Genomic DNA, 135,975 nt, shown 5'->3' on the forward strand with positions numbered 1-135,975 from the left:
GTCCCACCATCTACTACCTGCCAGCTGGAGACCCAGAAGAACCTGTGGGATAAATCAGCCCCAGTCCGCAGGCCCAAGAACCAGGTGCTATGATGTCCTGGACAGGAGAAGATGGTTGTCTCAGCTCAAGAAGAGAGAGATGGAATTGGACCTCCTTCCCCTTTCTGTTCCATCCGGCCCCGAGGGGGTTGGAACATGTTGGTCCACCTCGTCACTCAGTCCATGGAATCAAATGCGAATCTTTCAGAAACCCGCCCGCACACTGGCCCAGAAGTCCTGTTTTCCCAGCTCTCTGCCCGCCCTCCCCCCTCTCCCCGTCAGGTTGTACCTACAAACAACCATCACAGTCAGATTGTGAGTCTCCCCTCAAAATCCGGCTCGTTTGACCCTGACCAGAGCCAGGCTCTTAGCAAGGGAAGGGCGGACAGCATGGCATTGGGAGACAGACGACTCCAGAATATTCTGCCCCTTCCAGAGGAGGAACGGCCGACCAGGTGGGGCATCTGCTCTAGTGAAAAGGAGACCTATGAGTCCCGGCAGTGAGGCTGCAGGGGCAGCAGAAGCGGTTTAGGGGAATTTTGGAAGGAGAGGAAGATAAAGCCCACACGCCTTCTATCTCGGGGGCTTGGTGGGAAGAGGAGAGGACAGAAAAGCAGACGTTGTGGACCAGTCTTTCCTCCTTGACCCTCCAGCCACAGACCCCAGGGTCAGGACTCGGCCCCTGGATATCCCTACTTTCCTGCATGAGGGATGCGGCCCCTGAGCGCCACCTGGAGGCCAAGGCTGGTATAGCACCCCTGGTGGCTCCAGTGTGGCCAGGCAGAGAGGGAGGGCTACCTTGCCCTGGGACTCCCCCAGTTCCGGAGGTGTGCCCTGGGGGCGAACGCCAGGGGGGCCGTCGCCGTGGGAGGAGAGATCCCACCTGGGCCGGATGGGGCAGGAGCGGACGCCCAGACACATACACTGAACCCCTGGGACAAAGGGGACACGGAGATCACCAGAATGGTCCCCAGGCCCCAAGGGAGCAGAGAAAGGCTGGACCCTGTGACCACTGAGCATGGACATCAGCTGGGCCTGCAGCAAGCTGGTGAGCAAACCCCGCAGTCCCCAGTCAGCTCGGACCCAGGGACCAGCAGGAGGACACAGAGCCACCTGCTCCCTGCACCTGGGACACCATCCTGGGAAGGAGCATGGAGACCGGCCAAGATACAAGAGCGTTTGCAATGATTGGGTGTGTGTGTGTGTGTGTGTGTGTGTGTGTGTGTGAGTGTGCGTGTGCTCCCTGCCTAAGTGGGGGCAGCTCCTGAGTGACATCCGATCACTGATAGACAAAGTCATTTTATTTCTTTGGCTGACCTGCAATGCATCCCGTTCTGCTACACACACACACACACGCACACATATGCACACATTCGCATGCACACATGTACACACGTACATGCAGGGCAACATCACCTGAACACGGGTCACTATGTGGGAGGCAGGACATGGCAGGAGCTGGGGTCTTTCCGTAGGTGAGTTTGCACAGAGAGCGTCTCCACATTTTCCTCCTGCTTCTCTGGGAATCCAGGCTGGTTGCTCTCACAGAGAAAGAGAAGTGCTCTTCTGGGGAGGGTGGCTCTGACCCCAGACCCCAGATTCCCCGCAGTGGGTGGGGGCCGCACCGACCCTGAATCCGCACGGCTGCTTCCTGGCTTGTGTCTCACGGCACAGCCCGTGGGTCTGGACCTTCTGTTCCGTCGAGGCTGTGGAACATGGAGGTCTGGGGGGTCAGTCGTGTGGTTTCAGGCCAAGAATCATAAAGCACGTGGGCCTTGATGCCCGCAGGGATGGTGGACATAGAGAACTATGATATGATATTGATATATTGAGATATATATTGATATATATTGACATATATTGATTCTCTTGTCCTTGAGAAACAGTGGCTACAGCAGCTGGGTCTCCCCTGGGCTTGTGCACCAGGTCTGGGAAGAGCCGCAGGTCTGTGCCCTTGAGAGGCTGGGCCACCCCAGTCCAGGAGGGCACCACAGACCCCTCCTCCATCCCTGTCAGACCTCCTCTCCCTTCCCCCAGACTCCAGCTCGGCCTTTGAGCCCACCTTGTCAGTGGCTCAACCAGACACTCCCTTGGGCCCTGACCCTAAAAAGCCCCAGGCCTTTCCCTTGTCTGTCTCCTCTCACAGCTCCCCCCCCTCCACTGGGAGGTCAGTGTGGGTCTTAGAAGCCCCAGGACACATGGGGATCTTCAGCCTTCCTCCCCAGTGTGAGCAGGTGACACGGAATGTGAATGAGGCCACTGGACATATCAGAATCCCATGGAGGCATTAAGTCCCTAGAAGAACCAGGCCCTGGTAGAAGGTGCGAGAGAAACACAGGGTTCACTGAAACGTAAAGCCAGTAGACTGTGAGAGAAGCTTTTAAGAATGGAGGAAACGCAAAAGACCTAAGTCACCATGGCCTGGGAGGGCAGTGAATGACAGGGCGGAGGTGATGCTAGGACTCTGTGTTGTCCACAGGGGCAGGGGCTCCAGCCCACCTTCCCTACTGACGGTCCTGTGTTCTGTGCCACAAATGGACCCAGAGAGGCCCCTGGGGGTCCAGACAGGGATCCAGCCCCCATCCCAGCCCCAGCGGCACAGGAAGCCCTGCCCACCCACGTTTGGACGGTCGTCAGGGTCTCTTTACCGCATCCAGGACTTGAGGGCTTTCGGTTACAACTGGGATGTTTGAGCAGGAAACTCCTCCTGTCCGGCCTCCCTCCTCCATCCCCGCAGCCCCGTCAGCGTCAGCGCCCCCTAACTAGAGAGCCTAACCCAGCCAGCTGGGGGGCAGGGGTGAGTGCAGAGCACAGCCCAGAGTCACAGGACCCGGAGACAGGACGTCCTACCTGCACAGTGTGCCGCCTGCCTCCTGCCTCTCTGGGCACTCCCCCCACCCCCCAACATGACATCGTCAGGAGAATTTCTAGAGCCCCTCTTGCCTGTGGGAAATGTGTAGTTTGAGAAGAGTCAGCCTGTTAGGACCAGAAGGGGAGCCAGAAACCCCTTTCTGTGTTGCACCCCCTCTGTGTCTATCCACTTACCTATGCATCTTTGCACCTGTGTCTGTATCTCTCCGTGTGTGTATGTATGTGAATATCTGTCATCTCCTCTCATGTCCGATGTACCTAGTCGGGGAGCTACTCATCCCCCTATGGATACGTTCATCATTTACCCGTCGTCCTATCGTCTGTGTGTCTCTGCCGTATCAACATCCCGAATGCACTGTGTCCATATTTGCAGCCATATCCACGCGTCTACGTATGTTCTATCCACCCACTTACCATCCATCATCTCCTGATCTCTACCTTCCCATCATCTCTGTCTCTGTCTCTGTCTCTGTCAGTCACCAGTTAACACCAGGTTAACTCCTCCTGGCAGGCGTTCAGCCTGGCGATGGGGTATCTCACTAGAAACGGCTTCCAGAAGTCAAGGCCTCTCTGTGATCCAAAAGAGGAAGGTAGGGCTTACCCCCCGCCCCCGCTTCCTTTCCGTGAGACCACAGACACCAGGCCCTCACAGCCCTTCCTGCTCGCGTCCTGACCCGCAGGCCCGTGTCCAGCCACCCCAGGGCTAGGACAGCGCAGAGATGCCGGCCATGTCCCACAGCCCCATCCACTTCCCTGGATGCGGTAAAGTGAGTGGGGAGGGCAGGGGCAGGGGGGTGGAGACACCAGCGGGGGCCAGGCCTCACCTCAGTTGGCCCCCAGGGAGGACGGTCTCTGCAGGCCCTGCCGCTCTGTCCCCTGGGCCTAAGCCAGCAGCGTGGGGCCCGGGGCCTCTGACAGGTGTGCTAGAGGTTGGGACAGCGGGGGCGAGGGGGGCCAGACACAGGCAAGGCGAGGGGGGGGCGTCTGGTTGGGAGTCCCAGAGACTTGTCTGCAGCCAGAGACAGGGGAGGCAGCTATATTGGGGGAGGGGGGGTCTTGCTGACTTAGGGAGGTGTGAAGGTCACACGGCTACATCCTTGTCGGCAGCGCGCTGACCCCCAGGGAGGGAACCGGTGGCTGATGTGTCCCTCACCAGGCTTCTCTTGCAGCGCTCCACCTCGCCAGGCGATCCACGCGCAGGAGGGCGAGTCCCGTCCACACGCTCTCTGGGGCAGCCCTGGATGGGAGTCCTGCTCCTTCCGGGAGGGACCCAGGCCCCGAGGTGCAGAGGCCACAGCTGTCCTCAGCTGCATGAGGACAGCCCATGGCTGCAGATCCCCGAGGACGCCTCAGGTCCAGCCCAGCCCGCCAGACTGAGATTCTCGCCCACAACTGTCGCCAGCTCCCTCTTCCCCTTTCTCTGAGGGCCATCAGCCCCGGGTCAGAGAACACATGGGGTCCTTGAGTCCCCCTGAGCCCACGTCCATCCCTCAGAGTCCTGTGAGTCCCATCGGCACCTCCCGCTGGGCTCTGCCATCCTCATAGCCCTCCATCCCCACTGTCCCCACTGTCCCCACTGTCCCCGCCTCTCCCAAGTCAGCCAGGCTCTGTCCCAGCTTTGCCTCCGGGGCTGATGCACATAACGGTGCCTCCCCTCCCGCCCCACTGCTTCCTCAGTCCCCGGCGGTTCTCAGACAGGGTCCCGTGTCACCCCACACCTGCCCCCCTTTTTCTATTCCTCCCCCTCACCCCCAGTTCAGCGGCTCCAAGCGGTCCGCTCAGGCCATTAAGCGGTACTCGCGCTTCTCCCTTTGGTGATCTCAGCATCTGGGGGCTTCGATTTGACATTTCAGTGGAGGGCTCCAGGGTGTAATTTTCCGCCTCCCCCATCCTGCGGCCCCGCATTCCCAGCTGCCCTCTGGGAACGGGGCCCCCCAGCTCTCACTGACACCTGTCACCCGCCTTACTCAGGGAGGCCCCCATGTGCACCCGCCATGGGTCTCCACACGTCCCGGTTCTTCTCTTCCCGGGCGCTCTGTGCCTTCCTCCGTCTGCCGGCTGCTCCTGGGCCCTGTTGTGCGGGATCAGGAGTCCAGGGAAGGAAATGGAAACCCAAACCCCGCTGAGGTAGCCCCGCAAGCTCACTGGGATGGCTTGTATAGATTTAGAACATTGTTTAGGGAAAGTAACAGGTGCCGGGCCGAAGTGGAGAAACTGGAACCCTAATTAATGCAGGGGCGGGGCGAGCGTAAATCGGGGGGCAGTTCCCCAGAAAGTGAGCCCAGAATCGCTCACTGAGCCGGCCGTCCCAGCGCCCCGCGCGCAGGAAGAAGGACCCGGCGACGCCAGCGCGGTGCGCGCAGGCCGAAGCAACGGAAGCTGGGCCTTGGAAGGCGTGCGCCCTGGCGTCCACGCCGGCGCTATCCGCACTCGCCAGTACAGCCGCAGGCTCCTGAGGTGTGGACGAGGGAAGCCAATAATTAGCATCAGCTCAGGCGCTGAGTAAGGACCCTAGTGGCAGGTGTGGGCTCCACAGACGGAGGAAGGAGCCACGTGTCCAGGAGGGCGGGCGCCTCCAGGAGCTGGAAAAGGCAGCGAAACGGGTTGGGTCTCCAGGAAGGAGCGCGGGGCCCCCGCAGACCCATGTCAGAGTTCTGACCCCCCAGGATTTAGCGATCCCAATGAACCAGCTGCCGGAAGTGTCCCCCTCTGCGCTCCTGTGTTCCGGCAGACGAGGAGTCCCAGACGCCTGGTCTCCCAAGCTTCTGGAAACGGATTCCGGTGCCAACCTCTCCTGACCAGCGTTCCGACCTCAGTCCCTGACTCTCATCCCACACCTCTGACCACCAGTGCCCGGAGCCCAGCCTGGCCACCTTCTGGAGGCCTGGGCCCCATCTCTGCGGCTCTGCAGGGGCCGGGGGCTTGTGCGCAGCGCTGGTCCCAGTGTGGCAGGGATACAGGATGAAGGACGACCTTCCCCGGCGGCGGCGTCGCTGCATCTCTGCAGGAGGCAGGGCTCCGCGCGGTGGTTCTCCGGTGTCCTTTCAGCACAGACAGATGGAGGGGCCACTCGGCTCTCACGCAGACTTCTCTTCAGCAGTTGTGCCACCCCACCCCCCACTGTGTCTGTCTCCCAGAGCACTGTCCTCAGCACGAAGGACAGGAAGGCTGCCTGCCAGGGCCCCTGCCTCCTGCCCAGAGTACAGAGCGTTCTCGTTGCACTTTTTGGCACTCAGCTTGCCAGACTCGGCCGTGGAAGGCGCTTCTGAGCCTGGCTCTGTGCTTCCCGAGGGGACCCGGCACATCATCAGCTCTGTCTTGCTCTCCGGATTCAGTGGAGTCCCAGACTCATCTCGTGTCCCTCCTGCCCTGGACCAGGAACCCACCTTTTCTGCAAGAGTTCTCGGGCTCCTTTTACTGGGGAACCGTATTTACAGAACAAGATGTGGGGGGTTATGTGAACTCAGGCTACTAGGCTTTTTTGTTCCTTAGGGAGCAAGTTAACACTCAGGGAGGATGGGTAGTGTGCTTTCACGGGGGTATTCCCAGCCTCGATGTGATGTCCTGTCCTGTCCTCTCCTCTCTCCTCCCCTCCCATCCCCTCGCATCCCCTCCCATCCTTCTTCTAGTAAGCTTCATGTCTAGCATGGAGCCCAGCGCAGGGCTTGAACTCACAACCTTGAGATCAAGACCTGAGCTGAGATCAAGAGTCCGATGCTTAACCAACGGAGCCATTCAGGTGCCTCAATGGACTTTTTAGGTTACGCTTGTATTTCTCATACTTCAAATCCCTGCTCCTAAAAAATTAATGTAATTACATTTTCGCTTTGCCTTGTGGCTTTGTTGTTAATCGGGTGTAAACGTATCTTTACCTTGACGTGTTCATATTCGTGTCAGAGTGTGCTCTCCCCGTCTTGTATGATTTAACTGTGTTTTGGAAAGTGCAGGACGTTCGTAGGTTTCAAAAGCAAAAACTCCCCAACATGGGACATTCGAGATGACTCTCCTCACCCCCTCCCCTTTGCCCCGCGCCCCCACATAGTGCAGGTGGCTATTTTTGTTACTTCTGGGTTCTCAGATGGCACGCATGATCCGTGGAAAGGGAAGTCCGCAGACACATCCTGCTACTTAACTCCTTTCTTGGATGGAAGTCAGCCCGTTCCAGCTATAGCTTTGTACCCCACTTTCCACTCTTCCAGCTTCCTGTGAAATAAACCGCCACAAACTCAGTGTTGACAACAGTGTTCGTTTATGCCTGGGCGGTTCTGTGCGGAGAAGGCTGACACGGTCCCACTGGGCCACATGAAGGTGTCAGCAGGGCTGTGTCCCGTCCAGAGGCTGCAGGTGCTCGAGAGAACACTGGTGAACAACACGTGACCCAAGAAAAAATTTGTAACAGGAGCAAAAAACATCCCTAAACGAAAATGGAAACACAACATGGCAAAACCTATGGGCTGTGGTAAGAGCACTTCTAAGAGGGAAGTTTATAGTCATGGATGCATATATTAAGAAATTGGAAAGATGTCAAGTAAACAACCCAACCTCAAACCTAGAAGGACAAAAATAAATAAATAAATAAATGAATCCCAAAGTTAGCAGAAGGAAGGAAATAGAGATGAGAGTAGAAATAAATGTAATAGAGAAAGAAAAAAAGAAAGAAAAAAGAAAAGATCAAGGAAACTGAGTTTGTTACTTGAAAAGAGAAAACCAAATTGACAAACTTTTAGTTAGACCACCTAAAGGGGGAAAAAAAAAGAGAAAATTCAATTTATCGCAATGAGAGGCAAGGCAAACAGATTGATCGGGACCGACACTCTTGACCAGAGTGAGGTCTTGAACAGCTGGGGTACAGAGTTTTTATAGCCGACCACATCATCTTATTATCACCTGGGAACAGAACAAAGGGATAGTTCCCAGGTGGAAACAGTTCAAACAGGCCCTTGCCCCAATCCGATCAAACACTAATCTCATCCCTTGATTGATAGGATAAGGCTGTTATCTCTTAACCTATAGTGTGAAAACTAAGCTGTTATTTCTTAAGGCTACAGGTTAGCCCTACACTACAATTTAACCCTTACAGAATCTATCATCGAAAACCTTTCGTTCTCGGTTATTTCTTTACATAAGTTTTCTGCCCACTTCTCTCCCTCTCTCTTCTTTTTCTGTAGCCTTAATTATTCCATTCTGCCACAGAGGGTTTCCAGCGCATTAAAAATTTTTTTTTAATGTTTATTTATTTTTGACAGAGAGAGAGAGAGAGAGAGAGAGAGAGAGACAGACAGAGCATGAGCGGGGGAGGGGCAGAGAGAGAGCGAGACACAGAATCCAAAGCAGGCTCCAGGCTCTGAGCCATCAGCACAGAGCCCGATGCGGGGCTCGAACCCACAAATCGCGATTGTGACCTGAGCTGAAGTCGGACGCTCAACCGACTGAGCCACCCAGGAGCCCCAGTTTTTTGTTTTTTTTTTTTAATTTCATTAACTGAATTCCTCAAGTCTAGAATTTGTGTTTGGTTCTTTTCTACTACCGCTATCTCTTTGTTAAATTTCTCTTTTTGTTCACATATCGCTCTCTTTATTTCTTCGTTTTTCTGTGTGTTCCCATAGCCCAATGAGTTTCCTTAATGCGGCTGTTCTGAAACCGTCGTCAGCTGTGTTGCAAAAGTCCAAGCGTGAGCTCGGTTACTGGGAGGCTGTCCTTATCTTTTGGTGGTGATGCATGTCCTTGACTCCCACGGTCCTCGGAGTTTTGCGTGGCCGTTTTAGCATCTGAGGTGGTGCTCACCTCCGTAAATCTTTAGTTGTTGTCTTCAGGCAGGAGATAGTTTTCATCTGTCCTTCCTTCTTACGAAATTCGTGAGCTTGTATTTCCTTTCTGGTTCTTGCAACCCACCAGGCTGGCTGCTGGAACCGCTCTTCTGCTTTGCTACATATTTGTGGCTTCTCTCTTGCCCACAGACCCCGGTTTGTTTTCTGAGTCTGCACAAAATATCTGGCCGCGGTGTGCAGGGAGGTGTGGGTTTTCGCACGTGGGGAGTGGAGAGCGCCCTTGGGCTACGGCTGGCTGGCATTGAGTGGGCCCCCACTCACCACTCTCCCTTTCCACGTCGGCTGGTTCAGACCCTGACCGTGCCACCTGGAGAGGGACGACGTTGGCAAAGTTCTTACCCCCTCAAACGCATCTCCATTTTCTTCATTTACAACGAAGGGTCCAGTGCACGTCATTTAAAAATATATGCATCCTCCTGTTCATGCTCTGTCTCTCTCTGTCTCAAAAATAAATAAACGTTAAAAAAAAAATTAGGGGCGTCTGGGTGGCTCAGTTGGTTGAGCCTCCAACTTTGGCTCAGTTCATGATCTCACGATCTGTGAGTTCAAGCCCCACGTCGGGCTCTGTGCTGACAGCTCAGAGCCTGGAGCCTGCTTCAGATTCTGTGTCTCCCTCTCTCTCTCTCTCTGACCCTCCCCTATTCATGCTATCTCTCTGTATCAAAAATAAATAAACATAAAAAAAATTTTAAAAAAAATTAAAAAAAAAGGGGGGCTCCTGGGTGGCTCGGTCGGTTAAGCGTCCGACTTCGGCTCAGGTCATGATCTCATGGTCCGTGAGTTTGAGCCCCATGTCGGGTTCTATGCTGACAGCTCAGAGCCTGGAGCCTGCTTCGGATTCTGTGTCTCCCTCTCTCTCTGCCCCTCCCCTGTTCATGCTCTGTCTCTCTCTCTGTCTCAAAAATAAATAAACGTTAAAAAAAATTTAAAAATATATGCATCCTAACACTCAGTGGGGTGTTGTCTCCTGGTCTCTGTAAATGTTAATCGTCTCTCTTCAGCTGTTGCTAGGTTGCCCTCTGACACCTTTCCTTCCGACACAACACATAGGACATTGGCCCTACTCGTTCTATTCCCTAAGTATCTTGAATTTCCCTTTGTGGTCTCTGTATGCTGCATTCTGGAACATTTCTTCAATATTGTATTCCAGTTTTATAAATGGCTCTTCAGCTCTGCCTCGTCCCTAATGGAATGGATTTTTTGAATGTATTGATTTTATTGGATTTTCATCTCTGAAACTTCTTAATCGTTTCAAGAATTGCCTATATTTCTGTAACATGAGCCATATTCTTGCATCAAAAATTAAATATCTCCTTTAATTTTTTGAAAATATTTTTAATGTTCATTTATTTTTGAGAGAGAGAGACACAGAGTGCTAATGGGGGAGGGTCAGAGAGAGGGGGAGACATGGAATCCGAAGCAGGTTCCAGGCTCTGAGCTGTCAGCACAGAGCCCAACGCAGGGCTCGAAGTCACAAACTGTGAGCTCATGACCTGAGCTGAAGTCAGACGCTTAACTGACTGAGCCACCCAGACACCCCGGGTAATAGATGAATATTCAGATAAAGGTTACCACGTCCTCCAACATCAGAGCTCTAACCCAAATAAATAAACATCTTCATGCAGGGCCCCAGAATGGGAAGGAGTACTCTTCCCCAGACACAAGGGGCACTGAGAGACAGGAGGGACTCATGGGCATGTTCCCAGGAAGTGGAGGTGGATGATGACACAGGAAAATAGAGAAGTCCATGAATGCTGACATAGAAAGAAAACCCAAATCTGGGGCCAAGAGTGAAATCTTACTTCCTTCTCTATTTCGCTATATTTCTCCTCTGTGTGCATCACCACGGTGACCTTGACCTGAGCCATGCAGAAATGTCACAGCTGTGTTTGCACTGACATGAGGCTGCAGAGGAGCCGGACCCACACCCCCTGCAGCATCTCTGGGGCCTGGGGACCCCGTGGGAGGTGAGGACCCTCAGGGATGTGCTGAGAATGAAGGAGAACCTGTAGGGGAGGCTCTGGGAGGGAAGGATGTGCCCTGATCTCCTCACCTGGATGGGACATCTCAAGAAGCCTTGGGTCCACTTGCTGCACCATCATGGACATCAGAATTGGTCCCCTGGAAACAGGCTGTTCCCCTTCCTGTGGGGCTGCTGACGTGACAACCCCATGACCAGGCAGACCAGCCCCCAAGTGGCCACACCCTGTGCTTCTGTCTGTCCTGCGGGCACTGAGGTCCCTCCGCCTGCACAGCTGGGGCCAGAGGCAGAGACGCCATGACCCCCACCCTCACGGCCCTGCTCCTCCTCGGTGAGATCTCAGGAGGGGAGGGGATGCCCTAATCTGGGAGGGACCCGCATCACAGCCAGGCCCTGGGGTTTCAGAGACCCCAGGCACAGGAAGCTCACAGGGAGGAGCGGTTCTGCTCAGGATTCAGGGCCATCCTCTCACGGGGACTCTCTTCCAGGGCTGAGTGTGGGCCCCAGGACCCGAGCGCAGGCAGGTGAGTGTGTCCCCAGGTGTCCCTTCCCACCTCCTCACTGAGGACAGGGGTCACCCACCAGTCAGCTGGGAATGGAGAACAGCAGTTCTGGGCGGATGGAGAGGGACGTCTGGGGGTTTGGGGTTGATCTGGGAACTGGGGGTGGGGAAGGTCTTGTGACCCAGCCTCTGTTTCCTTCCAGAAACCCTCCCCAAACCCTCCATCTGGGCTGAGCCAGGCTCTGTGGTCCCCCGGGGTAGTGCTGTGACCATTTGGTGTCAGGGAATCCTGGAGGCCCAAGTGTTCTTTCTGGATAAAGAGGAACACTCAGGGTTCTGGGATGTTCATTTCCCAAAGAAGCCTGGGAACACGGCCAAGTTCTCCATCATATACATGACAGAGCAGTATGCAGGCCAATATCACTGTTCCTATCGAAGCCCCGCTGGCTTGTCAGAGCGCAGTGACCCCCTGGAGCTGGTGGTGACAGGTGCGAGCCCCCTCAGAGTCCCCGCCCCAGGCTCTGCCTTCAGGGAGGGGGTCTGCTCCCAGAGCGTCTCCCTCTCACAGTCCAGCCCTGGGGGTATTGTGGGGGGTGGAATCTGAGCCCCATTTAACACGCCCCCTCCTCCTCTCCTAGGATTCCATGGCAAACCCCGTCTCTCAGCCCTGCCCAGCCCCGTCGTGACCTCAGGAGGGAAGGTGACTCTCCAGTGTGCCTCATGGGAGAAATTTGACAGGTTTGTCCTGAGGAAGGAAGGAGAACCCAGACCCTCGTCGACCCTCGACTCCCAGCGACCCACTAGTGGGCAGTTCGAGGCCCTGTTTCCTGTGGGCCCCGTGACCCCCAACGTCAGGTGGACATTCAGATGCTATGGCTATTTCAGCAAAACCCCCCAGATGTGGTCCTACCCCAGTAAACCCCTGGAGCTCCTGGTCTCAGGTGAGAACCTGTCCCATAGTGTTCCTGTGGTCTCCTCTAGGCTCTGTGTGGGACACCCCCGATCTAGGCTGAGAATGAGGGGTTGCAAGGGAGGGTCATCCAGAGGGACATCCACCCCTCAGAGGAATGGAGGGCCATGGGGTCCTCCCACCCCTGCCCCTTCCTACAAGCCCATCACTAGAAGCTCCAGGTGGATGCAAGAGGTTCTTTCGGGGCTCCAGGGCAGATCCACCAGAAGAGTTTGAGCCTAGAGGGGGTCTGTCTGGGAAGCTCCAGCCCCCTACCCTCCTCTTGTCTCTTTCCCAGGAACTTCTGGGGGCCCCAGCCCCCCACCCACAGGACCTGGCTCCACAGAGAGTGAGTCACTGGGGCCTCTTCGCTCAGAAGGAGTACAGACAATCTCAGGGAGTCTGAGAGCCTCTCAGAGGATCTACCTCCCCCTGAGATGCTCAGAAACCATCTTGCGTCCAAGGGGGCTGGGAGTCCAGTAAAGATGCCAGGGGGACCACCAGGATCCAACCCAACAGAGGAGGGCTCTGGCAGTGGCCGTGGCAGAGGGAGAGGGTGGGGGCCCAGCTGGGGGAGCAGGAGCCAGGCTGAAGTGAGGAGCTCGGGTAGCCTCACCACCTCACCTCCCTGCCCTGGGTTTATGATGTACATGGTAGGGCCCATTGAGGGGAGAGGTCTCAGTGCTCCCTGAGACAGTGATTTGGGGCAGGTCCCTTTCCATCAGGGCCTCTGTTTCTCTGTTTATGATAGGGGAGAGTCCTGGCTCAGATTTCATGGTCATGTCCGCTCTGGCCCTGTAGGGGCGCTGCCCTAGGTCTGTAGAATTGGAAGGTTCACAGTGTGGGTTGCAGGGTGCAGAGAAGAGCAGAGCAGTGATGCTGGTGATGTCCCCAGTACTCTTCTGCCAGCCCTGTGGTGCTCAGCCTGGCCTTACCCAGGCAGCCCTGATGGAAAGAAATCAGCATCAAACAGAAACAAACAAGGGCTTGGCGGTCGGGCTCTAGGGGATGTAAATCCCAGATGAGCCACTTGCAGACTGTGGGTCCGTGGACAAGTCCTTTCCCTGTCTGAGTCCCCGCTTCCCTCCTTACTAAACGCATCTCCTACCGTCTCCCTCACGGATTTGCTGAGAGGTTTAGGTGGGATCTTGGAAATAATATTCCTCTGCGTGGAACAGACCCACGGGGTATGCAGGAACTGGCATGCTGAAAAGCCCAGACCGGCCCCACTTGTGAGTGTGAGGTCTGCAGCGGGGAGGACGGGTCTTGGCTGGACCTGGGAAGGCACGGAGTCCGTCCCATGCAGGCCCGGTTCTGAGCACCCCAAAGCCTCTGACAATAGGAGGTGTGTTCACCTCTGGCTACAAGAGAGGGCAGGACACATGGGGATGATGGAGCAGGCCATCCCAGTCAAGGTAGGAGCCCAGAGCCTGAAGCAGGTGTCCATTAGGGTGAGGAGCGCACAGGGAGCCCACAGTCCTGGGTTCAAATCCCAGCTCTGTCACCCGCTTCCTGGCTGGGGGATCTGAGGCACCTGACTGATCGCTCTGAGCCTTGGTCTCCTGTCTGTGAAATGGGTGAAGGCGGGGTGGCCTTCCCCTGGTGCATGATTATAATGGGGATTAGCGGTAAATGAATGCATAGACCCCAGCACGGGTCCACACACAGTAGGTGCTCAGTTAACTGACATCATTGGTTCATTCATGACATCACTTGTGTCCAAGGTCTTGAAAAGTACCAGAAAATTGCGATCGGGGCCTCTGTGACCTTAATCTTGCTGCTTGCCCTCCTTGTCCTCCTCCTCCTTCTCCGACTCCGGCACCAGAAAAAATGCTGCAAGTCAGGTAAGCGGATGGCGATGTCTGGTCTAGCTGAGAAGGGAGATCTTACCCTAAAGACATGAAGTGGCTTTTCTTAGAGCACCAGCCAACATACGGCACCAAAACAGAAAGACGTGTTCAGTTTGGAAAAGCCTCCAAAATGAACAATAACAAAAAAAATGTCTAGGAATCTCTTCCCATCACAACCTCCTTGGGACAGAGATGGGGATTCCCAGGAAGCGCAGTTATGAGGGCAGGGGTCCCACATGGGGGTACCTGCACCCAACACCCGAGGAACCACGCCGGTGATGAGGGGGGGGGGGCTCTGGGAGGGATGCAGTCTCCCTGCGGCCAAGAGCAGGGGGGAGGGGTCACAGCGGTGAGGAGTGGGAGCAGGATGCAGAAGTAGTTGGGAGATTAGTTGCTTTGAGCAAATATGTAAGTATGTCGGGGATAAAGGGAGCCCAGTTGCTCAAGATCTGCAGGGATTTATAAATGTGCAAAGGCAGGTGGCTACAAAAAACTCTGAGCTGTCGTACCGGAATTGGAAGTGTCAGTGTGACCTCACTAAGAGATATACTTACACATCGACGGACACAAAACAACTGTATGGGTGTGTTGGTTGTCGGGTGCGCGCGCACACACACACACACACACACACACACGTATGTCCCAGCTATGTCCACCAATAAAACCTAGACACTGACAACAAACAACCATCCAGGTTCTGGCTTTTATATACCGCCCTGTAGTAAAAGGAATGGGGGGAAGGGGCTCCTGGGTGGCTCAGTTTAGCATCTGACTTTTTTTTTTTTTAATTTTTTTTAACGTTTATTTATTTTTGAGACAGAGAGAGACAGAGCATGAACAGGGGAGGGTCATAGAGGGGGAGACACAGAATCCTAAACAGGCTCCAGGCTCTGAGACATCAGCAAAGAGCCCGACGCAGGGCTTGAACTCACGGACCGCGAAATCACGACCTGAGCTGAAGTCGGATGCTTAACCGACTGAGCCACCCAGGCGCCCCTAGCGTCTGACTCTTGATACAGGCTCAGGTCATGATCTCACAGTTCGTGGGTTCAACCCTGTCCGCACTAACAGCGTGGAGGCTGCTTGGGATTCTTTCTCTCTCTGCCTCTCTCTCTCTCAAAATAAACAAATCGACTTTAAAATGTTTCGTAAAAAGAAGGAATTAGGTTTCATCGGAGAAACTCTTTATTCCAGGTTGGGACAGGGGGACTACTGGAGGCTGCTGGGGCATCTCAGTGTGCCAGAAAGTGCAAACATTCACAAAGAATGATGGAGACAGGGCAGAATGACCCAGGAGCCAGCTGGAAGGAACTCCCTTTGGAAAACTCTAGAATAATCTGAGCATCCAAGTATTGGATTACAATGCACTGAATATAACGGAAATCCACTAGTTTATAGAGTAAATTAGTGAATGCATGGGGGCAGAGGGAACACTTTAATGTTCATTTATTTCTGAGACAGAGAGAGACAGAGCATGAGTGGGGGAGGGGCAGAGAGCGAGGGAGACAGAGAATCCGAAGCAGGCTCCAGGCTCTGAACTGTCAGCACAGAGCCCGACGTGGGGCTCGAACTCTCAAACCGTGAGATCATGGCCCGAGCTGAAGTCAGATACTTAACCGACTGAGCCACCCAGGCGCCTCAAGAACAGACACAGACTTTTATTTTATTTTATTAAAATATGTTTAATGTTTATCCATTTATTTTGAGAGAGTGAGAGCAGGGGAGGGGCAGAGAGAGAGGGAGAGAGAGAATCCCAAGCGGGCTTTGCACTCTCAGTACAGAGCCCGACACGGGGCTCGAACCCACAAATGATGAGATCATGAACTGAGCCAAAACCAAGAGGCAACTGCCTAACTGAGCCACCCAGGCGCCCCAGACCTAGACTTTTAAAGATGTTCTTTCAGTTTTAGAAAAAGAAAATGTATTTGAATCATCCATGCACATTTTGTGTGTTAGAGTTTAGTGTGTTTTGCGTGTTTTGTGTTTGGTTTCGTGTTGGCCCTGAATCCCAGATTGATGGTGGCGGCTGTATAACCTTGTCAGGGCTCAGATCTCTGAGATCCTAATGCAGCCCCGGGGGCCAGGTTCTGGGGTGGATTAGAAGCGAATTTCTAATTTTGTGCAGGTGCTCTGCATCCTGAGGCTGAGACCAGAGCCCTGCAGAAAAGGTAATTTCTCCCCAAAGATCCTCCCCCAACCTCCCACCTCTGCCTGTAGCCGCTTCACTGCTGCCTAATGCCCCTGTTTTCCTCCCCTCAGCTCCAACTCCGTGGCTCCTGTCCAGGAGGAGAAGCAGGGTAACTGGGAAGGAGGGAGAAAGGGCTAGGAGGAGGGGTCGGGACAGGTTCTGGGCTTCGCATGAAAACCGCCAAATCTGTGTGATTCCAGGTACATCCCTGCCCCCTGTCGGGCCTCGGTCTCCCTATCTGAGGGTGGGAGGGGCGTGTGGGACTGCAGGGTTTTGGGAATCTTGGCATGAAATAGAATCTTCTCATTCTCCAGATGCTGAGGTGAGAGAGTCCCAACCTGAGGAAGACAGACAGATGGACAGTTGGGTGAGCCCCAGCTCCTGTCCAGGGCCCCCAGCACAGCCTTGTTAATTAGCTAAATCCATGGGCTGCCTCTCCAGCTTCCTATCCCTCAACTCAGCAGCATCTGACCTCACCCTTCCTCTTGAAAGGTGATACACGCAGGCTGCTGGGACACCACTTCTCAGTGGCTTTTTTCTGACGTCACGTGGGCCCCTTCTTCTCGGTCTCCTTTTAACTGCTGGTTGTCCATAATGGTAGTGCTTCCAGGGATGGTTGTATAGTTTGTGCACTGCACAATAGTGATTGTGAGGATTGAGACCCTACTTGAGGTCACATGAGTGCAAAAGTACCCAAGCCAGGGATTCACATGATCCAATTTATGGTTTGGGTTTTTTTTTTTTTTCATGTTTATTTATTTTGGAGAGAGAGAAACACAGAGTGTGAGCGGGGGAGGGGCAGAGAGAGAGGGAGACACAGAATCCGAAGCAGGCTCCAGGCTGTAAGCTTGTCAGCACAGAGCCCGACGTGGGGCTCGAACTCACGAACCATGAGATCATGACCTGAGCTGAAGTCCAACGCTCAGCCAACTGAGCCACCCAGGCGCCCTCATCCGATTTATGTTTTAAAATTAACTCTGGCATCTAGGTGGACAGGTAAGTGAGGAAGGACATAGTGGACGAGTTCCACCCCCCCCCCCCCGTCCCCGGATCCCACAGCAGAACCGTGACAGTGAGTCCCCCAGGGGAGTGACTGTGCCCCAGGGGAACCACTCAGGGGTGGGGGTGGCCACTCTTCCTTCCCCCTTGGGAGGGATTGTTGGACAGACAAGTGGGAGAGAACAGTCAGGTGGGTTCTTGCTGCTCCTGGCACCCCGGCTCCCCCACCTGTCACATACCTGACTCCCACTCCCCGCCCTCCAGGCTGCGGCATCTGAAGACCCCCACGATGTGACCTATGCCCAGCTGAACAGCCTGAATCTTGAACAGGAGACAAGTGCACCCCCTTCCTCACGGGCAGGGGAGCTGCCCGCAGAGCCCATCATGTATGCCACTCTGGCCAGGAAGGACGCACACCCCACACTCCAGGGAGGGGACTGCAGGAACCCCAGGACGCAGTGAGGCTGCCCCCAAGGACACTCAGCTAATACCCCCTGCACCTGGAGACCTCTCATATGGGAGCAGGATATCCTAGAGCTTCAGAAGTCATCTAATTCGCCAGATGAAGAGAAATATCAGCTCCAAATTTTTAGAAAGAAAAGAAAACACTTCTAAATACCCAGTGGACAAGAGAAGCCAGCCACAGATGAAGATAGGACTTCTTTTTTTTTTTTTTTTACTCCCATGACAATGCAAAAATTCTACATCAACGCATAGTTTTACCTAAATGGTAATGTAAATGCCGTATGCCAAGACGAAATGGGGAAAGTCAGTGCCTGAATGTAATTAGTGCCAAGAGAAGAGAGCCTGAAAGTCAACAACGCAGGCAATGTTCTATGGGAGCTAGAGAAAGGATAGCAAATTCATCCCATGGCAGTGGGTGAAAATCAGAAGACCTTATGCTGATCACAAAGAATAAAAAAGAGAACAATCAATTGTGTGAGCTTGGGCTGCTATAATAAGATACCATAGACGGGGGAGGCGGTGTCGTTAAACAACAGAAATGTATTTCTTCATAATTCTGGAGTCCGGAAGCCCAAGCCCAAGGTGCTGACATGTTTGGTGGTCTGGTGTCCTTCGAGGGTTCTCCGCACGGCTGACGGACGGCTGCTCGTGTGGCCTTTCCTCGGTGGGTGTGTGAGGGAAAGAGAGAGAGCCCTCCTGTTTCTTCTTATAGGGTCACTTACCTTCTTTGACCGCCCACCCTTATGATCTCACCCACCTTCATTATTCCTTAGAGGCCCCCTCTCCAAACACAACCACACTGGGAGTTAAGGCTTCGACATGAATTTCTGGCGGGGGGAGGGACATAGATACCCAGACCGTTTCATTCCACCCTGTGTCCCTCCCCCAGGATTCACGTCCTTCTCCCACGCAAAGTGCATTCATTCCATCCCTACAGCCCGCCCCTCCCCCAAATCTACACTCATTCCAGCATCGACAGTCAAATCTAACATCCAGAGTTGCATCTAAATATCTTACAAATCAGATATGGGGGAGCTTCCTTCGGGGTATGGCTCCTTCTAAGGCAGAATTCCTCTGCAGGTGTGAACCCGTGAGCCAGACAAGTGATGTGCCTCCAGAGTACAAAGCCGGGGCAGGGGTAGGAGAGAGAATTCCCATTCCCTGAGGAAGCGATAAGAAAGAAGACAGAGGTGACAGTGTTCGAAATGGAGCAACGCAGCTTCCATAGATCGGCAGGCTCCAGGATAACCCTCTTGGGCTCCAGGCTCTGCCCGCCAGGCCCTCCGTGGCACGGCGCCACCTCCGTGGTGCACAGCTGCGTGGTCCTTCTGGGTGAGGACCCCCAAGGCTCTGCGCAGGGCCTGCCCTGTGGAAACTGAGGCAGTTTCCAAACTGAAACCAAGGAGCCAGCCTGATCTCTGAATTGCCTTTGGGGGACATTCTTCCCTCTTCTGGAAAACCAGCACACGTTTGTAGACAAGCCCACCGTCCCATCTCGTAGAGTCTGAGAAGACTTGACGGCTTTCATTCCCGCTGTTCCAGGGGACAGTCCCCTGGCCGCACATCTGCTCCTACAGTCCCTTAATGTTGGCTCCTCTCTCTCATCTGTCGGACAGTCTTCCCGCTCTTTGTTCTGTGTCCTCTGGCTCAACAGTCTGTGCCTCCATCCACCTCCCCGCTCTGGAGTCTCAGGGGGGCCCCCACCCGCGTTGCTCTGGGCACACGCCAACCCTTTGCTTAGGCGTCTCCTCAGCGAAACATGCGACCGTGTGGGGCGCTTGCCCTGTGCTCCACAAACGTCAAGACACAGCTCAGCCACGTTCTTTGCCGCTTTCAAACAGGGGTCACGTTTGTCCCCACGATCCAGTGCCTCGTTCTTCATTTTGGCCCGAGGTCCTGCCCGAACGGACTTTCCCGCCCATACTTGTGTTTGGCATTTCTAAACAACTCCAGCCTCTTTCTGTTGTCACTCTCAAAGGTTCTCCGCATCTTTTTTTCTTTTTTAAGTTGTATTTATTCCATTTTGAGAGAGGGCTCAAGCGTGAGTGGGGGAGGAGCAGAGAGAGGGAGAGAGAGAGAGAGAGAGAGAGAGAGAGAGAATCCCAAACAGGCTCCACGCTGTCAGCACAGAGCCCCAACCAGGGCTTGATCCCACAAACAGAGAGATCATGACCAGAGCCGGAAACCAAGAGTTGGGCGCCCAACGGACTGAGCTGCCCAGGTGCCCCCCGCTGCTTCCGCATTTTGGATATTTGTTCCCACAGCACGGCACTTCTTGGTACTGAAATCTGCATTCGTCTGTTCCGGCTTCTGTTAACAAAGATCACAGACTGGGTGGTTTAAGCTACGGAAGTTTCAGGGAAGATGCCAGCATGGCTGCTGTCTGGTTTGGGCTGTCTGCTGGGGTTGCAGGGAGCCCCTTCTTGCTGCGTGCTTGCCTGGCCTTTGCTCGCTGTGAGCACATAGAGAGAGACGGAGAGAGCGCTCTCTGGGCCTCTTCTTTTCTCTTTTTAAATATTTATTTATTTTTAAGAGAGAGAGCAAGGGAGGGGCAGAGAGAGAGGGAGACACAGAATCTGAAGCAGGCTCCAGGCTCCGAGCTGTCAGCACAGAACCCGACACGGGGCTCGAACCCATGAACCGTGAGATCATGACCTGAGCCGAAGTCGGACACTTAACCCACCGAGCCACCCGGATGCCCACCTTTGAGCTTTTAAATCAGTTACACTGCCGGTTAAAATTATCCCACAAAACTCACTCCGGGCCCAGCAAATTTTACTGTGAGCGCCTCCAAACAATTATGGATGACAAACACCATTGGTATAGACATTTTTATAGCAAATGCATTCCCGTACATTTCGTAACAAGAATATCACACTTTGGCCTCCCACGTACGCTTAGATATAAAATAACTTAAAAAATGGGGGGAAATATCTAATTACATTACTGCTCAGTTCACATGCATAATGGGGAGGAGACAAATATTTCAATAAAGAATTCTCCCCAACAAATTGGGGACTTAATCTAAGCATTGTCCCCTAAATCTTATAGGCAGGCCCCCAGAATGGGGAGGAGGGATCTGCCCCAGAGGCAAGGGGCACTGAGGAACCAGGAGGGACTCACAGGCATGTTTCCATGCTTGGGGCATGGACGCTGTCACAGGGAAATAGAGAAGTCCATGAATGCTGACATAGAAAGAAAACCCAAATCTGGGGCCAAGAGTGAAATCTTACTTCCTTCTCTATTTCACTATATTTCTCCTCTGTGTGCATCACCACGGTGACCTTGACCTGAGCCATGCAGAAATGTCACAGCTGTGTTTGCACTGACATGAGGCTGCAGAGGAGCCGGACCCACACCCCCTGCAGCATCTCTGGGGCCTGGGGACCCCGTGGGAGGTGAGGACCCTCAGGGATGTGCTGAGAATGAAGGAGAACCTGTAGGGGAGGCTCTGGGAGGGAAGGATGTGCCCTGATTTCCTCACCTGGATGGGACATCTCAAGAAGCCTTGGGTCCACTTGCTGCACCATCATGGACATCAGAGTTGGTCCCCTGGAAACAGGCTGTTCCCCTTCCTGTGGGGTTGCTGACGTGACAACCCATGACCAGGCAGACCAGCCCCCAAGTGGCCACACCCTGTGCTTCTGTCTGTCCTGCGGGCACTGAGGTCCCTCCGTCTGCACAGCTGGGGCCAGAGGCAGAGACGCCATGACCCCCACCCTCACGGCCCTGCTCCTCCTCGGTGAGATCTCAGGAGGGGAGGGGATGCCCTAGTCTGGGAGGGACCCGCATCACAGCCAGGCCCTGGGGTTTCAGAGACCCCAGGCACAAGAGGCTTATGGGGAGGAGGGGTTCTGCTCAGGATTCGGGGCCATCCTCTCACAGGGACTCTCTTCCAGGGCTGAGTGTGGAACCCAGGACCCAAGTGCAGGCAGGTGAGTGTGTCCCCAGGTGTTCCATCCCACCTCCTTACTGGGGACAGGGGTCACCCACCAGGCAGCTGGGAATGGAGGACAGCAGTTCTGGGCGGATGGAGAGGGGACGTCTGGGGGTTTGGGGCTGAGCTAAGAACTGAGGGTGGGGAAGGTCTTGTGATACAGCCTCTGTTTCCTTCCAGGGACCCTCCCCACACCCTCCATCTGGGCTGAGCCAGGCTCTGTGGTCCCTTGGGGTAGCACTGTGACCATTTGGTGTCAGGGGACCCTGGAGGCCGTGGAGTTCTATCTGGATAAAGATGGACACTCAGTGCCCTGGGACAGACAACCCGCAGTGGAGCCCAGGGACAAGGCCAAGTTCTCCATCATATACATGACAGAGCAGTATGCAGGCCAATATCACTGTTCCTATCGGAGCCCCGCTGGCTTGTCAGAGCGCAGTGACCCCCTGGAGCTGGTGGTGACAGGTGCGAGCCCCCTCAGGGTCCCCGCCCCAGGCTCTGCCCTCAGGGAGGGGGTCTTCTCTGAGTGTCTCCCTCTCACAGCCCAGCCCTGGGGATACTGTGGGGGGATCTGGGTCCTATTTAACGTGTCCCTTCCTCCTCTCCTAGGATTCCATGGCAAACCCACTCTCTCAGCCCTGCCCAACCCCATGGTGACTTCAGGAGGGAAGGTGACCCTCCAGTGCACCTCATGGATGGGATTCCATAGGTTCGTCCTGATGAAGGAAGGAGAACCCAGACTCGCCTGGACCCTCGACTCCCAGCGACCCACGAGTGGGCAGTTCCAGGCCCTGTTTCCTGTGGGCCCCATAACCCCCAGGCTCAGGTGGACCTTCAGATGCTATGGCTATTTCAGAAACACCCCCCACATATGGTCACTCTCCAGTGATCCCCTGGAGCTCCTGGTCTCAGGTGAGGGAGTCCGGCCCTATGCCCTCTGTGTCCTGATGATCTATTCAGGGCTCTGTCCTCAAGAGTTACCTGGGCTGGGATGGGAGCCATGGCGGGGGGCACTCCAAAGAGGGTCACTCAAAGGGAGATCTGCCCCTCAGTAGGTCAACAGAAACCCTCTCACACCTGCCCACCCTTTGTCCTTCTCCTGGGTCTAAAGATGCCAGGTGAGCAGTGGGAGGGTCATGGGGAGGCCACAGGGCAGGTGTAGAAGAAGTCTGAGTGAGATGGGGACTCCTGGATTAGCCCCAACCACCCCCCCACAGGATCCAACTCAAGATTGTTGTTCTACTGGGCTGTTTGTGCTCCTTCTGGGCACAGATCACCCAAGATCAGTTCTGAGAGCCCCTCAGAGGATCTAACACCCCCTCAGATACTCAGAAACAATCTTGTGTCTCAGGGGAACTGAGATTCCAGTAGAGGTGCCTGGGTGACTACATATGTCCAGGGGCTCTGAGGCTGGGTCATGGGGCATATGAGGGAGAAGACTGAGCAGAGACGGGGTCTCTAAAGGAAGCCTCAGTCCCCTACTCAACTACTGCCTTTTTCCTCAGGAACCTCTGGAGGCCCCAGCCCCCCACCCACAGATCCCAGCTCAACAGCTGGTGAGTCACAGTGGCATCTGTCTAAGGGCTTTCCTTCCTGTGTTTCAGAGATGCCAGAGTGACCACCAGGTCCAGGGTCTCTGAGGCGGGGGGGAGGAGGGCTGGGGTGGTCATGGCAGAGGGAGAGGGTGAGGGCCCAGCTAGGGGAGCAGCACCACCTCACCTCCCTGTCCTTTGATTATGAGGTATGGGGTGAAGAAGGGTTTCAGTGCTCCCTGAGATGGTGATTCGCGGCAGGACCCTGGTCCTAGGTGAGGAGTCCCTCCCTGTTGCTGTCCTCTCTGGGCAGAAAAGGCCAGCTCAGGATGCTGTCTACAGGAAATTCTGAGACAGGATGCAATAGGACTATCACAAGGGGCAGTTCCACAGAGGAGGGTCCACCCAGGAGAGCTGGGATAGGCGGGACCTCCCACCAGGGGAATCACCACCCCTGCAGTCTCAGACAGGGCTGAGGAGAGAGAGGCATGGACTTAGATCCCTCGACCCTGAGAGGAAATGAGGTCAGACTGAGGTTACAAGGCAGAGGTCCCACCCACTTACCTCCTGGTGTCTCTGGCTCAGAAGCAGGGTGTTGGCTGCTAGCCAGGGGCAGGGGCAGGGTAGCTGCTCAACTGGGAGGCAGGTAGGGCAGACAAGGATGCCCTGTGGGGCTGAGTCTTCGTGGGCTCAGCTCTCCCGAGAGGTGGAGCTTCTAAGAAAGGTGTTCCCTGTCTGAAGAGGGGGGGCTGCCAGCAGTGATCCCATTTCTGGCCTCCCACTGTCCTGCCTCTCCCCGGAACTCAGACGTGGGAAGGTTCAGAAAGGTGTGGGGGATGCAGGTACATGTGATTTTGTGCATCTGGCCTGGGTCTCAGCAGAGCAAGAGGAAGTCCCAGTACGATGGAGAACAGAAATCCCCATCGATTTAGCGTCTCAGTTCCTCCTCATCTCACACAAAACCGTGGGAGTTTCTCCTAAAAGCCACCCAGCCCTTGTCACCACAATCCTTAGGCCTCCAGCCAGGTGTGGAGAATGTGTGGGATACAGGATGGAGAGGGGGTGGGTTGGCAGCGCTTGGTGTCCAGGCCTGACTTGGAGCACAGTGAGGATGCTGGGCTGGTGGAGGTGGGGATCTGGGACAGTCATAGAGGGCAGACCACCCACACCTGAGCCCTCTCACATCATGACTGGAGCTGCTCAGGCCAAGGTGGAAATTGCTGTGGGTGCAGGTGGAGCCCCCACGAGACAATCCCCTAAAGAGAAGTATCCCCACCTGTGGGCACCACTCTGCTGCCCTTATAAAGTTTTCTTTTATACAAATGCTTAGAAATGAGGTTTATAAATGATGCAGATACATTCTAACGTTTCATTCATTATTTTGTCTACACTTAAAGCTTAAAAGTTGTTCAACTAGTTTATTCATTTATAAGTATGATTTTTTTCTTTATACTTTCTAAATAATAGTTAAGTATATACAAAATGATACTGGTTTGGTTAAATTAGTTTTATATTCTATGATTCTATTAACTTAGTACAGATTCTCCACCTTTCAGTTGCTTTACAATTGATCTGCTTTGATTTACTGATAATAATTTTATCAAACTCAAAAAAAAGAAACTTACCTCTTTATTTCCAGATTGTGCACCAACTTTACTTACAGCAAATACCTTATAATAATGATGACAATGTAAGACATTAATACAAAACTCAGTGTTGCTTTAAGAAAATATCTTCATTGATAGCCCTAATTATTTTAAGGCAAACATAAAACATCTATATATTTATACATATAATGATACTAACCTGTCCATTTCAGTCTATTTTTCTGTTACATTCAGGTTTCATTAGAAAAAAAAATCTTTTCTTTTTTCCGAATGTTTATTTATTTTTGAGAAAGAGAAACACAGAGCACGAGTGGGGGAGGGGCAGAGAGAGGGAGACACAGAATCCAAAGCAGGCTCCAGGCTCCTAGCTGTCAGCACAGAGCCTGACCCAGAGCTCAAACCTGTGAACCATGAGATCATGACCTCAGCCAGGGTTGGAAGCTTAGCCAACTGAGCCACCCAGGTGCTTCAGAAAAAATTCTTTACTCAGTATAAATTAGGAATTATTTCTGGGCTTGTACAACTCCAGGCTTATTCTTTTAAATTTATAGCCCCAGTGAGATACATTTGAAAGACTTCTTGGTACCAAAGATTTGCATACTAGCCCACTGAATGATGTGTATTCTTCATTCATACTCTGTGAATTCTATAAGCTTATGTAGAATTTTCACATGGAGATTTATAATTAGCCTGATCTATAATTTTTTATCTTGTTGCATTTTTTTTGTTTTTTTTTTTTATCTTGTTGCATATTATGTGAAATGGATTGAAATAGGTTTGCAGGATTACCTAATTTTGTGCTCACCAGTTTTATAACAAAACTGATTTTCTCTGCTCTTTATGGCTTTGAGACCAGAAGTGTGACATCCTTGGTTCTGGACATTTATATGGAGAGGAGAGAGATGGTTTTTGAAGATAAAAATCAAATGACTAGTGTTCTACCTTGAAATCTTACATTAGTTTTCAGAGTTATGATTGACAAACAGAGTTAGAGACAGTGAGGAGGAGGAGAAGGAAGAAGAAGAGGAGGAGGACAGTGGTGATGATGATGGTGGTAATATTGATGATGGTGGTGGTGATGATGATAATGGGGATGATGATGGTAACGGTGGTGATGAAGATGCTGCCGATAATGATGGTGGTGGTGATGATGATGATGATGATGATGTTGCTGATGATGCAGCATCCCTCATCTATCCTGCCACACCTGGCCCATCTTCCCTGCACCAGGGCCCTCCCCCCCACCCTGACTCCCTATTCTCCTCTGGGATCCTCCTACAACAACAAACGTGGATTCATTACTTCTGAAGAGCATGCTTAGATCTTTCTGGGGACCTGCTCTCTACACACATCTTCTCTGGGTCTTCACATTGCTCCTCTCAGCCTCTTTCTCCTATTCAGGAATCAACTTAAATGTCCTCTCCAAGTGCGACCCTCACCCTGACATTGTTCAGACATGTCTCCTTCCTACCTAGGGCATTTCAAGTAACTAACACAACCTATGTTGTATGCATTGAATTCTCTCTCTCTCTCTCTCTCTCTCTCTCTCTCTCTCTATATATATATATATATATATATATATATATATATATATATATATTTGTGACCAACCCGTTTCATGGACACTAGGTCCTGAATTGTTGAAAATACAAGTTCTCCTATCCACAAGAGGTAGCTTAGGTGCTCAGAATAAACACAGAGAATACAAGAGCCCAAGTACTTCTGTATTGAGAGATGATTTATCTCACTAAATTCTGAGCTAGGGGGACACAGGAAGACTCTGCTCCAAACCAACTCAGAAGCAAAGTCTAAATTCAAAAAAGACAGGGAGACTGAAATAATCCATTTAGAACAGACAGGATCCTTCTATAACAGAGAAAGTATCAATTAATGACTGCATAAGAAGTTATAGCATGAGAACAAGGGGAGGTACGAGAAGACGCAGCCTGGGGTACAAGTTTAAGTCTCATCAGGAATTCATCTTTCTCCACTTTTTTTTTTGGCTCTCAGGAGCAGCTGACACCATCAGCCCATCACAAAACAAGTCAGACCACAACACTGGTGAGTAGGAGAAAGTCTCAGTTATGGAAGTGGCATGGAGCGTGAAGTCCTGTCAAGGGGAGGCGGGCACCCTGGGTGGACATACAGGATCTGGGCTGATTTGGGTCTCCCCTGACCTCAGTGACCACTTTGTCCTCAATTCCTAGCGTCCCACCCCAAAGATTACACAGTAGAGAATCTCATCCGCATGGTCATGGCTGGCTTGATCCTGGTTGTCCTCGGGATTCTGCTATTTCAGGATCACTACAGTCAGAGAGGAATCCAAGATGCATCCAGGAGGTAAACTCAAGAGAGAACAATGCAACGATCAGAATGACAGAGTCTGGGAAGCACATCTTATGTGCCCAGGAATTTCTGGAAGAGTATGTGAGGCATGTGCTGTGGGAACTGTCAACATTCCATGTTGCCCAGACCAGTCCTCATCCTCTGTGACATCACCTCCAACCTCCAAGGACTTATTCCACATACCACACGACCTAGTGGTCAAGTATATATCTTTCGTCGTTATTTATTTGACACCCATAACATTCCCAGGACTAGTAATGATCAGAGAACAGAATCCATGTGAATTTAGCACACACTTTAGTATTCATGCTTGGTGCATTGTGTGAAATCTAGTTGACTTTTGTATAGATTCCTAGCAGGATGGATGGATTCAGGATTGATTATAAATGGAAAGACAGACAGAAAAGTTTACCTCTACACAAACATACACAGCAATCTGCAATAAATTAACTCAGCATCCTCCCTGTCTGCCTTCACCTTTAATTTATGTAAATTTGGTCCCTTGCTCAGTCCTGGTACAAAGATTTCCTCTTTTGCACTCCACTCACAGAGACTTAACAAAAAAGCAGTGAACTAACATGAGCTAATCAAAGACAAAGCAAACTGTAGAGGCACGGTCGCCTACATGATTTGTGGGGCAGCATAGAAAATGAACAGGCAGACAGGGAGACAAACTATAAGAGACTTTTAAATACAGAGAACAATCTAAGGGTCACTGGAGGAGAGGTGGGGGTGGGAGGGGAGATGGGCTAGATGGGTGATGGGCACTAAAGAGGGTACTTGTTGGGATGAACACTGGGTGTCGTATGTAAGAGATGAATCACTGGGTTCTACTCCTGAAACCAATACTACACTCTATGTTAACTAACTTGAATTTAAATAAGTAAACTTTAAAAAAGAAAGATGCATTTTCCAAAGAAAGAAAGAAAATGAACAGGCAGTACCCCACGTTCAAATACCAGTGTGGTGAGTGTAGAGCATGAGCCTAGTTTGGAGCCCTGTCTGATCATTCAGATCACCACCCATGCATCCAGATCCACACAGAGCAGAGGCCATCTGGTTATTGCACATGACAGTACAGATCAGCATTTTCTGATGTGTCCCAGGTGCCAGGGTCTGCACTGGGTGCTGCACACCCCTATTGCTGAGTCTTTACCAGAGAACTCTTAGGTAGGGGTCATCTCCTCCCTTATAAAGATGACCTCAGACTCATGAAATAATTTGTCAAAATACACTGGATTAGGGCTACTGTCTACAAATAGGTCTGTTTCCAGTTATCTGCCCATCCCACCCCACTGCCACCTTGGTAGAAAGCACAACATTGTCCTGGAACAGAAATTTGTAAAGAGAGTAGATCTCATAGTAAATGCTCTTACCACAACGAAAATCAAAAGAGAAAACAGAATTACGTACAGGTAATCAAGCAGACACTCAGGCAAGTATGTTCATAGAAGGACTCAAAAGGCAAAAGTGAAACAATCCAAATGTCCAACAACTGAGAATGAATAAACAAACAAACATTAAAACCAAACCAACAAACCAAAACAAAATTATTAATTGTCTCCAACTAGTGCTTTGTGCAAAGCAGGAGACAGAATCCACAGTCCAGAAGAGCTCATATCTGGGGGACAAGACTGTGAGGAGAAAGGAATGACTCAGGTTTTGATGGAGAGAAGATGATGATGTGTCAGAAAGAGAAAGTCAGAGAGAGGAAGTGTGTGAGAGAGAAACAAACCCACAAACCCAAGCCCAGATCGGAGGGGTGGTTCCCCCTGCGAGTCGCTGAACCGTATGATAACGTGCTTTCCATCCTTCTCATCTTGGGATCACCCACACTATGACAGCCCCATTGGGTCCTCCAGTCAACTGAGGCAGGTGTAGGACACCTCTCAGTTTCTCACTCCCTTCCACATCTCACATGATGACAATCCAGACAGTTTTGCCCTGGAACCCTCCTCCATGACCCCATCCAGCACCACAGTGAAGTGTAGTCAAAGACTCCAGATGTCATGTTGGAGCCACCATATCAGCTTCCTCCTGGTCCCCACTCCAACCCTCATCTCAGATGAAGTGTTTTATTCTCATGGCTCCAAACCTACCTGTCACTGACCCTCCCGTGCATACACGACCTGCCCACCTTTCTCCACCTTCCTCCCGTGAGACCCATGTCTCTACACATGGCCCTCCATGTGCTGACACCAGGCTGAGCTAACCTCTCCAGCCCCAGCAGGGCCCACTCCTCCCCACAAGCAAATTCACCTCAGTTCACCCCCTCCCTCCCCAGACCACACACACTGAGTTATAAATACACGTGTGTCTTCCCAGGATGTACTCGCTGAGCACATCTGAACACAGCAGACTCTTCCCAAACCTCCAAGGCCATGAAAACAACAAAGAACTCTCGCTGCCTCTCCCCACCCAATTGTGAATGTATTTGTTACAGAGATTATGTGAGTGGATCCCAAGAACCCACGACACTATGTAGAATTCAGATCAGCTCATCACACAGTGGTCAGATTAAGGTCAGAGCGTTAACACTGCTGGCTATCAACACCATCCTCCTACAGAACATGAATCTCCAGGGCCTGGTGCCATGACTGGACGTGGTAACTACTCACTAAATGTTAGTTGATTGACAGGGTGGTGGAAGGAAGGAAGAGAATTTGCATTTACGGAACTCAGGAAAGGGAAGTGTCTCACCCAGATCACACAACCTCTCTCTGTAAGAGGCACAGGCACAACTGGAACTGAAATTGGGCCGGCTCCCAGGCTAGGACCTCCCCCTGCCACTTCTGGTTCCGGGACCAGAGTCACTCTCTGGACTTGGGCTTGGCGGGGAACAGGCAGAGCGGCAGGGTCGCGTGGGGTCTGGTGAGACTCACATCTGGTCTGAAAGGTCGCAGGGCCTCTGCTGTCGGGCATCCTTCAGGAAGAGCAGAGCAAGGCCCCGGAGGGGGTGTTCCCCTTCCTGTAAGGCCTCTCGTGAGGAACCCATGATGGGGACCACAGAGCCTGGGCCATGTCACACCCTGTGCATGTGTCTGTCCTGTGGACTCTGAGGACTTTTAAGCTGTGTGCACCGCTGGGACCATGGGAGGCAGCGTCAGGACCCAGACTCTCACCGCCCTTCTGTGTCTCGGTGAGCTTTCTGGACAAGAGGAGGGATGGGTGGCTCCCGCCCTGCCCCCAGGCCCTGGGCCCTGAGAGACCTCAGGACTTGGGAGGCATGTTGGGGGCAGGACTTCTGGGGGCAAGAGAGTGACCCCCGTGGTCATTGGACCTGACTGGGCCTGGAACAGCTACATGCGGGTGGGGGGACACTCTCACAGGGAACTCTCTTCCAGGGCTGTGTCAGGGTCCATGGGACCAGGTACAGGCAGGTGAGTGCTCCCCAGACCTCCTGTTTCCACCCACCAACCCGCTGGGCAGCTGGGGGGCACAGAGGGTCTGGGCTGATGGTGACCAGTCCGGGAGGGGCCTTGGCATGACAGGTGGGAAACAGGGGAGAAGGGCACCCTTGCAATTCCCCATCTGACTCCTTTCCAGGGTACCTTCCCAAACCCTCCATCAGGGCTGACCCCAGCCCCAATGTCACCAGGGGGACCCCTGTGACCATCTGGTGTCAGGCATCTCTCCAGGCTGATGTCTACTATCTGTATAAAGAGGGGGTCTCTGAACCCACATCCATTGAGATCTCACAGGATTCCAGCAACAAGGCCAGTTTCTCCCTTGGATTCATGAGTCTGCACAATGCAGGGCGATACCAGTGTCAATATCACAGCAGGAACGGCTGGTCACAGCGGAGTGACCTCCTGCCCCTGGTGGTGACAGGTAAGGCAGAAGCTGGCCCCTCCCCTGGGGCCCCTCCTCCAGGTGGAAGGGAACAGAGTGTGGCCTCAGGGGACTCTCGCTCACTGTCCACGCCGGGGTACGTGGGGCGCTGGACCCTTTAACACTGCCCCTCCTTCTCCCGCAGGAGTGTACAGCCCACCCTCCCTCTCAGCCATCCCAGGCCCCGTGGTGGCCTCAGGAGGGAACGTGTCCCTCTCCTGTAGCTCACAGTACCCATGGCAAACCTTCCGTCTGCTGAAGGAGGGGGGAGCTGACGCGCCCCGACCCCTGGAATTGAAGTTCCCTCGTGAGAAGAGGCAGGCACTGTTCCCTGTGGGCCCCGTGAGCATCTCCCATGGGGGGACCTACAGGTGCTACGTTTCTCCAGCTTCCTACCCGTATGTGTGGTCACTCCCCAGTGACCCTCTGCACCTTCAGGTCACAGGTGAGGGGCCCCTGCCCTGCCCTGCCCCACCTACTTCTTGGGCCCAAATGACTGACCTAAGCCGTGTGCCCAGTGGAGTCCTGGGGGTGATAGAAAGTGGGTGGGGCACTGGCCTCCTGAAGTCAGACCACAGATGGAAGCTATGGTGGAGGGGGGTGCTCATGAGAGCCTCGCCTCAGGCCCTGGGGCCAACGTGGGGTGTGCATCCCCTGGTGCCTCTGTCCCCTCCCGTCTAGGCGCCTACAGGGAGCCCACCCTCCTAGCCCAGTTGGGCTCACTAGTGCAGCCTGGAGACAACCTGACCCTCCAGTGTCACTCTGAGGCTGGATTTGACACATTCGCTCTGATGAAGGATGAGGGGCTCACACCTCCCGTGTGTCTAGATGGGCAGCCCAGCCCCAACTTATCCCTGGGCTGTGTGACCCCCTCCCACGGGGGCCAGTACAGATGTTATGGTGGACACAACCTCTCCTCCACATGGTCGGTCCCGAGTGCCCCCTTGGACATCCTGATCACAAGTGAGGAGCCCCCTCCCCTTGACCAGTCTGCTCAGGGCCCTGGACACATGGTCACCCCTTGGGGTGATGGGATCCAGGCAGAGACTCAGAAGCAGAGGCTGAGATGGGGCTGTGGTCTAAGGAAAGAGACTGAGAAACGGACAGTGAGGGCCAAGGAAATAAAGGACACTCATAAGAGAGACAAGAGGAGCTGAAAGGGAGTCACACAGAGTCCCAGCAGAGAGGACAGTCATCACCCAGCTCAGGGTCAAGGGTGTGTGAAGGGGGAAGCAGATCTATACAGGTCATGAATTTTCCTCCCGCAGGCCTGTACGGGAAACCGTCCCTCTCGGCCCAGCCGGGGCCCTCAGTGTCCTGGGGAGAGAGTGTGACCCTGCAGTGTCGCTCGGAAATCTGGCTCGACACCTTCTACCTGTCCAAGGAGGGGTCACCTGCTCCTCCCCAGCACATTCGTCTGCAGGACACAACTGCACCTTATCAGGCCAACTTCAACATGAGTCCTGTGACCTCAGACCATGAGGGGACCTACAGGTGCTACGCCTCATCCAGCACCTCTCCCTACCTGTTGTCACACCCCAGTGACCCCCTGGAGCTGCTGGTCTCAGGTGAGGAACCCAGACTCTGTGTCCATTTTGGACCCAGACACTTGGGTCACTGCCCTGTTACGAGATAGCTTTGGGATGGGATGGAGAGGAGGAATAACAGGGGGATCAGCCACCGGGTGATCCCTCCCCACAGGGGATGGAAAAGATGGGGAGCCCCATGCCGTCTCCATGTGTTACCGCCACAAGAGGGACAGGGCAGCACCAGGTGGTTGCAGGGAGGAGACTGAAGAGTTTAAAGGACGAGCTTTGAGCAGAGCAGTGGTGCTGAGGGGGACATGAGGACCACAGCCCACAGCCTCCTTCCTGTTCCAGACAGCATTAGGAATCTGCAGAGCGTCACCCCCATGGACAATCCTCATGTCTGCCGGGAACAGAATCTTCTTAGCCTAGAGGAAACACAGCCTCCCCAGTCCTAGGCTGAACTTTGCTTTTCCTCTGCACTTCGAATATTTACAGAGAGGCCATTCCCACAGGACCTGGGGCCAGGGGAGGTGGGAAGTGAAGGGAGGGGCCTCATGTGTGCAGCAGCATTGAGCTCATTGGTGCCCACTGGGTGGTCGTCAGTGTGAGGGAAAATGCATGAGGGAGAAGAAGCCCATTTGAGTGCAGAGAAAAGAGCAGACTCCGCCTCTGTCCTTGGTGCTGATATCTAGAAAATAAGAGGATCGTGGCACCTATGGAAATAGGTCCACAATATGAAGGGCAGAGTAGGGGCGTCTCTCATTTTCTCGTCAGGAGGATGGGGGTTCACTGGAAGTCATAACGCAGGTTGTGTCAGTTCAGCCACTCTTCACTGAGACATTGACAAAATCCTACTCAGATCTGAGAGTTTGTTCTCTCAGTTGTCAAAGGCAGAATCCCATCCCCAATTTAAAAGACTAAATCGGTTCTGAACTTTGGTGTCAGTAAATTCGGTGGAATTCCTCTCTCTTGGGACTTCAGTAACCACTGACATTTTTTGAAAGGAAGGAGGGAAAGGCTGGATTTCTCCCCAATTTCCGTGAGCACCCGATTGTCAGCTGGACCAGGCCATCCTTCAAAACATCTCTCATAAGATTTCATGTTTCCTATTCTCTCCTCCCATCTGAGTGGTACTTGTTATTTCTTGATATTTCTGTCGTCATTTGATCAAAGCCTATCTCATATCTGTAGCTCTCTATATTTTTGTTCATGTGTCCATCTGCATTTTTATTTTGTCATTTATCTTTATTTTGCATTTCTTATCAGTCTTCATACCTAGATGACAAACTGAATAATTAGAAGCAATGTGAGTTATGGTAATCCTCGCTCCTAAAAAAATGCCTGATGTGTGGTGTAGAATCCATCATTTATTTTCAAAAAGAATAAATTGATAGTCAAAGAATAAAACTGATTTGGAAATAATACAGTCACAAATCAGGGATGATGAGGAGCTGGCTGATGTGAAGGAATGATAAGGTACCCAGACTTTCACTCCATCACACTCCTGATTCTCAGAGCAAAATGAAGCCTCAAATGTTTATTTTTTGCCTCCTAATTAGATGGAAGATGAGACGCTGGAGATGCTTCCCTCCAGGCATTGAGATTGTCATTAGCTAGTTTCAGGGACTCCCTCGACATGAGAGAAGAGATTATTTATGCATTCCTATGTCTTCTCAACCACACTCTATTTTTGACTCTCATGAGTAGTTGATACCCTCAGCCCATCACAAAACAAGCCAGACTCCAAGAAGATGAGTGAGGAGAAATTCGTGATTATAGCACTGGGCTGACAGGTTCAAATTCTGTCAATGAATGCAGGTGACACAGTGGACACACAGGCATCCCAGCATGATTTCAGTCTGCCCTGATCACAACAATCACTTTGTCCACATTCACTAGCCTCAAACAGCCAAGATTACACAGCAGAGAATCTCATCTGAATGGATGACCTTTCTGAGTTCCATCAGCTCAGAGCCAGCCTTTAGGAAAGCCTGAGACAGTGACAAATGTGTGGATCTGGAGGCCTCCAAAGAGGAGGGTCCAGCCCAGGAGAGGGTGGAAAGAGCAGGGGCTTCCACACCAGGTGTCCCTGATTCTGCAGTTTCAGCGGAGATGAGAGTCAGGTGGGCTGGATGAGGCGTGGGTGAATGAGGATGATCATGAGTAGACAGAGGCCTCCTACTCACCTCCTGATGCCTCTATCTCAGAATCTGAACCGTGGTGTCAGCCTCCATGGGACACTCCCCTAGAGAAGAGCCTTCCCTCCTGTGGGCACCATTCTGATGCCCCCTGTGCAGACCTGGGGGCCTTTGTGCCGCTCGGGGCACAACCGAGACCACGTGGGGCCACACACGGCTCCCAGGAGTAATTTAGTCACCTGTTTGCTTTTTTAAAAATCTTTTTATTAATTTGTCTATTTTGGGTTTGTTTGGTTTTAAATGTTATTTACTATAATTTTTATTTTATATTTCTAAGAAATCAATTATTTTTCAATGGAGCCCTTCTGACTTACTGACAATAATTACATCCATCACAAGAAAATTGAAATCTCGCCTCTTAATTGCCAGATTATACATATATTCTATTTGCATTAAATACCACATGATACCGATATCAACGTAAAATGTTAAGATGGATGTGAAGGTCTTTTTAAGGAAATACCTTCTTTTATCTCTCAAATTCTTTTCAGGCAAACACAGCAAAAATTTCTATTTTCTAAGCATAGAATTACTGACTTATCTATTTCAGTTTATTTTTCCATTACTTCAGGGGTTTATTAGGGAAAAAAATCATTTTTAAACAACGAACAAGGATTTTTTCTTCAGACAACTGAACATCTCATGAACAATTATATTTTCTCCTTAAATTTGGCCATGGTGAGATACACTGAAGGCTCTTGACTTGTTCTATGACATCTATCATTCAAACACTCTGATGACATATGTCATTCATTCTTTTTTTTTTCAATTTAATGTTTATTTATTTTTGAGAGAGAGAGAGACAGAGTGCAAAGTGGGAGAGGGGCATGGAGAGAGGGAGACACAGAGTCTGAAGCAGGCTCCAGGCTCCAAGCTATCAGCACAGAGCCTGACGTGGGGCTTGAACTCACAAACCATGAGATCATGACCTGAGCTGAAGACAGACACTTAACTGATTGAGTCACCCAGGCACCTAATTCTTACTTTCTGAATTATATAAGCTTACTCAAAATTTTTACATGGAGATTATAAAAAGCAGTGACCTGAAATTGGTTTTTGTTTTTTGAAATCATTTTTTTTTTCATTTTTAGGTCAAAGCAGTTAAAATATAGTTGAAGGATTACCTAAATTTTTTGCTCACCCAGTTTGCTAACACCACTGATTTTCTCTTCCTTACGACTTTGAGATCAAGACTGTGATGTCTTTGGTTCTGGACATTTATATGGAGAGAAGAAAGGTTATATTTTAAGATAAAAATCAAATAATTAGTCCTCTCTCCTTGAACCCTTACAGCAGTTTCTAGAGTTCTTCATGGTAGATAAAGAGAGAAACACAAGGAAAGAGTGAGATGAGTAGGAAGAAGAGAAAGAGGAGGAATTGAAGGAGGAGGAGAAGGATGGTAATAATATTGATGATGATGAATATGACGGTGGTGATTATGAAAGTGGTCACAGTCATGATGATGGTGGTGTTGATAGCAATGATGATGGTGATGATGTTGAATATGATGGTGGTTATTTTGATAGTGGTCATGATGATGATGACGGTGGTGATGGTGATGATGGTGGTGATGGTGATGATGATGATGATAATGATGGTGATGATGTGGAATATGCTGGTAATGGTGATGAATATGATGATAATGGTGGTGGTGATGATAATGAAGGTGATGATACCAATTTTGATGATGATGAAGCTGGTGATGATGATGGTGATGATGAACATGGTGGTGGTAATGACCGTGATTGTAGTTATGGTGATAATGATGCTGATGATGGCAGTGATGGTGATTATGGTGATGATGGTGATGATGGGATGGTGATGATAATGGTGATGATGGAACTTCCCTCATCTATCTTGTCACACCTGGTCCATTTCGTGTCACCAGGCCCCTACATGCCACCTCCCTGTTCTCTTCTAGACCCTCGTACACCCACAGACATGGCTTCATTCCTTACTGAAAAGCATGCTTAGAACTTTTTGAGGACCTGCTCTTCCCAAAGCCTGTGACTCACCTTCTCTGGTCCTCATGTGACTCCCTTCAGTCTTCTCCTATTAAGGATTAAGCTGAAATGTCACCTCCAAGTGAGGCCTTCTCTGTGACACTGTTCAGAACTACCTGCATACATAGGCTCACAGAGAATCACAATCCAAGGCAGAAATACCATTTAATGTCCCACTAAGTTGATAACACCATTTAGAAAATATTATGAATCTGCATATGTGTGTGTATGTGTCACACTGTAAGTATACCTATCTATATGAAGAATGATTTAATGAAAGAACATCTGGATGAGGAATTTGCAAGTGAAGATTGAAAGTCTGACCTGGAGGAAGGAAGCTGCTGGAGACAGAGTGAAAGGGAACCTTCCCCAGAGTTTCAACCTTCTGTGCACCTGAAATTCAGGTTCCCGTGAAAACCAACCCCTCATCCATGGATCCTGGGTGCTCAGTTGTTGAATAAATACAAGCTTTTACACCTACAACTTACCTTGCATGGTCCTGTACCTAGAATGAACAGGAGAATACAGGGGTTCAAGTGTTTCTGCACAGCAAAGCTCTGCTCCAAAAAGTCAGAAGAAAGTTGCAATTCACAAAACACAGGGAGACAGAAATAATCCAATGAGAACAGAGGGTATGCTTAGGGACTACATAATAGTTATATCATGAGAAGTGGGGGAGATAGAAGAACCCACAGGCCAGGGGATAAGTTTGAGTTCATTCAGCTTCTCATCTTCCCCCACTTTTTATTGGTTCCCAAAAGCAGCCGACACCATCCTCCCATCACAAAACAAGTCAGACCCCAACAGTGGTGAGTAGGCGAACCTGTCATGGGACTGGTGTGGAATGTGAAGTCTTGTCAAGAAGAGGCGGGTGCTCTGAGTGGACATCCAGCATCAGGACAATTTTTGTCTCCCTGACCTCAGTGTCCTCTTTTTCCCTCAATTCCTAGACTCCCACTCCAAAGATTACACAGTGGAGAATCTCATCCGCATGGGCATGGCTGGCTTGATTCTGGTGGTCCTTGGGATTCTACTATTTCGGGATCACTCCAGTCAGAGGAGAATCCAAGATGAGGCCAGGAGGTAAACACAAGAGACAACAATGCCAACAGTTAGTGTGCCTGGGAATTTCTGCAATAGTATGTGGGCCCTGTGCCGTGTGAACTCCTCACTCGTCATTGTGAGGAGGAGGACTCATGGCTCGTGTACAGGGAAAATGCCTGGACTGTTCTGCCATTAAACTGTGGACTCTCCTTCCCAACCATGGTTGGGTTGTCTTGACTGGCTCTTGTCTTTCCCCTTTCACTGAAACCAGCTTATATCCCACATTGTAGATATCACTCCACACCTCCATATACCATCACACTCTGGCACAGTTTTAGGTAACCCATTTTCCTCCACTTCTAATCACCATGTACCTTGAGGTCCATGAAGAGGTCTCCATCCCTTCAGTTCAGATAATGCAGGCTGTCTTATTTTATTTTATTTTTTGAGATTATCAAATGAATTATTTATTTATTTATTTATTTATTTATTTATTTATTTATTTTTAATATGGAATTTATTGTCAAATTGGTTTCCATACAACACCCGGTGCTCATCCCAACAGGTGCCCTCCTCAATGCCCATCACCCACCCTCCCCTCCCTCCCACCTCCCATCAACCCTCAGTTTATTCTCAGTTTTTAAGAGTCTCTTATGGTTTGCCTCCCTCTCTCTCTAACTTTTTTTTTTTCCTTCCCTTCCCCCATGGTCTTCTGTTAAGTTTCTCAGGATCCACAAAAGAGAGAAAACATATGGTATCTGTATTTCTCTGTATGACTTATTTCACTTAGCATAACACTCTCCAGTTCCATCCACATTGCTACAAAAGGCCATATTTCATTCTTTCTCATTGCCAAGTAGTATTCCATTGTATATATAAACCACAATTTCTTCATCCATTCATCAGCTGATGGACATTTAGGCTCTTTCCATAATTTGGCTATTGTTGAAAGTGCTGCTATAAACATTGGGGTACAAGTGCCCCCATGCATCAGCACTCTTGTATCCCTTGGGTAAATTCCTAGGAGTGCTATTGCTGGGTCATAGGGTAGATCTATTTTCAATTTTTTGAGGAACTTCCACACTGTTTTCCAGAGTGGCTGCACCAGTTTGCATTCCCACCAACAGTGCAAGAGGGTTCCCGTTTCTCCACATTTTCCCAATTTGTTCATTTTAGCCACTCTAACCGGCGTGAGGTGATATCTCAGTGTGGTTTTGATTTGTATTTCCCTGGTGAGGAGTGATATTGAGCATCTTTTCATGTGCCTGTTGGCCATCTGGATGTCTTCTTTCAAGAAGTGTCTATTCATGTTTTAATGCAGGCTGTTTTAAAGAATCATAAATCAGGTAAAAAGACGCAGCCTGAATGAGATAAATCCACAAAATACCCAACAACTTCTATGCATCACTTCACTTCCATCACCTGGTCTGCACTGCCTCTGAGAAACCCACTGTGCAAAATGCTAATTTGTGGCATTGACCAGTGTCTCTGGTGTATCTTCTCCCTTCATAAGCAATAACAAAGTGCCACTGTGAGGTTCCCGATGGGGAGCCATGTGCAGAACTGATGTCACAAAACAGTACAAGCCAACATAGGATCCCTTTAATGCCACTCTGCTGGCCCCAAAGTGCACTGATGTTTCCCAGTATTTGATGTGTAATGTAACAATTGTTTCTACTTCTGTTTATGGCAGTTTCAGTGAAATCACAAGACCGAAGCTCCAGCACATCCAGATGAGATGCAAAGAGAAAAAGTATAATATCAATCATGGGAGAGGGACGTGAGCACACTACCTAATACATTACTTGTAGGATGCAAGTTACATGAAATTGAGAGACGGGATTATACTTCTCTCCTTACAGCGAGAGACACATAGCTGTGATCTCTTGTAGCTTGAACTACACACTTTAGTAGCTGTGTACTACTGCTCTTGTAGCTGTGAACTACAAACTTTAGAGATTATACATACATACCAGAATTCATTCACAAGAACACTGACAAGAGATACTCATATTAACAAAAAATCATCATCAGATTATATGCACAGGCAAGAAAAGAGGAAACACAGAAAACTTATGATCTATGTAGGATGTACAAAATTGTACATTCTATATCTGTAAAAATACACCAATAGATTGCAAATGATCGTGTATTTTTATGTTCAAACATGAGAGTGAAAATGTAAGATTATGAAAACCAGGATTATTCTATCCTCATTTAATATGATCTTATCTTATTGATGACATCTATAAAGACCTTATTTCCAAAAAACATGTATTCACAGGTACCTGGGATGAAGACTTGAATGTATCATTTGGGTGACATAATTCAATCACAAAAGCAACCCAATATACACAGGGATGAATTAAGCAGAGAAGGTGCAATATTTACATGTTAGGTTTTTTGTTTTTTTTTTTTTTAATATGCTGAAAGAAATTTGAAAAGACCTAAGTCAGTGGAATGGCATCCCAGGATCACAGCTTGGAAGAAGTGATGTGGTAAAAGTGATGATACCTACTCTCCCAGGCAATCTACCAGATCAATTCAATCCCTATCAAAGTCCCAAAGGCTGTTTCAGCAGAAATGAAAAAGACAAATCTTTAATGCAAAGTTTGCAAAAGGGGGCACCTCAGTGGCTCGGTCGGTTCAGCGTATGACTTCTGCTCAGGTCAATATCTCACAGTTCATGAGTTGGAGCACCACATCGGGCTCACTGCTGTCAGCATAGAGCCTGCTTCAGGTTCTGTCTCCCTCTCTCTCTGCCCTTACCCTGCTTGCTCTCTCTCAAAAATAAACAAACATGTTTAAAAAACTTTGCAAAAGACTCACAATGCCCAAAATCTAGAAAAGGGTGAAGTTGGAGAACACACTTCTTGATTTCAAACTTACTAAAAACAGTGTAATCAAACAGGGTGCTATTGGCATCAACACAGATACACTGATGCATGGAACATTTTTGGAGTATGAGATATAAACCTATACATATGATAAGTTGACTTTTGACAAAGGTACCAAGACCAGTCAGTGAAGAAAGAATAATCTCTTCCACAGATTTGTTGGGAAAACTGGATATCCACCTGCAAGAGAATGAAGCTGGATCCTTACACATTACACACAAAAATTAGCTGTAAATGGATTGACATAAGAGCTCAAGTTCTACAGTCCAACAGAAGAACATAGACTAAACTTTCATAACTTTGACTTGACAACAGTTCCTTCAATATCACACCAAAAAGATAAGTAGTAAAAGAAACAAAACAGATCAATTGAATTTCATAAAAATTAAATATATATGTGCAGTCAACAGTGGAAAAGACAGGGGTGCCTGGGTGGCTCAGTTGGTTGAGCGTTCTACTTTGGCTCAGGTCATGATCTCATAGTTCATGAGTTCGAGCCCCGCATCTGGCTCTGTGCAGACAGCTAGGAGCCTGAAGTCGGCTTCGAGTTCTGTGTCTCCCTCTCTCTCTGCCCCTCCCCCACTCACATTCTGTCTTTCTCTCAAAAATGAATAAACATTAAAAAAATTAAAGAAAGTGGAAACGACAGCCTATAAAATAGTAGGAAATATTTACAAACCAAATATCTAACCAGAGAGTAGTATTCACAATATATAAAGAACACCTTTAACTCAACAGCAAAAACAAACAAAAAATCAACTTAAAAAATTAGTCAAGTGGCTTGAACAGACATTTTCACAAACAGGATACACAAATGGGCAGCAAGCATATGAAAAGAGTCTCAGCTGATTCATCATTAGGAAATTCAAATAAAAGCACAATGAGATACGACTTCGCTCCCACTATATTGGCTATAATTTGGAAAAAAAAAATACAAGTGTCATTGAGGATGTGGAGGAATCTGAACCCTCACATTTTGCTTTTGGAAATGTGAAATGGATCGGCCACTGTGGAAAACCCTTTGGCAGATCATTAAAAAGTTAAACCCAGAATTACCATATAACCAGGAAATTTCACTTCTAGGCATAAGTTTTAGTTCTGCAACATAGATAATTCTAGAAATCCCTGTGCAACCACATGCCAGTAGCAAACAATATGTTAGTGGAACAGAAACCTGCAAAGAGAGTAGATCTCATGATAAGTGCTCTTACCACAATGAAAAACAGAAATAAAAAAGAATTGCATACAAGTAATCAAGCACACAGTTACGCATGTATGCTCACAAACGACTCACAAGAGACAAAAAGTGGCAATAATCCAAATGTCCACCAACAGATATATGGATGAACAAACAAACAAAACGAAAATATGCATTAATTGCCTCCAATTTGTACTTTGCACCAAGTGAAAGACAGGATTCACAGTGTGGACAAAGAGCTAATCTGGGGGACAAGAGGCAGTGACGAGGCAGGAATGACTCAGGTTTTGATGGAGGGAAGGTGCTGCTGTTACAGGAAGAGAAGGTCAGAGAGAGAAAGTGTGAAAGAGAAACAAACCTACAAACCCAAGCCCAGATCCAGGGGTGGTTCCCTCTGCAAGTCAGTGAACAGTATTATAAAAGTGTTCCCCATCCTTCTTCTCTTGGGGTCACCCAGCCTGTGACAGCCCCATTGGGTCCTCCTGTCAACCGAGGCAGGTGTGGGACACCTCTCAATTCCTCACTCCCACATCTCACATGATGACAGTCCAGACAGCCCTGCCCTGGAACCCTCTTTCCATGACCCTGTCCAGCACCACAGTAAAGCACAAAGACTCAAGACATCATGTTGGAGTTACCATATCAGCTTCCTTCTGGTCCCCACTCCAGACCTCACCCCTTGATGCACTGTTTTATTCTCATGATCCCAAACATACCTGTCTCGACCCTCCTCTGCACAAAACCCACCCACTTGTCTCCACCTTCCTCCCATGAGACCCACGTGTCTATACCTGATACTCCACGTGCTGATGACCAGGCAGGGCCTGCTTCTCCCCACAGGCAAACTCACCCCAGTTCACCTCCTCCCTCCCCAGACACCACACACACTAGGTTATAATTACACATGTGTCCTCCTGGGATGTACTCACTGAGCCCATCTGAACACAGCAGACTACTTCCCAAACCTCTGAGGCCCTGAAAACAACAAAGAACTCTCGCTGCCTCTTCCCACTCAGCTATGAATGTATTTGTTACAGGGAGCGTGTGAGTGGATCCCAAGAACCCACAACACCACGTGGAATGCAGATCAGCTCATCACGCAGTGGTTAGATTAAGGTCAGAGGGTTAACACTGCTGGCTATCAACACCATCCTTCTACAGAACATGAATCTCCAGTGCTTGGTGACATGACCAGATGTGGTAACTACTCACTAAACGTTGGTTGTTTCCCAGGGTGGTGGAAAGAAGGAAGAAACTTTCCATTTACAGAACTCAGGAAAGGGAAGGGTCTCACCCAGATCACACAGCCTCTACAAGAGGTACAGGCAGAACTAGAACTGAAATTGGACCAACTCCCAGGCCCGGTTCTCCCTCCCCCACGTCGTGCTCCAGGGCCAGATTCACTCTCTGGACTTGGGCTTGGTGGGGAGCAGGCAGAATTGGGGTCTTGTGAGACTCACATCTGGTCTGAAAGGTCACAGGGCCTCTGCCCTACAATTTTTAACTGAGATGGAGGTCATCAATACGGACATGAGGGTTACTTCAGAGATAGGATCCAACCACTACCCATTCGACGGTAGTGTGGGCATCCTATAGGTCTCTTGTCCCCCCCTATAGGTCCAAGATTGAACTGTAACTAGCATGCCTGGCCTCCTCTTGGCCCCCAGTGAGGGGATTTTGAGAAAGTTCATGATGAAAAAGTAGCTCCCCTTTCCTGTGGAATTTCTACATCAAAATTCCTCATATATGACATTCTGTGAATCTGTTCTTTCTGATCCTGTTATCCCCTCATGTGAGTAAGAAAGGATGAAAGAAGCTACAAAACAACCAGAACAACTAATTAAATGGCAGTAGTAAGTCTTCACATACCAGCAACCACTTCCAACGTAAATGGATTATCAAAAGACAGCATGACTGAGGGATAGAAAGAAATAACATCCAACTATAGGCTGCCTACGGAAGACTCACTTCAGCTTCAAGTCACAGGATGACTGAAAGGGAAAGGAGGTGCAGTGGAGTGAAAGCACAGATAATAAACGTTGTGAAAATGTAAGGTGTACAAGTGTTGATCGACTCACTTATAATCTGCAAGGTGATTGCCACCATGGCTTTAGCAAACTCCTCCCTCACATCACATAATTACCATCTCTTTATTTGTGGTGAGAATATTGAAGATCTATTCTCTCAGCAGCTTACAAGGATTTAATACAGTATTATTCCCTATAATCACTATGCTCTGCATTACATCTCCAGAATTCATTCATCTTATAACCGGAACCTTGTACCCTTTGACCATCATCTCCCCATTTCCCCCAGCCACACTGCCCCTGCTAAACACCGCTTTACTCTTCTTTGTTTCTGCTTCTAGGAGCTTAACTTTTTAAAATTCCACACATAAGTGAAATCATACATTATTTATTTGTCTTTCTCTGTCTGATCTGTTTCACTTAGTATAATGCCCTCAAGGTCCACCCTTGTTCCTGCACATGGCAGGAATTCTTTCTTTCTCATGACTGAATAAGATAGGTAGATAGATAGATAGGTAGGTAGGTAGATAGATAGATAGATAGATAGATAGATAGATAGATAGATAATGTACCACATATTTTTATCCATTCATCCGTTGATGGGCATTAATTGATATGGTTGTTTCCAGGTCTCGGCTATATGTTCATGGGAGTGTAGACACCTCTTCAAGATCCTGTTTTCATTTCCTTTGGATACATACCCAAAAGTGAGATTAACAGAACATCTAGAAGTTCCATTTTTAATTTTTTTTGGAAAACTCCCTATTGCTTTCCATACTTGGCTCCACCAAGGTATATCCTCACCAACAGTGTACGGGATCTTCTTTTCTCTACATCTTCACCAGCATTGTTGTCTCTTCTCTCTTTGATAATGGCCATACTGGTGTGAGGTGATATCTCATGGTGGGTTTGATTTGCATTTCTTTGGTGATTAGCAACATCCAATGTGTTACTGACTGACGTTTCTCAAGTAGACTCCAGAACTCTCCCAGCGCTGTTTATGTTCATGGGTAGCTGTCCAGTTGTTGAAATTTGCAGGGGGACAGAGTCTGTGGTCTCCACGTCACCATTTCTGTGACATCACTCTGAGCATGTACCATTTCTCCTTTTTTAAAAAAATGTTTATTTATTGGGGAGCCTGGGTGGCTCAGTCAGTTAAGCCTTCAACTTCAGCTCGGGTCATGATCTCACAGTTCTTGGGTTTGAGCTGACAGGTTTGAGCTGTGCTGACAACTCAGAGCCTGGAACCTGCTTCAGATTCTGTGTCTCCCTCTCTGCCCCTCCCCTGCTCATGCTCTTTCTCTCTCTCTCTCAAAAATAAATAAACGTCAAAAGAATGTTTATTTATTTACTTTGAGAGAGACAGAAAGCCTGAACATGGAAGGAGCAGAGCGAGAGAGGAGAGAGAGAATCCCAAGGAGACCCCACACAGTCAGCACAAAGCCCCATGTGGGCCTCAAACACATGAGATCATGACCTGAACCAAAATCAACAGTTAGATGCTTAAACCACTGAGCCACCCAGGCACCCATGTATTGTCTATTCATAAATAAATTTCCTTTTCATCCACAGATTCTATCTGACAAATGTTGCATTAAGTTTCCAATTATGTATTGATTTATGCCTTACATAGTTCAAGGAGATGTGATTAGATCAATTGTAGTTCATAAGTGCTGCATCTTATATGTGAATGAATTATTTAAATAGAAAAAAATAACTTCTTTATAAAAGCATTTTTGTTTTATATTCAATTTTGGTTATAGCTAGCAGCTAATTTCACTAAATAATAACACCACAGACCGACACTTTATTGATTTAGAACATGTTTAATGCTTTTGTTTTAGATGAGATTTATTGTGAGTACATTTGAGTCTTCTTATGGAGGTGGTGATTTGATCTAATCCTTGAGGAGATGAGTTAATCTGTGGATGTGTGGTAATATATTAACACTTTTGAATTATCACTGCCACTTTACTGAAGGACTGGTTTATTATGTATTAAGATACCCTGCCTCTCATAGCTTACTTTTGACTGTCCAGTCTTCTTTTTGTTAGATGAAGATTTACATGTTTTCCAAACAAGCAAAGATAAAAAGGAGAGAAACAAGAAAACCCCAGACTCCTAAATACAGAGACAAACTGGTGGTTGCTGAAAGGGAGGTGGTGAAGGGATTAAGAACACACCCTGATGAACACTGAGTAATGGACAGAATTGTTAAATCATTATACTGGACACCTGACACTAAAGTAACTCCGTATGTTAATTCTACCTGAATTTAAAAATACAAATTTAAATTAAAAAATAAACAATTAGCTGAAAAGAAGATTTTGTTTTGTTTTGTTTTCTACAATTACATGAACCAGTTTGAAAGCTATACATTGTACTTTTTTTTTCAATATATGAAATTTATTGTCAAAATGGTTTCCATACAACACCCAGTGCTCATCCCAAAACGTGCCCTCCTCAATACCTATCACCCACCCTCCCCTCCCTCCCAACCCCCATCAACCCTCAGTTTGTTCTCAGTTTTTAAGAGTCTCTTATGCTTTGGCTCTCTCCCACTCTAACCTCTTTTTTTTTTTTCCTTCCCCTCCCCCATGGGTTTCTGTTAAGTTTCTCAGGATCCACATAAGAGTGAAACCATATGGTATCTGTCTTTCTCCGTATGGCTTATTTCACTTAGCATCACACTCTCCAGTTCCGTCCACGTTGCTACAAAAGGCCATATTTCATTCTTTCTCATTGCCACGTAGTACTCCATTGTGTATATAAACCACAATTTCTTTATCCATTCACCAGTTGATGGACATTTAGGCTCTTTCCATAATTTGGTTATTGTTGAGAGTGCTGCTATAAACATTGGGGTACAAGTGGCCCTATGCATCAGTACTCCTGTATCCCTTGGGTAAATTCCTAGCAGTGCTATTGCTGGGTCATAGGGTAGGTCTATTTTTAATTTTCTGAGGAACCTCCACACTGTTTTCCAGAGTGGCTGCACCAATTTGCATTCCCACCAACAGTGCAAGAGGGTTCCTGTTTCTCCACATCCTCTCCAGCATCTATAGTCTCCTGATTTGTTCATTTTGGCCACTCTGACTGGCTTGAGGTGATATCTGAGTGTGGTTTTGATTTGTATTTCCCTGATAAGGAGCGACGTTAAGCATCTTTTCATGTGCCTGTTGGCCATCCGGATGTCTTCTTTAGAGAAGTGTCTATTCATGTTTTCTGCCCATTTCTTCACTGGGTTATTTGTTTTTCGGGTGTGGAGTTTGGTGAGCTCTTTATAGATTTTGGATACTAGCCCTTTGTCCGATATGTCATTTGCAAATATCTTTTCCCATTCCGTTGGTTGCCTTTTAGTTTTGTTGGTTGTTTCCTTTGCTGTGCAGAAGCTTTTTATCTTCATAAGGTCCCAGTAATTCATTTTTGCTTTTAATTCCCTTGCCTTTGGGGATGTGTCGAGTAAGAGATTGCTATGGCTGAGGTCAGAGAGGTCTTTTCCTGCTTTCTCCTCTAGGGTTTTGATGGTTTCCTGTCTCACATTCAGGTCCTTTATCCATTTTGAGTTTATTTTTGTGAATGGTGTGAGAAAGTGGTCTAGTTTCAACCTTCTACATGTTGCTGTCCAGTTCTCCCAGCACCATTTGTTAAAGAGACTGCCTTTTTTCCATTGGATGTTCTTTCCTGCTTTGTCAGAGATTAGTTGGCCATACGTTTGTGGGTCTAGTTCTGGGGTTTCTATTCTATTCCATTGGTCTATGTGTCTGTTTTTGTGCCATATACATTGCACTTCTAATTTTAGGTAGTTACATGTTATTATAGGAATTCTCATTTATAATTTTGAACAATTTTTTAATTCCTCCTCTCTTTTAGTAAAAGGACCCAAACTTTGGCTCAACTCTTAGTACTTACATTTCTCAAAAGCTCTGTCATTCTGTCTCTCTCTCACCTACACATTTCGGTATTTGGATTCAGCTAATATTTTGATTCAGCTTCCTTAAGTACAAATGTATATGTGTAAGGATATATACATGTAATTTTCCAATGTTTATATCTTTGCCATTTTCCCTCACTATCTCATATTATTTCCTTCATTTCAGATTTTTTGTTCTTCTAACTGAATTACACCATGTAGTGTTGCTTTCACTGAGTGTGAAATCAGTAAAACAGATGAGACTTTGCAGCTCTGAAATGCCTTATTTTATTTTTTTATAACCATATTTCAGTAGTACCTTAAATTCTATCTAAACACCAGAACAAAATGGCCAACAAGATTTTAAAGAAATGACTATTAGTACAAACAAGCTTTCAAAATAGGCATTACACTTATAAACTTTTTAATTATATGAGGTTGGGAAAAGATTGGATAGTATGGGAGACTTTGGAAGCCACCACAAAGATTTCCTTTGGCAGATAGTGTTCTCTCTCTTTATCCAGATACTTCATAATTTTTTTTGTTTTCAAGGAGAGGACAAAATGCACATGCTTGGAGGGGAAATCAATCTGGTGGTTGAGGAAAGAACCCACAACCCCTCCTCATCTCTCTTGAAGGCACACCCTGACCTGGTGACTTTAACATGTGGGACATGAGTCCTAACAGGGCAGATGGGGTGACCTGATTCCACAGAATTTACGAATTTGTCTCTGCAGATGCTTTCACTATTGGCCTCAGTAGTAATTTGGCTCAGTATACAATTCCCTACCAACACTTCATTCCTTGGGGATATTTGTCAGTAGCTTCTGGCACCCATTTTTACCTTTGGGAAATGTGGCCTGGAGGTGGCCTTTGCACTTTCCCCAGGAAGTAATTTTAGGACGTTTCTGCAGACCCAACAAGCCTCTGTTGCATATTTTTCAATTGAGGTGAAATTCACAAAGAATAACATTAACCATTTTTACAGGTACAATTCAATGTACGATTTTTAAAATCTAGGGGCGCCTGGGTGGCGCAGTCGGTTAAGCGTCCGACTTCAGCCAGGTCACGATCTCGCGGTCTGTGAGTTCGAGCCCCGCGTCAGGCTCTGGGCTGATGGCTCGGAGCCTGGAGCCTGTTTCAGATTCTGTGTCTCCCTCTCTCTCTGCCCCTCCCCCGTTCATGCTCTGTCTCTCTCTGTCCCAAAAATAAATAAAAAACGTTGAAAAAAAAAATTTAAAAAAAAAAATCTAATTTACCCTGGATTTCTTCATTTTACTATGAAGTGTCAACATACGGGTTTTATTTTTAAATGTGCATCCACTACCATTTAAATCGTCTTTCCTCATCTTTGGAAAATACTCAAATTACTTGCCTCTTGGGCAGTTGGGAGACAGCATTCTCCGTCCTTTCTTCCTGACACAGTAGATGTGACCTTGGCCCTCCTCATTCTACTCCCAAGTACCTGAAGTCTCCATTTCTGGCCTATTCCGCAGTCTGGAAAGTTTCCTCAATATTGTGTTCCAGCTTCCTGACAAACTCTCCAGGCAGGTCTTCCCCTTGACAGAATGAAAGCTTAGAACGTATTCATTCAACCGGATTCTTCACCATTAAAATTTCTGACTCATTTCTATCATTGCCTCTTCAAGTATCAATCATATTCTTTTCTCAAAAATGCAAGTTCCAGGGGCACCTGGGTGGAACAATAGGTTGAGTGTTCCACTTTGGCTCTGGTCATGAGCTCGTGCTTTGTGAATCTGAGCCCTGCACTTGGTTCACTGCTGTCAGCCCACAGTCCACTTCCGATCCTCTGTCCCCCTCTCTCTGCCCATCCCCCACTCTTTCCTGTTCTCTCTCTCAAAAATAAAGATTTTGCTTTAAAATTCAAGTTCCTCCATCATCTTTCTGATATGAAACACATACCTAATTTAAGATAAGTCTACATATTCCTGGCACTGTATGTCCATGGATATATTAGCAGAATTCTCAATGAGCATTAAGATTGACTTTGTAGCACTGTTTCTTCTTATCAAGACTCCTCTTTGCAGTATACTCCTGTTGGGAGGGCTGAATTTCCACACACCTTACTTTCCACAAAGGTTTCCTCCTACAGCTGCACTGGGAGTCATTCACGATTAGGTAGCCATGCCTGCAGTTGTTTTGCCCTGTGACATCCACTCCCACAAACTTAGTGTCCACACATAGGTGTGTCTTGCAGGAATGGGTCCAATGTAGGGCTCACACTCACAGAGGTCCACGTCTTCCTGCACTACAGTGAATTCTCTTCTGCATACATGGGGCCATGGCTCAGTGCTGACCACGGCTGGTTCCGTTGGCAAAAATATCCCAGTGCCCAACCATAAAAATGGAGAAGGGAGCAACACAGCCTCCAAACTCACCAGAGATCTGATCCCATCCTTGCCTGTGAAGACCTGGGGTTCCTCTCATGTCCACACAGAGGGGAAACATCCACACTGATGACCCCTTGTTGGTCCCAGACACCAGTGGCCACTCAGCTTTGACCTCTTGTATCTGTTGAGGTTCCTCAATTTGGGAACTTTCTTTTCTCCTCTTCTGCACTTGGCTGTGACTACATTTTTCAGAAATATGATAAATAGCATCTCTCGGTGTTAGGAACGAACCAGGGCTCTTGAGTGAGCCCATCCATTGTCTACCTAGACAGTAGAGTGAGACAACGCATCCTCTCATGCACCTCTTCCAAACTCTTCATCTGGCCTGAAATTAGTGATGACTGAGCCACCCCATGAACATGACAGCATGGGCCCCACACCTGCTCTGAGCACTAGGGTTCATGACAAACCTCTCCCAAGGAGGAAACTCAGGCTCAGAGACTGGATGATATTTCTCAAAGTCACACAGTCACTAGATGATAGTTGAATCTTTTTTTTTTTTTTTTTGATAGTTGAATCTTTACACAAAGGTCAGTTTTCCGTTCATATCCAGAGCACAAACCCAACCGACTGAGCCCGAAGCTGAAGGCAGGACCAGAGCAATGCGGGGACACTTGCGAACAGAAACAAGGGGCACCGGGGGCTACGTTTCTAACAAGATGTGTGGGCGCTGTTGCAAGAAAAGGGAAATCCATGATGAGGGCTCTTGGCAGGGAGAAAACCCACAATCAGGGACCAGGAGAAGAGTCATGTTTTCTCACCATATTCCCCCGTTTTCCTCCTTGAACTCATTGTCACAGTGAAGCTGAACTCGGCCAGCACAGTTAGCTGTTCAATGCATGCACTGCCGTGAGGCCTGCAAAGCTGGCTGGCCAGGATGCAACACACTGCACATGGGTCTTTGTGATTTCCTGCTGGTGGGGGGAGCAAGCAAAGTCACAGGCTGCGCATGCGTCTCTGGGATTTCCTGCTGGTGGGGGGAGCAAGTGAAGTCACAGGCTTCGCATGCGGCTTGGGATTTCCTGTTGGTGGGGGGAGCCAGCTGAGGCACAGTCTGCACAACTTCCATCCCACACTCCTTTCCTGAAATATGTTTTGACAAATCAATATTTGTATTTACCTCATTGTGAATGAGGGAAGTAGGATGATGCCACCACTGTTTACACAGGACTCCAAAAAGCAGACTCATTTCAGGACGGGAATGTTGAAAGGAATTCTCCAGTGTGAGCAAAGGCTTCTTCCACCTGCTCTTGCCTCCTCCCAGCATTCTCTGTTGGGGCCTGTATTTGAGGATCCTGTACTGTTGATGATTCCTCTGTGGGGTGAGCGATTGGTGATTCTTGACCGAGAGGTGTAGCGAGCAAGCTCCCCCTTCTGGCTTCACGATCCTTTTTTTGTGGGGTTTCTCAGTATTAACCTTCACACTTCTCCCAACTTGAGAGTACCTTGAGACTGTCTGATCCAAACATGAGAGTCAGTTTCACACACATGCAGACGCACATGGGAGAGATGCCCATAGCTAACAGCACGAGATTTCGTCTGTTTGAGCCCACACAGGGCGGGGTTACTCAATCTGGACCAGGGGCACGTATTCCAGATTTCCATCCAAAAACATGGGGGAAGGGAGCCTCAGCTTCCAACCTTTGCCTGGAGCCCGGATACTTCCCCTGTGAAAAGACACTGGGGTCCCTCTAGGGTCCACAAGGATGGAAAATCCCTCTCTATGACCCCTCCATGGTCCCAGGCACCAGTGGGAACTCAACTTTGTTCTCTCTTCCCTGCTGTGGTTCCAACTCCATTTTTGGAAATTTCATTTCCCGTTTCTCTGCATTTGTCCATGGCTGCATATTTCAGAATTACTGTGAGTGGCAACCTTGGCTTTCAGAACAGACCAGGTCTCCAGTGGGTGCATCAACCAAACAGCTGACTGCAGCGTCGGACCCCCGGATCCCATCACATCATCAGGACCCAACCCAGGCTCATCTTGCCTGGTCTGGAAACTCACAGTGACTCTTCACTCCTGTGCCCCTGGCACCAAATCCCCACAACTACCCCGGGGTTTGCAGTTCAGGACAAAATGCATCAGATGAGGAAACTGAGGCTCAGAGAGAGAACATTACCACCCAAGGCCATGTTGACAGTGAATGCTCCGGGAATATTTTGCTGAAGATGTTTTCCTTCAAAATGTAACCTCTACCCCAAATAAATGTCCCCTAAAGTTTACAGGCAGGACCCCAGAATGGCTAAGACAGCTTTGCCCCAGGAATGAGGGGCACTGAGAAGGCAGGAGGGACTCACAGCTGTGTTCCCAGGATGGGGAGTGGACGATGACACAGGAAGATAGAGAAGACGCTGAAGGCTGAGACAGAAAGAAAGCCCCCGGGCCCAGGTGAAGAGAGGGTTTACGTTTCCTTCCCTGTTTCCCTGTATTTCTCCTCTGTGTGCATGACCCTGATGACCTTGACCTGAGCCATGCAGAAATGTCACAGCTGTGTCTGCACTGACATGAGGCTGCAGAGGAGCCAGAACCCACACCCCCTGCAGCATCTCCGGAGCCTGGGGACCCTGTGGGAGGTGAGAACCCCCGGGGATGTGCTGAGAATGAAGGAGAACCCATAGGGGAGGATCTGGGAGGGAAGGACGTGCCCTGATCTCCTCACCTGGATGGGACATCTCAGGAAGCCTTGGGTCCACTTGCTGCAGCATCATGGACACCAGAGTTGGGCCCCTGGAGACAGGCTGTTCCCCTTCCTGTGGGGCTGCTGACGTGACAACCGCATGACCAGGAGGACCAGCCCCCAAGTGGCCACACCCTGTGCTTCTGTCTGTCCTGCGGGCACTGAGGTCCCTCCGCCTGCACAGCTGGGGCCAGAGGCAGAGACGCCATGACCCCCACCCTCACGGCCCTGCTCCTCCTCGGTGAGATCTCAGGAGGGGAGGGGATGCCCTAGTCTGGGAGGGACCCACCCCACAACCAGGCCCTGGGCAGTCAAAGACCTCAGGCACAGGATGGTCATCGGGAGGAGGGGTTCTGCTCAGGATTCGGGGCCATCCTCTCACAGAGACTCTCTTCCAGGTCTGAGTGTGGAACCCAGGACCCGAACGCAGGCAGGTGAGTGTGTCCCCAGGTGTTCCATCCCACCTCCTCACTGGGGCCGGGGGTCACCCACCAGGCAGCTGGGAATGGAGGACAATAGTTCTGGGTGGATGGAGAGGGGACGTCTGGGGGCTTGGGGCTGAGCTGGGAATTGGAGGTGGGAAAGGTCTTGTGACTCAGCCTCTGTGTCCTTCCAGGGACCCTCCCCACACCCTCCATCTGGGCTGAGCCAGGCTCTGTGGTCCCCTGGGGTAGCGCTGTGAACATCTGGTGTCAGGGGACCCTGGAGGCCCAGAAGCTCCATGTGTATAAAGAAGAAGGCTCAGTGTACCTGGACAGACAGCCCACACTAGAGCCTGGGAACAAGGCCAAGTTCTCCATCGCACACATGACAGATAGACATGCAGGACGGTATCACTGTTCCTATCAAAGCCCCGCTGGCTTGTCAGAGCGCAGTGACCCCCTGGAGCTGGTGGTGACAGGTGCGAGCCCCCTCAGGGTCCCCGCCCCAGGCTCTGCCTTCAGGGAGGGGGTCTGCTCCCAGAGCGTCTCCCTCTCACAGTCCAGCCCTGGGGGTATTGTGGGGGGTGGAATCTGAGCCCCATTTAACACGCCCCTTCCTCCTCTCCTAGGATTCCATGGCAAACCCCGTCTCTCAGCCCTGCCCAGCCCCGTCGTGACCTCAGGAGGGAAGGTGACCCTCCAGTGCACCTCATGGATGGGATTCCATAGGTTCGTCCTGATGAAGGAAGGAGAACCCAAACCCGCCTGGATCCTGGACTCCCAGCGACACACCAGTGGACAGTTCCAGGCCCTGTTTCTTGTGGGCCCTGTGACCCCCCGCGCCAGGTGGACATTCAGATGCCATGGCTATTTCAACAACACTCCCCAGTTGTGGTCACAGCCCAGTGACCCCCTAGAACTGCTGGTCTCAGGTGAGGGAGTCTGATTTTTGTTGCATCCATGTTTTGACCACCAGACAGGTTATGGAGGCTCTGCTTCCAGGGGAGCCCCAGATCAGAGGGTGGGGGGAGGAGACATGGGGATCTCACAGGTCAGAGAGACAGAATGTGAGAGACACTGAGACCTGGGGGTCAGGACAGGAGAAGAGAGGTTTGGGGAGAATCTGCTCCTCAATCCACGACTGGTTGTCTCCCAGGTGTGTCCAGGAAGCCCTCCCTCCTGACCCAGCAGAGCCCTGTCGTGACCCCTGGACAGAGGCTGACCCTCCAGTGTCGCTCTGACGTCGGCTATGACAGATTCGCTCTATACAAGGAGGCGGCACGTGACCTTCCCCAGCACCTTAGCCTACAGCCCCAGGCTGGGCTCTCGGGGGCCGACTTCCCCCTGGGCCCAGTGAGCAGCTCCCACGGGGGCCGGTACACATGCTATGGTGGACACAACCTCTCCTCCGAGTGGTCGGCCCCCAGTGACCCCCTGGACATCCTGGTCACAGGTGAGGGGACACGGGTTCAGTCAGGGCCCCAGACTCTGCACAGGCCCTGCTGGGGGCGTCCCAGGTGGTGGTGGCTGGGATCAGGGGTGTGGGGTCCCCAGGGAGGGAGAGAGACAGAGAGACAGGGGATGGGGAAGGGGAGAGACTCAGAGGACAGACAGACTCAGTTCAGAGCAAGGATGGACAGCCCTTCACCCGCCTTCCTCTCTCCAGGACAGCTCCTCTCCACACCCTCCCTCTCGGTGCAGCCGGGACCCATGGTGGCCTCAGGAGAGAATGTGACCCTGCTGTGTCAGTCCTGGAGCTTTGTGGACACTTTCCTTCTGTCCAAGGAGAGGGCAGCCGACCCTCCCCTGCGTCTTAGATCAAAGTACCAAGCTGGACATTACCAGGCCAAATTCTCCATGAGTCCTGTGACCTCAGCCCAGGGGGGGACCTACAGGTGCTATGGCTCATACAGCAACTTCCCCTACCTGTTGTCACACCCCAGTGACCCCCTGGAGCTCCAGGTCTCAGGTGAGGGGCCCCAGCCCTGTCCCCTCTGTGTCCCAATGTTGTCTTCAGGGCCCTGTGCCCAAGAGAGCCCTGGGCTGAGACATAATGGAAGGGGCTCAGGGGAAGTGTCACCCGAGGGGTCCGCCCCTCAGAGCACAGGAGGGAAACACGCCCCTCCCTCCCTGCCCCTTTCCTTGTCCCCGTCACCACAATTCTCCAGGTGGAGGAGGAGGGCCCTAGGGGCCGCAGGGCACATGAGGGAGAAGACTGTAAGCAGAGACAGGGTCTTGAAGGGAAACTCCAGCCCCCTCCTGTACTACTGCCTTTCTCCCCAGGATCCTCTGGAGAGCCCGGCCCCCCAGCCACAGATCCCAGCTCAACAGCTGGTGAGTCACAGTGGCTTCTGTCCAGGGCTTTCCTTCCCGTGTTTCAGAGATGCCAGGGCGGCCACCAGGCTCCAGGGGCTCTGAGGCCAGGGGGAGGAGGGCTGGGGTGGTCATGGCAGAGGGAGAGGGTGGGGGCCCAGCTGGGGAAGAGGCAGCCCCCTCTGCCCCCCCGCCCCCGACCCCAGGAGCCTCTGCGGGCAAGTGAAGGTCTCTGTCAGGAAGAGGCGGGTGGGTCCATGGGATCAGGGGTTGGTTACACCATCAGTTCAGGCACCTCTGGAGACACTGGCTTGGACACGCCCCTCCCCTGCCTGGGCCTCAGTTTCCCCAGGTGTAAAGGAGAGAGTCGTGGCCCAGATTAGATTTCCCCTCAGTTCTGGCCGTGGCTCTGGCCCCCTCCGGGGGGAGAGGAGGGCTCATGGGGAAGCCCCTCCGGGTCGGGATTCTATGGGGACCTGGCCCTCTGCAGCTATGGGATGACCCTGGAGGGGGAGGGACGGGAGGACAATGGCTGGGGGCCTTCAGGTAGTGAGGGGAATCTGGAAGGACCCTCGGCCCCAGACGAAGATGCTGGGACAGACCCGCCTGCAGATAAGGAGCCCAGAGCCCCAAGCTGGTGTCGGCCTGGCGGGGGGCAGCATGAGGAGAGCGCAGGGAACCCACAGCCCGGGTTCCAGTCCCACCCCTGCCGCCTCCACGCTGGGCCACCTGGGACACGTGATCAGCCTCCCTGTGCCTCACTTTCCTGTCTGTGGAGTGGGGGGGCGGGGGCGGGGCGGCAGTCCCCTGCTGTGTGACCCTTGACAGGGTCAGAGGTGAATGCCCAGAGCCCAGCACGTGCCTGGCACACAGCAGGCGCCCAGTTAAATGGCATCACTGGCTCCTTCACGGTGTGGCTCTGCCCAAGGTCCCAACCGGTACCTGTACGTCCTCATCGGGGCCGCGGGGGCCTTCGTCCTGCTGCTCTGCCTCCTCGTCGTCCTCCTCGTCCGTCGCTGGCATCAGGGCAAAGGCAGGAAGCCGGGTGAGAAGGGACGGGGGTGACCAGCCCCAGGGGGTGGTGGCTCTCCCGTGGGTGGATGGAGAGTGGCTCAGGGCACCAGCCAGAGGGAAACCAGATGCAGGAAAGGCCAGTGTAGAAAGACACTTCTGCAGAGTCTCACGTCGGAGAGGCTAGAAAGAAAACACGTAAGGTCGGCACCCATGTGCCAGTTGAAGGTGTTTTCCTCTTTTCCGTCTCGGGAGATGTTGAAACACGGGCAATATGTGTGAAGGGTTCCTTTCCTCTGGGATTATGTGGCGGGGGTCGTAACCTCCCAGCCCAGGGGGAGGCTGATTCCCAACTTCCTGCAGGGGCCGCAGACCCAGAGCCCCAGGACAGAGGCCTGCAGGACAGGTAACTCGTGCCCGCAGACCCCCGGGCCCCCACCCGCCTGCCCGTCTATGCCCCCTAACACCCCATCTCCTCCCCAGCTCCGGGCCAGCTGCCGCCACCCAGGAGGAGACCCTCTGTGAGAGGAGTGGGGGCGCCCCGGGGGGTGGGGGCTGGGAGGGGCTGGTGGCTGGGAGTGAGGACCGCGTTCCTGCACGTGTGGCCTCGGCCCCTCACCCGCCACTGGGGCCCCTGGACCGCGGGGTGGGGTGTGAGCCCAGGGGACCTTGCCAAGAGACACGCCCCCCTTTCTGCCCCAGCAGATGCCGCCGTGCAAGACGCACAGCCCGAGGAGGGGGTGGAGCTGGACCAGCGGGTGAGACCCCTGCTCCCGTGCAGACCCCGAGGGCCCTCCTGGTGCCAAACGTAAACCAACGGACACTCCTGTGTCCTCACACCACCCGGTCGTGGCGGTGTCCCACGGGTGCCCTCTCCCTCCTTGGGCACCCCGGGGCCTCTTGCCGTGACCTCGCGGGACCTCCCACATGCCCCCCGTGACTGGTCCTCACCCGCCGTCGGACTTCCGGTTGTTGGGGTGCTCGCTCAGGTCTCAAGAGGGTGCGTGAACACCCGCAGGTCTCTAGGCCCCGTTCGTTCATTTGCCCGGCAAATGTGCACGGAGAGCCCACCGTTTACCAGGCCCCACCTAGTGCTGCAGGCACGACAGTGAGCAAACCTGACCCACGCTCGGCGAGCTCACCTTGTGGGCGACAGACCATATGCGAGGAAGTGGGCAGTGTCCTGGAGTGCAAAGCGTGGCTGGGGAAAATAAGGCAGGAGGTGGGGGTAGCAGGCGCAAAGGTCCTTAGGCAGCAACATGCGTTTTCAGGAAGGTGGGGGTGACGGCCATGTGGTTGGAGCCAAATGAGCAAGAAAACAGTGTCAGGAACAGATTCAGAGCCGTAGGAAGCACCCAGATGCCCCAAGGCTCAGGAAGTCCCTGAGGAGTCCACCAGGAGATTGACCTAAGCTGCCTAAAAGTTCGAAAGCATCACTCTGGCAATAGTGTGGGAAACTCACCGAGGCTGTCGAGTGGGATCAAGGAGACGAATCTCCCCCTCACTGTCTGTCTCCAGCAGGACGCGGAGGATGGAGACCCCCAAGGAACGACATATGCCCAGGTGAGCCACCTTGAGTGATCTTGAATCAAGACTCAGTCGGGGACCGGCCACTTCTCCTTCCCCCCTGTGGGGGGGATTGCCGGACACAGAAGACAAACAAGCAGAGGAAGACAGGCAGATGGACAGTCAGGTGGGTCCTCTCTTCTCCAGGCTCCCAGGCTCCCCCCACGCTAACCACACACCTCCCCTCTCCCTCCGCCCACGGCAGGCTGCCGCATCTGACGCCCCCCCAGATGTGACCTACGTCCAGCTGAACCGCTTGACGCTCAGACGGGAGACGAGTGCACCCCATTCCTCCCAAGCCGGGGAGCCTCCAGCAGAGCCCAACGTGTATGCTGCTCTGGCCATCCGCTAGCCCAGGAAGGACCCACACCCCACACTCCAGGGAGGGGACCGCGGAGACCCCAGGAGGCGCGGGAGCTGCCCACAGAGGCCGCCTAATGGCCCCGGCCAGCCTGGACTCCTAACATAGACCAGTAAGAACTCCTGGGACCCTCTGGGAGTGACCGGATTCTGCCATCAAAGATATCTAGAGCCCCTACATTTTGGAAATAAAGCAACAGACTTCTCGATAATCCGTGAGCGAAATGAGAAACCCAAAATGGAAATGGGAGAATGCTTACGCTGAATAATGTAAATGTTACACATCAGACCTATGGCGCAGGAAAATTAGCAACCGGGAATGAACGTATTTCAAAAAAAAAGCCTAAAAAGTCAATGGCATAAACTATTGTACCAAGAATTTAGAAAAAATAGCAAATTATTCCAAATGAAGGTAGAAGGAAGGAAATTATAGCGATAAGAGTAGCTACTAATGAAGACAAACAAAAAATAGAGCATAATCAATAAAGCCCAAAACGTTTATTCGTGAAAACATGAAACATATTCATAAATCCTAGCCACGATGCCAAGAAAGACAGAGAGAGAGAGACAGACAGAGACAGAGAAAGAGGACATTATGAGCACAGCATCACATCCTATAGACTTTAAATACATAACAGAATTATTATGTTTATTTTTATTACTTATTATTATATTATTAACAATTTTGTGCTAATACATTAGAAAATGTAGAGGAAATGGACAATTCTCAAAAATGCAAAATGATGGAATAGGGATAAATAGAAACTCTAAATGCCGTATGTATAAAATATGTTGAATACACAAAGTTTTTTCCACAAAGTGAACTGAGTCTGGAAAGTTTCACTGATGAATGCCTCCAAACACTGATGTACTCATAAAAATACACACACACGTGCATGGACACACCTACATACATATGAACATGCAAACACACATGTGGACACACAGGCACAAATACACACATATAAACACAAACACGTGAACACACATGCATGCACAGACACATGGACACACCTACATGCACGTGAACACACCCAAACATGTGAACGCACATGTGAACACGTGGACACATATACGCCCACAAACACAGGAACACACACGCACACAGAGACACATGGACAGACCTACATACATGCGAACATGTGAACACACACTGAAGCACACACAGACACAGAAACACCTACACACATGAACACACACATACACACACAAGAACCTGTGAACACACGTATGCACACGTGGGCATATGGACACACCTACATCCACAAACACGTGAGCACACATGTGAACACACATGCACACATACGCATACCAAACTTACACAGGCTTCCCCAGAGAACAGAGAAGGAAGGAATGCTCCCCTGACACATTTTATCAGGCCAGAAAAACAAAAATTAACACGAAAACCTGGCAAGAAAACTACAAAGTGGGAAAATCACGGTGAGCTCCGTCGCATGGACTCAGGTATAGGTCCCTAAACAAAATATCCAGAGACAAGGTTCAGCGATCTATAAAATAGGTTAACATGTCATGACAGTGCAGGTATCTTTTTTTTTCAGGAATGCCTGGTGAGTTTCATATCCAAAATCAATACACTTCAAACATTAAAATAAGAAATAGTAAAGCAGGACAATAGCAACAGATGCAAAGCTTTTGATAAAACAGATCACCAATTTATAAAAGGGATAATTTTTACAGGCAAAAGCTTGAAACCTTTGTGCTGTGAAGGAGACTCAGACAACCATGTTCGGTGCTGCCGCTTGTATTCAAGAAGTAACCAGCCAATTAAATAAAGCAAAAAAAAAAAAAAAAAAGTGGTAAACACTAAATGGATAGAATAATGCTGTATTATTAATGGATCACAAAATTGTGTGCATGGACTATTCAAAATCATATAAAGATCCATGATTCTAATTTGAAAAGGATTTATGCAATGTCACTGGACACATCATCAATGTCCAAAAATCAACTGCATTTCTGGGGGGCCCCTGGGGAGCTCAGTTGATTAAACATCCGACTCTTTAGTTTCGGCTCAGGTCATGATCTCACGGTTCGCGGGTTCAAACTCCACATCAGAGTGCAGGGCCTGCTTGGGATTATCTCTCTCTCTCTCTCTCTGCCCTTTCCCTCACTCATGCTTGCTCTCTCACTAAATAAATAACCTTTTAAAAATAAAAATAAAAATCAATTGCATTTCAGATGTCCACTTTGGGGGCCCAGAGAATGGGGAGAGCAGGTTAGGGGCACCAAGTACAAAGGCAGAGGGTCAAACTGCGGGGTCCTCTCCTTTCAGAGCGCTGGCCGCAGGCACATTATTTCAAACTCTGAGGCAGCGAAAGCAGATGACCACCATCTGCATGGGGATGTTTACTGGATGCATCATACAGTGATGTTCCTCTACTAAGATTGTAAGAAATGCAGATAAATGACGAGCACTGGGTGTTCTATGCAAGTGATGAATCACTAAATTCTACTCCTGAAACTGTTATTACACTATATGTTAACTAACTTGGATTTAGATAAAATTTAAAAATAAAATAAAGAAATATGGATAAGTTAAGGTGTTAGGTTAATTCCCAGAGTCCCAAAGAATTGGGAGAGGTTTGAATTACATGCGATAGAGGCACGATTCATCTTATGACATGTCGCTTCATGGCGCGTTTTTACACACTGAAAGTTTGGGCAACCCTGCGTTAAGACTTTATTTTTAGAAAGAGAGCGCGTTGGGGCGCCTGGGTGGCTCAGTCGGTTGGGCATCCGGCTTCAGCTCAGGTCATGATCTCACGGTCCATGAGTTGGAGCCCCGCATCGGGCTCTGTGCTGACAGCTCAGAGCCTGGAGCCTGTTTCAGATTCTGTGTCTCCCTCTCTCTCTCTGCTCCTCCCCTGTTCATGCTCTGTTTCTCTCTGTCTCAAAAATAAATAAAGGTTAAAAAAAAATTAAAAAAAAAAAAAAAAGAAAGAAAGAGAGCGCGCGCAAGGGAGAATGAGAAGGAGACAGAGGCTGACTCTGTGCTCAGCGCGAGTCTGACGCGGGGCTCAATCCTGGGATCAGGACCTGACCCAGAAAGAGTGGCATGCTCAATCGACCTCAGCCACCCAGGAGCCCCAGTATTTTAAAATTAAGGTATGTACTTTTTTTTTTTTTAAGACATAATGCTATTGCCCACGTAATAGACCACAGTATAGTATAAACAGGATTTTTATACCCACTAGAAAACCAAAAAATTCATTCCATTTGCTTTATTGCCATATTCCCTTATTGGTGGTCTGGAATTAATTCCCCAATATCCCCAGGTGTGCCTATAATCCTAGAGCGGGGGCGGCTGCAGCCCAGAGAAGGTGGACATCGCTACTCAGAGGCTCGCTAGCGGGTCCTGCGAGGTGACTGTCCAGGGGCGCAGGACGGTCCTCACTTCCCCGGGGGCGGATGCCGTGACTCCCGTCAAGGACAGACGCGGGCGGCACACTCAGCTCGCCGCTCCGGCCCTACCTGTTCTCTCCGAGTGCCTTTCCGCTGGGCACCACCTCTTCTGATTGGTGCAGGCTGGCGGCGTGCGCGCTGACGTCACCAGGCAGCGGCGTTGCTATAAAAGCGAGGCCGGGCCGCGGAAGTTTCTCTTTCTCAGCTCTCGGAGGCTACGGTGAGGGTGAGTGTGTTGCCCGGCTCTCTGGTCAGGGTGTGGGTAGCAGGGGCGTAAGGACCTTCCGACATGAAATGAGTATGTTAAAGCGGTCGGAGGTGGTTGGACGGGACTGCGGAGCGGTGGCGCTGGGCGAGCCGGCTTTGGCGGCGTCGCGGGCGTTCTCGCGAGCCTGCGGCGGCGTTGTGGGACTGCGCAGGCGCCGTGCGCGGCCCTCATAGGCTCGGGTTTCCGTCCCGCGCAGGCGCACGCGGACATTCGCGGCCAACATGCCGGTGGCCCGGAGCTGGGTTTGCCGCAAAACCTACGTGACCCCTCGGAGGCCCTTCGAGAAATCCCGCCTCGATCAAGAGTTGAAGCTGATCGGTGAGTAGTGTGACCCGGGTTTCTGTTTCCGGGCCAGGTGGGGCTTGGCCGGCGCTTGGGTGAGGCCGCACACGTGCTCATTGCCGCGGGCGTTCTCGCGTGAGCGTCCCGCCTCCCCCCCGGAGGTGGGCATGGTTTGGGGCCTGGCGGGGTTGTCCAGCCTTGCGTTTGCACTTGGCCGGGGGGCCGAGCCCGCTCGCCCAGCAGCCAGACCCCTCTCTTCGCAGGCGAGTATGGGCTCCGCAACAAACGTGAGGTGTGGAGGGTCAAGTTCACCCTGGCCAAGATCCGCAAGGCTGCCCGGGAGCTGCTGACGCTGGACGAGAAGGACCCGCGGCGGCTGTTTGAAGGTGAGGGAGTGTGCGCGAGCCCACAGGAGGGACACTGGGTGCGGGGCGCCGCCGGCCTCCCTCCCGCCTCTGCTCGTACGTTGGTCAAAGGTCTGGGCCGAGCGGGGGGAGCCCACCTCTGGCCCTGAGTGGAAGTCATCCGTGGGAAAAGTGGGTCTGGAGCCAAATCCCCCTTTTCTGTAAGCGTGTGACGCGGGGCTCCCCAAGCATTGCCTGCTTTTATATAAGGTGGTCAGCGGTGTTTTCCAAAAGCCTGAACGGGAAGTCAGCCGGTAGGGTGATGATTTGGGAAGGGAATGCAGATCATTTGGGAACTTTACCACCTTTCCAGAGCAACAGCTGATTTCAATCACCTTATGATTTTCTTGTTTTTCAGGGTTGTAAGATGGCAATAATGTTAAAGTGGCTGGAGTTTTATTTTTCTGAGTTTTTTAGATTTGTTACTTAATCTGCAGGACAGCTTCCTAGGGGTAGCTTATGGTACATTTTACAGGTGATCCTCTCCTAGTGGGTCCAGACAAACTCAGTGATGGGGTGGACTGAGAAGAGTTTCCAGGAAGCTTAGAGAACATGACCAACAGTTGAAACAGTGTCTGAATGTGAAAGAAGTCAGAGTATTTATCCCACAATAGCTTGTGAAAGCTTCTGTCACAAGTGTACAGGTCACTTGTTCTGTGTTAACTCCTAAAGTTGGGCTCCCTGGAAGCTCTCCTCCTGATACTGCCTTTGGCCTGAGCTCGGGGACACTTGGTTTATAGGGGGGGCTGGGAATCATGTTTCGCTTGTTTCTAAATTTTTGATTTCTTTTCCAATCTATAGCTGAGAAGGAAACTGCTTTTACATTTGAGCCTTCACCGTTATGGTTGGGCGGTCAGTCATATTAGAGGTTGAGAAAGCTCTGGAGCTTGTTTAACCATCACCGATAGATCACGTGATCATGAAAATTCAGGAATCCCCTCCCCTGTGGATGCCTGGGTGGGACTTGATCTAAAAGTCTTTGTGGAGCCAGCCAGTTAATTGAGGGCAGAGGGACTTTCTGAAGATCAAGCTACTCCAACCCATGGTCAGATACGCAGTCCTGTGGCTGACCGGGCAGGTGAACCCAGAGTATTTGTGGTTTCCCGTGGCAGAAGTGGACTTTACTGGGGAAGGCAGCCCATAGGTTTGTAGGCATTTAGTAAACGAAGGTGTTTAGCCCGACTGGACAGGAAGGAGCCTGCAGGCTCTCTGCCTATCCCTGGAGGTGTTTGTCACTGGTCCAGCCTGAGGTCTAGCCTTCCCCACTAAAGGCAAGTGACTGGGTGAGAAAGTGTTCTGATTTTTATTAAAAAGGCTTTGACTCTTAAACTAGTTGCAGCCAGCACTTGGCTGGGAGCAGTTTGTGGCTCCATCCCCATGGCAGCTATAAAGAACAGGTATAACATCCATTTTTCAGATCAGAAACTAAGGCATTTTAATGCTTTCTTTGTGCCATTGGGACGAGGAAAGGCCTTTTAATGATAGTGGTTTTATTTTACATAGAAATTTCTAAAGAGATTCTAAAATTGATGTCAAGTTTCTGTTCTCTAGCATGAGGACAAAAAAGGCAAAAAGTATCCTAGCTGGTAGATAATCCCAAACTAGTTTTTGTGTGGGGGCATTTTTTGTATTAATATTTGAATAATGTCTTTTTTTAACCAAGGTATAATTCACAGACTATATGTGGTTTTTAGATGTGTGTCATGATTCGATATTTCTTTGTACCATGAAATGATCACAGTAAGTGATCTAGTTCATTTCTGTCACTATCTGTAGCTTAAAAAAAGTTTTTTTGTAATGAGATCTTTTAAGATGTACTCCATTGGTGCAGCAACTCTTGACTCAGGGTTGTGAATTCTAGCCTCACGTGAGGTGCAGATATTACTTTAGAAATAAAGTCTTAAAGATGTGCTCTCTTGACAACTTTCTCGTCTACAGTGAGTATTGTAACTGGAATGTGGTACTTTTTGACCACATTCACCCACTGCCCCGGTGACTCTGGCAACCACCATAATGTACTCTGAGTCTGCGAATTTGGGGTATTTCTGTTGGTGGTAGCTTTGTGTGGATTCCATGTATAAGTGAGATCATGGCCTTTGTCTCTGATTGACTCCACTTGGCATGGACCTCGGGGTCTGTCCGTGCTGTTGCAGGTGCTAAGATTTCATTCTTTTTAATGGCTGAGTAATCGCCCGCTTTGTGGGTGCCGCATCTTTTACCCATTCAGCTGTCATTCGGTGAACACTTAAAGTTGTTTCCATGTCTTGGCCACTGCAAATAATGCTACAGAGAGCGTGGGGGGAGCTTCCCTTTTCCAGTTAGCGCGTTCGTTTTCTTTGGATAAATATCCAGAAGTGACATTGCTATGTCCTCATAGTTCTGGTTTTGACTTCTGAGGAAACTCCATCCTGTTTTCCAGACTGGCTGCACCAATCTCACATTCTCTTTAAAATTTAACGTTTGTTCATTTTTGAGAGACAGAACATGAGCAGGGAAGGGGCAGAGAGAGGGAGACACAGGATCCAAAACAGGCTTCAGGCTCTGAGCCCAATGCAGGGCTCGAACTCACGAACTGCGAGATCCTGACCTGAGTCAAAGTCAGGTGCTCAACCAACTGAGTCACCCAGGCGCCCCTACACATTCTCACCAACAGTGCATGAGGGGAGGGTTCCCTTTCTTTACATTTTCACGGACTGTTTTTTTGTCTTTGATACTGTTTTTGGCAGGTGTGAGGTGACATCACTGTCGTTTTGATTTGCATTTCCCTTTATCCTGAGAGAGCGCAAGCCAGGGGAGGGGCAGAGAGGGAGAGAACCCCAAGCAGGTTCTGTTATCAGCACGCAGCTGGCTGCAGGGTTCAGTCCCACAAATCGTGAGATCATGACCTAAGCCAAAATCAAGAGTCAGAGGCTGAACCAATTGAGCCACCCAGGCACCCTGGTATCATGGATATTGTAACAATACTTCCAAACCATAGGCATGGAATACCTTTCTATTTTAACGTTTAGGGGTGTTTTTGTTTTTGTTTTTTTGATGGTGGGGGGAGCACAGGATCTGAAGCTGACTCTGCCCTGACAGCAGAGACCAATGTGGGACTCAAATCCATGAGCCATGAGATTATGACCTGAGCCAAAGTCAGATGCTCAGCGAATTGAGCCACCCAGGCACCCTGTTGATGTTTTTGTAAATGGGAAAATATCATATCTTAGGTTGAGCATTTGTTGGAGTGAAGAACAAAGCCATGCTAGGACTTGGGATGTTGGGAAAGGTAGAGTGTGTTTCTCCGTTTTGATCGTCTTTCTCCGTTAGCTGTGCTAGAAAGACTGCAGTTTTCCAGGGGCAAGGGGTCATGATGCCAAGAATCCGGGATAGTACAGAGAGCTTCCTTGAATTGTCTTGCTGTAATTAACGATAAGGTCACTTGACGAGAAGTGAAACTAATCCTTTTTAAGGAAAAGCAAAGTTGGGCTTTTACCCCAGTGTCACGGTGTTAGGCTATGCGCCTGTGTGAGTATGAACCCTGGGGACAGGGTTTGCCTCCGGGATCCCAAGTCCTGGTCGCTGTGGAGTGGTCAGGGGCTATGGGCAAATTGCAAGGCCTCCTGCACCTGGGGGTTACTGGCAGAAGGGCATGACTTCATGCCATTGTTGGCATGAACACACCATAATTTCTCAGCAGGCAACCACAGATAGACTGGTAGAGCATATGACATACTTCTTAAATGTGTGCCCAGTCTGAGGCTTCTAGGGCCTAGAGGCTGAGTGCTGACAGCCCTATATTGTCAGGGAAGGCGGGTGAGCCTCAGATTTGACTGACGAGTAGCGGTTTCTTGACTCCAGCAGGTTAGGTCTTGACCGCTGCGCTTCATTGTGAGAATAATGGGTCAGCAGCCGCAGCACCTAGTCTTTGGGGCGGTGGGGGGTGGTTAAGTCCTCTGGCAGGATTGTCTCATTACTCTCCTGACAGCTCACGGAAGGTTCTGTTCCTTGTTTCAGAGAACAAAGGTGGGTGTGGTCACCTGCCCTCCTTGGTAAGACAGGTAGGTGTTGCGTGGTTGTGAGGATTGTAGGAGCCACACTGTGGCCACTGTGTTGGATCTTACATCAGAGTCATGGGCCCTGCTTCCCACTCACATCCCACCTCCATGCTAGGGAGCTCCCAAGAAGTCTGAAGTGAGCCGGAAGCCTGAATGCGTGCTTCCTTCTTCCCCTCCTACCAGGTAACGCTCTGCTGCGGCGACTCGTGCGCATTGGGGTGCTGGACGAGGGCAAGATGAAGCTGGATTACATCCTGGGCCTCAAGATCGAGGATTTCTTGGAGAGGCGCCTGCAGACCCAGGTCTTCAAGCTGGGCTTGGCCAAATCCATCCACCATGCCCGCGTGCTGATCCGCCAGCGCCATATCAGGTACTGCCTCTGGGCTCCCGGAGTCTCTCTTCCACCCCATCCTCTCCTCTGGTGGTTGCCCTCGCTGAGTTTGCTGTCCTTACCTCCTGTGCAGCCCTCGGAGGTGACGGGTGTGAACATACCTTGAGGGTACAGGTTGACCCAAGCAGAGAGCTCATGGGGTGCTGGGGACAGCCTCATCCTCCCCCTAGCCCAGCGCAAGGGTCACTGCGGCCTGAGCCGTACACCTTGTGAAGGCTTCTGCGGGCGTGCAGGCAGCTGGACAGGTAACCGCTCTGGGTGTGCCCAGCTGGCTTGAGTGGGTTCGTGGGTTCGGCTGTCTGTTGGGCCCCCCACCTGGTGGCCGTCCCGTTCTTGCACGATGTGGACATTAATTTGGTAAGCTCGCCTCAGTCCGTGGTCTGATGCTCAAGTGCCAGGGACTGCGGGGGTCTGGCTGGCTCCAGGTGGCAGCTGTCAGGGCAGAAGCATTCTGTATCTGGGTGCTCTGTTTGCCCTCTGTCGGGTTCCAGAGAACCTGGACAGGTGGCTGCTTCAAGGACTGTGATGCTGCATCTCAGGTACTACACCTGAAGCCCAGTTGAGTTTTAAAAATCAGATCCTGGAATTGCTGCCACGTTGCCTTCTTACTTAGTGGTCACATGTGGGGTTTACTTGTGAACGTTTCCACTTCTGTAAGATGCGAACAGGAAAAACTCTCTCCCGCAATGCTCTGACGCCCTCCTGATCGCACAGGTGCTGTGGGGTCAGTGTGGCTGCAGCACCCACTCTGCCGGCTGCGGAGTCGAAGCAGAGAGTAGGGTCTCATCCTGCTGGGATCCTTTCCCCCCTCCAGGGTCCGAAAGCAGGTGGTGAACATCCCGTCCTTCATTGTCCGCCTGGACTCCCAGAAGCACATCGACTTCTCCCTGCGCTCTCCATACGGGGGCGGCCGCCCTGGTCGCGTGAAGAGGAAGAATGCCAAGAAGGGCCAGGGTGGGGCCGGAGCCGGAGATGACGAGGAGGAGGATTGAGCCCACCCGCCCCACCGCTGGGCTATGGATTGCCTAGTTTTCTAGTCAGATAATAAAACAGAATCAACCCTTTGGAACTGGTGTTTATTGATGGGTCTGTTCTCCTTCCTTCTCTGAACACACAGGCTTCTGTGGTGGGAAAAGGCTCAGGCTTCCTCATCCTAGCAAGTTCACACTTGGAGTATTGCCTCTTGCTTAGAGGGGTCTGGGGAGCCTACCAGCCGGGGTTCCTTGTTGGGGTAGGGGAAGTACACCCCGCTCATGTCTGCTGCTGGGAGCCAGCTGTTTGCATTGGGGTGGGGTGGAGTCCTTTCCCGGCAGAGAAGTAGTGAGTGGGGGTCAGGGGTTAAATGTTGGGGGTGGGTGCAAAGAGCTGAACCTGGGGTCACAGGTGGAGACGAACTACTGTAGTTGGGTTTTGGTAGGAAGCCCTTGAGAAGGTGAACAGACTGACTTCAAAGCTCATTTTGGTGGGGTTGGGAAGTGGGTGAGTCCTAATTAGGGGCCTGTGGGAAAGGACATTTAAGACCCAGCTTCGCAGTGATGGTCCTGGGAGGCTGCCTGGCTGCCACGAAGCCTACAGAAGGTCCTGAGTAGTCCTATCCTAGTGCTGGTTGGTGGGCCCTGCCCTTCCCCCACCACCAGGGTTACCACTTGGTGGTCTTGGCATTTCCATGGGAATCCTTGGAGTCAGGGTCACTTTACAGGAACCCTAAGGTCAGCTGTATGGTGATGGGAATTCCTGGAAGCAGTTTCCACAAGGTCCCAGTAGTCGGGTCCTTGTCCTGCCTCCAGGCTGGGTGGGATCAGGTAGTACCCACCGTGGGCAGCTCCTTTGCCCTCCAGGCTCCCTGCAGGAGACCTCGCAGACCCCTGGAGTGTGGGTCCTGCTTGGGCTAGCGGATGGCCAGAGATGCGTACACACTGGGCTCTGCTGGAGGCTCTGCTTGGGAGGAAGCGGGTCCACTTGTCACCCGCCTGAGGGTCAGGCAGTTGAGCTGGGCATAGGTCACATCCTGAGGGTCTTCAGAGACCAAGCTGTCGATCTGGGCATAAGTCCCATCTTGGGAGTTTTCAGAGACTACAGCCTGGAGCAGAAGGAGAGGAAAGGCATGTGGCTGGAGCAGAAGAAAGCCTGAGGCCTGGGGAGGAGAGGATGCACCCACGGGGGGTCTAAGGTCCTGTTAGACACCGTGAGGGATGGTCTTGAGCCACCCTTGCCCTCCTTCAGTTTGTATCTGGGGGAGGAGGGCTGTTGGGGTCCAAAGTGCCTGCTGCCTGGACACAGCTGGTACGTGGATGGTTGGCCCCTGGAATCTGGTGCTGGGGGAGGGCAAGGCTGGAGGTAGGAATTGAGTGTGGCCGTCAACGTGGATGGACCGGCCCCCACGCCCCCACAGGGGGTTCAGCCCGTTGGCCAGGGTGAATCGCGTGAACAGCCGTGGCTGTGGGTGGGACAGATGGGGAAAGGCTGAACAGAAAGAGGACTGAGGTAAGCTACAGGACCACTTTGTGTAGATTTTAGGAGCTTCCGCCTCTGGGCCTCTACTGGCCCAGGGCCTGGATTTCAGCCCTTTGTGCAGGGCACAGGCAGCCCTAAACTCCAACCTGCCCCCTTGACCTGAGTGTCCCCAACAGCTCGACAGAAGAGACCAAGGACCCTGAGGTTGTAGCCGCCCAGAGAGTGGCGTGCTTCCAGAAGGGAGAGGCTGCGGGCTGCCGGGTGGAGTGTCTGCTAGATTTATCACATGAACAGAGAGGCAGGGGTGCCCTGGTCAGGACCACAGGGAGCCCACCTGGCTGGCCAGCTGTCTGTCCTCTTCAGCCTGTGTGTCTTTCATGACAGCATCTGGTAGGGACAGAAAAAGGCGGTCCCATCTCCTGCCAAGATCCCTTGAGATCTTGTATGGCAGGAGCCCAGAGAAGATCAGTGATGTTACCAGGCCACAAGGTGATCAGATGCTCTCTCACACCCGAGCCCAGGACCCTCTCCCAATCCACAGCCGCCACTGCCCACCCACATTCTCTGGGCCCGCCTCCTCCCCAGGGTGGCCCCGCACTTCGCCTTACACAAGTTCTCATCCTGGGCGGCCGTGGCAGCGGGACCGGAGCTGGGGAGGAGACAGGGCTGTTAGGCGGCAGTAAGGGGGCCACCAGCTGGTGAGAGTGGGGTCTCGGAGAGGTCTTACCTCCCACGCAGGCCTTCATCCTCAGGCGCTGGGATTGTGGCTGCTGCTGCTGCGGGGGGTTGGAAATCAGCCTCTGGCACCCCACCGTAGAACCCTCCCCTGGGCCTGCCTTAAGCTGAGGATCTCAGAACTGGAAAGATTATAATCCCCTCCCATCACCGTATAGAATTCAAAACAAAGACGTTCCAAACAAAAAACAAAACTTGGATGTGTTTTCAAGCATTTCATAAATTTGAGAAGGCAAAAAATTAAAATATTTACACGTATGCTCACATGTACTCCTCTCTCCAGACTTTCTCACTGGGTGATGCTGGAGTTCTACGCTGGCCTTTCCCGTGTCTGGTTTCCCTCTGGCTGGCGCCCTGAGCCACTCTCCATCCACCCACGGGAGAGCCACCACCCCCTGGGGCTGGTCACCCCCGTCCCTTCTCACCCGGCTTCCTGCCTTTGCCCTGACACTGGCGACGGACGAGGAGGACGACGAGGAGGCAGAGCAGCAGGACGAAGGCCCCCGCGGCCCCGATGAGGACGTACAGGTACCGGTTAGGACCTTGGGCAGAGCCACACCATGAAGGAGCCAGTGATGCCATTTAACTGGGCGCCTGCTGTGTGCCAGGCACGTGCTGGGCTCTGGGCATTCACCTCTGACCCTGTCAAGGGTCACGCAGCAGGGGACTGCCGCCCCGCCCCCGCCCCCCCACTCCACAGACAGGAAAGTGAGGCACAGGGAGGCTGATCACGTGTCCCAGGTGGCCCAGAGTGGAGGCGGCAGGGCTGGGACTGAAACCCGGGCTGTGGGTTTCCTAATGGGATTTTGGGTTTTTTCCATGCTGTCCCCTTACCCCTCCCCCACTGGCAGAACACCAGAGTGGAGACCTGTTCACCAAACCCAATCTCCGCCCCGCCCAAGCCCAGATCTGTCTCCCACTGTGCACAGGCCCAACACCCCTTGGGGGCCTTTGTGGATGTGCCGTGTGTGTGTGTGTGTGTGTGTGTGTGTGTGGACATGCATCTACAAGGGCAGGAGGGAGGGCTCTCCCCTTCCAGAGCTCTAAAAGGGGCCATGCTGAGGGCGTTCACCAGAATCTCTCAGTGGGCCTGAGGGAGGCGACAGGAGGCCTGTTGTGCTGACAGTTAGCCATGGGTCTCGGAGAGGGACGGACTTGTCCAGTATCCCACAGCGGGGGAGAAGCAGATCTGGGCCTGAACCTGATTTCCAACCCTTGCTCTCTCCCTGACTGCACAGCAACTCTCGGGCTGAGCCCCCATTGCCGTCTGTGGGGGTGAACTCAGACACCTCCTGTGTGTGCCCACGCCCCCCACCCTGCCGCACCCCACACACGGTGCAGCCACCTTCTTGCCCTTTGCAATCAGAGGACTTGCCTCGGTGAGAAGGAGCTTCTCAGGCCATAATCTCAGGAAGAGACTGAGGCAAGCCTAGACTGAGCTCCTCCCACCCGCATCTCCCAACAGAGACTCCACTTACCCCTCCATGGGGTGACTGGTGCATCCTCAGAGCCTCCTGGGGACCAGGAAAGAGAGGTAAGGAGGGGTGCTCTATGCTCCCCACTTCAGGGTGCTGGTCCCTCAGGTGGGAGCCCACCTTTCCCTCCTCCATCTGGCCCAGACTCAGAGCCCCCCGGAGCCCCGTGGTCACCCCTGACACGAGCCATGCCAGAGATGGTGATCTTGGTCCCCCCAGGGATCCACGCCTCTGCTAGTCCCCCACTCTCGTGTTGGTGTCTCTGGGTGAGGAGCTCTTAGGACTGGAGACTGGAGGAGGATGGGGGTGGTCAGCCTCTGGCCTCACCTCCCTCCTTTCTGTCAGGACCTCAGCAGGCAGGGTAGGAGGCAGGGATGGGGGTTGCCCTGACCATCCCTCTGAGAGCTGAGGTTCCTGTCTGCTGCTCCCCTCCTTCTGTGACCCCCTCACTCCCGTCCCAGCCTAGCATTTCCCCGTTGACAGGTCCCTGACCACGACGACACACAGGGGACAGGACTGGGGCCCCTCACCTGAGACCAGCAGCTCCAGGGGGTCACTGGGGTGTGACAACAGGTAGGGAGAGGTGCTGGATGAGGCGTAGCACCTGTAGGTCCCCTCATGGTCTGAGGTCACAGGACTCCTGTTGAAGTTGACCTGATAAGGTGCAGTTGTGTCCTGCAGACGAATGTGCTGGGGAGGAGCAGGTGACCCCTCCTTGGACAGGTAGAAGGTGTCGAGCCAGATTTCCGAGCGACACTGCAGGGTCACATTCTCTCCCCAGGACACTGAGGGCCCCGGCTGGGCCGAGAGGGATGGTTTCCTGTATAGGCCTGCGGGAGGAAAATTCATGACCTGTATAGATCTGCTTCCCCCTTCACACACCCTTGACCCTGAGCTGGGTGATGACTGTCCTTTCTGCTGGGACTCTGTGTGCCCCGTCTCAGTTCCTCTTGTCTCTCTGATGGGTGTCCTTTGTTTCCTTGGCCTTCACTGTCCCTTTCTCTGTCCCTGTTCCTAGACTCCATCTCAGCCTCTGCTCCTTATCCTCTACCTGGACCCTATCACCCCTCGCGGTGACCATGGCCCCAACACCCTGAGCAGACAGAAATATGGGGAGTGGGTCTCTCACCTGTGATGAAGATGTCCAAGGGGACACTGGGGGCCGACCACGTGGAGGAGAGGTTGTGTCCACCATAGCATCTGTACCGGCCCCCGTGGGTGATGCTCACAAGGCTGAGGGGGAAGTTAGGGCTGGGCTGCCCATCTAAACGCACGGGAGGTGTGAGCCCCTCATCCTTCATCAGAGCGAATGTGTCAAATCCGGCTTCTGAATGACACTGGAGGGTCAGGTTGTCTCCAGCCTGCACCAGCGAGCCCGGCTGGGCTGAGAGGGTGGGCTCCCTGTAGGCGCCTAGACGGGAGGGGACAGAGGCACCAGGGGATGCACACCCCACGTTGGCCCCAGGGCCTGAGGCGAGGCTCTCATGAGCACCCCCCTCCACCATAGCTTCCATCTGTCGTCTGACTTCAGGAGGCCAGTGCCCCACCCACTTTCTATCACCCCCAGGGCTCCACTGGGCACGCGGCTTAGGTCAGTCATTTGGGCCCAGGAAGTAGGTGGGGCAGGGCAGGGCAGGGGCCCCTCACCTGTGACCTGAAGGTGCAGAGGGTCACTGGGGAGTGACCACGCATACGGGTAGGAAGCTGGAGAAACGTAGCACCTGTAGGTCCCCCCATGGGAGATGCTCACGGGGCCCACAGGGAACAGTGCCTGCCTCTTCTCACGAGGGAACTTCAATTCCAGGGGTCGGGGCGCGTCAGCTCCCCCCTCCTTCAGCAGACGGAAGGTTTGCCATGGGTACTGTGAGCTACAGGAGAGGGACACGTTCCCTCCTGAGGCCACCACGGGGCCTGGGATGGCTGAGAGGGAGGGTGGGTTGTACACTCCTGAGGGAGAAGGAGGGGCAGTGTTAAAGGGGCCAGCGCCCCACGTACCCCAGCGTGGACAGTGAGCGAGAGTCCCCTGAGGCCACACTCTGTTCCCTTCCACCTGGAGGAGGGGCCCCAGGGGAGGGGCCAGCTTCTGCCTTACCTGTCACCACCAGGGGCAGGAGGTCACTCCGCTGTGACCAGCCGTTCCTGCTGTGATATTGACACTGGTATCGCCCTGCATTGTGCAGACTCATGAATCCAAGGGAGAAACTGGCCTTGTTGCTGGAATCCTGTGAGATCTCCATGGACGTGGGTTCAGAGACCCTCTCTTTATACAGATAGTAGACATCAGCCTGGAGAGATGCCTGACACCAGATGGTCACACGGGTCCCACTGGTGACATTGGGGCTGGGGTCAGCCCTGATGGAGGGTTTGGGAAGGTACCCTGGAAAGGAGTCAGATGGGGAATTGCAAGGGTGCCCTTCTCCCCTGTTTCCCACCTGTCACGCCAAGGCCCCTCCCGGACTGGTCACCATCAGCCCAGACCCTCTGTGCCCCCCAGCTGCCCAGCGGGTTGGTGGGTGGAAACAGGAGGTCTGGGGAGCACTCACCTGCCTGTACCTGGTCCCATGGACCCCGACACAGCCCTGGAAGAGAGTTCCCTGTGAGAGTGTCCCCCCACCCGCATGTAGCTGTTCCAGGCCCAGTCAGGTCCAATGACCACGGGGGTCACTCTCTTGCCCCCAGAAGTCCTGCCCCCAACATGCCTCCCAAGTCCTGAGGTCTCTCAGGGCCCAGGGCCTGGGGGCAGGGCGGGAGCCACCCATCCCTCCTCTTGTCCAGAAAGCTCACCGAGACACAGAAGGGCGGTGAGAGTCTGGGTCCTGACGCTGCCTCCCATGGTCCCAGCGGTGCACACAGCTTAAAAGTCCTCAGAGTCCACAGGACAGACACATGCACAGGGTGTGACATGGCCCAGGCTCTGTGGTCCCCATCATGGGTTCCTCACGAGAGGCCTTACAGGAAGGGGAACACCCCCTCCGGGGCCTTGCTCTGCTCTTCCTGAAGGATGCCCGACAGCAGAGGCCCTGCGACCTTTCAGACCAGATGTGAGTCTCACCAGACCCCACGCGACCCTGCCGCTCTGCCTGTTCCCCGCCAAGCCCAAGTCCAGAGAGTGACTCTGGTCCCGGAAGCCAAGGTCGGGGAGGGTGGGCCGAACCTGGGAGCCGGCCCAATTTCAGTTCCAGTTGTGCCTGTGCCTCTTACAGAGAGAGGTTGTGTGATCTGGGTGAGACACTTCCCTTTCCTGAGTTTCGTAAATGCAAATTTTCTTCCTTCCTTCCACCACCCTGTCTGTGAATCATTCAGTGTTTACTGAGTAGTTACCATGTCCAGTCATGGCACCAGGCATTGGAGAATCATTGATGAGGCTGACAGAGTCCTTCCTTCCCTGGACTCATGGGGCTCTGATTAGTGACAACAGACAATACAAATATTTAGGTAGGAAAGAAACAATTCTGTTTTCGGTCTTACAGGACTGTTCCAGGTTGGAACTAAAAAGAAAACAGAGTGGAGGTGGGGGTGGGGCCGCTTGGGTGACTCAGTAGGTTGGGCGTCCAACTTCGGCTCAGGTCACTATCTCACAGTTCGTGAGTTTGAGCCCCTCGTTGGGCTCTGTGCTGACAGCTTGGAGCCTGGAACGTGCTTTGGATTTTGTGTCTCCCTCTCTCTCTGCCCCTCTCCCACTTGTGCTCTGTCTTTCTCTCTCCCTCAAAAATAAATAAACATTAAATAAAGAAAAAAGGAAAAACAGGGAACCATGAGATTCGATAACAGGTAGATGTCATACAACCTGTGGTCCCTCTGGGGTATGGAGGGACAGAAGGCAGGAACCAGGGGTAGCAGAAATGGGAGTGAAGGGCATCCTCGACTAGAAAGATCTTGAGCTGTTCTCAGAATTGAGAGCAATCAGGAGGAGGCCAGGGCCTTGTCACACAGGAGTCTGATAATCACGCCAGCCTTAGAGATTTCATCTTTAAAGCAGTGGGAAGATTTTAGCCAGCAGACAGTATGAACGGGTTTCTGTTTGGAAAAGACACTGTAGGAAATATAATGTGGGAGGGCTCTGTTGGTAATTAGTTGTATTGATAATCAGTAGTGAAACCCCAGCACTCATCTGGCTGTGAGATCCCGTATTGATCAGTATTTTAAGTTGTTGATGGGGTTTTTTCATTGAAGCCTTACAGGAACCTACGACACAAAACACATTTAGAGTTGAGTGAAACGAGCCAGGGTGGCCTCCCAGTCTGGCAGGTGGGAGAGGAGCTGGCCAGGTTCAGACTGGCTGATGGGACAGCCAGACAAAGGCACAGAATCGTTAAGTAGCTCGGTTTGTGTGCACTCGGGGAGGTGTTCGGTTTGGAGGGTGGGTTTTCTTTGTGGGGCTGGTGGGTTTAGCTCCGGCCAGACGGTCACAGCCTTGCAGATGAGATGGTGCAACATAGAGCTTCGTAAAGGAGAGGGTGGGAGCGTTTGGAGCCTCACACGGGACCGGACCAGGCAAGGTGATTGGAAGGGTCCCTTGGAGATGGTGGGAGGGAGGAACAGGGGAAGGGGGGCCTGGTGGGAGGAGCAGGAGGGAGGCCGGCGTGGTGATGCACACACGCTTCTTGAGTCTTGCGATGGGTTGGCCGTTGTTAAGAGGGTCTCGAGCGGTGTGGTGGTGTGTATCCGGTGACTGGACGTGAGCGCAAGAGCACGGTGGCGAAGGCTCTTCGCCTTCTGTCTTGTGCCTGGAGGAGCCAGTGGGGCTGCCCCAGGAGGATGACCCAGGGAGAGGAGGGTGTCGGGAGGTCATCGAAGACAGATGGTCATTTCTCCCAGGGTAGCACAGCCCTTCCTCCTGCCCTGGTATTGTGGATTTTCTTTACCCCCAACACTTCCCTTCACTGACTTCCTTGTTCCTGTAAGTCATCACCATCTTCTTTTCACCACCTCCCTTCAGAACATCTGAGTCCTTTCTGCTGCCTCAGGGCCCCGTCCCCTCCATGGGATAGCCTCTCTGTCCCATACTGTGTGTCCCTCCTGCAGGCACTGGGTAAGAGCAGGCGCTGGAGGCAATTCAGAGATTTAATTGAAGCTGAAACACTGTCAGTCTTCAGCACATACTTCCCCTTCCTGAGTCTTCTGTTCCTCATGGTGATGAGATAGGGGCCTCTCCCCTCAGGAGTGCTGTGATGCCTGAGACACACAGGGGCGATTTCATGTGTGGCTTGTCGGCATTCAGGTGACTGCAGTGTCAGAGTTCATATCGTGGGGCCACTTGAAGGCCACACTCCAAACACATCGAAATGCTAGATAAAGGTTTGTAAGATGTGTAGCCACAGTGAAAACAAATCAGAGCCAGAAATGCAGCGTGAATCCCTAGACGTAAGCAGAGACCAGCGCTGAGTGGGCTTGGTGATGCATCTCAGGGACGGGCCCCAGGACCTGGTTTGCCGTGTCCACGTGGTGACAGGTGGCAAAGCCCCAAAGGAGATACGGGTTCCTGGTGTGAGGCCAGGAGCTCTGAGCCTGCTGCCTGTCTGAATGGGGGCTGCAGTACCCCCACTCACTGATCAGAGGTCATGCCCAGACACGACAGGACGGGCAGGTACCAATGTATACCCACATGTAGCACGAGCTCAGTTTTGAGTGATCCGCGCACCTGCTGGAACCCTAAGCAGAACACTGAGTTTGGAACACCTCCAGATCATAAGTCTGAAGCAGTTGCAGGCTGGTCGCTTGTTGAGGCCTTCACAATGCAGGAAAATGGGGGTGATAACTGCTATGAAGGGGTCAGCTCAGTGGCAAAATGACCGAGTGTACACAATCAACTGTGCCATGAAAAATAGAGCACAGACCCGGTCAGTGAGGGAATTCCCAACCAAGGCAAGGGAGAGAACTTGAAAACTGGAAGGAGACTTAAAACTAAGCATGCTTTAGGTCCTCAGAGGAAGATGAGACATGCGTGATATAAGAAGAGTTGTTCAGTGGAAACAAAGAGGTGCTCCCTAAGGAAATTTCATAGGTCAAAACTCATTAATTGAATGAAGGAACTCAAAAGATCTATTCTCTAACGGATAGAAGATAGCTGATCAGAAAATTGGGGAACTGGGAAACAGAACTCAGGAGGTATTCCAGAATGCAGTGGAACATCATAAAAATAGAAACCCAAAGGATAAGATCTGAGACATGGAGAACAGAATAACCAGGTCCCAAGACACATCTGTCCTTCGTTTTAGGAGGAAACAAGAGAATGATGAAGTGGCGGTAAGCAGGTGTCATTTTGGAAGTGAAACCAGAGAAGTGGGCAGCACGGGCTGTCAAAGCTGAACTGTGACTGGGAGCTACATCCTCGAAAGCATGTCACACTGTCAGTACCCAAGCAGGGTGATAACCTGCTCAAACAAACATCCACCTTGCCCAGAAGATTGTGTCAGAACCCAGTGCCTCCTGATGTAAAATTCAAAGAAACAGGCAAGTCTCAGTAACACTCAAAGGAAAAAATAATCAACAGACACCAACCTTGAGCTGACCAACCATCAAAAGCCAGTTTTATAATCAAGCTTCATGAAATAAGGGCAAACACTTGTACAATAAATGGAAAAAATAGACTTCTCTCAGCATAGGAATTATAAGGGGGAAAGAGGAAATTTTAGAACAAAATTAAGTGACTGAAACAATCCATTGTGTCTAGTGGCAGGATGATGACAGAGGCAGGGGTCCGTGAACTTGAAGACAGAACAAGGGAAGTGCAATCTGAACAGTAGAGGAAAAAAAGATATAAAAAATGAATACGGGGTGCCTGAGTGGCTCAGTCCGTTGAGCGTCCAAGTCTTGATTTCAGCTCAGGTCATGATACTAGGGTCATGGGATCAAGCCCTGAGTCGGACTCTGTGCCGAGTGTGAAGCCTACTTGGAATTTCTCTCTCTTTCTGCCTCTCTCTCCCGCTTGCACTCTCTCTCGCTAATGTTTATTTGTTTTTGACAGAGAGAGAGAGACAGACACAGACAGACAGAGCATGAGTGGGGGAGGGGCAGAGAGAGACAGAGACGCAGAACCCGAAGCAGGCTCCAGGCTCCAGGCTCCGAGCTGTCAGCACAGAGCCCGACAACAGGGCTCGAACTCACGGACCATGAGATCATGACCTGAGCTGAAGTCGGATGCTCAGCCGACTGAGCCGCCCAGGCGCCACTCTCTCTCTCTCTAAAATAATTTTTTTTTTAATTTGTGGGGCGCCTGGGTGGTTCAGTGGGTTAAGCGCCTGACTCTTGATATCGGCTCAGGTGGTGGTCTTGCTGCTGTGGGACGAAGCCAAGTCAGACCCCACTCTTAGCTTAGCCTGCTTGGGATTCTCTCTCTCTCCCTCTGTCTCTCCCCTCCCCCACTTTCTCGTGTTCTCTTCCTCAAAATAAACAAAATAAAAATCTATCAAAAAAGATTTTTCTTTAAAAAATAAAGGTAAAAAATTAAAATTGAACACAGATTCAGGGATTTGTGAGTCAATGTATATAGTCAATCTTCCAGCAAAAGGAGAATGATACTAATGAAGAAAAAAAGTTTGAAGAAATAAATAGGTGTCCATTTTACAGATTTGTTGAAAGTCATACATTGACATGTACAATGTCCAAGATGATCAGCAAATGCAAAATAGGATGAGCTTTAAGAACCGTGCCCATGCACATCATAATCATAATTCAACTAGTCAAAACCAAAAAAAAAAAAAAAAAAAAAAGAGAGAGAAAGAAAGAGAGATGCCATTTTACATAAAGAGGGAAAACAATTAGAATGATTACAGATTTCATATCAGAAACCATCACGGTCAGAAGATTTTAAAGTTCTGAGAGACAGAGCCAACCTAGAATTCTGGACATATTCTTCAGGAATGGGATTCCTGGGTGGGTCAGTCAGTTGTCTGACCCTTGATTTTGACTCAGGTCAAAATCTCATGGTTTATGGGATCAAGCCCCACGTTGGGCTCTGCACTGGCAGTGCAGGTCCTACTTGGGATTCTCTCCCACATGGCCCTCCCCAACTCATTCTCTCTCTCTCCCTCTCTCTCTCTCTAAATTTTTTTTTAAAGGAATGAGAGCAAAATAAAGTCATTTTTAGAGGAAGGAACATGGGAAGAGTTTGTGACCAGCAGGTCTGCTCCACAAGAAATGGTAAGTTCTTCAGACAGAAAGGAATTAATTCTAGAAGGAAGCCGGGAAGTTCAAGAAAAAGAGATGAGCAAAAAAGGTAGATAACTAGGCAAATTTAATAGCATACTTCTTTCCTCTTACATTCATTACCATATGTATGGCTGTTGAAAGCAAAGCCAATAATGTCTCGGAAGCTTTGAATATATGTAGGTGTAATACATACAACACATACAGCATGTGAGGGTGAAGGCTGTATACACTTGTAAGGCTTCTGTGTTTCTCTGAAAGAAGTGAAATATTAACTCTATGTAGAGTCTGTGAAATTAGGTGTGTATAATACCTACAACAGCTACTTTAAAAACAACATATGGAGATACAGAGTTATAGTTACCAATAGGTAAAATGGAATGCTTAGGGGCACCTGGGTGGCTCAGTTGGTTAAGCATCTGACTCAATCTCAGCTCAGGTCTTGATCTCAGGGTCTTGAGTTCAAGCCCCACATTGGGCTCCACCTTGGGTGTGGAGCCTCCTTAAAAAGTAATTAATTTAAAAAGTGGAATACTTAAAAATATACCAAAAAGCCAAAAGAAAGCAGGAGAGGGAAAACTGAAGAACAAACAATAAGAGGGGGACAGAAAGCAAAGAGTAAAATGATAAGCCTAAAATCAACCTTATCAATAATTACACTAAATGTAAACGGTGAAAGCACAATTAAATGGCAGAGACTGTAGGACTGGATTAACACCACCATGACCCAACTATGTGCAGTCTACAGGAGGTAAAAGGAGAAAGAATACATTTTGCAAACATTAATCGGAAGTTAAGCTTAAGTAGATTTATTAGTTTCCTATGATTGCTATAACAAATAGCCACACACTTAGTGACTTCCAACAACAAAGATTTGTCTTACAGTTCTGCAGGTCACAGGTAGAAAATCACTGGGCTAATGCCAAGGCGTCAACAGTGCCACTTGCTTTTGGTAGCTCTGCAGTGAGAATCTGTCCCCATGCCTTTTCAGCTTCCAGAGGCAGCCTGCAGCATGTGGCTCCTGACCCCTTCCTTCCATCACTGCAGCCTCTTGATTCTGTCCTCACATCCCCCACCATTGGCTCTGACCTTTCGCCTCCCTCTAATAAAAAGCCTGTGAATACATTGGGGTCATCCAGATAATCAGGTACTTTATTTAGTCACATTTCCAAAGTCTCTTTGGCCTGTAAGGTAACATCCTCACAGGTTTCAGGGACTAGGGCATGGACGTCTTCGGGAATTGGGAGGAAGCAGCAACTTTCTATCCACCAAAGTAGCCATACTCTCCAGGACAGTACAGTAAAAGATACCAGGTGAAGTAGGCTTTGGAACAAGAAAGTTATCAGGGATAAAAAGGTCAATTCACCAAGAAGACGTAGTAATCCTAATCATGTATGCACAAAACCACAGAGCTTCAAACACAGAAAGCAAAAACTGTCAGAAATGAGAGGACAAGTAAATAATAGTTACTTGTCAGTAAGTATGGTTAATCAGCAGTTATGGTCAGGGACTCCCTTGGTAATTGATAGAGCAAAGAGCAAATCAGCAAGGATATAGAAAACCTTAGCTACACTATCAACCAACTTGACCTAATTGACACAGCACTCAACAGCACAATACACAGTCCTTTCAAGTGCACATGGAGTATTGGCCAAGATAGTTCATATCCTTGGATACAAAACAAAGCTCAACTGATTTAAAAGAAGCAATATCTTACATCACTTCTTTTCAGACTCTAATGGAATTTAAGTTAAAATCTATTACTATAAAGATAATCTCGGGGCGCCTGGGTGGCTCGGTCGGTTGGGCGTCCGACTTCGGCTCAGGTCATGATCTCACAGTTCGTGGGTTCGAGCCCCGCATCGGGCTCTGTGCTGACAGCTCAGACCCTGGAGCCTGCTTCAGATTCTGTGTCTCCCTCTCTCTGTGACCCTCCCCCGTTAATGCTCTGTCTCTCTCTGTCTCAAAAATAAAAAATAAACATTAAAAAAAATTAAAAAAAAAAAAAAAAAGATAATCTCAGGGCCCCAGAGTGGCTCAGTCGGTCAAATTCCTGACTCTTTGATTCAGCTCACCGTGTGATCCCAGGGTTGTGGGATCGAGCCCCATGTTGGGCTCAGTGCTGAGTGTGGAGCCTGCTTGAGATTCTCTCTCTCTCTCTCTCTGTCTCTCTCTCTCTCTCTCTCTCTGTCTGCCCCTCTTCCCCACTCATGCTCTCTCTCTCTAAAATAAAAAAATTTTTTTAATTAAAAAAAGATAATCTGGAAAATATTCAGCTATTTGGAAATTAAACAACACACTTTTAAATAATTCATGGGGCAAAGAGGAGCTCAAGGAAAATTGGAAAATATTTTGAACTGAATGAAAATGAAATCAGCATACTAAACTTTGTGGGATGCAGCTAACACGCATTTAAGAGGAAAGTATGAGCAATGAGTGTTCATATTTTAAAAAGGGTAGTTTCTAGTCCCTAACCTAAGCTTCCATCTTAAGACACAAGAAAAAGAATAACTCACCCCAAAGTGAGCATGATAAAGGGCAGAAGTTGGTGAAACCAAAAATAGAAAAACAGTAACAAAAGCCAATGAAACCCACTGCTGATTCTTTAAAAAGACCAATAAATTGACAATGCCTGGCCAGGCTAATCATGAAAAATGGAAGACACAACTTGCCAAAATCTGGAATGAATGACAGGACATCACTACAAACCACACTGACATTAATAGAATATAAGAGAACACTGCAAACTCTGTGCCCCAAAATTTGGCAACTTGAATGGTTCAACTCTCTCTTTTTCTTTTTTCAGTATAGTTGACATACAATGTTACATTAATTTTAGGTTTACAACTTAGTGATTTGACAGCTTTATACATTATGCTATGTTCACCAAATTATAGCTACCCTCTGTCCCATCACATTGCTATTACAGTATCGTTGGCCCTAGTCCTTGTGCTGTGCATTTTATTCCTGTGACTCACTCCACAACTGGAATCCTGTATCTCCCACTCCCCTTCACCCATTTTGCTCATTCCTCCACCCTTCTTCCCTCTGGCAACCATGAGTTTGTTCTCTGTATTTGTAGGTCTAATTCTCCTTTTTGTTTGTTTGTTTATTAGATTCTACTTATGAGTGGAGTCATATGGTATTTGTCTCTCTCAGTCTGACTTATTTCACTTGGCATAACAACCTCTAGGTCCTTGAATGGACCAACTCCTGAAAGACAGAAACTACCAAGACTCGTTCAAGAAGAGATAACCTTAATATTCTTTAAAATATTAAATTGCATATGTAGTTAAAACAACTTTCCAACAAGGAAAACTCTCAGCCACAATGTTCTCACTGGCATGCACCACCAAACATTTGGGGGAAAAATACAATTCTACACAATCTCTTCCAGGAAGTAGAAAAGAAAGGAAAACTTTGAACAATATTGTGAGCAAGCATTATTCCAAACTCAAATCAGAAAAAGACAGTACAAGGAAATAAAGCTGCAGACCAGGAGTCCTCAAAAACATAAGTGCTAAAACCCTCACCAAGATATTGATAAATAAAAGCCAACAGTATATGAAAAGGATCCTAGCATCACAACGAAGTGTGATGTATTCTCAGATGACAGGCTAGTTGAACATCTGAAAATCAATAAAGGTAATCCATCACGTTAATAGACTAACAACAAAAACAACAATATCATGATAAATTCGTGCACAAAGATTTGATAAATAAAACGCTCAGCTGTATGCACTTAGAAGGGAACTTCCTTAATCAGATAAAGAGCATCAACAGGGGCACCTGGGTGCCTCAGTTGGTTAGCGTCCAACTCTTGATTTTGGCCCAGATCTGATCTCACAGTGAGATAGAGCCCCACATTGGGCTCTGCACTGACAGCATGGGGCCTGCTTGGGATTCTTTCTCTCCCTCTCTCTCTGTTGCTCCCCCGCTGGTGTTCTCTCTTTCTCTTTCAAAACAAGTAAATAAAAGTTTTTTTTAAAAAAGAAGAGAATCAGGATGCCTGGGTGGCTCAGTTGGTTAAGTGTCCAACTCTTGGTTTAGGCTCAGGTCATGATCTCACAGTTTGTGACTTTGAGCCCCACATCAGGCTCTGTACTAACAGCACGGAGCCTGCTTGGGATTCTCTCTCTCCCTCTCTTTCTGCCCTTCCCCTGCTCGCACCCACTTACTCTCTCTCAAAATAAATAAGTAAACTTAAAAAAAAGAAGAAGTTCTATGAAAAGCCTTTAACTAATATTCTGAATGCTTTTACCCTGTGAAACAAATTACTGATAGTCTCACAACTTCTATTCAGAACGGGCTAGCAGTAAGACAACTGAAAGAAATAAAGGCATACAGATTAAAGGGGAAGGAATATCAATTGAATTTTATTCTGTAAATCAACAAGGAACAATTGGAAATCAAAATTCAAATATTATATTAGCTCCAAAAAGCATACACATGTAGGCATAAGTATAGATGTGTAAGATATGAAGACTGAAAACTATAATACTTGGCTAAAAGAAATTAAAGAACTAAAAAAAGACAGATACCACATTTATTGATTGAAAGACTCAACATTGGGGGTACCTGGCTGGCTCAGTTGGTGGAGCACACAACTCTTGATCTTGGGGCTGTGAGTTCAAGTCCCATGTTGGGTATGGAGCCTACTTAAAATATAAATAAACAAACAAAAGACTCAACATTGTCATAAAAAGAATGAAATCTTGTCATTTGCAATGACATAGATGGAACTAAAGAGTATAATGCTAAGCAAAATAAGTCAGAGTATAATGGTAAGCAAAATAAGTCAGAATTGATTTCACTCATGTGGAATTTAAGAAGCAAAATGAAAGAGCAAAGAGAAAAAAAAAAGAAAACCAAGAAACAGACTCTTAACTATAGAGAACACACTGATGGTCACCAGAGGGGAGGTGGGGGGGGTGGGGACGGGTTAAATAAGGGATGGGGATTAAAGAGTGCACTTATTGTGATGAGCACTGGGCGATGTATGGAATTGTTGAATCACTATGTTGTACACAAACTAATATTACACTGTATGTTAACTAACTGGAATTAAAATTAATAAAAAAAAGACTCAACATAGTCAAGATATCAGGTCTCTCTAAACTGATATGCAAGCCAAATCAAAACCCCAACTAGCTGGGGCACCTGGCTGACTCAGTCGGAAGAGCAAGTGACTCTTGATCTCGGGGTCATGTACTACAGCCCCATGTTGGATTACTTAATTAAATAAATAATTTTTTAAAAATCCCAACTAGCTGTTTTAGCAGCTGACAGGCTGATACTAACATGTATGTGGAAATATGAAAGCAATAATAGGGGCACCTGGGTGGCTCAGTTGGTTGAGTGTCCAACTTGATTTTGGCTCACATTGTGATCCCAGGGTCGTGGGATCAAGCCCCTCATCGGGCTTTGTGCTGACAGTTTGGAGCCTGCTTGGGTTTCTCTCTCTCTCCCTCTCTCTGCCCCTCCCCCATTCATGCACTCTTTCTCTCTCTCAAAACAAATAAACTTAAAAAAAAAAAAGAGCAATAATAGCACAACAATTCCGAAAAGGCATAAAATTGGACATCTTCTTACTCCAAGATTTTCTGTGAAAGGAACAAATGCAATGGATGGTGTGGTATTTGCATAGAGATAGGAAGGTGGAAAAAAGAAACAACAGAGATGCTAGAGGTAAACATGTCTGATTGGTTGACTTTTAACAAAGTGACAAAAAGGAGGAAATTGAGGAAAAGATAATAGCTTCAACAAATGTTGCTGGAACAACCAGATACCTTTTTGGAAAAAAAAAAAATGAACCTAGACCTTTACCTCACATCATACACAATAATTCACATGAAGCGGATCTAAGACCTAATAGCAAAAGTCAAAACCATAAGGCATCTAAAAGAAAATATTTTTGGGAATGCAAGCTGGTGCAGCCACTCTGGAAAACAGTATGGAGGCTCCTCAAAAAACTAAAAATAGAACTACCCTACGACCCAGCAATACTACTAGGCATTTATCCACGGGATACAGGTGTGCTGTTTTGAAGGGACACGTGCACCCCAATGTTCATAGCAGCACTATCAACAATAGCCAAAGTATGGAAAGAGCCCAAATGTCCATCGATGGATGAATGGATAAAGAAGATGTGATATATAGATATAGATATATAGATATAGATATATAGATATAGATATAGATATAGATATAGATATAGATATATACAGTGGAGTATTACTCGGCAATCAAAAAGAATGAAATCTTGCCATTTGCAACTATGTGGATGGAACTGGAGGGTATTATACTAAGTGAAATTAGAGAAAGACAAAAATCATATGAGTTCACTCATATGAGGACTTTAAGAAACAAAACAGCTGAACATAAGGGAAGGGAAACAAAAATAATATAAAAACAGGGAGGGGGACAAAACAGAAGAGACTCATAAATATGGAGAACAAACTAAGGGTTGCTGGAGGGGTTGTGGGAGGGGGGGTGGGCTAAATGGGCAAGGGGCATTAAGGAATCTCCTCCTGAAATCATTGTTTCACTATATGCTAACTAATTTGGATGTAAATTTTAAAAATATATAAATAAATACAATTTAAAAAAGAAAGTTATCAGAATGAAAAAAAAGAAAACATTTTTAAAAATCTTTACAACTTTGGATTAGACAAAGATTTGTTAGTGAGGAACAAAAAGCACAAACAATAACCAAAAAAGATTCTTGGACTGCATAAAACTAAGGACGTATGCTCTTCAAAAGACAGAATTGATAATGGAAACAAGCCAAGACTAAGAAAAGTCTGTGTGTATGTATGCATGTCTGATAAAGGATTATATATAGAACAAATAAGGACTTTTACAAATACTAACAAACCCCCCCATATGAGCAAAACAATTTGAACAGAAATTTCTCAAAGAAGATATATAAATAACAATGAGCACATGAAAAATGCTCAACATCTATAATTATTAGAGGAATGAAAATTTAAAAGATATCAATAAAATGGATGAGTTTTTCAGAACATACTGCACAAAAGAGTGCAGATGTGACAGAGCACACGTTTACGATTTCATTCCTGCGAAGTTCTACAATGAGCAGGACTAACCCATAGAGAAGGAAAGCTGGTTGCTGTTTACTTCCATCAGGTTGACCGAAAAACTCAGCATGGAATTTTAAGGAGTGATGGCAATGTTTTAGTATTGATTGTGGTGGTGGTTTTTAAATGAGTTCTACATTTGCCAAAGGTGAACACACTGCACACCTAAAGGGGTACATCTTACAACTCAGTGCACACACACACACACACACACACACACACACTAGTTAGGCTCCATCAGTGTCCATTCCACCGGGGATGAAATCCTCTTGCAACCACTTGTCTGATTTGCTTCCATAGGAATGAAACACTACTAAGGACTTGGTGTCGGTCTCCGCTGCTGAAGCGATGGACATTGAGCAGTGTGTGTAGTTCAGTCACTCTTGGTGAAAGGCATACCATAATATGAGACTCCCAAGTGCCCTATGTCTTCTGCCACCTGTCCATAGGCCCCTGCATAAACACTGGGAAAGGAAAAACAGAGGCTGGCTGACATCTGCCCAATAAGCCACGTTGTCCTCTTGGCCATTAAGGACCATGTGTACAGGGAGCTCTCTTGGGGACATTTATATCTGATTCAAAGACCCAAGTGCTTTGTGCCCACCCCTATACATCTATGCATACACATGCCTCCTTCCTGGATATCCCTATCTCCTCCCTACCTGATTCTGCTCCTTCCAGTCCCCCGACCATGGAGGTGAGGCATTTGCTACTATCCAGGAGTCTGTGTACATCACACCTAGCCAGATCTCTTTCCACAAAAAGTGTATTATTCTGTTTCATCCTGCTTATTACTCACATACCTGCTCACTAAGGGCATTTTCCCTCACTGACATTTTTCAGAGTCCCACCAGTGTAGCTGTAGAGCAACACTACTCCAAAACCTCACACCGCCCCAACACAAGCCAGGCCACGCAGCTGTTGATGACCCCCGAAGAGAGGCGTCATTGTGAGAGCGTAGGTGTGTCCTCTGGACCTTTTCATGGCCACAGGCCTACCACTCACCCAACAGTGGGTTGCAAACTTACGAAGGGGTGGGGCGCCTGGGTGGCGCAGTCGGTTAAGCGTCCGACTTCAGCCAGGTCACGATCTCGCGGTCCGTGAGTTCGAGCCCCGCGTCGGGCTCTGGGCTGATGGCCCGGAGCCTGGAGCCTGTTTCCGATTCTGTGTCTCCCTCTCTCTGCCCCTCCCCCGTTCATGCTCTGTCTGTCTCTCTCTGTCCCAAAAATAAATAAAAAACGTTGAAAAAAAAAATTAAAAAAAAAAAAAAAAAAAAAAAACTTACGAAGGGGTGGAAATGGCCACAGCTAGCTCATCGTGGACACTTCCAGTTGTGTACACACACGTGTCTCTCGTCAGTCATACGGTTTCTATTGGGATCAGGGGCAGCTTTTTATTTTTGTATTTTTTTATTATTTTTTTTTTAAGAAGCTTTAAACCACTTTATTTTTCTTGTACAAAACTGTGTGGTGGACGCCAGAAGCAGCTTTTTATTTTATTTATTTATTTATTTATTTATTTATTTATTTATTTTTACGTTTATTTATATTTGAGACAGAGAGAGACAGAGCATGAACGGGGGAGGGTCACAGAGAGAGGGAGACACAGAATCCGAAACAGGCTCCAGGCTCTGAGCTGTCAGCACAGAGCCCGACGCGGGGCTCGAACCCACGGACCGTGAGATCATGACCTGAGCCGAAGCCGGACGCTTAACCGACCGAGCCACCCAGGTGCCCCCAGAAGCAGCTTTTTAAATGGTGCCTAGCTGCCTTGTGTGGGTGATGTGTTGACATGAGCCCAAAGCTCATTCGGGCTCGACAGAAGGGTCACACAGCATCCCGACACACACGCCTACTCCTAGCAGCAAGATCGGGCAGGTCATGGACATGGCCATGGGGGTCCTGGTGGATATGAAAAAGTTGTGCTTATGATAGACTCTAGCCTATCAGGTGTGCATTATGTCTAAAAAACCAATGTACATACCTTAATTTAAAAATACTTTATTGCTGGGGCACCTGGGTGGCTCAGTCGGTTAAGCATCTGACTTCGGCTCAGGTCATGATCTCGCGGTTCGTGAGTTCAAGCCCCACATCGGGCTCCGTGCTGACAGCTCGGAGCCTGGAGCCTGCTTTGGTTACTGTCTCTCCCTCTTTCTCTACCCCTCCCCCAGTCGTGCTCTGTCTCTCTCTCTCTCTCTCTCTCTCTCTCTCTCAAAAATAATAAACATTAACAAAATTAAAAATGCTTTGTTGCTAACAAATGTTAACCATCAGCTGAACATATAGCGAGTCATAACCCTTCTGCTGACGGAGGGTCTTGCCTCCATGTTGGTGGCTGCTGACTGGTCAGGGTGGTGGTTGCTGGAGACAGGGTGGCTGTGCCAATCTCTTCAAGATGACAACAGGGAAGTTTTCCACAACAGTTGACTCTTCCTGTCACAGTTTCTCTGTAGCAGGTTTCATACTATTTTACCCACAGTAGACTTCTTCCGAAATGGGAGTCCATTCTTTCAAATCCCGCTGCTTTACTAAGTTTGCGTGAGGTTCTAAATCCTTTGTTGTCATTTCTACAGTATTCACAGCGTCTTCTCCAGGAGTCAGTTCCATCTGAGGAAACCGCTTTCTTTGCTCATCCTTCAGGAGTGAGTCCTCATCCATTAAAGTTTTGTCACGAGAGCATAGCAATGTAATCTCTTCTTCAGGCTCCACTTCTAATTGAGCTTCTCTTGCTGTTTCCACCACATCTGCAGTTGTGTCCTCCACCGAAGTCTTGAACCCCTCAACGTCACCCGTGAGGGTCGTAATCAACTTCTTCCAAACTCCTGTTGATGTGGATATGTTGACCTCTTCCCATGAATCACGAATGTCCCTTGTGGCATCTAGAATGCTGAGTCTTTTCCAGAAGGTTTTCAACTGACTTCGCCCAGATCCATCAGAGGAATCACTGTCTATGGCAGCTATATGCTTACGAAATGTATGTCTTTATTGCTAAGACTTGAAAGTTGAAATTACTCCTTGATCCACGGGCGGCAGGATGCGTGCTGTGTCTGCAGGCATGAAAAACAGCGTTCCTCTCATTGTGCATCCCCACCAGAGCTCTTGGGTGACCGGGTACATTGTCAGGGAACAGTCATATTTTAAAGGATTTTTTTTTCCCTGAGCGGTAGGTCTCCACAGTGGGCTTAAAATATTCAGTAACCCCATTGTAGAGAGATGTGCTGTCATCCAGGCTTTGCTGCTCTGTTTATGGAGCAACATTCTTAAGGGCTCTGGGATTTTCAGAGTGGTCACTGAGCTCTGACTTCCACTTAAAGTCAGCAGCTGCGTTAGCCCCTAACAGGAGTTGGGCTGTCCTCCGAAGCTTTGAAGCCAGGCCTTGACTTGCCCTGTCTGGCGATGAGAGTCCTATGTGGCATCTTCTTCCAGTAGGAGGCTGTTTCGTCTACACTGGAAATCTGTTGTTTGGTGTAACCACCTTCACAAGTGATCTCAGCGAGCTCTGGAGAACCTGTTGCAGCTTCTCCATCAGCACTTGCTGCCTCACCTTGCACCTGACGTTATGGAGAGGCCTTCTTTCCTTCAGTCTCCTGAAGCACCTCTGCCAGCTTCAGACTGGTCTTCTGCCGCCTCCCCCACCTCTCTCAGCATCCACAGCATTGAAGGGAGTCAGGGCCTTGCTCTGGAGTAGCACTTCCAACATCCTTCACGAATTTCTCCTTTGCGTTTACAGCGGGGCTGTCTGGCAGCACAGGCCTAGCTTCTGGCCGTCTTGGCCTTTGACCTGCCTTCCCCATTGAGCTTAAGCACTTCTCGTCTCTTCTAATTTAAAGGGGGAGACGTATGACTCTTCCTCTCACTTGGACACTTGGAGCCACTGTAGGGCTATTAATGGGCCCTATCTCACCACTGTTGTGTCTTTGGGAACAGGGAGGCCCACGGAGAGGAAGAGAGATGGGGAACGGCTGGCCAGTGGAGCAGTTGGAACACACACAACATTTATTAAGTTTTCCCTCTTATGAGGGTGTGGTTCGTGGCACCCCAAAACAATGACAATGGGAACCTCAAAGATCACTGCTCACCCATCACCATCACAAATATAATAACCATGATAAAGCTTGAAATACTGGGATAATTACCAAAATGTGACCCAGAGACACGAAGTGAGCAAATGCTGTTGGGAAAATGGCAGCAGTATATCTGCTTGACGCAGGGTTGCCCAAACCTTCAGTCTGTAGAAAACTCAGAGCGCCATGTGTGGAGCGCCATGAAGGGAGAGTGCCTGTCTTTCCTCCAGCCCCTTCCCGTCTGGAGAAACGCCATTCACGCCAGTGGTGCACTGATCACCATTAGAAGTATGCATGCATTGACGTACTTAGTCTCCACATGCGTTGACGTACTTGGTCCCCACATGCGTTGATGTATTTAGTCCCCACATACATTCACGTACTTAGTCCCCACAGGTATTCACGTACTTAGTCTCCAGCACTGCTTCAGGAGACCCGCCAGGAAAGCTGCCCTCCCTCATGACAAGGAGTCACTAGTACAGTCATTAGACCTGTTGTGCAGAGGCAGATCTGAGGCACCAAGCTTGCCCAAGATTACACGATGTGGAAACCAGCAAAGACCAGGCAAAGGAGAAGAAACAATGGCCACTGTGGCCAAAACACAAAGGCAGGCGGAGGAGTGAGAAATCTCAAAGTGCAGACCGAGGAAAGCAGGTGCCCCCTGCCCGGAGCCTGTGGGCCCAGGGGAGCTGAGGCAGGCTCACTGCAAGTCGCTGTCCTACCTTAGTGGTTAGGGGAGCATATTTGCCTGTCTCTTGTCGGTCCTAAATTAGAGTCAGGGACACAGATTAGGGAAGCTGGTGGTCACTCCTCAGGCCCTGGCTATTTTGGAGCGATTGTTACAGGGTTATCGTCTGGCTTCCTGCACGGCTACTAGAGCTTGCAGGCAGGCCTTCTGGGCAGGTGGCCACAGGCTGTGGGTCAGAATTCTATCTCATGTATGGTCTGGCCATCCGTTTGCCGTGCAGTCTCTCAACAAAGGAGGTCAGGCCAAGGCTGGAGCTGAGACGGTCCGGCCCTATGCTCCCAGCGGGCAGTGCCCCCTCCTCTGAGAGGTGGCTCCACTCTAGCCAGACCCTTGGACGAAAGTCCTGCAACCCCTTGCTCGCTAAAATCCCCTGGACAAGTTTTACAACCATTCCCTGCCTCAGCTTCCTCCCCTGTGAAATGGGGGTGTTGGCGGGGCCTACCTCATGGGGTCGCGGTGAGGACTGATGAGACAGTCCACACAGAGTGCTGAGGGCAATGGCCGCGCAAGGAAAGCACTGTCAGCATCATTGTTGTTACCCTCACCATGTATTGCTGTCTTTCAGGCTCCCTTGTTCATTTTTACTTTCTTGTTTAAAGAGTAGCTCCCAGACGAAAAAGCTGTAGGAGGGCAGAGGCCTCATCTTTCCTAGTGATCAGTGTCTTAGGAGAGGCTCAACTATAGTTAATAGTCACTAAATTGTTAAATGTATGAATAACGGGGGTGCCTGGGTGGTTCAGTCGGTCCAGCATCTGGCTCTTGGCTCAGGTCATGACCTTGTGTTTTGTGGGATCGGGCCGCACATTGGGCTTCCCACTGGCAGTGAGAAGCCGGCTTGGAATTTGAGATTCTCCCTCTCCCTCTCTCTCTGCCCGTCCCCTGCTTGCACGTGCTCTCTCTCTCTCTCTCTCAAAATAAATAAAATAAAGTTAAATAAATAATTTAAAAACGTTAACTTAAAAAAAGTTAAATATATGAATAACTCTATGTATGCGTCATCAATGATTGACGTTTCTCACAACCCCCTCCTCCAGTTCACTAATTTGCTAGAGCGGCTCACAGAACTCAGAGGAACATGTTACTTACCCGATCACTGTTTCATTACAGAAGAATGTAATGTAATGGAGACGCGTCGGCCAGGTGTGAGGATAGGACGTGGGGCCTCCGTGCACCCTCCAGGTACGCCGCTCTCTCGGAACCTCTCCGATCCCATCCTTTGGCATTTTTATGGTGGCTTCATTACATGGGCACGATTAATTAAATTGCTGGCAATTTGTGAGCAACCCAACTTTCAGCCACTCTCTCTTCCCTGGAGGCCACTTCATCAATATAAACCCAGGTGTGGTTGAAAGGGCTGTGTTAGAAATATCAAGACACCTTTGTTGCTCTTAAGAAACTGCAAGGGTTTTAGGGGGACTGTGCCAGGAATGGGGCTGAAGACCAAATGTGTATTTCTCATTATAAATCACACCAGTGATCATGGTGAGGCAAATAAATCAAGAAAGAAGGGGCATACAGGAGGGGTGTTCAATTTTCGGGTCAGGTTACCATGGAAGGCCTGAGAAGGTGACATGGAAGGAAAGGCCAGCGGGCAGTGGGGGACAAGACCATGTGGCTACCAGAGGAAGAGCATCCCCGGTAGAGTCATGGGAGCCCGCGTGGACGGAGCAGCATAAGCAAGGAGGGGGGCACGGATGGGGACGGAGAACGTGCACCGTAGGGCCTTTGCTTTGACTTTGCGATGGAAATTACTGGAGAGTTCTAAAGGGGAGGGACACATCAGACCCACCTATTGACCCAATTACACCAGCCGCCAGCCATACTGTTGAAAACTGATGACAGGGGCTCCTGGGTGGCTCAGTCGGTTGAGCGTCCGACTTCAGCTCAGGTCACGATCTCGCGGTCCGTGAGTGTGAGCCCCACGTCGGGCTCTGGGCTGATGGCTCAGAGCCTGGAGCCTGCTTCCGATTCTGTGTCTCCCTCTCTCTCTGCCCCTCCCCCGTTCATGCTCTGTCTCTCTCTGTCTCAAAAATGAATAAACGTTAAAAAAAAAAAAAAAAAAGAAAACCCATGACAGAGGGGCAAGGGTGGAGTCCAGGGAGAGGAGTCAGGAAGCCACTACAGTCATCCACGTGCGTAATGTCGTTGCCTTTGCCAACGTGTTGGCCGTGAAGGTGAAGTGGTCAGATCGGGTCTACAGCGTTTGGAAGGTAGCACCTATAGAGGTTTTTCTTAGACCAGTTTTAGGTTCGAAGCAAAGGTACAGAGGAGTGTGCCCCCTGCCCCCACTCATGCACAGCCTGCCTCTCCCATCCTCAACATCCCCTGCCAGAGGGTACATTTGTTACCACCGATGAGCCCACACAACACGTCATTAGCACCGAGGCCGTAAACATCAGGGGTCACTCGTGGTGCTGTGCCTTCTGTGGGTTTGGACAGATAATGATATATATCCAACGTTTTGGTCTCACAGAGTAGTTTCACGGGCCTAAAACTTCTCTTTGCTTCCCCTGTTCATCCCTCCTCCCCAACCCATCAGCCACTCATCTTTTCAGTCGCCAGTTTTGTCTTCTCCACAAAGTCATACAGTTGGAATCGTATGGCATGCAGCCTTTTCAGACTGGCTTCTCTCACTTAGGAGTGTGCATTTAAGGGTCCTCCATGGGAGCGCCTTGGGGGGCTCAGTCACTTAAGCCTCCGACTCTTGATTTCAGCTCAGGTCGTGATCTCACAGTTTGTGAGCTCGCTGAGAGCACAGAGCCTGCTTTGGGTCTCTTTCCGTCTCTTTCTCCCTCTCCCAAAATAAATAAACTTAAAAAAAAAAAAAAAAGGATCCTCTATGTATTTTTGTGGCTTGACATTTCGACTCTCTTTAGCACTGAATAGCATTCCATCATCTGGAAGGACCACAGTGTATTTTTCATTCATCTACAAAGGACCTTGGTTGCGCCCGAGTGTCGGCAGTTGTGAATAACGCCGCACTAAGAACATGCACGTGCAGGTTTTGTGGGGTCATAAATGTCGGACTCCTCTAGGTAAATCCAAGGAGCATCACTGCTGGGGACAGTGGCACCCACTGCGGATGGTGAGGGTACACTCAAGTTTTGTGAAAACTCTCCACGCCATCCTCCCAAGTGGCTGTGCCACCCTGTTCCCTACCAGCCAGCCGTGAACCAGAGGTCCTGGCGCTCCACGCCTCGTCAGCACTCGGTGGTGTCGCTGTTCTGGATTTCCGCCCTTCACACAGGCATGTAGCGGTATCTCATTGTTGCTTGACTCTGCACGGCTCAGATGGCACAGGGCGTGGGGCACCTTCTCACGCGCTTGCTTGCCAGCTGCGGGACGCCTTCAGTGAGGTGTCCGTTAGGGCCTCCGGTTGATTTGTTTTTTGGGCAGATTGTTTCTCATTGTTGACTTGTAAGAGCTACAAAATATTTTGGACAGGACTTTCTCCGTTTTGCATTGTAATGAAGTCCAGCTTATCAATTCTTTCATCGGGCACACCTTTGGTGTTGTTTCTGGAATATCACTGCCACACCCACGGTCGTCTACGTTTTCTCATTACCTCCCACAAGTGGTCTAGCTTTGCATTTTATATTGAGGTCTATGATCTATTTTGAGTTAATGTCTGTAAAGGGTATGAGGTCCATATCTGGATTTTTTGTTTGGTTTTTGCATGTGGATGTCCTTACAAATTTTGTTTAAGCAAGCTCTAGGCCCAACATGGGGCTCAAACTCACGACCCTGAGATCAAGAGTCTGCCGAATGGGCCAGCCAGGCATCCACATGTTTTTTAGTGAGGAATTTTTGAGAGAAGACATAGGTACTGAGTACTGAGTCAACTAAGTACTTTGTTGGAGAGAAGAGACAGCCTGGAGAAGATATTTACAAGCCAGTTAGCAAAGAGGCACAAAGAAAGCGTTAACCAGGCTGGGGTTAGTGTCCTGTTTTAAATTAATCTAAGATTACTGGCAGTTGTGGTTCTAGCAAATGTGTTTACTGTGAAGGGTAGGAGAGAAAGAAGAAATTGGGGGCACAGACTGAGAAACTAGAGAAACAGACTTTCAGCCCCAGAATCATTAACCATGTGACTAGACTTCAGTAACGAAATCTATTTGACAAAACTATACATTTAAAATATACCTAGGGGCACCCGGGGTGGCTCAGTCGGCTGAGTGACCGACTTCGGCTCAGGTCATGATCTCACGGTCCATGAGTTCGAGCCCCGTGTCGGGCTCTGTGCTGACAGCTCAGAACCTGGAGCCTGCTTCAAATTCTGTGCCTCCCTCTCTCTCTGCCCCAACCCACTTGCATTCTGTCTCTGTCTGTCTCAAAAATAAAGATTAAAAACAAAAATTTTTTTAATAAAAAAAATAAAAAAGAATTTGGGAGCACCTGGGTGGCTTAGTCAGTTGGGCATCTGACTCTTGAATTTGGCTCAACTCATGGTCCCAGGGTCGTGGAGTCAAGCCCCACGTCAGGCTCTGCGCCAAGTGTGGAGCCTGCTTAGGATTCTCTGTATCTTTCTGCTTCTCCTCCCCCAACAATTGCACACACACTCTCTCTAAAATTAGAAGAAAACAGGCACCTGGGTGGCTCAGTTGGTTAAGTGTCCAGCTTCGACTCAGGTCACGATCTCGCGGTTTGTGAGTTCAAGCCCCATGTCTGGCTCTGTGCTGACGACTCGGAGCCTGCTTCAGATTCTATGTCTCCCCTTCTCTCTGTCCCTCCCACGCTCATGCTCTGTCTCTGTTTCTCAATAATAAATAAACGTTAAAATTAAGGGAAAAAAAGAGGGGGGAGTCCCTGAGTGGCTCAGTGGGTTAAACATCCGACTCCAGCTCAGACCATGATCTCATGGCTTCTGGGTTTGAACCCCACCTTGGGCTCTGTACTGACAGCTCAGAACCTGGAGCTGTTTCGGATTCTGTGTCTCCCTCTCTCTCTGCCCCTCCCTGGCTCGCGATCTGTCTGTCTCTCTTAAAAATATTTAAAATTTTTTTTTTAAAAATTAAAAAAAAAAAGTATAGGTGTAGGGTAAAAATAATTCTAAAAATAATTCTATACACCTGAATAAACACCACCCAGGTCAAGAAAAAGACCACCTCCAGCATTCCCCAAGCCTCAAGTGCCCTTCTGGACACTCCCCTTCCCTCCCCTAACTCCTGTCATGAAATTGCGAACTCACGTCCTTCTTTTCTGCAGGTGTATAGGCATTATTTAATTTATGCCTTTGTACGCATCTGAAATGTTCCGTGACAATCTTTTCAAAAGGAGGTTCAGTGCGGTGGACAGAGTTCAGACTCTGCAATCAGCAGGACCAAGTTTTAAATGTCAGCCTGCTGGATACCTCCTAGATGTGTGACCTCCTTCAGGCCTTTCCCTTGCCGGCTTAAACAAATGCAAAGGCCCACGCTTCCCAGGATTGCCGTCGGGATTGAAATCACAGACTCCATGTTTATTCAACAAGTTTACTGGGACCTGTTGGGACCTGTGCCCGGTAGAAAACAGACATGAATCAAACCTAGTCTTCACCCTCAAGAAGCTCACAGTTTGGAAACAGGTAACTACAAAAACATCGCAGCCAATAAGTGCTTTGAAACAGGGAGGGAAGTAAGAAGGTGTAGTGTTTATAAATCCGGACTCAAAACTTAACCGCAGAGAGAGGGAGGAGGGTGTCGAGGCCTCCCGTGCAGATGTGAGCATGGGACCATCTAGAAAGGCTCTTTCCACAGATGCAGCCACGTTCCCCTAGGTCTCTGGAGTTCACTGCAGGCTGGCCCACTGCAGGGAGGTGTAGACCACCTTACCGTCAGGCTGAGGAGAACACAGGAGCAGCGTCTTTTTGACGCTGGTTCCCAGGCGGCCGGCAGAAACCAGGTCCTGGAGTGGAATGGGGTCCCCAGGAGCCCAGCACTGAGCAATGTAATGGGCGTGGAAACGAAGTGGGTCACCTGGGTGAGAGAGAGAGACATGTGGCAATTTCCAGGGGCAGAGGGCCGGAAGACGCTGGAATGTCCATAGGTAGGACATGGGAACCATCTTGTAATCACTATGAATATTTAAAAATAGCTATTCTTGGACCCAGCAATTCCACTCGTGGAATTTTTTTCTTACAAGGATAGCACCCCTAAAATGCCGAATAAAGCTCTTCGCCCTGTTATCATTTACAACCGCTAAGAAACAGAAACAACCAAGCCGCAGACTTGTTATATTCAGGGTCTCTCAGTAAGACTGGATAGCATACAGCCTTTAAAATCGAAACGGTGTACCAACTTGGAAAAGCCAATGATACAGTGGGACAGGGGCAGGAAGCTGCCACACACCAACAGCATAATCGTCCTTAAACGACAAACCGAACAAGTAACTGAATGTGTCACTGTCGTGACGTAAGAACCAGGACCACAAAGTCAGGGAAAGCCGTGAGGAACACACAGGACATCACATCAATGTCCAGGGACAAGTGACTCCAAGAGACTAAAAGAAAAAAAGAATTTACAACGGGACAGAGGAATGAATAGATGGGATAACGGAGTTAATACAGCAAAGGGCCACACAGTAAATATTGTTTTGTGGGTCATGTTACAAGTACACACCTCACTCCTGTAGCACAGCAGAAGCCACAGACCATACGTAAATAAACGCATCGGCCTGCGTCCCAGTAACTTTCTCTTTAAAAACTGGTGGGCCGCATTTGATGGGGGCTGCAGTGTGCCCCTGGATTAGATAAATGTGATTGAGCAGAGTAGGAACCAGTGGGGCACGACGCAGAAGATTAAGTGGTAGGTAATGGAAGTCTCCAAGAGCAAGGCTACGAGACATCCCATCTGACAGGGGAGTGTCATGGCAACAGGAAAACAAGGCCCAGGCTGGCAGCTGGGCCTCCAGCAAGAACCCAGCCAGGAGCCAGGCATCTCTCTGGCTGGTATGACACCTGCTGAGAAGGAAGCATCAAAGACTTGAGAAGTTACCTCAAAACTGTTCTTAGAGGCTTACTGTCTTTACAGTTCAGGAGGATTTACTGTTAGAAATATTTAAGGGGCGCCTCGGTGGCTCAGTTGGGCAAACATCCAACTTCGGCTCAGGTCACGGTCTCGCGGTTCGTGGGTTTGAGCCCCACGTCAGGCTCTGTGCTCAGAGCCTGGAGCCTGCTTCAGATTCTGTGTGTCTCCCTCTACCCCTCATCTGCTCGCGCTCTGTCTCTCTCAAGATAAATAAATGTTTAAATATATTTAAGGGATCCAGACCTTGACTATTAATCTTCAGGGAACAAGGATTCCACGTATATTTCATACACTGAGTATGTATCATTTTAGAAATATTGATCCACTAGAGCTAACAGGCCAGTCTTGTGATTCAGTTTCAAATGTGTGATTGAGTTATTGGTGGAGTCAAACTTTTTTTAACCTGAAATTTTGTAAGTGTATTAACAGCATTAGAACATATAAACTTAAAAAGCACCCCATTTGTAGTTTTTTAGACCTGAATTAGCGGCAAGTTCTATAACCAGGAAAACCATTTTCCTTAAAAAGGAAAATATATTAAAATTTAAAATGCAGCTTATCACATTGAAAATTACTTAACTCCTTTTACAAGTGGGATCAAACTTAGACTAAGAGTCCCCTTAAAATCTGCTAGACTGAAAAGATTTATAAATTGAACTGGAAGCTTCAAAAAGAACTGGGTCTTAGCATTCATATGATTAGTAAACTGACTATTCATTTTCAAAACCAAAATAATCTCTTACATGCGGGAGTCACACACACACACACACACACACACACACACACACACAGCAGCAGCAGCAGCAGCAAAGTAATCAAAGTGTGGTTATCTGCAGAGCACAGGGCAGGCACACTGTCCTGGGTTCCTAAGCCAGTCCCTTAGTTACCTGTTCATTCTCAGAAGAGACGCAGGCCCTCGCCTCACCTCAGACACCCCAGTCGGTCTCCAGTGAACAGCTAAGACCTGACTACTTACCAGGTGCTTCTATCTTTCTACATTCTCAGGAGGAACAAAGAGGTTGATTTTCCTGCAGACTTATTTTTCTTAACCTTTCAGTTACACAATAAAGGCACTCTTACTACAAATTCAAAAATTAACTGATACAGCAAAAGGCTCCTGTTCCTACACCTGATGCAAATTCCCTCCCAGAGGAAACCACTGTACTTGGGCTGGAGTCCGTGTTTGCACACCTTTTTCCACTTGTTTGATAGGATTCTCTTCCTCTACTCACACCGTTTTATCTTAAGTTCTGTCCACATTCTTTCACTGGAGCCGTAATTTTTAATGCTACTTAAATAACGTGCATAAGACTGCACGGTAACATAAAATATAGAGTATTTTACCATACACGTTTTTGACAAGTGGTTCTTTTTCTCCCCCTTTGGTCATCTTTTCATAAATGCACATGGACCTACGTTACTCTGACGACTAGCACCAGTGTTTAACTGCTAACCCATTCATAATCATTCTGGGGGCGCCTGGGTGGCTCAGTCGGTTGAGCGTCCAACTTCAGCTCAGGTCATGATCTCGAGGTTCGTGGGTTCCAGCCCCACGTCGAGCTCTGTACTGACAGCTCAGAGCCTGGAGCCTGCTTCAGACTCAGTTTCTCCGTCTCTGCCCCGCCCCCGCTTGCACGCTGTCTCTCAAAAATGAACATTAAAAACAATTTTTTTTAATTCTGCTTGTTTTCTAATATTTCACTACTTTAAAGGATCCTGTGATGATGATTTCTTGTATGTTCTGTGCACATATCTAAGTGTCTCTAAGTGAAATTTGGGGGTCAAAGTAAGTGCTTAATGAAATTTACTAAACTGCCCTCCAAATGAGCTTGGGTTCCCAAGTGTCTCCTGTCCTTCCACGGGTTTCAGACGCTGAGAAAAGGCAAAAAGGAAACATGCGGACTGTGGAGGGGTTGTGAAAAAGGGGGCCACAACTGGAGGTCCCCACCCAAACTCACCAGGATAGACCAGGAAGTCACCCCCAAACTTGCCAGCAGCACTGAGGAAGAAGCCTCGCTCCCACAGGTCTCTGTAGATGCTGTAGCGAAGTTCATGGAGAGGACGGCCAGCATGGGGCCAGTCTTTGGACTGGACGCGCCAATCCAGGGGTCTAGCCTTGATGGGTCGGGGCCTAGCAGTGGCCAACTGGACCAGCAGGGCGGACCTGGGCAAGGGGGCCACCCCATCTGAAGGCCCTGGCTGGGGAGAAGAGGAACCTGGGGGAGGTGAATCCAAGAGAACTGGGTGAATTCAAGGACGACGTCTTTTCATCCTCCAGGGAGTCCCAGGCCGGGGTTCCAGCCAGGATTCCCAAAAGACCTCTCCCTCCCTTCCCCTGGTCCCTGGACTCCAAGTCTCAGCCTCACCTGCTTCCTCGTGCTCTCCAGAAGCCTGGCTGGCACTGGCCTCATTCTCCGCGGGAGCTTGGTTCCCACCCGCCTCCTGGCTCCCACCGGCCTCCTGGCTCCCGCTGCTCCCTGATTCCTGTTCCAGCCTCTGCTTCTTCGCAGCCTGGCCCTCTGCAATCTTCTCTAGGAGCTCCTGACGACGAGTCTCACGGGCCTCGGCTGCCAGGGCGCTTTGCTCCTGGAAGTCTTGCTCTTGCTGGCGTTTGAACGATGCCAGAGCCTGACAAGTAAATCAGCGAGAATCCCAGGATCCAAGTATATCCCGCTTTAGAAAGCCAGGTATCCTGACCCCCTGACCCCTCCCAACCTCAAAGCCCGAACTCAGGGATGCCAATCTCTTGCACCCACATTCTTCCAGAATCGAGGACGCCCTGACCCCTCCCACCTTAGGGACCGAACCCGCGGAGTCCAGGTGTCCTGCCTGTACTTCGGCAGGTCCAGGGCGTTCGCGCCCCCGGCCCGCCCCTTACCAGGCTGTGTTGGCGTGGATCCGGGCGCGGGGCGCTGACCAGGGTCACGGCACCGATCTCGGCCAGGAGCCGCGCCTCCTCGGGCATCAGCAGCAGCGGGAGGCCCAGGCGCGAGTTCTGGCGAGGCCCACGGGGCAGGGCGCCCACCGTGCGGCCCCCCACTCCCAGACGCTCCCGCAGCGCCTGCACCGCTTCGGCCCCCCATACCAGGGAGCGGCCGTTCGCCACCTCCACCACCAGCATCCTCCTGCGGGAGCCAGGGGGACACAAAGGTCACCGACTTAGCGCTCCCACCGCTTAGGGGTGGGGAGTGAGGGGGCGGGGGTTCAGCGATGACCCGCCCCTGAGCCTCGGGGGTGGGGCCTCGTCAAGGCAGCCTTTGCCACCTGCTGAGTCTCCAGGCCGAGCCCCGCCCCCTCAGCGATCCCGCCAGGCCCCGGGGCCGCCGAGACAAGACCCCGCCCTCCGCCGAGTCGCTGGGGCCCCCAGGACCCCGTGGTCGGCGTGCCGGCCATCTCGCCTTCAGGCTCCGAGACAAGCCTCCGCTAGTGCAGGGCCACGCCCCCTTCGGGTGGCTCGGAACTCGGGCCCGCCCCCTTCCGAAGCCCCGAGGCGCGGCCTCCGGGCCTCCTCGCACCGGGTCTGACGCCCACGGCAGAAGGCCCGCCCCCGCCCGGCGCCAGATTTCGGGCATTCGGACCGCCTCGACTCGGCCGAACTCGCGGCCCCGCCCCCTCCCGAACGCAGCGGTCCCGCGATCGGGCATCCTCGGCTCCCGTCAACCCCGCGGCCAGGCCCCGCCCCCTCCGGCCTCAAGCACTCCCAGTTGGGGAGTACCCGCCCCACTGAGCGAACCCCGCGGCCGGAAGCCCCTCCCCCTGGGCACCACGGTCCGTTCTCCGTCCGGGCGGGCTCACCCCCTCGTGAGCGCTCCCCTCAGAATGCGGCACCGTCCTCTGACAGAACCAGTTAGTCACCTCGTAAACACCAACTCGCAGTCCCGGCGGAGCCACCCCCTACGTAGCGCGCCACGCGCTGCTTCCTCCACCCCTCCGCATCCCGACCCCCTGCGTCAATTTCGTCACACCGCCACCTCAGCGAAGCGGGAAGTCTGGGATCCGCCCCCAGCGGCGCCGTAGCCCCGCCTTCCTCGTAGAGTGGAACACCTTGGCCCCGCCCTCTCGAAGGGAACGTCCCCGCCGCTAGGGTTCGGCCACTAGAGAAAGTGAGGCTTATTACCCTGGCCCCGCCCTATGGTGACGTCATCCCCGGGCCCCGCCCCCTCCGGCCGGGATGCTGTTCGTTCCGCCCCTCGAAATGTTCCAGATCGCTGCCTCCTTCGTGTTGCCTAAGTTTGTGGCCCCGCCTCCTTCTCAAAGAACGAGACTTCGCCTATCTCCTAACCTGGGTCACTGGTACCCAACTATGCTCGAAGGAAACCAACGATATGACCCCGCCCACATCCGGCCGAGGCTCTTGGCCCCGCCTACATCCGAACGGAGACCTCCGAACGGAGACCGAAGCTTGTGGCCCCGCCTCCAAGCTGCCGCCGATTCTGCCCGAAGGAACCCGAAGCGGAGACCCCGGCTTCTCCCGGCTCCGAAGCGTCCGTCCGAGCCCGAAGCTCCGGGCCCCGCCTCTTTACGTGCACTGGGCTCGGCTGCCGAGGGGTAAAGGTGCAACCACGGGCTGGAGCTGTCGGGTGCCGGTTGCCGGCCGCTTCCCTGCCCGGCTCGCAGCCTGACGGGGCAGCACATCCGGCCCGGGACCGCGACCGAGCAGCGCGCGCTGGGCCGGGGAGGCGTGGCCACAGCCGGGGCGCCCGTGGGCCCGGACCGCTTGACCGCCTCCCGCCCGGCGGGCGGCGCGGAGCCAGGCCCAGGTGGGCGGGGGGCACGGGCGACCTGGGGTGAGGCGGGGGCTGCGGACCGGCCGGCGGACGGGGCGGACTCGGCGCCGGGAGCGCGGCCGAGCAGGGGGTGGTGTAACCGCCTGTGGCTCTGCCGGAGCCGGTCTGACCTGCGCTGGGGGAGTGGGGACGTACGGGGTGGGGGCGCCCTCCAGGCTTTAGGTGGAAGAAACGTGTGCACCTTGGATGGAGGTGGAGGCTGGAGTCTGGGTTCTCAGAGAGGGAGGGCCCGAGTCCCTGGATCCTTCCAGGAGGAAGGGGCTGGGAGCTCTGGAATCCTGGGCTCTGCAAGGGAAAGGCCTGGGACAAGGGTTGTTGCTGGGTTCTCAGCGAGCGATGACGGAATCCGTGGGTCCCCAATGGGGGTTGGGGGATTAGCTTCGATTTCTGCGATCGCAGGGGGAGGGGCCGGATTCCTGGATCCTCGGGGGAGGGGCTGAGAGGTCTGGATTCCTGGGTTCTCAGAGGAGGACTGGAGGCCTGGGTTCTCCAAAAAGCGGGGCTGGGGGTGTATCGCTTTATCCTTGAAGGAGGAAGGTCCTGGAGGTCCGGATTCCTCTGTTCTCAGAGGAGAGGGGCTGAGGGTAGGGCTCCACGATCCTCCACACTGGGGACTAGAGGGGGTGGGTTCCTGAATCCTGTAAGGGCGAGGGGCTGATGGCCCGGATCCCTGGGTTCTCACAAACCCTCTGCCCCTCCCCCAGACCATGTCGCCTGAAGAATGGACTTATCTAGTGGTTCTCCTTATCTCCATCCCCATCGGCTTCCTCTTTAAGAAAGCTGGTGAGTCAGGTTCCCTCCCTAGTGGAAAATTGGGGGGTGGGGGGGCACGGGGCAGGGGACTCCCTGGAAGGGTCCAGGCTTATGCTGTCCCTTCTCCCCGCAGGACCTGGGCTGAAGAGATGGGGGGCAGCAGCTGTGGGCCTGGGGCTCACCTTGTTCACCTGTGGCCCCCACACTTTGCATTCTCTGATCACCATCCTTGGGACCTGGGCCCTCATTCAGGCGCAGCCCTGGTGAGGATTTGGGGGGGGGGGGCGGTGTGGAGGGAGAACAGAGGGGGAGGAAGCAACCTGTTTCCTTTTTGGGTCTGTCTCCCTTTCTGCCTTTGTCTCTGAGTGTCTCTTTTTATCTCTGGATTCTCCGTGTGGTTTGGTCTGTGTTTCTTCCTGTCCGGCCTTTTTTTCTGGGTCTTGTCCCTGCGTGTTTGTCCTGGTTCTTAATATCCGTATCATGTATTCGGGAGAACGGGGGACCGGTGGGCCGGCCCTGCCACCATTCATACTTGTATTACGTCTCCCTTTCTTTCTCCGTGTTTCTCGCCTCCCTCGGAAAAAAATGGAGGCCTGAAGGGTTTTCACCCTAAAGCTTATCTTAACCCCTCCTCATTCTCTTCTCTGTTGTGGCGCATTTCTGTGGGGCTGAGCCCCCTCTTGCACTGGTTCAGTCTGGCTCCTCCCGTCCTTCCCCCCTTTATCTCTTGGGGCGGGTGAGGGAGGGCTTGTAGCTAGAATCTGGGGGAGGCGGAGTCGAGGTCCCTGTACCCAGCACGCTCGTCCTCCTGCTCTGCCCCAGCTCCTGCCACGCCCTGGCCCTCGCCTGGACCTTCTCCTACCTCCTGTTCTTCCGCGCACTCAGCCTGCTGGGCCTGCCCACTCCCACGCCCTTCACCAATGCCGTCCAGCTGCTGCTGACACTGAAGGTCAGACGCCCCTCCACCCCTCTCTTGGTGCCAGGGAACGGCCCATCGTCTCGGCCTCCTCCACACCCACTCTCGGGGGCAGTAGGGGAGGTGGGATTTTTATCTCCGGAGCACCCCCAGGGGCAGGACTTCACCTCTCAACTGTTCCCCGGGGGGGGGGGAAGAAGTAGTCCCTCCTTTCCCCGCGCCAAGTAGGGTAACCGCGGCCAAGTAGTGCAGGTGTCATTTGGTCTTTGCCGTGTGCCACAGGTTGAGCTAAGCGCTTTACGGACCAGTTCTCGAGGAGTGCATCTTGGTAGCAAGCCATTTAGCCAAGGAGGGGGAAACAGCTTGGGAGAGAAGGCGCTTCTCTGAGGGCACAAAAACAGGACACCCGTGTCTGGCTCGAAACCACCTGGGGAGATGGGTGAAAGCAGGTTCCCAGGCCCCATCCCAGACCGAAAAGTCCTGAGTTCCTGTGTGCTGGGCTCCAGCGACATGTCACACAGGACACGGGACAGTCACGTGAGGTAGCGAACCAGGTCTCCCGAGCATCTTGTGTTCTCGGTGGCCCGGGATGCAAGGGCAGGCCGGAGTTGGTTGGCTGAGAGTTGGAGGAAGAGCCTGTCGGCATGTAGGAACAGCACGTGGAAGGGAGCAGGCTGAGCCCGGTGACTGGGTGCCAGCCACAGCGAGCGTTCATCGAGAGACGGAAGGGGAAGGGAAGCGGGGCCAAGGTGAGGGGTTTAGGCTTCCCAGGGGGCCCGGGATCCACCGGAAGCGGTTTTGGGGTTTGTCGCCAGAAGAGGTAAGGTGACCACATTGACGTGTTTGGAACTGCGCCCTGGATGCCCACAGAGTTGCCGCGGGGAGCGCAAGAAGGGATGAGGGCACCCTCCTTGATCAGAGTCCCGCTGACCAGCAGTGGTGGCCTGACCCAGGCCATCGGTAGGCCAGTCGGAGCCCCAGCGGCAAGTGCCGCGTTGGGGATACTTTGAGGAGTCCTTCTTGACAACAGTGTGGGCGGGCGGGGGGGCGGAGGAGCCAGGAGGGACAGTGAGGATCCTGGGCCAGCCACGGGGAGCCGGTACCAACCCTGGGGACGAGAGCGGGGCCGGTAGTCGAACAGAAAGGAGAGTGTCGTGTGGAGTCCTCCCTCTGCCTTGAGAGGATGGACCAAGGGACACGGCCCAGCTCTCACACCTGCCTTTCCCCCTCTGGTCCTGGGGCTCCCTTCTGGCAGAACCCAGGGGGGAAGTCGGAAGGCCGGCTGAGGCCTGTGGCTGCCGTGTCAGCCTTGGGCCTGCGGAGAAGGTGGAGAACGGGCCTGCAGGGGCAGGCCCATCACGTTCAGCCTGGGGGCTGGGCAGCAGAACGGAGGCCAAAAGCTACAGACTCAGAGACCTACGGTAGATTTGGGGAGTAAGGAAGGTTCCCCGCCTGAGCAGTTAATTGCCTGCTGGTGGCATTTGCCGAGGGGAGAGCGCCGCCTCTGGGGAACGGTAACGTGTTCCGCTCTCGAGGCCATGAGTTTGAGGAACGCAGTAGGCTTGTATCATTGACAAGAGGCACTTTGAATGGTTTTGGGGATGGAAGGAGGAGCCCAGACAGGGTACAGCTTGGAGATCATGAGAGCGTGCGTGGTATGAAGCCACGGCCCGTGGGAGAACACAGAAGGGGGAACGAAGAGACAGAAAGGCCCAGGAGGCAGTGCTAGGGAGCACCTGTGGCCAGGTGCCACCCTGCGACTCATGACTCTGGATGCCGAGAGCCGCCCATGGACTGGAACCTCAGCTCCCGGTGGCTTCCCTTGGCTGCAGGGAGGTGAGGGTGAGGAAGGCCCGGGGTCTGATCTGTCCCCCACCCGTGCCCCTTCCTCCCAGCTGGTGAGTCTCGCCAGTGAAGTTCAGGACCTGCACTTGGCCCAGAGGAAGGAAATGGCCACGGGCTTCAGCAAGGGGCCCAGCCTGGGGCTCCTGCCTGATGTCCCCTCTCTGATGGAGACGCTCAGCTACAGCTACTGCTACGTGGGAATCATGACAGGTGAGTGTGGCTGCGCCCCCAGCCCTGCCTCCCTGCGTCTCGTCACCACTGCCTGTCCCCATTCTCCACCCGGACTTTGGTGCCTGTTCTGTGATCCTGCCTCTGTTCCAACATCTGCTCCTTTTTTTTTTTTTTTTTTTTTTTAATATTTATTTATTTTTGAGAGAGAGACACTGAGTGCCAGTGGGAGAGGGGCAGAGAGAGAGGGAGACACAGAATCCGAAGCAGGCTCCGGGCTCCGAGCTGTCAGCACAGAGCCCGAGGTGGGGCTCAAACTCACGAACTGTGAGATCATGACCTGAGCCGAAGTCAGATGCCATGCAGGCACCCCAGCATGTGCTCCTCTTGAGGGCGAGCATCTCTGCCTGGGTCTACATCAGACTCTCCCGCTGGCCCTCCAGAGCAGAGACAGACTGTTCTTGGCCTCAGTGGTTCCTTGTGGCTTCTTGGGAGCAATCAGGAGACAAAGGAGCAAGGTCTATGCAACCCTGATGTTCCTATCACCCAAGGAACAAATACATTCACATTATGCTCCCATTTTTAGCATCCAAAAATATTTTCCATTAATGTTGATGTCCTAGGAGGTTTTCTGTCTTTTTTTCCTAAGATTTTTTTTTAAGTTTATTTATTTATTTTGAGAGAGAAAAAGAGCACAAGCCGAGGAAAGGCAGAGACAGAGAGAAAGAATCCCAAGTAGTCAGCGCAGAGCCTGATGCGGGGCTCAAACTCACAAAGTGAGATTGTGACCTGAGCTGAAATGAAGAGTCGGACGCTCAACCGACTGAGCCACCCGGGTGCCCCTAGGAGGTTTTCTTTTTTATGACAGCTTTATGGAACCGTAACTGATATGTTCACCCACTTAAAGCTACATGCAGCTCAGAAGTTGTTAGCATAGTTACAGACTTGTGCGGCCATCACCACCATGTCATTGTAGACATTGCATCGCCCCAGAAGGAAACTCTGGACCCTGTAGCCATCGTCCCTCAAACCGCATCTGCCCCCAATCCCTGGGAACCACTGACTGACTCTCTGTCTCTATAGATGTCCCGGTGCTGGTCATTTATGAGTGGAATCCTACTCTCTTCTCTCTGTTCTTTGTGACACGTAAGGCTGTCACTTCCGTTAATCCGCACCTGCTCCCTCCCTGGGCCAGGCCGTCAGTTTATCTCCAGCGCTACCACTGTCTCCTGTTTTCCACCGGTGACCCTCTGCAGCCCCCGCCCTGCTCAGGGGCCAGGGTGAATGGCATCCCGGCACCTCTCTGTTGGAAGAGCCTACAGCGGTTTCCTGGCTCTTAGAACAAAACCCTGAGTCCTCCCTGCCTGCAACCCTCTGACCTTTTCTCAAACCACTCTGTTCCTCTCCAGTTGCACTGCCCTACTTCCTCCTTCAGGCAGAGGTCACCCCCCACCCCCCACCCCTCGGGTCCCGCCTATCTGCCCCTGTGTTTCCTGGGGACTTGTCTCCATACCCCCCACTCTCCAGCTCTTTGTTCCTCGCTACTTAGCGGTCTGTCCTTTATCTTTTTCTCTGAGTCCTTGAACTCCCCCTCTCTGGTTTCTTTCTTTGCTTTCTTTCTTTCTTTCTTTCTTTCTTTTGTTTTTAATGTTTATTTATTTTTGAGAAAGAGAGCGCAAGCGGAGGAGGGGCAGAGGGAAAGGGAGACACAGAATCCAAAGCAGGCTCCAGGCTCTGAGCTGTCAGCACAGAGGGGCTTGAACTCACAAACTGTGGGATCGTGACCTGAGCCGAAGTCGAACACTTTAAGGACTGAACCGCCCAGGCGCCCCTACTTTATTTTTAAGTAATCTCTACACCCAAAGCCCCACGTGGGGCTTGAACCACGACCCCCAAGATCAAGAGTCTAAGACTCGCTGGTTTCTTGTCCCTTTCTCTCAGAGTCTCCCTCCTCTCGTTCGGGTTACCTAGCCCCACCCCCCTCCCCCCCCCCCCCACTCCTCAGCGCCCAGTCTCAGCCCCCACCCCCCACCCCCCCACCTCCAGACCAGTCTCTGACGGCTGCCCCTCCCTCCCGCCACAGGCCCGTTCTTCCGCTACCGCACGTACCTGGACTGGCTGGAGCAGCCCTTCCCGGGGGCCGTGCCCAGCCTGCGGCCCCTCCTGCGCCGAGCCTGGCCGGCCCCGCTCTTTGGCCTGCTCTTCCTGCTGTCCTCACACCTCTTCCCGCTGGAGGCCGTGCGTGAGGACGCCTTCTACGCCCGCCCGCTGCCTGCCCGCCTCTTCTACATGATCCCCGTCTTCTTCGCCTTCCGCATGCGCTTCTACGTGGCCTGGATTGCCGCCGAGTGCGGCTGCATTGCCGCCGGCTTCGGGGCCTACCCCGTGGCCGCCAAAGCCCGGGCCGGGGGCGGCCCCACCCTCCAATGCCCACCCCCCAGCAGGTCAGGCGGCGGGAGGGAGGCTTCCCAAGACCCGGCAGGCCCCGTCAGCACAGGCTGTCCCTGCCCCTAGCAGGGAGGAGAGTGGGGGAGCAGGGGGTGCAGCTTCGCCCCCTGCTATCAGTGGAATGTCGCCCCTTGGCCACCACCGCCCATCTACCCCTGCCCTGGGGAGCAGTACTCTTCATACCTGCCACTGCCCCCTGTTGCTAACGCTTGTCACCTCGTGGGATGGTGAATTGCTCTCTGTTGCTAGGAAAAGGTGGTATCTTAGCAACCATGTGCCTCCCCTCTGTTGCCATGGAAGTGTCACCCCGGTAACCCGGTTGTGCCTGGTTACTTGGGATACCATCTTTGGGCTGTGATGGGGCCCACCCTTTGTCGCTAGGGAGATGGTTACCTAGCAACCGGACTGCCCCTCTTTGCTGGGGGGGGGCGCTTCCCTAGCAACCATGGCCTGCCCCTTCCTGCCACAAGACTCGCTTTTCATTGCTATGTAAATGGCGCCCCCTAACCTGCTCTTGGTTACTAGACGCCAGCGCACAGGCCCCCAACCATGTGATGTCCTCACGTTAACAGCCTGCACTTTCTGAGGACATGGCGTCCCTGACCATGCTGTCCTCTGGCAGAGAGGACGCCGCTCCCAGCAACCGCGGGTGGCTTTCCTACCACTGCTGAGGAAGTACCCCAGTAACTGTGGACTGACCTTGTTCCTAGTGCCACCCCCCCTCCTCGTTCTTGAATTGCTAGCCAGGAACTAGGGGCTGTCTTGTTGCTGAGGAAGTGTTGCTCTCAGGTTGCTAGGGAAATGATGCTTCTAACCACTGGGACTGGACTCCACCTCCCCATCCCACCCCGCACTTCCCCCCTCCCCCATCCCCGGTTCCTAGCAACCATCGGGTAGACCTCCGGTTACTAGTGAGGGCGTCCGCCAGAAAATGGCAAGCAGGAATTGAAGGCTTTTGTAATAGATGGCTCCCCTCCCATTCTCAGAAGCCACCCACCCTGGAGTGGGTGAAAGATGTTCACCGCCACTGGGACTGTTGGCACCAGTGATCCAGGAGCCACTGTAGTGCTGGAGATGACACTTAACTGAATAATCATAAAGACCAGGAGGGGCCCTTTCTGGAAGTGTTTCTAAACATCCTAGGCCTTGTTCCTAAGGAATACCCTTTCCCTAGCAACAGAGACCATCAGGTGTCACGTGGGCCTCAAACATCTCCCTAGCAATCATAGACCACCGCGTTGTTAGGGATGCTACTTCCCTAGCAACCACAGTGTCTTGACAACTTAGGACCACACTGGGCGGCTGCTCTGAATACAGTGAGCTCGTTTGCCCTTCCCTAGCATCTGAGACCCCTGAAGGGTCAGGTTGCTGAGGACTCGTAGCTTAGCAACTGTAGCCCCTCAAGGCTTTTCGTTGCTGTCGTAGCCCTGAGACCAAAAGAAGGAGGACCCCTTGTCAGTGAACTGTTGTGCCCCCGCCCCCAGTCTTCGTCCGGGAAGAGGCTCCCTCTGGGCTACCCTCCCCGGTTGCCCTAGCGAATGTGACAGCCAGAGCTCTGGCCTGGCCGCGATCCCCTCCTTAGCATCCGGGGCTGGGACAGTAGCCAGCGTCGGGAGGGGGCCTGGCTGAGCTGCATGTCTGTCCCCCACCCTCATCCTCCACCCCCCCCCAGTCCGGAGAAGGCGGCCTCCCTGGAGTACGACTATGAGACCATCCGCAACATCGACTGCTACGGCACTGACTTCTGCGTGCGGGTGCGGGATGGCATGCGGTACTGGAACATGACGGTGCAGTGGTGGCTGGCGCAGTACGTCTACAAGAGCGCACCTGCTCGCTCCTATGTCCTAAGGTGAGCGCGCCTGCCCTGGGAAAACACGGAACTACACCTCCCAGCAGCGCCTGGGGCTGCTTGCGGGCTCCCGGCCGGACCTCCGCCCCAGAGGACCACGGGAGTTGTAGTTTCTTGAGCCGGTTCCCAGCCCCTGATTTGCATCGCTCTGGGGTAAATCGTTCCCTTTCTCTGGGCCTCAGTTTCTACTTGTGTAAAGTCAACACCTTTGGACAGAAGCAGTGTACTGAATCCTGTGGACTCTGGCCAGACTTTTTGGGATCCTGGCCCAGCCAGATACAGAGAAACCTTAAGTAGCTAGTTGACCTGTGTTTCCTCAACTCTTAAATGGGGGTGATGCTGTTAACTTACTTCAGAGATTGATGAGAGGATTAAGCGATGTGAACATACCTAACGTGAGGCCCGCCAGGTGAGTAGTCACCGTATAGTAGCTTTTATTCATTATTCATCCAATACTTCTTGAGTGGAAACTCGAGTGTGCCAGACATTGTTATGTTTACAGCCTTAGGACGTAGAGCTTACTTTCCTGGTTTCAAAAAAAATTTTTTTAATGTTTATTTGTTTTGAGAGAGAGAGAGAGTGTGAGTAGGGGAGGGGCAGAGAGAGAGGAAGACACAGAATCCGAAGCAGGCTCTGGGCTCCAAGCTGTCCACACAGAGCCCGATGCAGGGCTCGAACTTGTGAACCGTGAGATGATGACCTGAGCCGAAGTCAGACACTTAACCGACTGAGCCACCCAGGCTCCCTGCCCTCATTTTTTCTTTTTTTTTTTTTTTTTTTTAACGTTTATTTATTTTTGAGACAGAGAGAGACAGAACATGAACGGGGGAGGGTCAGAGAGAGGGAGACACAGAATCTGAAACAGGCTCTAGGCTCTGAGCTGTCGGCACAGAACCCGATGCGGGGCTCGAACTCATGGACCGCGAGATCATGACCTGAGCCGAAGTCAGCTGCCCAACCGACTGAGCCACCCAGGTGCCCCATCCCTGCCCTCATTTTAAAGATGAGGGAACTGAGGCTCAGAGAGGTTAGGTAACCTGCCGAGTGTCACTCCGCCTTCCCAGAGCCACCAGATGAGGTCAGGACGCAGCTGCAGAGCTAGGAGCTAAACCTACCTGGGTGTCCGGACTGGGCATGGCCTGGATGTGGGGATGAGAACGTGAGGAAGTGAAGCGTGATGCCAGGTGATGGCTTTGAGTGACTGAGATGGGAAGACTGGCCAGGAGGAAGTTTCCAGAGTGGCTCGGGTGAGGGAGTGCAACTTGGGTGGAGTCCCACGGACTCCCAGGTGACCGTCAGGTTTCAGCTGGGGTTACTGGATAGGCGGTTAGTTACGGGACTCTGGCGCAGAAGGAGGAGACGGTGTGAGAAGCGGGCGCGCAGGTCCCTTCAGGTAGCGGTACCTAACACAGGCTGAGCAGCAGGTCAAAGCAGCGGGCACTCCAGTGTTTCGGTTAGAGGTTCTCGGCTGGGGGCAACTGTGCCACACTCCCCGGGGGCATTCGGCAACGCCTAGGAGCCCTTTGTGCCATAACTGGGAGATGCTACTGGCAGCCAGTGGTTACAGGCCCCAGACGCTCTTCAACACCCTGCGTGGCACGGGACGGCCCCCGCTCCAGCACAGAATGATCTGGCCCCAAATGTCAGTAGTGCTGAGATTGAGAAACCCTGGTGTAGACGAGGGACGAGGAGGAGCCGGCCTAGACGGAGCCGATGAGCTAGGAGGACAGTCAGGAAAGCAGAGAGGGATCATTTGTGTCGGGTGATGTCAGGAGCTTCAGTACAACAAAGGCTCGGGCTTGGGTGTGACGGGAGGGTGCGGGGGAGTCTCCAGCAACCTTGATGGGAGCAGTTTGGAGGGCGGAAGTGAAAGCCAGCTGGAGTGGGTTCCAGAGAGGACGGAAGCGGGGAAAGGCTGAGGGGGAGCACGGACTGTTCTTGGGAGAGTGTGCAGGTGGGGAGAGCAGGTAGGGACCACAGCTCAGAGTTCAGGTGCCTGTGTGGAGTTCAAGGTGCCTGGTGGGCCGTTTATGTGCGTCCCTTCCACCCTGTTTTTCCCTGTCGGAGACCGTCTCTTGAAATGCTCCCGACCCGGGGAATTCTGTCTCCACCATTGGCAGAAAAGAAAGAACACGGTTTTGTTATTAAAGAGCTAGCACTGAGCCAGGCTGTGCACCACGCAACCCACTAACGAGATTACCAAAACGAAAAGAAAGCTCGCCTTGTTGTCGGAGCCACCTGTCACAGTCCCCTGCACAGCATGCTCCCAAGAGAAACAATAACCTGTCCTCAAGTAAGAGGACCCACCGACTGTTTGCCGTGATGCACGGTCTCCTGTTCTGCCCAAGTTCAGTTGGTAATGGGGTAGCCACCCGTGCTGATCGTCTCTATCTGAAGGAAGAATGCAACTAGGTGTCAAGCAGGCGGTAGCGTGATGCCAGCTGCCTGGGATGAACCCCCACAGTGGCGGGGAGACAGGGGCTCCAGCTCCCATGACGTTTATAGTTCAAAGACTGGGTACCACCACCCTCCAGAAAAACATTCGTGGACTGTGTTTTCGTAAGGCTTATTTCCAAGCCTTTCCGAACGTTTCCATCTGTATCCGAAGGACGGAGAAAAGTTTCTGAAGCACTATGTTTTTTCGTGGAAGTGGCTGAAGAAGAGAGAGGGGAAAAGGTCTCCCTTTTGGGCAAGAGTGAAAATTCAGCCTTTTTACGGACTCTTTATGCCTCCAAGGATGGGGGGCAGCATTATTGTGTCCTTAGGTTCAAGCACCCTGATGTACCCCGGGGAAAGGCTGATGCCCACAGACAAGGAAGAACCCACATCTCCGTTCCAGGCGGAGTCCTCTGTGGTGATTTCTGTGTCTCTGAGGAAGGAGGGACTGGAGCCTGAATTTATAGCATTTTGGGGTCCAGAGAGAGGAGACCATGGCTAGAGATGACTGAGTCTTCATGAATCAGGAATTCCACTCTTAGATCCCCAAGACGAAGTGGCTAGGGGCTCAGGTTCATGGGTCTTGAGGAAAGCTGTGATAAGAGGGCATTAACTAGGTTCCTGAAAAGAGAATAGTGATTCCTGAGTCTGAGGGAGGAGGGGGCTGGGGGCCCGGACTCCTGGGTCTGAGGGAGGAGAGTGGAGTTCAGGACTCCTGGGTCTGAGGGAGGAGAGGCTGGGGGGGGTCAGGACTCCTGGTCTGAGGGAGGAGGGGCTGGGGTTCTGGGCTCCTGGGTCTGAGGGAGGAGGGGGCTGGGGGCCTGGACTCTTGGTCCGAGAGAGGAGGGCCTGAGGAGTCAGAACTCCTGGGTCTCAGGGGTCTGTGCTCCTGGGTCTGAGGGAGGAAGGAGATGGGGGCCTGGACTCCTGGGTCTCAGGGAGGCGGGGCTGGGCGTCTGGGCTCCAGGGTCCTGAATCCGAGCCCCTCCCCCAGGAGCGCCTGGACCATGTTGCTGAGCGCCTACTGGCACGGCCTCCACCCTGGCTACTACCTAAGCTTCCTGACCATCCCGCTGTGCCTGGCAGCGGAGGGCCGACTGGAGTCGGCCCTGCGGGGGCGGCTCAGTCCCGGGGGCCAGAAGGCCTGGGACTGGGTGCACTGGTTCCTGAAGATGCGCGCCTACGACTACATGTGTATGGGCTTCGTGCTGCTGTCCCTGGGAGACACCGTCCGGTACTGGGCCTCCGTCTACTTCTGCGTCCACATCCTGGCCTTGGCCGCCCTGCTGCTGGGGCTGGCTTTGGGCGGGGGCGGTCCGGGCCGGAGGAAGACCGCGCCCTCGGCCGCCAGCCCGGCCCCAGAAAAGCTCCGGGAGGAATAGGCTGCCGCGGCACCCTTTGCCAGTCGGCCCGGCCACCAAGCTTCTTGCTTGGGAATCCTGTGACCCCGGCCGCCGTCTCCCTTCCCAGAAAGATTGCTGGAGCGGCCAGGGGCCTGGTGAGGATTCCCGTCTCCTCTCCGTACCCGGCGTCCGACGGAGCCGGGCTGCAGCTCTCCCTGCTTCCCCGCCCTCTGCCCTCTGCCCCGAGGGCTCAGGACAACCCTCGACCACCCAGGTGTCCCTGCCCCAGCTTCCGGAGAGAGCCGCACTCCCCCACCCCGCCAGCAGGGGCCGCCAGGCACACGTCCTTTTCCTGGCACAGGGTGTGGGGTAGGAGCTTCGGGGCAGGTTCTGGGAGTGGGGAACCTCCTCCCTGTGGCTTTCGTCCCCCTTGTACCAGGATTTCAGACCCGGAAGGGAACATAACCCTCCCGTTTCATAAGGGGGAAACTGAGGCACCGAGGAGCAGGCCTGCGGACATGGTTCTTGCAGCTTCCATCTGAGCCACCTCAGGGTCCCAGCGCACCTGTCACCCTCTTGTCATTCTCTGGCCTGAGACACGGTCAGAATGTGTGAGCCTCCGCCAATAAAGTGTTTTGCAAAGATCGTACGTGTGCCTGTGGGTGATCGACGGGCGTGGGGCTCGTGGCGCCGCACTTCCAGGGACCACGCTGGCGTCCGTGGGCTTGTTCCCAGGACGTTTCCCAGCAGCCGCCCTGACGCTGAAGTGCTTGCTGTCCTCCCACCACCGCCACCTGGTGGCCAGGTGCGGACCTGCCCGGGGTCCCTTCCTTACCTGGGGCAGTCCCCGCCCAGCCGGCCGCTAGAGACGGAAACAGTCGCACCTGGGGCCATGGAAGCGGGCCCGACGTGGGAACCGGAGGCCTGGGGCTCCTCCGGAGGCTGGCCGGCACCCCGGGGGGCCAGAGCAGGTGGGGGGAGTGGGGAGGGGAGGCGTCCTGAGGGAGGCAGGGAATGGAGGCCTGGACTCCAGGGTCCAGAGGGCAGAAGGGGGATGGTTTCGATTCCTGGCTTTCTGGGTGGGGGAAGGGAACCAGGACGTGGGACTCCCGCGTCCTGGGGAGGGGTCTGGTGGTCCAGATTCCAGTCTCGGGGGAGGGGGGGTGAGGGTTGCAAACTCCTGAATAAGAGAAAAGGAAGTTGAAGAATGGGCTCCTCAGCTCTGGGGGGCCCACATTTGGGTACTTGCAGAGGGGCCCTGAGTCCTGCTCTCCCAGATCTGAGGGAGGAGGGGCTGGGGGCCCAGACTCCAAGGTCTGAGGGAGGAGGCCCTGTGGTTCAAGACTCCTGGGTCTGAGGGAGGAGGGGCTGAGGGCCTGGACTCCAGGGTCTGAGGGAGGAGGGCGTGGAGTTCAGGATTCCTGGGTCTGAGGGAGGAGGGTGTGGGTTTCAGGGCTCCTGGGTCTGAGGGAGGAGGGGCTGGGGGGGGGGGGTCAGGACTCCTGGGTCTGAGGAAGGAGGGGCTGGGGGCTGCGAGTCCTGCACCCTACCAGCCCCCACTCCCCTGCCCCAGGCCCGTCGCTCTCCTCTGTGCTGAATGAGCTCCCCAGTGCCGCCACCCTTCGGTACCGAGGACCCGGGGTTCTCCCCTGGGGAGCATCGGGGGAGGAGGAAGAAGATGGAGAGAGCAACGTCCAGGCCATGGCCGAAGCCGCCCAAAAGGAGCTGGGAGAACCCATCCCCTCCAGGGAACTCCCCTGGCCCATGCAGGCCCGCCGGACCCACAGGTGAGGCTCACCTCCCGCTTCCTACCCAGCTGTGGGCCGAGTCTACGCGGTGTCCCTGCTTCTCTGACTCCGGGGAGTCCTGCCTCCCCGACCCTGGGACTCCCTTCTCTAACCTCCGGGCTCACGTTCTCTGTCTCTGCTCTCGCTCTTTCTCTCTGTGTGTTCCTCTCTGCTTGATGTGTGTCTCTGTGTCTGTCTCCTGCCTATTGACGCTTGTCACTGCTCCTCCTTTCCCTGCCGCCACAGAGCTTGCCGGGCTGGGGGACGACGCCTGGTCAACAAGGGGCTCCCCACGCTGTCCGGAGTACAGCCTTCCCAGGAAACCTTTCCTAAGCCCGCTTGGCGTAAAGCTCAGACCATGTGGCTCTTTCCTCAAAGCAAAGTGCGGCGCTGGAACTCTCGGAAGGCGCGAGAGCGTCGTGCATTCCTAGCCCCGAGCTGCACGACGGCAGAAGCAAGTGCCAGGGCCGTCTGAGGACGCGGCCCCGCATCCTGAAATTGTTCTCCGAACCCCTTCCTTTCGGGTGTTTATGGAGGTTCCCCTACACGGGCGGGCTTGATTAAATCTTGGGCCAAGGGCCATCGAACCCGCCTCCAGCCCCGCTGCTCCCCCGGGAGGTCGGGGGTGAGGCTGCAGGTTCCAAGCCCCTCCCCCCTCCACACCTGCGGGTGGTTTCCCTGGCAAGCCCCCCCACTCTTAGCTGGAGTCCAAAAGTCACCTCGTTTCCGCTGCAGACGACACCAGGATCTCTTCACTTGGTCTTCCAAGGGTTTTTATCGCTCCGCGCCAGGAACAGGGACAAACACCAAACCAAACCTTCTTTCCTTTTCACTTTTCCTTTATGATACCTGCCTCCAGACAAGTGCAGGAGGCACCCTGCGCAGCCCGGGAGTACTCCCACGGTGAGCGCCCGGGCAGGCTGCACCTGGGGCAGGAGACTCCGCCCTGGGGAGCACCCCCACGTGCCCCTGTCACCCCCCTCTCCCCACACAGGTCCTGTGTGATGATCTCCCAGACCTGTGTGACGATCACTTCCCTGCCTTCCACCCGGGGGCGCATCCCTAAAGAGCACGGCGTGAGCGTGCTTGTTCTGGAACTCCCAGTAGACCCCTGCACCCTCTGATTTCCGCCTGGCTTCTTATGTGTCTGCTCCTATCGCTGGAGAGCATCCCAGCCCGGTCTCACTGGCAGGGTGCTTCTCCGTTTGGGGGTGTCCGCTCGGGGCTGCCAGGCCCTTCATTTTCTGTCTCTGAATCTGTTTCTGTACCAGGCAGAGCCATGCCAGGGACAAAGTGGCCCAGGGATCAGGTTCCAGGGTGGCTCAGTGGGCCCTGTGGCTTCGGCGGTCCAAGGAGAAGACCCAGGAACGCCTGCACACCTTGCAGCCCTGGGCGTGGACGCTGAAAAGGATCGGAGGTGCGGCAGGGCTGAGGCTGCTGGGGCGGGCCCACTCCTGGGTCTGAGGGAAGAGGGGCTGAGGGGTCTGGACTCCTGGGTCTGAGGGAGGAGGGGCTGGGGGCCAGGACTCCTGGGTCTGAGACAGGAGGGGGCTGGGGTTCAGGACTCCTGGGTCTGAGGGAGGAGGGGGCTGGGGGTCTGGACTCCTGGGTCTGAGGGAGGAGGGGCCGGGGGTCTGGATTTCTGGGTCTGAGGGAGGAGGGGCCGGGGGTCTGGACTCCTGGGTCTGAGGGAGGAGTGGCCGGGGGTCTGGATTTCTGGGTCTGAGGGAGGAGGGGCTGGGGGTCTGGACTCCTGGGTCTGAGGGAGGAGGGGCCGGGGGTCTGGACTCCTGGGTCTGAGGGAGGAGGGGCCGGGGGTCTGGATTTCTGGGTCTGAGGGAGGAGGGGCCGGGGGTCTGGACTCCTGGGTCTGAGGGAGGAGGGGCTGGGGGCCTGGACTCCTGGGTCTGAGGGAGGAGGGCTGGGGGTCTGGACTCCTGGGTCTGAGGGAGGAGGGGCCGGGGGTCTGGATTTCTGGGTCTGAGGGGGCAGGGGCCGGGGGTCTGGACTCCTGGGTCTGAGGGAGGAGGGGCTGGGGGCCTGGACTCCTGGGTCTGAGGGAGGAGGGCTGGGGGTCTGGACTCCTGGGTCTGAGGGAGGAGGGGCCGGGGGTCTGGATTTCTGGGTCTGAGGGGGCAGGGGCCGGGGGTCTGGACTCCTGGGTCTGAGGGAGGAGCGGCCGGGGGTCTGGATTTCTGGGTCTGAGGGAGGAGCGGCCGGGGGTCTGGATTTCTGGGTCTGAGGGAGGAGGGCTGGGGGTCTGGACTCCTGGGTCTGAGGGAGGAGGGCTGGGGGTCTGGACTCCTGGGTCTGAGGGGGCAGGGGCCGGGGGTCTGGACTCCTGGGTCTGAGGGAGGAGGGGCTGGGGGCCTGGACTCCTGGGTCTGAGGGAGGAGGGCTGGGGGTCTGGACTCCTGGGTCTGAGGGAGGAGGGGCCGGGGGTCTGGATTTCTGGGTCTGAGGGGGCAGGGGCCGGGGGTCTGGACTCCTGGGTCTGAGGGAGGAGCGGCTGGGGGTCTGGATTTCTGGATCTGAGGGAGGAGGGGCCGGGGGTCTGGACTCCTGGGTCTGAGGGAGGAGGGGCTGAGGGGTCTGGACTCCTGGGTCTGAGGGAGGAGGGGCTGGGGGGCAGGACTCCTGGGTCTGAGGGAGGAGAGGGCTGGGGGACTGGGCTCCTCCAGGTCTGAGGGAGGAGGGGCTGGGGGCAGGACTTCTGGGTCTGAGGGAGGAGGGGCCGGGGGTCTGGATTTCTGGGTCTGAGGGAGGAGGGGCCGGGGGTCTGGACTCCTGGGTCTGAGGGAGGAGGGGCTGAGGGGTCTGGACTCCTGGGTCTGAGGGAGGAAGGGCTGGGGGGCAGGACTCCTGGGTCTGAGGGAGGAGGGGGCTGGGGGACTGGGCTCCTCCAGGTCTGAGGGAGGAGGGGCTGGGGGCAGGACTTCTGGGTCTGAGGGAGGAGGGGCTGGGGGCCTGGACTCCTGGGTCTGAGGGAGGAGGGGCTGAGGGGTCTGGACTCCTGGGTCTGAGGGAGGAGGGGCTGGGGGGCAGGACTCCTGGGTCTGAGGGAGGAAGGGCTGGGGGGCAGGACTCCTGGGTCTGAGGGAGGAGGGGGCTGGGGGACTGGGCTCCTCCAGGTCTGAGGGAGGAGGGGCTGGGGGCAGGACTTCTGGGTCTGAGGGAGGAGGGGCTGGGGGCCTGGACTCCTGGGTCTGAGGGAGGAGGGGCTGAGGGGTCTGGACTCCTGGGTCTGAGGGAGGAGGGGCTGGGGCCTGCACTCCTGGGTCTGAGGGAGGAGGTCTTAGAGGACCATGACTTCTGGGTCTGAGGAAGGAGGGGGCTAAGGGCCTGGACCCCTGGGTCTGGGGCAGGGGCTGGGGGCCAGGACTCCTGGGTCTGAGGGAGGAGGGGGCTGGGGGTCAGGACCCCTGGGTCTGAGGGAGGAGGGGCTGGGGAGCAGGACTCCCGGTTCTGTGGGAGGAGAGCCAGGACTCCAGACTCAGAAAGCAGCCCCCCGCCTCTGTGGCGCCCCCTGCAGGCCAGTTTGGCGCCGGCACCGAGTCCTACTTCTCGCTACTCCGCTTCCTGCTGCTTCTCAACGTGCTGGCGTCCGTGCTGAAGGCCTGCATGACACTGCTGCCCACCTGGCTGGAGGGGACGCCCCCGGGTCCCCCTGGCCCTGACACCTCCTCACCCTGCGGCTTCTACAACCCCGACCCCCAAGGCCTGGTCACCTTCCCCACCCACCTCTTCAGCTTGCTCTCAGGAGTGGTGAGTGCCTGGGTCCCTGGGAGACCCCACCCCCCCACCCCCCCACCCCCCCCACCCCCGAGCCTGGGTGCCCCACCCCCCATTGCCTAGCCCCACGGTGACCTTTCCCTCGGCAGGGTTTTCTAGAATGGTCTCCTCTCTTCTATGGGTTCTACCCACCCCGCCAACACCTAGCGGTCACCTACCTGTGCTCCGTCTTTGTCATTGGCCTTCTGCACCTGGTGCTCATCCTCCACCGGTCAGTGACACCTGGGACCCCGGGGAGGGAGTCCTGGTGCTAGCAGACCCCTCCCCAAGAATCCGGAGTCTCCCTCCGGGATCCTTTTCTCTCAGTTGGAGTTGAAATCACACTTAAAAACATTTCATTCGTGCTAAAGACCAGTGACAAATTGGGAAGCTTCTCCTTCCCGTGGCTTCAGAGTCTAGAGCGGGAAGGTAAGATCTTAACCACACAAATTTAACGACATCTTTTCTGGAGGGGAGCATGCTTTGTAGGAAACAAACGGGTGATTCACTCGTTCCGGCAACAGCTGTTTATTAAGCACCTACTACGTGTCGGCCGCCGTGGTTCTAGACACAAACAGAAACCAGACAGAGTCCTGTCCTGGGGGAGCTGACAGTTTACCAGGGGGAGACAGGTGATAAGTAATAAGCCATAAATGAGTCAACGACAAGGTGAGTTAGAAGGTGAGGGGGGCTTCCGGACACAGATGCAGCAGGTGAGGCGGGCCGTCGGTGAGAATGCGCCAGGCTGCTGCATTTAGGGGTCCCCCAGGGATGCCTGGATGAGACGAGACGTTTAAATAAAAGCGTTGAGGGGGTGAGGGGTCTGGTCAGAGAAATACCCGGGGAATGAGCACTGCAGGCAGAGAGCACAGCCAGAGCAAGGCAGGAGCAGGGATGCGTGGCGGAGGGCGCACGGGGACGTGGGGAGAGCCACGGGGGATGCGCCCCACTCCGTAAGCGATGTGGCTGCTCTCCAAGCGCCAGGGGACTCACTGCAGGCTCTTGAGCAGATCAGCCCGATCTGATTTAGGTTTCAAAAGGCTTCCTCTCTGGCTCTGTGGTGGACGGAGGAGGGAGAAGGGGGGGCAAGAAGGAGAGAAGGGAGGAGAGTCGGGGATGCGCAAGCAGCAGGTGCAACAGTGACGGGGCTGTGGCGATAATCCAGGCAAGAGACAGTGGTGGTTTGCTCCCGGGTGGTAGCAGGGGTCAGTTTCGGATCTCTTTCTCCCCTTCCTTCCTTCCTCCCTCCCTCCCTCCCTCCCTTCCTTCCTTCCTTCCCATTGAATTTCTAGCCTCCCCCCTCAGCTTTCTTGAGATATCGTTGACCTAAATCACACTGCGTAAGTTTAAGGTGTACAAGGTGCTGATTTGATACATTTATGTGTTGCAACGTGATTCCCACCCTGGCATTAGGTGACGCCTGCACGTCTTTACATTATCATGTCTTTATTTATTTATCTTGAGAGAGAGTGCGCGCGCAGGCAGCAGTGGGGCAGAGGCAGAGAGACGGTGGGGGGCGGAGGGTCTGAAGGGGGCTCTGAGCTGTCAGCACAGAAAACGTGGGGCTCGAACCCACGGACCGTGAGATCATGACCTGAGCCAAAATCAAGAGTCGGGGGATCAAAAACGACTGAGCCACCCAGGCACCCCTCTACATTTTTCACTTTAAAAATATCACACATATCCAGAAACATGCAGAAACCAGAGGGTAGGGCTTGGTATGTTGCCATGAATATCAAGAAACGGAACATGGGGTGCCCGGGTGGCTCAGTCGGTTGAGCGTCCGGCTTTGGCTCAGGTCACGATCTCCTAGTTCGTGGGTTCGAGCCTCGCGTCGGGCTCGAGCCTGGAGCCTGTTTTGGATTCTGTGTCTCCCTCTCTCTCTGCCCCTCCCCTGCTCACTCTCTTTCTCTCAAAAATAAACATTAAAATTTTTTTTAACTTGAAAAAAAAAAAAAGAAAAGAAATGGAACCTGACCAGCCTCCGGAACCTTCTCAAGATCTCTTCAAGCTCCCACGTTTCTCCCCCGACTCCCCCCACCCCCCCCCCCATGCTTTGTGTCAACACCGTGGACTGCTTTCACCTGTTCAGCATAGGAGAGGGAGGTTCTCCATGCCTGTTGAGCAAGGCCCAGAGGCTTCCCAACGACTGGTGGGTTGGGGGGGGGGGCGGGGAGCTGGGAAGTTAGGAATGCCTCCAGGTGTTGAGCCTCTGGAAGGGGCAGCGCAGTGTTCGGACGGGGAGAGCTGTGGAAAGGGCAGCACCCGCGGGGGGTGTGGTTTCGGCCGGCTGATTCTGAGATGGCTTTGGACACACGAGGGGAACGATGACTAGGCAGTCACACGTGGGTTCCGGAGTCCGGTCTGCACTGGAGACGCAAACGTGGGACTCGCTGGCATTCAGGCAAGCCTGGGGGTTCTCTCAGGGGAGGAGAAAATAAAGTGGAGTGTCGTCTAAACTCCAGGCACTGTGCCAGGGCCCAGGGATACCAGATGAAGGTCCCCCACCTTTGTGCGGCTCACAGTTCAGGAGGGGAGATAAACTGCGAGATAAATAAAAAGCCAATTTTATGTTGAAAAGCAAATCAGCTAGGGGCACCTGGGTGGTTCAGTCGGTTAAGCGTCTGACTTTGGCTCAGGTCACGATCTCACGGTAAGTTCGAGCCCCGTGTCAGGCTCTGTGCTGACAGCTCAGAGCCTGGAGCCTGCTTCGGATTCTGTGTCTCCCTCTCTCTCTGCCCCTGTCCTGCTCACACTCTGTCTCTCTCACTTTCAAAAATAAATATTTAAAAAAATTTTTAAAAGCCAATCAGCTATTTCAGTTTGGGAGCCCCATATAGAAACCAGATGGGATGCTATGATCGAGGCGATAGGACAGGGAGCTGCAATTTTTTCTCGATAAAGGCCAGATAGGAAATATTTTCATCTTTTCCGGCCACACAGTCTCCGTGTGAATTAAACTCCGTTGTCCGGCTAAAGCAGCTGTCAACAGTAAGTAAATGAGTGCACGTGGCCGTGTTCCAATAAAGCTTTATTTACAAAAACTGGTGCCGTAGTTCGCCACCACCCTGTGATAGAGAATGGGCGGGGACCCTCGTTAAATGGAGCGGTTAGTTAAGGACTATCTGAGGAGGCGACCCGTACAGAAAGCCCAGGAAGATGAGAAGGAACGGGCCAGGTGAGCGGCTAAGACCTGGGCATTCCAGGCACTGGAAACTGCAAGGGCAAAGGCCCTGTGGTGAGAAGAGGTTTGGAGTGTTCTGAGACCCGAAAGGCGGTGGTGGGGGGGGGGGGGAGTGGAGGGGGAGGGACAGGATTTGAGCTTCAACAAGTAGGTGGGGGCTGGGGCAGGTGCGCGCTGGCTGGCTGTGCGATGAAGGGGCCTAAACGTCAGAACAAGGAGAAGCTGTGGAATAGGTTTTAAAGGGCAGTAATGTCTCATCTGCGTAAAAAGAGGGTTCCACGGGCACAACAACAGAATGGATTCAAAAGGGCACGGGTGGAGGCAGAGACCAGGTGTCAGTCCTTCCATAGGTGTCCACGGAAGGGGAGCTGGGGGCTCACGCCAGGCCGGTGAATGTGGATACAGAGCCCCCTGGTCTGGTTTTCTCTGCGTGTCTGTCCCCCCTCTGGGTCTTTGCCCCACTTCTCCGAGTCTCTGTCCTCCTTTCTCTGGGTCTTTCTCCCCCAACCGCCTTCTCTGGACATCTGTCCTTCTGAGTCTCTGACTTCTTTCTCTAGATTTCCTTGTTTCACTGTTTGTCCTCCTCCCTCTGAATCTGTCCCCTTTGGGGTCTCATTGTTCCCTCTAAATTTCTGTCTCTCCCCAGGGTCTTTTTCTGTCTCACTCTGGGTCCTGTCCCCTTCTCTCTGGAGCTCTGTCCCTCTCTACTGGGTTTCTGTCTTTCTCTGTCTCTCCGGTGTCTGTGTTCCCGAGTCTGCCTCTGAATCTCTCTCTCGGTTTCTGACTCCTTCTCTGCTAGGTAGCAGCTCGCCGGATGCCCGAGGCCCTAGGGTTCCTCTTCCGTTTGTCCCATAGGAGGGCGCTGACCTTCCACATCCTGTCTCCTGGCCCTTCCCTCCCTTAGCTCCGTGTCAGGACTGAAACAGACGTTGTTGGCTGAGTCCGGGGTCCTGACCAGCTACAGCCACCGCGTGTTCAGCGCCTGGGACTTCGGGCTCCGTGGGGATGTCCACGTGCGGCTGCGCCATCGCATCATCCTGTACGAGCTGCAGGTGCGCGTGGGGGTCTACACCCACACAGGGACCGGAGGGGGCGGGGCCTCGACCAGGGATGCGGCTCGCAGAGATGCCGGGTGGAGGTTTCTTCTAAGGAGGCGGGCCTTGGGAAAGGAGGGGGCTGGGAAGAGGCCACAATAGAAATGCCTGAGGTCAAAGGGCACAGGGAAAAGCCAGCAGCAGGAAGGCTGCGGGGCCTGAAGCTCCTCGGGGTAAGATCCAGGCCAGCGACCGGGAACCGGGGCGGGGCCTCGGAGGGGCGGGGCGTGGGGTCCGGGGGCGCGGCCCGTGGTGCTGGGTGGGCCTCTGGAGGGGCGGGGCCGGGAGATCTAAATGGTGACCTAGAGGACCACGGAGGGGCTGGGACAAGGATTACAGCAGTCCTCAGAGGGACGGTGCTGTATCAGTTCAAGTTGAGCAGGGGCTCTGGACCACCGGCCGGGCCTGGGGGGTACTGAGCCCAAATGCCCGTCTTTCTCGGCTTCAGGTGGAGCTGGAGGAGGCCGTGGTACGGCGCCAGGCAGCAGTGCGGACCCTGAGCCAGCAAGCCAAGGTGTGGTCGGTGCGGGTTCTGCTCAACCTGCTGGTGATTGCGCTCCTGGGAGCAGCCTTCTACGGGGTCTACTGGGCTACAGGGGCCACTGTGAAGCTGCAGGTGCGGAGGGTCCTGGGGGAGGGGAGTCCTGCGGGCCTGGGCTCACCTTTCCAAGGCTGCAGGGCCTGAAGTCTAGAGTTCCTGCGATCTTGGAGAGGAGGGATGGGGGTGTATGTTCGGACCTCGGCCTTCGGGGCGCTGAAGGAAGAAGAGGCTGGGGGAGGGCGTTCCTCCAGAACCCCAGAGCCTCTCTGCTTGGTCCACCTTCTCTCGCAGGAGACGCCCCTTGTCCAGCAGATGCCACTGGTAAAGCTTGGGGTGGATTACCTTCCGTCCATCTTCATCTCTGGGGTCAACTTCTTGCTGCCACCTGTGTTCAAGCTCATCGCCCCGCTGGAGGGCTATACCAGGAGCCGCCAGATTGTTTTTATCCTGCTCAGGTTCTAGCCTTTGCAGGGTGGGCGGGGATGATGGCAGGGCTGGTCTGAAGGGAGCTGGCTGTAGTTCACAAGGCACGGAAGTCCCCAGGACATGGGGCCCAGTGAGCTCTGTATTCAGATCCTGACTCTTACAGAGCCTCAATTTCTTCATCTGTGAAATGGGGAGAATGGTGAGTGTGTCCCTCACAGGAGGGGCCCAGCACATGGTGAGCACTAGTCAGTGCTGATTTCCCCTTCCTCTCCCTTCCCTCCATCGACTCCTCCAGGACCGTGTTTCTCCGCCTGGCCTCCCTGCTGGTGTTGCTCTTCTCTCTCTGGAATCAGATCACTTGCGGGGGCAATGCTGAGGCTGAGGAGTGCAAAACCTGTGGCTACAAGTACAAAGAGCTACCGGTGAGAAGGAAAGAGAGGGGCCCCAAACCCTGGGCCCCCCTGAAGGAGAGGAGGAGCTGGGTGGGTCCAGACTCCAGGTTTAAAGTGCTAGAACACCCCTCCTCTTGAGGACATGGGTAGGGATGTTCGAGAAAACTGAGGATCCCCAGAGAAAGGATTGCAAGGATCTCATAGGCTTGCGATTTGGAGACTTGGATGCTTGGCCCTTAGCTTCCTGGGTCCTGAGGTCTTTCTGACCCGTGACTTCTTTCCTCAGTGCTGGGAGACTCGGCTGGGGCAGGAGATGTACAAACTCCTGATCTTTGATCTGCTGACTGGACTGGCTGTCATGCTGCTCATCCAGTTTCCTCGGAAGTGAGAGCCCCGCCCCTCGCGATAGCCCCGCCCCTTTCACAATCCCGCCCAGACACGCAGACCCCGCCCCCTTGTTACCTAGTTCCTTCTCCTGGCCCCGCCCCTACCCGGCCCTGGGACCCCGCCTCTGGACACAACCCCTCCGGGACTTTGAAAGCTCCTCCCCTCCTCAGACTTGCTCCCTTCTGATTGGTGGGTGGGGCGGTGGAGGCGCCTCTGACTCGGCCCGGCCCCGCCCCTCAGGCTGCTCTGCGGCCTCTGTCCCGGGCCGCTGGGACGCACGGTGGGAACCCAGGAGTTCCAGGTGCCCGACGAGGTGCTGGGACTCATCTACGCGCAGACGGTGGTCTGGGTAGGGAGTTTTTTCTGCCCTTTACTACCTATGCTCAACACGGTCAAGTTCCTGCTACTTTTCTATTTCAAGAAGGTGAGGAGTGTGATGGACTTCTGAGTCCTGGGGGAGGCGGGTTGCGAGGGTCCCCAACCACTAGATCCTGAGAGAGGAGGGGTCTGGAGGACAGACTTCTGGATGTGGGAGGAGGGGTCTAGGGCGTCTTTTCGTTCCGAGGAAAGAAGGGCACGACTCCTGGGTCTGATAGCAGCAAAGGTCTAGGGACTTATGGGGGCACCAGGGACCCAGACTCCTGGATGGTGAGAAAGGACAGGCTAGGGCTCAGATTCTTGTGTCTCAGATTTCCCCCTTCTCCCCCCAGTTCACTCTTTTCTCCACCTGCTCTCCGGCCTCCCGCACCTTTCGGGCCGCCACAGTGAACTTCTTTTTCCCCTTGGTCCTTCTTCTGGGTCTGACCATCTCTGCTGTTCCCGTCCTTTATAGCATCTTCTTGTAAGTGTGAGAGGCGCCTGCCTCTTCCTCCCTCCATCCCTTCGCTGTCATCCAGGATTCTGAGTCTTGGCCATCCTTGAGCACTGTCTGTCTCTGACTTCTTCAGGATCCCACCCTCTAAGCTGTGTGGCCCCTTCCGAGGTCAGTCGTCCATCTGGGCCAAGATCCCTGAGTCAATTTCCAGTCTCCCTCAGATCACCCAGAACTTTCTCTTTTTCCTGGGGACCCAGGCTTTTGCTGTGCCTCTTCTGCTAATCTCCAGGTGAGCGGGCCCAGACTCCTAGGTCTGAGTTTGTGTGTTCTGGGGCTCCCGCTGCCTGTTTCTAAGAGAGGAAGGGGCTGGGGACCCAAATTCCTGAGTCTCAGGAGGAGAGGATGGGGCGTGGACTTGTGGGTCTGAGGGAGGAGGCGGCTGGGGTCCTGGACTCCTGGGTCTGAGGGAGGAGGAGGCTGGGGGTCCAGGTCTCTGGTTTCTAAGGGGCCATGCATTGAAGATAGTCTAAGAGCGTTTTGGGTGTGGCTTCCATTGCTGTCTCCTCCAGCATCCTGATGGTGTATACCTTAGTCTTGGCTAACTCATATGGACGTCTCATCTCTGAGCTCAAACGCCAGATAGAGATGGTGAGCCAGATCGGGTTCCTGGGAATGGGTCCTGGATATGGAAAGAAACAGTGGGGAGAGGCGTCTCACCTCTACCTCCCTTTACCCTTTACGTAGGAGGCGCAGAATAAGGTCTTCCTGGCACAGCGCGCTGTGGCACTGAGCTCGGCCAGCGGGGCTCTTTGACCTCCCCTACCCTTGCTCAGGACGATGTCCCACTTTCTGACCCAGACCTGCCCCCCCCCCCCCCCGACCCTTTGTAAGCCTCCGGCACGTCATCTGTAAAATGGAGGAAGTGGAGAAAACCCATGGGCTTAACAGCCTTGGGATTCGGGGATTCCCAGGACTCTGAAGCTCCCCCACCCTTGGACTCCAGTGAACGTCTCTCTTTTATCAATAAAGATGGCCCAGCTTGCAGAGCGTTGTTTGTAAATTGCATCCTGCAGCGGGGCGGGGGAGGAGTCGGGCACAAGCCAATCAAGTGAGTTGGCCTCGACAAGACTTGACAGACGTGCCAGCCAATTAGCGGCCGCGTCCGGTAAGCTTCAGCGCGGGGACACGTGATTGGCTCAGAACCTTGGTGGGAGGCGGTCGCTAGGCTACACCAACCCAAATTCGGGCATCTCAGCTAGTCAGCTCTCCTTACGGACTTGGGGGCGTGGCAGGCAGCCCAGGCCCAATCCGTAGCTAAAACAGGAACAACAGGGAGGGGCACTCTCTCGCCAATAGGAAGTGGTTGGAGGCGGGCCTGCCAGTGGGTGACCGGCTACGACGCCATGAATATCTTGCCCAAGAAGAGCTGGCACGTCCGGAACAAAGACAATGTCGCCCGTGTGCGGCGTGACGAGGCTCAGGCCCGGGAGGAGGAGAAAGAGCGTGAGCGGAGAGTGCTGCTCGCTCAGCAGCAGGTAAGCCCCGAGCGCGGCCGGAGGGGAGTCCCGGGCCGATCGCGCAGGCGCTTTGGGATTGGCCGGAAGTGGGGGTGGCGCGCAGGCGCGGTGCATCCCGTGAGGTAGGAGGGGTTGGGCGCCGCTGGAGGCGCGTGTCCACCTGTGCCTGTGTCCACCGTGCGGGGCCCGCCTAGGCCTCCGCTTTGTCTTGGTGTCCCCCACTTGTGTCTTTCGCGAGGCTGAAGAGTGCCTGGTACAGAGTAGCGGCCTGTGAAAAGTGAACCCCTGAGCAGTTCAAGGAAACTCGGACTAGTTTGCCTGCACAACCTCCCTGTTGAGCGTCTACTGTATGCTCGCCCGGTGCAGAGCACTTGACCCGCAGTCTCTCAAGCTGTGGGGCGAGCCCTCTCCCTGCCCTCCCCGCTCCAGGGGCTTTCCGTGTAACTCCTAACCTCCTGCTTATACGTAGTTTTGTTCTTTAGTGAATCTGATCCTCAAAGCTGACTGCACCTCGAGATGGGCTGGGCTTTTAAAATTCACTTATTGGTAGAGATTGCACGCCGTGGTGGATGGAGCCCTGCCTGTAATCCTGATCGCCTTTGGGCTGTCTCCATCCGAGACTGGGAACCCTGCTGGTTGACTGTTGGGGAAGGAGGCAGCTTACAAACCAGGTGTCCCGCATTCCCCCACGCCCTCCGCGGGCTGGGACAGGTGCCTCTGCTGAACCCCTAGCACTAAGGACCGCGTTTTCTGTGGTCCAGCGTCACACCTATGTGAATCACATCGAGGTTCTCAATGTCGTGCCTGTGACTGACTCTTCCCCAGGCCCGCACAGAATTCCTACGGAAGAAAGCCAGGCGTCAGAACTCACTACCTGAGCTGGAAGCAGCAGAGGCAGGAGCCCCGACTCCCGGCCCTGTGGACCTATTCCGGGAGCTGCTAGAGGAAGGGAAAGGGGTGACCAGAGGCAACAAAGAGTACGAGGAAGAAAAGCGACAGGAGAAAGTAAGCTGGGCTCCCACCTCATGAGTGATGGGTGGGGCTGGGGCGTCTGTCCTCCCGTGTGACTAACAGGAGTATGGAGTGAGGGTGGGGATTAAGTGAGCTGATAAAGAGGACCCAGAGGGGTCCCGGAACCTAGCACTCAGAAGTGCTGTTTAGTGGCTGCTAGTTGCAGACCCATTGGCCTGGTGTCCAGGCCCTGTTGGGGTTTGGGAAGTGTCCAGGAGCTTTGTCGGCGTAAAGCAGATCCTGTCACTCGCCTACTCGGGGATTCCCACCCAACTCTGAACTTGCCTCCCTCCTTTGCGCCTTGCTTGCTGCTTTGTCTTCAAATTATATCCTCAAAGATGCCTGCCTTTGAACTCTACAGGAGCACCACCTGTCCTTCCCTTCTGTGCTTTTTGTTACTGAACCTGCACTTGTGCCCAGGGCTGGAGGCTCACCTGTGCTGGTCTTTTGTGTCCCTAGAACATAGCAGAGCTGGCTCATGACCTCTCTCCAGCACCTGTTGGCTAAACTGGTTCTGCCTCACCCAGGAGCCTTGGGCGTCCTGGTATGCCCTGTAGGCCTCCCTGCGGGAGCCATTCTTGACATCCGCACCTCCCTATTTTCTGTCCCCTCAGGAGAGGCAGGAGAAAGCTCTGGGGATCCTCACATACTTGGGCCAGAGTGCTGCGGAAGCCCAGACTCAACCGCCTTGGTACCAGCTCCCCCCAGGGCGGGGGGCGCCCCCACCTGGCCCAGGTCCAGATGAAAAGATCAAGCAGCGCCTGGACCCTCTGCGGGAGATGCAGAAGCACTTGAAGAAGAAGAGGCGGCACAGTGGTGATGGTGGTCACAGCAGAAAGGGAAAGGAGGGGCCGGACAAGCAGCGGCCGGAAGCGTAAGGAAGCTGGGCGGGCACCGTGTCGGGGGGTCTGCAGAGGCAGTGAACTTTCAGTCTTGTGCAGTGGCTTCCAGACACTGCTGTGGTAAATTGAGGGATGTTGCCTCGTTTTCAAGTTTTTGCTCCTTCTATGCTAAATAGTAACAGATAAATCCCACAGGCACATAAAGCTCTCGGGGGTCCTTGAGACCAGTTTGAGAACTATGGGCTCACTAAGAGCAGGTTTGTGTCCCTAGGAGGACAAAGCCCTGAGCAGAACTGGCATACAGTCTCCTGTCTTCTACAGAAGGGGAAACTGAGGCCCCAGCTGTGCTCATCGTCACAGCTGATTGCTGCTGGGTGCCCCTCCAGATCGAGAGCGCTGCTCTTAAAGATGGGGGTGGTAGGAGCCCACAGAGGGGGAGGCTGGGGTCTTAATGCACTGCATGAAGCCAGCTTCTGGCCCGCAGGCAAGTGGGCTGCAGGCATGGGGTCCAGGTGGCAGCTCCTCCTTGGTGGTGGTGGGGGGGGGGGGGCCTATGGGGCCTATGAGCTTTTTAACCAGACTCCTGTGCCCCCAGACGCCCATCCCTGGACCAGCTTCGAGCCGACCGTCTCCGGCGGGAAGCAACAGAGCGTGCTCGGGCAGAGGCCCTGCTGGCCCGAGTGAGGGGCACAGCCCCACCGGAGGAACAGCCTGTGGAGATGGACGAACGGCGGGGGCGGTACAACTCCCAGTTCAACCCCCAGTGGGCCCGGCGCCCTGCCAACAAGACCCCAGCGCTTACGGACTCCTGGGGGGATAGGAGAGGCCGCAGCTGCCAGCCGTCATATAAAACTATTTATTCATAAATATTTTCCAAAATGAAAATAGGTTTACCAAAAAATGTCCCTCACTGGGGAGGGGAGGAGGGGGCAGCCCTCGCCCCCGGGCCCCCAGGGTGGGGCTGCTTCCTGGGGATGAGGGCTGCCCCATGGCCTGGGGCCTCCCCCAGTCTCCCAGGGCAAGGCCCTCACCTGGGCAGGGGGATCAGCATGCGGGGGGGAGGGGAGGGGGGAGGGGGGGCCGGTGTCACTGGAGGTCCCGGTCCTCCAGGTAGCGGTACTCAAAGGTGAAGCCTTCCTTCTTCCGCTGGCCCCACTTCTCGTAGTCAAAGTAGATGTAGGTGCCCTGGCCAGGGGAGAAGGTGGTCAGTGAGTGGACGCAGAGGTGGCTGGGGACCTGGGCTGGACCAACAGACCTAGGGGACAGATCTCAGGGCCAAGGAGGGGCCGGGCACGGGGCCCAGGGCCCTGCATGCACCAGCCGACTCCCTCCACCCTCACCAGCCTCTTCTTGGGCAGGAAAGGTCATCCTGCCCACTTTAGAAGAAATGGACGCACAGGACGTGCGCTAGAGGCTTGGCCTCGTTTACAAAGTGAACTAGGACTTCTCACGACGGCTGCGGCTTGAGCACTGAGCTGGTGCTTGGTGCTCAAAGTCTGGCCTAGCCTCTAGTCTTCGCAAAACCCTGCGACCGTTCCCCCGTCCTAGAGAATGGAACAGGCTGAGTCCATATCCAGGCACGCCGTCGGGACAGACGTTTTATTGGTGACAGTGCTGGGGTGGGTACTGCTGAAGGATCGATGCCTTGAAAGGTACTTGGAAGGTTACTTGGGACCAAACCAGGATGGGACAGTAAGTCTGGTCAGTGTCAGAGACGCAATTGGGGGGGTGGGGCAGGGGGAAGCGGGGGACTGGTTCTGAATGAAGGTCTGAACTGTTCAAAGAACCTGAAAGAACCGAGGGAGGGAGGGAGGGGAACCGAGTTCTGAGGACAAGGACCCTGTCGATAGGCATCAGACAAAGATTTGGAAGAAAGCACTGGAACATGGCCTTTAAGTTATTTGAAACAAAGTACACCAGCGATACTTACTAGGGAGCAGGCACCATTAGGTACTTACAGGTCATTAACTCATTTAATCCTTGTAACAACTGTGTAACGTGGGTGTGTTAACCCCATTTTTTACACGTAAGGAAATGGAGACTGGTTCAAATGACTTGCCCAAGGTCACCTAGCTAGAGCCATGTAGTCTGGCCCCAGTGGTGTGCAAGTGGGGGTTTCCAGTTATCAGAACATAGGAAAGTCGTTAAATAAAACGGTTTCCCCATCCGTGTTTGCTGGTGAGCTCCCTGCTCTGCTCGGTGTGGGGGGACAGGAGGGGAAGGAGACCGACCGTCGAGCGCCCTGTGTGAAGCGACCAGTGCTTGGAGGTGGGAGAAGCCACACGTGCCACCATGCCTGAGCAGGTGCCCGGCAGAGGCATAGACCTTGAGGCTGGGAAAGGCTCCCCTCCGGGCAGACGGTTAGGCTGGGCCCCGAGGGGTGACGAGCCAGTGGCGGGCAGGATGAAGAGGACAGTGGTCCAGGTGGAGGTGAGGGCCCCTGGGACAGAGCTGGCTGCAGGTGAGGGTGTGGGAGGGGGGCCGGCCCGCAGGCAGGGCGGGGCACAGGGAGGGGCCCTCACCTGCTCAAACTCATCAGTGATGGTCTTAGGCTCCTCATGCCTCTGGAACCACATCATGTACTTGGTGTGGAATCGCCAGGACTGCTTCTTCAGGGCCTTGGCTGCCAGGTACTGTGCCTTCGTGCCCTGGGGGAGGAAGGGTGCAGCCGGGGATCAGGGGGCCCCCAAGCCGGTGGGGGCGAGGGGCACAGAGCATCGGGGCGGACCCCAGGCCCCGCCAAAGACCGAAGTTGGGCTGGATGGTGCGGACGGGGATGGGCTGGGGCACGGAACATACCAATGCTGGTCAGGAGGAGGAAATGGCTTTCAGAGAGGCTTTGAGAAGGAAGAGAAACTAATGCGTGAGGAGCTGAGAGGAGGCGGTCTGAAAAGGTCCCCAGGAGGGATGCAGGGGGGGGGGGTTATGGCAACTCCCTGGGGTCGTGCAAAGTGGCCTCCAGGGAGCAGTGTGAGGCCGGGAGACTGAACTGGGGGCCCCCCTGCAGTGGCCCAACCTAGCCCCCCACCCCAAGGCGGACATATCTGTGCTGCAGTGGGAGCGGGGACAGATTTGCCTCAGGGAGGGACAGGACTGAGGGATGGGGAGGGGGTGCGGTCCCAGGGGCCGCAGAGGGGCACCCACCTCACCCCTCCAGCCCGAGGGGGGACGGCGGCGGTGGCGGCGAAGCCGGGGGGCCCGAGGCTGCCCCGGGGGCCCTGCTGTACCTCCAGATAGTAGAAGATGAAGAAGAGGGTCTCGGTGGACAGGCGCTGGTAGAACTCCACGGTGTCCGAATGTGGGGGTGGCATCTGGTGGTGGTAGGGGGGCGTCGGGCAGGGGTTCCGGGGGAGGTACTGCCTGTGGAGGAGCAGAAGGACTAGTTGCAATGCCCAGCAGTCCCTGCCGTCTCAGGGGTGGGTGCAAACCCAGACCCCCCCACCTCACAGGTGAATGGGAGCTTCTTGGGCACCTGGTCACCCCAACAGTGAACTCCTCAGCCCGCCCCCCACAGTGGACAGCCCCAAGTTGGGTGCCCAGTAGTGAGGAGGACCACCAGCAAGCTTTACTCGACCTCTCAGGACCGGGGAACCTGATCCCCACCATGGCCACCGCCCTCACACTCGGTGCTGGGTGCCAGCCCCTCACCGGATGCGCTCGGAGTCTGAGGGGTGGGGCATGTGATGCCAGGCGGCCTCCTCCATGGCCTGCTGGTACAGCTGCTCCTTGGTGAGGGGTACGGGCCCCAGTGGACACACCCCCAGTGACAGTGGGATGTTCACTTCCGACAGCTGGAGGGGTGGCTGGGCTGAGGCTGGAGGCGCAGATGTGCTGCTCAAGATGATGTCTGTGGGGAGGGGAGGGCAGGGTGAGGCCGGTGTGGGGCCTGCCCTTCCTCACCACACCACCCCTACCTTGCCCAGACCCTCACCTCGCTCGGTTAGGTGCAGCGTTGGCACGGGGTCCTCGATGCCGGAGCTGATGGCTGCCCGCTCTGCCATGGACTTGAGAGAGCTCAGAGGCTCGGGAGCCTGGGGAGAGGGGAGAGCTGGTACGCCACTTGCCGACTCTGCAGGAGGCTCGGTCACCGAGCAAAGGCCCCCCGCCGCCCCTAGCCCTGAGGTGGGGATCCACCAACAGAAGTGCCCGGTGAGTGTGGCCTCTGCTGTGCACAGGGACACCCGGCAGATGCCCTTCTCCAAGTGTGCCCACTCCCAAGTGGTGCTGCTTAGGGGCGGGGGTCTGCACCCACCCACCCACCCTGCCTCTGGCCAGTGTAGGACCAGGGTCAGTCTCCTGCCGCCTCTGGAAACTCCACTCCTCACTCGCTGGTTAACAGGCTGGCCCAATGCCACACTGGGGCAGGTTCTGACCCGCAGTCTGCCTGCTCCTCCCCACTGCCCGGTCACCAGGCCCGTGGTGCGGGCCCTGAATGTCCCTGTCCTCTCCCACCCCCTCCCTCCATCCTGTTCTCAGTAGCCCCAGAGGGACCTTCCCAGCCACATCCTTTTTTATCCCTTCTCTCGTCAGAACCCAGTGTATTTTTTCAACACTCTAAAAGCTACTGATCCCTTTTCTCCGAAAAGATGCTCACTCTGTGAATTTCCCAGCCAGAGTACGTCTGAAGCGTGAGTGCT

General features: G+C 52.5%; 9 protein-coding genes and 2 long non-coding RNA genes across 27 annotated transcripts in view; 6 read left to right on the forward strand and 5 right to left on the reverse strand.

Moving 5' to 3' along the window:
- Positions 1 to 3,494, reverse strand: part of LOC132691254 (uncharacterized) — a 3,955-nt gene extending 461 nt beyond the window's left edge. Inside the window, exons 1-4 of the long non-coding RNA XR_014136207.1 lie at positions 3,325 to 3,494; positions 2,890 to 2,982; positions 1,456 to 1,745; positions 1 to 97 (exon numbers count right to left, since the gene is read on the reverse strand). The exon at positions 1 to 97 is cut by the window's left edge and continues 34 nt beyond it. This is a non-coding gene — a long non-coding RNA (uncharacterized LOC132691254). The remainder of the gene's footprint in view (positions 98 to 1,455; positions 1,746 to 2,889; positions 2,983 to 3,324) is intronic.
- Positions 3,495 to 10,376: 6,882 nt separating this feature from the next.
- On the forward strand, positions 10,377 to 27,199 carry LOC132689971 (leukocyte immunoglobulin-like receptor subfamily A member 6). The gene is given in 19 exon segments (XM_081791425.1): positions 10,377 to 10,705; positions 10,870 to 11,050; positions 11,208 to 11,243; positions 11,425 to 11,709; positions 11,860 to 12,162; positions 12,469 to 12,519; positions 13,895 to 14,014; positions 16,146 to 16,188; positions 16,280 to 16,317; positions 16,523 to 16,575; positions 17,472 to 17,665; positions 21,270 to 21,370; positions 21,373 to 21,414; positions 21,572 to 21,607; positions 21,790 to 22,074; positions 22,219 to 22,521; positions 23,115 to 23,165; positions 26,759 to 26,809; positions 26,956 to 27,199. Coding segments are annotated over 18 exon segments (2,163 nt in total). The 5' UTR covers positions 10,377 to 10,705; positions 10,870 to 11,016; the 3' UTR covers positions 27,093 to 27,199.
- Positions 27,200 to 27,837: 638 nt separating this feature from the next.
- LOC132676324 (leukocyte immunoglobulin-like receptor subfamily B member 3) lies at positions 27,838 to 58,707 on the forward strand. Its single transcript, XM_081791426.1, is given in 22 exon segments — positions 27,838 to 30,233; positions 30,439 to 30,474; positions 30,641 to 30,925; positions 31,071 to 31,370; positions 31,607 to 31,888; positions 32,194 to 32,493; positions 37,417 to 37,464; positions 37,606 to 37,740; positions 52,913 to 53,020; positions 53,023 to 53,064; positions 53,222 to 53,257; positions 53,440 to 53,724; positions 53,875 to 54,177; positions 54,402 to 54,698; positions 54,912 to 55,214; positions 55,529 to 55,579; positions 56,487 to 56,603; positions 56,933 to 56,975; positions 57,053 to 57,090; positions 57,272 to 57,327; positions 58,088 to 58,141; positions 58,143 to 58,707. Coding segments are annotated over 22 exon segments (3,513 nt in total). The 5' UTR covers positions 27,838 to 30,184; the 3' UTR covers positions 58,488 to 58,707.
- On the reverse strand, positions 48,980 to 52,904 carry LOC144614694 (uncharacterized). Its single transcript, XR_013552690.2, has 3 exons — positions 52,806 to 52,904; positions 51,266 to 51,597; positions 48,980 to 51,228 (listed from the first exon to the last, which is right to left on the reverse strand). It is a non-coding gene; the product is annotated as an uncharacterized LOC144614694 (long non-coding RNA).
- Positions 58,708 to 62,038: 3,331 nt separating the features above from the next.
- RPS9 (ribosomal protein S9) lies at positions 62,039 to 68,369 on the forward strand. Its single transcript, XM_060652686.2, has 5 exons — positions 62,039 to 62,144; positions 62,383 to 62,504; positions 62,732 to 62,854; positions 67,093 to 67,279; positions 68,115 to 68,369. The coding sequence occupies exons 2-5, from the start codon at positions 62,408 to 62,410 to the stop codon at positions 68,290 to 68,292; spliced, it is 585 nt and encodes a 194-aa protein (XP_060508669.1). The 5' UTR covers positions 62,039 to 62,144; positions 62,383 to 62,407; the 3' UTR covers positions 68,293 to 68,369.
- Positions 68,363 to 75,173, reverse strand: LOC132691160 (leukocyte immunoglobulin-like receptor subfamily B member 3). 4 transcript variants are annotated; one of them, XM_078439342.2, is made up of 12 exons: positions 74,749 to 75,173; positions 74,508 to 74,543; positions 74,057 to 74,341; positions 73,612 to 73,911; positions 73,094 to 73,375; positions 72,495 to 72,794; positions 71,968 to 72,003; positions 70,915 to 71,031; positions 70,482 to 70,527; positions 70,363 to 70,403; positions 70,089 to 70,141; positions 68,363 to 69,380 (listed from the first exon to the last, which is right to left on the reverse strand). In XM_078439342.2, exons 1-12 carry the CDS (start codon positions 74,795 to 74,797, stop codon positions 69,189 to 69,191), a joined length of 1,737 nt encoding a protein of 578 aa, XP_078295468.2. In that variant the 5' UTR covers positions 74,798 to 75,173; the 3' UTR covers positions 68,363 to 69,188. The 4 variants fall into 4 exon arrangements, with proteins under 4 accessions (XP_078295468.2, XP_078295467.2, XP_078295469.2 ...); XM_078439341.2 differs by having other exon boundaries at positions 70,482 to 70,530; XM_078439343.2 differs by lacking the exon at positions 74,508 to 74,543 and having other exon boundaries at positions 70,482 to 70,530.
- Positions 75,174 to 97,480: 22,307 nt separating this feature from the next.
- On the reverse strand, positions 97,481 to 103,022 carry TSEN34 (tRNA splicing endonuclease subunit 34). Of its 3 annotated transcripts, none has more exons than XM_060652618.2 (5): positions 102,999 to 103,022; positions 101,906 to 102,152; positions 101,394 to 101,655; positions 100,986 to 101,243; positions 97,481 to 97,977 (listed from the first exon to the last, which is right to left on the reverse strand). In XM_060652618.2, exons 2-5 carry the CDS (start codon positions 102,146 to 102,148, stop codon positions 97,790 to 97,792), a joined length of 951 nt encoding a protein of 316 aa, XP_060508601.2. In that variant the 5' UTR covers positions 102,149 to 102,152; positions 102,999 to 103,022; the 3' UTR covers positions 97,481 to 97,789. The 3 variants fall into 3 exon arrangements, with proteins under 3 accessions (XP_060508601.2, XP_060508600.2, XP_060508599.2); XM_060652617.2 differs by lacking the exon at positions 102,999 to 103,022 and adding an exon at positions 102,883 to 102,992; XM_060652616.2 differs by lacking the exon at positions 102,999 to 103,022 and adding an exon at positions 102,823 to 102,976.
- Positions 103,023 to 103,427: 405 nt separating this feature from the next.
- Positions 103,428 to 116,216, forward strand: MBOAT7 (membrane bound acylglycerophosphatidylinositol O-acyltransferase MBOAT7). 2 transcript variants are annotated; one of them, XM_060652547.3, is made up of 8 exons: positions 103,428 to 103,787; positions 104,519 to 104,597; positions 104,701 to 104,830; positions 105,390 to 105,516; positions 107,379 to 107,538; positions 109,580 to 109,940; positions 111,617 to 111,793; positions 115,224 to 116,216. In XM_060652547.3, the coding sequence occupies exons 2-8, from the start codon at positions 104,522 to 104,524 to the stop codon at positions 115,609 to 115,611; spliced, it is 1,419 nt and encodes a 472-aa protein (XP_060508530.2). In that variant the 5' UTR covers positions 103,428 to 103,787; positions 104,519 to 104,521; the 3' UTR covers positions 115,612 to 116,216. The 2 variants fall into 2 exon arrangements, with proteins under 2 accessions (XP_060508530.2, XP_060508531.2); XM_060652548.2 differs by having other exon boundaries at positions 103,428 to 103,581.
- Positions 116,217 to 116,412: 196 nt separating this feature from the next.
- TMC4 (transmembrane channel like 4) lies at positions 116,413 to 129,015 on the forward strand. 2 transcript variants are annotated; one of them, XM_060652323.3, is made up of 15 exons: positions 116,414 to 116,543; positions 117,146 to 117,359; positions 118,631 to 118,776; positions 120,892 to 121,124; positions 121,241 to 121,362; positions 125,219 to 125,366; positions 125,857 to 126,024; positions 126,241 to 126,404; positions 126,671 to 126,797; positions 127,054 to 127,151; positions 127,395 to 127,578; positions 127,865 to 127,995; positions 128,102 to 128,257; positions 128,538 to 128,616; positions 128,713 to 129,015. In XM_060652323.3, the coding sequence occupies exons 1-15, from the start codon at positions 116,465 to 116,467 to the stop codon at positions 128,779 to 128,781; spliced, it is 2,118 nt and encodes a 705-aa protein (XP_060508306.1). In that variant the 5' UTR covers positions 116,414 to 116,464; the 3' UTR covers positions 128,782 to 129,015. The 2 variants fall into 2 exon arrangements, with proteins under 2 accessions (XP_060508310.1, XP_060508306.1); XM_060652327.2 differs by lacking the exons at positions 127,865 to 127,995; positions 128,538 to 128,616; positions 128,713 to 129,015 and having other exon boundaries at positions 116,413 to 116,543; positions 128,102 to 128,239.
- On the forward strand, positions 128,144 to 132,223 carry LENG1 (leukocyte receptor cluster member 1). 3 transcript variants are annotated; one of them, XM_078439353.2, is made up of 5 exons: positions 128,144 to 128,257; positions 129,325 to 129,503; positions 130,311 to 130,490; positions 131,111 to 131,370; positions 131,934 to 132,223. In XM_078439353.2, exons 2-5 carry the CDS (start codon positions 129,372 to 129,374, stop codon positions 132,202 to 132,204), a joined length of 843 nt encoding a protein of 280 aa, XP_078295479.2. In that variant the 5' UTR covers positions 128,144 to 128,257; positions 129,325 to 129,371; the 3' UTR covers positions 132,205 to 132,223. The 3 variants fall into 3 exon arrangements, with proteins under 3 accessions (XP_078295479.2, XP_078295480.2, XP_078295481.2); XM_078439354.2 differs by lacking the exon at positions 128,144 to 128,257 and adding an exon at positions 128,562 to 128,616; XM_078439355.2 differs by lacking the exon at positions 128,144 to 128,257 and adding an exon at positions 128,912 to 129,019.
- Positions 132,181 to 135,975, reverse strand: part of CNOT3 (CCR4-NOT transcription complex subunit 3) — a 14,430-nt gene continuing 10,635 nt past the window's right edge. For 3 of the 8 annotated variants that reach the window (XM_078439330.2, XM_078439331.2, XM_078439329.2), the window contains exons 14-17: positions 135,270 to 135,369; positions 134,987 to 135,185; positions 134,566 to 134,698; positions 132,911 to 133,986 (exon numbers count right to left, since the gene is read on the reverse strand). In XM_078439330.2, the coding sequence (XP_078295456.1) occupies positions 133,483 to 133,986; positions 134,566 to 134,698; positions 134,987 to 135,185; positions 135,270 to 135,369 (936 nt within the window). In that variant the 3' untranslated portion in view covers positions 132,911 to 133,482. Of the gene's footprint in view, positions 132,524 to 132,910; positions 133,987 to 134,482; positions 134,699 to 134,986; positions 135,186 to 135,269; positions 135,370 to 135,975 lie in introns of those variants that run through there. The other 5 variants (XM_078439332.1, XM_078439333.1, XR_013552677.1 and 2 more) reach the window with 3 other exon arrangements.

This window comes from Panthera onca, chromosome E2 (assembly GCF_046562875.1).
Source record: "Panthera onca isolate mPanOnc1 chromosome E2, mPanOnc1 haplotype 2, whole genome shotgun sequence".
Classification (NCBI taxonomy): Eukaryota; Metazoa; Chordata; class Mammalia; order Carnivora; family Felidae; genus Panthera; species Panthera onca.

Excerpts from the sequence above, each read along its gene's own strand:
- RPS9 (XM_060652686.2), top strand. The coding sequence starts at position 62,408 with ATGCCGGTGGCCCGGAGCTGGGTTTGCCGCAAAACCTACGTGACCCCT. Across the intron at positions 62,505-62,731 it reads TCAAGAGTTGAAGCTGATCG|GCGAGTATGGGCTCCGCAAC; the intron begins GTGAGTAGTGTG and ends CTCTCTTCGCAG. Across the intron at positions 62,855-67,092 it reads CCCGCGGCGGCTGTTTGAAG|GTAACGCTCTGCTGCGGCGA; the intron begins GTGAGGGAGTGT and ends CCCTCCTACCAG.
- LOC132691160 (XM_078439341.2), bottom strand. The coding sequence starts at position 74,797 with ATGGGAGGCAGCGTCAGGACCCAGACTCTCACCGCCCTTCTGTGTCTC. Across the intron at positions 74,342-74,507 it reads ATGGGACCAGGTACAGGCAG|GGTACCTTCCCAAACCCTCC; the intron begins GTGAGTGCTCCC and ends ACTCCTTTCCAG. Across the intron at positions 70,142-70,362 it reads CGCCCAGGATGAGAACTTGT|ATGCTGTCATGAAAGACACA; the intron begins GTAAGGCGAAGT and ends TGTCCCTACCAG.
- TSEN34 (XM_060652618.2), bottom strand. The coding sequence starts at position 102,148 with ATGCTGGTGGTGGAGGTGGCGAACGGCCGCTCCCTGGTATGGGGGGCC. Across the intron at positions 101,656-101,905 it reads ATCCACGCCAACACAGCCTG|GCTCTGGCATCGTTCAAACG; the intron begins GTAAGGGGCGGG and ends TTTACTTGTCAG. Across the intron at positions 101,244-101,393 it reads TGGAGAGCACGAGGAAGCAG|GTTCCTCTTCTCCCCAGCCA; the intron begins GTGAGGCTGAGA and ends CACCTCCCCCAG.
- MBOAT7 (XM_060652547.3), top strand. The coding sequence starts at position 104,522 with ATGTCGCCTGAAGAATGGACTTATCTAGTGGTTCTCCTTATCTCCATC. Across the intron at positions 104,598-104,700 it reads CTTCCTCTTTAAGAAAGCTG|GACCTGGGCTGAAGAGATGG; the intron begins GTGAGTCAGGTT and ends TTCTCCCCGCAG. Across the intron at positions 105,517-107,378 it reads AGCTGCTGCTGACACTGAAG|CTGGTGAGTCTCGCCAGTGA; the intron begins GTCAGACGCCCC and ends CCTTCCTCCCAG.
- TMC4 (XM_060652323.3), top strand. The coding sequence starts at position 116,465 with ATGGAAGCGGGCCCGACGTGGGAACCGGAGGCCTGGGGCTCCTCCGGA. Across the intron at positions 121,125-121,240 it reads TCAGCTTGCTCTCAGGAGTG|GGTTTTCTAGAATGGTCTCC; the intron begins GTGAGTGCCTGG and ends TTCCCTCGGCAG. Across the intron at positions 126,025-126,240 it reads GGGCCACTGTGAAGCTGCAG|GAGACGCCCCTTGTCCAGCA; the intron begins GTGCGGAGGGTC and ends CTTCTCTCGCAG.
- LENG1 (XM_078439353.2), top strand. The coding sequence starts at position 129,372 with ATGAATATCTTGCCCAAGAAGAGCTGGCACGTCCGGAACAAAGACAAT. Across the intron at positions 129,504-130,310 it reads TGCTGCTCGCTCAGCAGCAG|GCCCGCACAGAATTCCTACG; the intron begins GTAAGCCCCGAG and ends ACTCTTCCCCAG. Across the intron at positions 130,491-131,110 it reads AAGAAAAGCGACAGGAGAAA|GAGAGGCAGGAGAAAGCTCT; the intron begins GTAAGCTGGGCT and ends CTGTCCCCTCAG.